This window comes from Gymnoscopelus microlampas, assembly GCF_963454915.1.
Source record: "Gymnoscopelus microlampas genome assembly, chromosome: 22".
Classification (NCBI taxonomy): Eukaryota; Metazoa; Chordata; class Actinopteri; order Myctophiformes; family Myctophidae; genus Gymnoscopelus; species Gymnoscopelus microlampas.
Window position 1 is genome coordinate 27,987,161 of NC_139959.1, and position 144,179 is coordinate 28,131,339.

The 144,179-nt window shown below is 41.5% G+C and overlaps 5 protein-coding genes across 6 annotated transcripts; all 5 read left to right on the top strand.

Annotated features, from left to right (window-relative positions):
• Positions 1-89: 89 nt before the first annotated feature.
• LOC311038990 (V-set domain-containing T-cell activation inhibitor 1-like) lies at positions 90-5,601 on the top strand. Its single transcript, XM_084048622.1, has 6 exons — positions 90-327; positions 1,864-2,190; positions 2,513-2,782; positions 3,135-3,464; positions 3,989-4,087; positions 4,377-5,601. The coding sequence occupies exons 1-6, from the start codon at positions 216-218 to the stop codon at positions 4,463-4,465; spliced, it is 1,227 nt and encodes a 408-aa protein (XP_083904748.1). The 5' UTR covers positions 90-215; the 3' UTR covers positions 4,466-5,601.
• Positions 5,602-26,690: 21,089 nt separating this feature from the next.
• Positions 26,691-34,852, top strand: LOC311039434 (cAMP-responsive element modulator-like). Its single transcript, XM_084049316.1, has 3 exons — positions 26,691-26,819; positions 30,818-30,950; positions 33,699-34,852. The coding sequence occupies exons 1-3, from the start codon at positions 26,720-26,722 to the stop codon at positions 33,841-33,843; spliced, it is 378 nt and encodes a 125-aa protein (XP_083905442.1). The 5' UTR covers positions 26,691-26,719; the 3' UTR covers positions 33,844-34,852.
• A 6,272-nt stretch (positions 34,853-41,124) lies between these two features.
• On the top strand, positions 41,125-117,519 carry ccny (cyclin Y). Its single transcript, XM_084048973.1, has 11 exons — positions 41,125-41,754; positions 87,113-87,187; positions 90,847-90,881; positions 91,831-91,854; positions 94,100-94,200; positions 94,345-94,380; positions 96,197-96,254; positions 99,664-99,783; positions 105,944-106,110; positions 110,861-111,023; positions 111,812-117,519. The coding sequence occupies exons 1-11, from the start codon at positions 41,601-41,603 to the stop codon at positions 111,926-111,928; spliced, it is 1,050 nt and encodes a 349-aa protein (XP_083905099.1). The 5' UTR covers positions 41,125-41,600; the 3' UTR covers positions 111,929-117,519.
• Positions 117,520-119,639: 2,120 nt separating this feature from the next.
• On the top strand, positions 119,640-123,902 carry gjd4 (gap junction protein delta 4; the record flags this gene model as incomplete). The annotated part of the gene is made up of 4 exons (XM_084048146.1): positions 119,640-119,703; positions 121,726-122,021; positions 122,515-122,928; positions 123,429-123,902. 4 exons carry the CDS (start codon positions 119,640-119,642, stop codon positions 123,900-123,902), a joined length of 1,248 nt encoding a protein of 415 aa, XP_083904272.1.
• A 7,695-nt stretch (positions 123,903-131,597) lies between these two features.
• eif1axb (eukaryotic translation initiation factor 1A X-linked b) lies at positions 131,598-137,987 on the top strand. 2 transcript variants are annotated; one of them, XM_084048635.1, is made up of 8 exons: positions 131,598-131,762; positions 133,542-133,625; positions 134,576-134,679; positions 134,949-134,999; positions 135,781-135,862; positions 136,176-136,267; positions 137,245-137,273; positions 137,738-137,987. In XM_084048635.1, exons 1-7 carry the CDS (start codon positions 131,747-131,749, stop codon positions 137,248-137,250), a joined length of 435 nt encoding a protein of 144 aa, XP_083904761.1. In that variant the 5' UTR covers positions 131,598-131,746; the 3' UTR covers positions 137,251-137,273; positions 137,738-137,987. The 2 variants fall into 2 exon arrangements, with proteins under 2 accessions (XP_083904761.1, XP_083904760.1); XM_084048634.1 differs by having other exon boundaries at positions 131,599-131,762; positions 137,245-137,987.
• The last annotated feature ends 6,192 nt before the right edge of the window (positions 137,988-144,179 follow it).

Consider the following 144,179-nt stretch of genomic DNA (forward strand, 5'->3'; position numbering starts at 1 on the left):
TACACCACCGCATTGTGCTACCTGGAGCGACAGCTGCATAGCCTAGAGGCGCTGCATGCACCTGCTTAGCATAGAGGAGGAAGTGTGAATGGTACTTCTCAGGTTACTTCCCATAAATAAATGCTATTGGTTACCACATCATTTACCTGTGAGCAACCAACAAAGACGGTAGCACATGATTTACCGTACTCATAAGCCTCTAAATTGAACAAACCATGCTGTCCCACAGCAGAATAGCAGTGGATTTGCCCATTTCCATCATGGCATCAGCAGGCAGCATTACGGTCTGGACTCTCCTGTCGGTTCTCGTTCTCACAGAAGGGAAAGGTGAGTGGTTGGATATCATGAGCCTATAAGTCAGAAGCCACACACTAACACTACATACTACACAGTATGCTATTTTCAGCCTACTATTTAGTATCTACTACTAAGCAGTAGGGTTTCACTTGGGACATACAAAAAAGTAATTTGGCATACCGGTACATGTTTCATAAAATGAATGAAAAGGTACTTATCAAGGAAATTTGATAAATACCCCACCAGTTGTATGAGAAGATCTTTGTGATTAATGACATCGTCAATATCTTTTAGTAACTTGACATAATCTATTTGCCTGAGGAAGACAATGTTGGGTAGAAATGCCACAAATAGGGAGCTTTCATTCCAGTATGTATTCCTGTAATTCCCCACTTATTTGCACTTTTCCAAACCTAGGGCATTAAGTGGCTACTTTCTTGAAAAGAATGTTGTTCCTACTGCTGTCTTACGGTAAGCAGCGCCTCACTAGTTTTACAGGTTTATAGGGTGATGCCAGGGCATGCAGTTCTCAGCTACAATGGAAACAGCTAAACAGATTGTGGAAAAGTGTGCAGATCTTCACCTGGTTGCCTGACATCCCTGTCACACAGTGCTGTGAGAGGGGCCTGATGTGACATGCCTGTGACAGAGCTGTGACAGGCCCTGTCACAACATAATTGGCATGATCACGTCAGTATCATAGTCAGTATCTGGTCAGCATCATGGATTTTTATGTTGTGGTATTATTTTTCTTGTCAAGAATGCCCAAATTGACATGTATTTGGCCATGGAAATGATGAAAACCCATCTGAAAAGATTTTGTGCCATAGACCACTAGAAGAGAAGATTATTCCAAAACATGTTCAAATATTTTCAAGATTTTTCAGAATGTTTAAAAAATAGTTGATCTACAGCATGTTGCAATGCGGCAAGCTTGTAGATCTGCTATTTTTGAACTGCCAAATATTAAAATAGGTTTAAAGTGGTTAAACTGACTGTGACGCTATATTAACACATTTTGCTGGGGACCCCCTGGAATCCCGTCAAGGACCCCCTGGGATCCTCGGACCCCACTTTGAGAACCACTGTAGGTAGATTTTTGTCAAGTTTTGATGTGTGGGCATACAGTAATAGTACCCACTACCCAGTACCCACAACATGGGTACAACTGCTGCTCAGTACAACTGTTAACCAAATGTAAAGTATGCCAAATTGCCAATAAAACCTGATTTATACTTGGTTGTGCATCCTGTCTTGCACCAAAAATAGCAGATGTACATGTTCACAATGCATTGCACTGACAGTTTCCTTGAGATAAAATGCAAGTTATTAGGAGGATACATTCACAACTACTTTTAATGATCTGTTGTTGACCTTTATTCATTACAATTCATACAGTAGGCTACATGTGTGTTGGAGAGTCTCGACCCACATTTAGAGCAATAGCAACCAATAGGAACAGTATTTTACAGTGTGTGTGTGTGTGTGTGTGTGTGTGTGTGTGTGTGTGTGTGTGTGTGTGTGTGTGTGTGTGTGCGTGCGTGCGTGCGTGTGTGTGTTTCTCAGAATTCATTGTAACATGTACACGGTCAGAAGAGTGTGTACTGCCATGCCAATTCCAGTCTGACGGCAAAGGAGCGAGAATTATGTGGTACAAGAAGAAAACAGTGGTGAGCTGCACCCGCTATGGCGACACACAGTTTGTCAATGGACACAACTCTCCATCGAATCTGTTCAAAGGCAGAACTGACCTGTACGCCGACCAGGTCTTGCAGGGCAACGCAACACTGCTGCTGAGGAACGTCACTCCGCACGACCAGGGAAAGTACTTCTGCATCACCATGACCGCCCCTCGCACCGACGAATCTGGAATAATCTCTCTCATAATAAAAAGTGCGGCTTCTTGTTTTATTTTTTCAACGCTACAGGTTTAGAAACTGACTCATGTCATGTCTTTTCATCCCCTTAATCTTCTGTCTTTCATTTTCTCTCTCTCTTTCCCGCTCCCTCTCTGCTCTCTCTCTACTTTCAGATTTAAATCATTATCTTGCATCAGAACATGCACTGGAAACAAGTGAAATAATCTCATCTATCTAATAGGCAGTTTTCCCCACTTGTTTTAAGTATATATGTAATTTTAAGATATATTCCTAGATTGAATGACATATATTTTCTTTATAATGATTGAGACTACTGTATTGTTCTTGCTTGGCAGGTCCAGTTCAGAACATTGATATACAGTTGACAGGTGACACAATCTCCTGTGGTTCCAGGAGCATATACCCAGCTCCTAAGCTCATGTGGTCAAACATTCCTCCCTCTGATATCCAAGTTCTCCAGAACTCTACAAAAACCTTTAAAACCCAAGAAGGATTCTATGACATCACCGGTTCTCAGAGGATTGTGGCAAGCAATACAAATGTTACGTACATTTGTACGATTACAAGTGACACAAGCACGAGAACAGCCATTTTGAAATACCAAGGTAAATAATACAGAGATAAATATTCATTTCATATGTGTTGTAACACATGATATAACTTTTATAATCGATATTGATGACTGGGAATATAAAAATAGTTTCTTAACTTAGAATTTAAGGAGCTATTGGTGTCAGAGGAGTCAACAACAGAAGACTTCTTTTTACTTGTGATAATGTGGTGTCATGTAAAAAAAAAAAGGCCTTTTTTCAGTAGTGTAAAGTTACTAAGTACTTGAGTACATGTAGCTACTTAGTAACTTTACACTACTGAAAAAAGGGCACTATTGAGTAGGCTACATCATACAGTATTTCTACAATGTGATATTGATACTTCCATCACTGCCTTTTCTTCCAGGTTCCATTCAGACGTACCCAGATGCCAGTGTGATGATCCCCTGCAGCATTCCCGACTCTGCCCTCCACAACTTCAACCTCACCTGGAGGTTCAAGAAGACCACCGTGAACCTCGATGATGAGCCCATCCTGACGGTGAACGTGTCCGGACAGACTCTGTCACCGGTGAGCGTCCAGGAGAGGTGGAAGGATTACGTTTCTCTGAGCTTTCTGACGTTTGGCCACCTACAGCTGCACGGCTCAGCGCCAGAACGCCATGGCATATACAGATGTGAGATCAGCACTACCCAAGAGACATATGTGACCCTGACCAACGTCACTGCCGACGGAGGTAATCAGGGAATGATGGAAAAAAAAAATAGGCGGTGTGGGGGGGAGTCTTAACCATTTAAGCCTTCCTATGAGAAATAGCTTAATGTAGCCGAAAATAGCAATTTTTGAGGGTTAATGTGGTTAACATACTTTTTTAAATGTATTAGTTAAATTGTGATATTATTAAACATATCAGACAGTCTACATTTCACAAAAGGAAATGCATGTATTTAATTCAGTTTTGACCAGAAACAGGGATAAAACATCCCCATCAGTGATTTAAAAAAAAACATGTAATGCCTTAAGCGTTCCTCAAAATGTAATCAAACTTTGATTTGAGGCTAATCCTTAGTCAGTTTTTATTCTGTGCTAGCACAGAAGAAAGCAGAATGTGGCACATTATTAAAAGAATAGCTGTTTTATTTTGGAATGACACTCTCATTGTCACTTTCAAAGCTTCAATAGCAGATGGACATAAATGTGTGTGCCACTTGTCATTTTTGAAATAAAAGATCTAACTGTAACTGGTCTTGCTTTTTCCAGATGGCCGAGATGATACATTTAAATACATCTTAATTGTTGCTGTGATGGCTCACTTCCTACTGCTCGCCTATGCCACTCTTGTAGTCCTGGGCATTAAATGTAAGTAGGCTACTACTATGTAGCCAAACCTGTCTGCAACAAACAAAATATTCAATAATGAAAGTGTCTATTCTTACCCCTGAGTACTATTTAACTCAGGAAACAATGCATTAAGAATCTTCTGAATATATGGTTGTGAGAGATTTGGATGTAATACCATTTAGTATGGGTAGAATTCTTGTTGATGGAACATGTAAACATAAGTCATGCCTCTTGAAACAGTAAACTGTTTCTATAAACTATTTTCCTTTCTTTCTTTTAAAAAAAATCTGTGATGGCCTCCCAACAGTAAGGAGCGAGAGAAAGAGATCAAGCACTCCCAAAGAAACTGTAAGTCTGAGCGAAGCAGCTGTTGCAGGAGTGGACATCCAGCAATGATGGACATTAACATTCTTAACAACATTTCTTTGAACTTTTTTGTTCTCCCCTTTTTCTCAGTGTTATATACTGTTTATTTATTTTTACTTTATTTATCTTCACGTCAGGATTTTTATACTGTATATGCTTATATGCTTTTATATTACCACAAGATACAAAATGTGTTGTCTGCCCTGATTTATGTGATTGTTTATACAAATAAATTTCAATATAAGAGTTTAGGCAGTTATTGGAAATGGAGAGATTAAAGATGCTGCATTTTTGTCCATCAGAGGTAAATGCATTCCAGATGGCTACCTAAACAAAACAGGGTTGTTCAGGGCATAGGAGCTGAAGCAAGGTCTATACATTTAAATGAAATTGAATTAAATCTTTATTTCAGACCCAGGAAGATCCATAGCACAATTAAAAACTCAACACAATAAAATAACAGAAAGGAAAAGAAAAAGAAAATGCAAATAGCCCACATTGTTCAATTTATAACATACAAACATGTGTGGCAATGGTTCCACAGTCTAGAGGAGAACCTGACAGAACTATGTCAGCGATTATGTAATTTACTGACTCAGATGCCCTACACATGAACTATAAGGTTACATAGCACAGCAGAGCAGGTGGGTACCCTGACACTAACAAACATCTGGCTTGCACTGGAGCTTCTTGGAGCTCTCAGCAGCAGCCTCATGCAGTCATTATAAGCCACTGTGAGTCGTCTGATGCTGCCTCGTCTGAGCAACACCAAAGGTGGCCAGTACACAGTGGTGTACAAAAGGCTCTAAAGAGAAAGATGTTCACAGGAACTTAGCACATGCTAAATTTGCGACACAACATGTTCGCTTGAGCATATAGCTTCCGATGTTATCTATAGGTCATTGGAGATAATCCTAAATAAGTAATCTCACTGCACACACTAAGGGCAGTGCCAGCCAGATAGAAGTCAGAAAAGGAAAGGTTGATTGTCTGTCTTCCCTACTTATTGTTTTAGTACTTGTTTAGATTAGAGCTTCAAGCATGTCCTTTTTGTAACTGAAATTTGTATTAGGTAGATATTTGTATAGAAAGGTGTAACCAGGGACTGGGGTCGCAAATTAGACTCGGCTATAAACCCCATATACAATGCAACGCTTTCATGTTTTTATAACTTGATTAATTGTTTTTTGTATTGTCCCTGTCAAATAAACATACAAATAAAATGAAAAAAATACTTCGGACAATCCTGATCTTGCTCTTTGTACTACTGTATGGTGGGCAGCAGGGAACAGCAGAGTGGTTGGAGAAACACAGTACTTGTCACACCAAGTGACTGGTCCATCATCCTAAAGCCATGCAAGACATCAAACCCCTAACTGCTCACTCATTGACAGAAACCAAATTCCTAAAATGTGAAATGTGAATAAAAGTTGTGTGTATTTTTAAATGTAAATGACCCATTTGTTACAGTGAGTTCTGTAACAGAGGATGTTATTTCCTATAGTCCCAATTACAAGCAGCTGACACCTGATTTATACTTTGTCGTACAACAGTGCCGTGCTATCTTCGGCATGCAACACAGTCATACGAGCATAAATTAATCACATGAACCTTAGAGCGCCCCTATTCTGGGGTGAACATTTGGCTAAAATGTCCAGTCTACAAGCTACAACAACGGGTCGCAACGCAACATGTTGTGAGCTTATACTGTAGATAGGCTATTTTCGTTCCTATGAAGAGATATGGCATATAGACCCCTATAGGGACTCCAGGCAACAGATTATATAATGCTGAAGTAGTTAAAAGAATCCCTGGCTAATAAGCCAAATATGCCATGAAAATGATAATAACAACTTAATACTTCCTAAGGTTAATATGAGCATCAAATCAATATTTTAAATGTTTTTTTTGCACATGCATTCCATAAATTCCATAGGGCTAGACCACACATGGGCAAATGACATCAACTTGCGACGGGCATTGCCCCTATTGAGTGAAAGATGAACAGTTTCTAAAATAAATAAAATATTTACAGTGTTTTAAATTTTAAATTTTAGTTATAGAGGACAATTATAATGTATTAAGGCATATTTGGCTTATTAGCCAGGGATCCTTTTAAGCATTAGGCTTTAACTACATTTCTATATATACAATTTGAATCCTGCGCCATGTCGGTTGTCTGTATGTATGTATGTAGCCAGTGTGACGTAATCTGACATCACGCCAGTGTGACGTAATCTGACATCACGATGAGACGGTCGTCCCGAATATGGACACAACGCCAGTGTGACATAATCTCACGACAGCATGACATCACATCCTACCTATAGTGGGTAGGGGTTGGGTAGGGGTGGGTTTTGGTCATTGGAGAGGTGATGCACGTCACCTCTTTCTGAAGTGGGTACTTTCAAAGCCTGCCGTGGATTTAGGAGAGCACAAAACTCTCTCTCACACTGTGAGGTGCCTGTAAGGTGGCACTGCAAAGTGAACGACGCGTCACGCTAGACGTTCGGGCCGCGTAGCGGCCCGAACTACATTACTCATATGTCCTATTCATGACAGCAAAGGAACAAAGGCAGGGTAAATTCCCTAGACTTGTCAGACAACATATGCTGCCAAGGAGATGAATGCTCCACCCTGTAGCAACTCATAATGTAATAACGGCTCATTATGTAATAATTTAAATGTAATAAAAACTCATAATGTAATAATCAGCGCATAATGTAATAACAGATTTTTCTATGATGTAATAATGTGTTACATTATAAATCTCACGTGGCCGCTTATAATGTAATAAAAGTTTGTTTAATAATGTCTCATATTGTTGAGAAAAGTAAAGTGTTACATCATAATAATCAGTATCAGTATCATGGTCAGTATCAGTATCATGGTCAGTATCATGGTCAGTACCATGGTCAGTATCATGGTCAGTATCATGGTCAGTATCATGGTCAGTATCATTGTCAGTATCATGGTCAGTATCAGTATCATGGTCAGTACCATGGTCAGTATCATGGTCAGTATCAGTATCAGTATCATGGTCAGTATCATGGTCAGTACCATGGTCAGTATCATGGTCAGTATCAGTATCATGGTCTGTATCAGGGTCATTACCATGGTCAGTATCATGGTCAGTTTCATGGTCACTGTTCTGCCCCCTACATTGTAGTGGTCATGTTTAGTTTATAATTGTGTGAAACAGCACCACCCTGTGGCTTATGTGCAGGGTTTCTTATGTTGTTGATCTTCATGTGACTAATTAAGGCGCAATATAGGCCTACTACACCTGTGCTGCTCAATCAAGGTACAATACACTACACGCTTGCTGCCTGCAGTCAGTAGTCAATGTCTCCAGCTCCAGTGAACATGTTGTTTGTCTCCCCTCTTGCTAAAAGCAACGTCTGTGAGTAACTTGGATGTTTGATTATGTGATAGCAGGTTATTTATGTTGTGTTTTGTTTTGTATTTGCATTCATACAAATATATTTTACAGCAGCTAAAGTTATTTCTGTCTGTAGATTAGCTCTGTTTTGTCACATGCTTTCTGTATTGTAATAGTAATTTGAAAATCTCTGTATTGTTACAGTTTCACAAAAATGAACCAGTAAACTTCATAAAGACAACGCCTTCTCTGTGGAGGTTGTTGGGAAATGTTTAGCTGGTGGGCTAGCTGGCATCTGCAGCTAGTGAGGCCTACACAGTCACCATGATACTGACCATGATATTGATATGATACTGACCATAATTAACCATGATACTGGCCATGATACTGACCATGATACTGACCATGATACTGACATTAAACTGACCATGATACTGACATGATACTAACCATGATACTTATATGATACTGACATTATATTGACATGATACTGACATTAAACTGGCCATGATACTAACCATGATACTGACATTAAACTGACCATGATACTAACCATGATACTGACATTAAACTGACCATGATACTGACCATGATACGAAGGATGTGTAATAGAAAACAACCACCTTAAAGACTACAAATCATTGTGTGTATTAGTGATGTGCGGGTCAGGTTTTTTCATGACCCGCCCCGCCACGGAACCCAACCCGCCTCGCGAACCCATATATAAATCTATGGCTCAACCCGCCCTGCGACCTGCGGTGGGAATATATATATATATATATATATATATATATATATATATATATATATATATATATATATATAGCGCTCTTTTAAGTACCCAAAGTCGCTTTAAATGTCTACAGTAGCACAACATTGTCATGGGCCTCTGAAGAGGCTCAGGTGGTGCAGGAAACTCATTAAAGTGTTAAATGGTGCATTTTTATAGTGCCTTTCATCCAAACTGATTTAATACAATGTCCATTACATTCACCCATTCACACACTCACCAACGGCAGAGGAAACCATGCAAGGCACCAACCTGCTCATCAGGAGCAGTTTAGGGGTTCGGTGTCTTGCTCAAGGACACTTTGGCACTAACCCAGGGGGAGCCGGGGATCGAACCGAGAATTATCCGATTCCCAAGCAGGTATAAAATAGGTCTTAATTGGTTAATGGATGTTTTTTAATAATAATAATCAAAATCTGTAAAGTAACTTGTGACCAAATTTTTCAAATAAATACTTGCAGTGGAGAAAAAAGTACATCGAAAAATGGAAGTATTAGTAAAGTAAAAGTACCTATGTAAACATTGTACTTAAGTAAATGTACTTTCATCATTTCTCCCAGATTAGAAAAAGGCCTGATTAGTGATAAACAACAATGTGCTGAAACAGAAGCAGAACCACAGACAATATTCATTATAATGTTTTATTAATTGAGTGGAAACTATTCTAATATTGATTGATTTATTTGGTTGTCATCTTTATTGGCAAAAAAAAGCATAAGTCTGCATAAACACATGTCAAAAGGATCAAACACGACTAAGCCAGACAGTTGTTTCTGTTGTTCTTCCTTTGAGTGTGTTAATTATTACTGGCAAAATGTGTGATTAGTGGTGTGATGAGGGTTAGGGTTTTCCAAACAGTTCTTCCCCTTCTCACATACTTCTGCCCACGTCACAGACCTCGCCAGCAGGCCAACACTGAGGAACAAACAGAGACACAAATGTTGCTGTAATATATACTCATGATTACAATATTATGCAATATTGTGTGTGTGTGTGTGTGTGTGTGTGTGTGTGTGTGTGTGTGTGTGTGTGTGTGTGTGTGTGTGTGTGTGTGTGTGTGTGTGTGTGTGTGTGTGTGTGTGTGTGTGTGTGTGTGTGTGTGTGTGTGTGTGTGTCTACTTGTGAGGACCAAATGCCTTTTCCTGGTCCTCTCAAGAGAAATGTTGTTTTATGCTAAAATAACCACTTTTTATAATACTGCTTACCGTAGTCGTGCAGCGATACTACACCGAAAAACAGCTGATGATCAACAAGCGTTGTGAGCTTGTAGATCAGCTTGGGTTAATATATGGGTTTGGGCCTAACCCATAATTTACACCTAAGCCATATATTAACCCATATATGTAATATATGGCATCGGTGTATGTTTGCAGTTAATATGCAGATATTAACGGCATGTATGGCCTGTATGTATGTAAAAATGATTGCTTCTTTAAAATGACTTACTGTACATGGTCACTGGCAACGATTATCTGAATGACAGCTTTTCCCAGTAGGACATTTACAACCACCCCCTGCACAGGACTCGTTGTCTTTACACTGAGGAAGAAACAGAGACGCAAATGTTGCTATAATATATACTCATGATTACAATATTATGCTATACATATGTGCGTGCGTATATGTGTGAGCAGTGGTGGAAAAAGTTCTACATTTTGTGAAAGTATCAATACTGTATGTAGAAATACTGTGTTACAATTAAAAGTACGGAATTCAGAATTGACTTGGGTAAAAGTACAAAAGTATTGGTATCAAAATGTACTTAAAGTACCAAAAGTACTCATTATGCAGAATGTCCCATTTCACAAGTTTTCAAAATGTAAAACATATTTTGAAAATGGCAGATCTTCAAGCTCACAATGTGTCGCATCGCGGCGCATTGTGAGCTTGTAGATCGGCTATTTTCAAATGGCCAAAATGTACAGTATTTAGGGCTGAAGTGGGTAACATATGTTTTGTAATAATAGAAATCTGCAAAGTAACTAGTAACTAATTGTAGTGGAGTAAAAGTATAATATTTTCTTCTGAGATGTTGTGGAGTAGAAGTAAAAGTACTGAAAATTGGAAATAATTCAGTAAACTAAAAATACCGTAAAATTGTAAAGTACAGTACTTGAGTAAATTTACTTAGTTACTTAACACGACTGCTGGACTCCTGGTCCTCACAAGAGAAATAGTGGTTTTATACAAAAGAAAAGAAGGAAAAAAATGTTGTTAGGCTTCAGAGTGTGAAGCCTAACAACAGTGTTAGTGTTTGTTCAGTAACAGTGTTAAATGGGCGCGGCCCCCTCGCGTGTTGGGGGGGGGGGGGGGGGGGGGGGGTGAGTCAGCAGGGCCGGGGACGGGTGTTTTTGATGGATCTGGCATGGTTGGGATGGAGTTTGGGGTTGCAGCGGTTTTGTGGGGGGGGGGGGGGGGGGGAGTGTCTGATGGAATGGGGGTCGGGTATCTGGGTGCTGAGTCGAGCGGCTTGGGGACTGTCTGGGGGCTCGCAGGAGCTTGGGTGGATGGTGGAATCACCGGTTTTTTTTTCTGGAGGTGAAATATCCCTTTAAGTTTGAGTGTAATTCTTTTCATGTTACTCGTCTATTTTGTGTATATGTCTGTTGGTTTTTGTTTAAAAAAAAAAGAGGAAGCAATCCATATGTATGAACAGAAATGTATAATATTACCCTGTGCTTCACAATAAAAAAAGATTTGAAACAACAGTGTTAAATGGCTCTAAAATCATATAGTAATCATTGCTATAGAGTGTATGTTCAGTAACAGTGTTAAATTGCTCTATAATCATATAGTAATCATTGCTAAAGAGTGTTTGTTCAGTAACAGTGTTAAATGGCGCTATAATCATATAGTAATCATTGCTATAGACTAGTGTATGTTCAGTAACAGTGTTAAATGGCTCTATAATCATATAGTAATCAGTTTCAGTTTATTTTCAGTTTATTTTTTTTATAGTGCAACATCACCCCAAGGGGTCTCTGTGCACTTCACAACACAAAATACAAAACACAAAAATCGAAACACACCGTAAAATGCGCCTGCATGGTCAAACAAGTTACCATGCAGTGCACAGCAAAGAAAAGAAAGAAAAAGAAGGAGAATACATTTTGGAACAATATTTAAAACCATAGTTCAAGAACGTGGCAGTAAACCATGCAATAAGTTCAATAAAACTAGGGGGAACCATAATGCAGGGAAAAAAATATACTTTTTTAGCCCAGATTGAAAAATGAGTCGGCATCTCTAACAACTTGAGGGAGAGAATTCCAGAGATAGGGGGCACGATGTGTGAATGCTCTGCCCCCAACTGTTACTTTATTATATGTTGTGACTGTGAGGAGACCAGCATCCTGGGAGCGTAGTGGACGTCCAGGGATGTACGGTTCTATTAAACTGGACATGTAGGATGGGGCAAGTTCGTTTAGGGCTTTATAGGTCAGGAGTAGTACTTTGAAATCGGCTCTGGCCTGTATCGGCAGCCAGTGTAGTGCTATGAGTGTTGGTGTGATGTGATCATATTTCCTTTTCCTGGTTAGTAGTCTAGCTGCTGCATTTTGAACTAATCTGAGGCCATGTGTTGCTGTTGATGGTAAACCGGAGAAGAGGGCATTACAGTAGTCTATTCTTGAAGTGATGAAAGCATGAACCAGGGTTTCGGCATCGGGAAGTGAGAGTATTGGTGAATTTTGGCTATGTTGCGCAGATGGAAGAAGGCACATTTTGTGGTGCTTTTTATATGGTGTGTGAAAGACAGTGATGGGTCAAAAACTACTCCTAAACTTCTGACTGTTGGTTTGTGGGTTATTGAGCAGCCATCATTGCTATAGAGTGATTGTTCAGTAACAGTGTTAAATATCTCATATAGTAATCATTGCTATAGTGGGTTTATTCAGTAACGGGTCTCCTCGTCTCTCCAGCTCTTTAGCAAAAATAAAATACATTTTCAGTGGGCATATCAAGTTCATCCAATCAAGAGAAAGAACTCATACATACAGGATACAGCCTAAACAAGAAAGAAACTGGAATTGATTGAATAAAAAAATTGGAACTGGAACACTAGATTAAACGAGTAAATTATCTATGGGGTTCTCTCCCCTGATTGGAAGAAATTGATGTCCCACCTGAAACTATATTTTAGGTTTAGTAAAGAGCTGGAGAGACCCCTGTTACTGAACATCATTGATTGATTGAATATTTTATTAGGCAAAAACATGTAAAACAGTACAATTACATTTAAAAACTTTGTCTAACAGGTCCGTTCATGAAAGTCCTTGCGGTCTTGTTTCCAATGAGGGCCTCGGTATTCAATTCATAGACATATATAGTGGCACCACAGTTCAAATATCAATACAAATAATACAGAAAAAGATACACTATGTACAACAAAAAATAAAAACATTTAAAAAAAGGGGTAAAAAAATATATATGTACAAGAACAGGGGTGGGGGGGGGGGGGTCGGCTGTCTAACGGGAAAATGGTACTACCTCCTCTTTTGGCCTCCTGAAAGGTGAGTTTTAAAAGAGCCCAGTGAACTGCATTTTTTGAGGGATGGGGTTAGACTATTCCAATCCTGGGTGGCTGTGCTGTAGAAGGAGAATTTGCCCATGTTAGTTTTATGGGTGGGTGGTACCAAATTGTTGTTAACATTCCCTCTAGTATTGTGACTGTGGGTACGCTAACTTTTTGGAGGTATTTACTCAGATATGAGGGAATAGGGGGCATATTGGGCAAATTTGCATTTACAATTTTGAAGACCAGTCCCATTTTTTGTTGTTTAACCCTGTCTTCCACCCTGAGCCAGCCTAGGCTGGCAAAATGGGTGGGAGAAAGGTGGGTCATGGGCCCCAGTCCGAGGAGTAGCCGAATCAGTTTGTTTTGGGAGGTTTGAAGCTTAGTCTTCAGTGACACTGAGGTGTTGGAGTACCAAGAGGTGCAAGCATAGTCAAAAAGTGGCGGAATCAGGGCCCCTGAGAGGGTCCTGAGGGTTGACAAAAGACCTCTTTTGAAACTCTGCCCATAAATTTGGTTCTCTGGTTTACTCTTTTGACCACCTTTGTCGCCATGCTTTCACCTGTCAGGTATTTGTCAAGAATACAACCCAAATAGGTAATCTCTTCTTTGCTAGAGATAATTGTGTCATCGACTTTGACCTTGAAATCGTTTACATCCATCTGTCTGAGGGAATGTTTGGTCCCAAAGAGAATGGATTCAGTTTTCCCAAGGTGTAGTGACAGTTTGTTATCGGTAAGCCAAGTACGGATTTTGGTGAGTTCGGAGCTGAGCGCTTCCTCAACTTGCAACTTGTCTTCTCCCAAGATCAGGAGTGCCGAGTCATCAGCGAACAGGAACAATTTGCAGTTACAGGCAGCGTTCATGTCGTTAATGTATAGAAGGAACAGTAACGGCCCTAGAATGCTGCCCTGAGGAACCCCACAGCTCACCGGGAGGGATGAGGACATGGTTCCGTTGATGTCAACCACTTGTTCTCTGCCCTCCAGGTAAGATCTCATCCAGTTTAGTGATGTGCTATCAAAACCAATCGCCCTCAGCTTATCAAGTAAAATTGAATGGTTTACAGTGTCGAACGCTTTTTAGAGGTCCAACATGATAATTTGCCCGTGTCTACCTCACGTTTGATGTAGTCGGTCAAATACAGTAGGCATGTGTCAGTGGAATGGGAGGTTCTGAAGCCCGATTGGAATTCAAACAACAGTTTATGCTCGCTGAGGTAGCTGTTGATTTGTTCTTGAATTAATCGCTCTACAACCTTTGAGATGGAACAAAGGATGGAAACAGGCCTATAGTTGCCAGGTTCTAATTTGCTTCCTTTTTTATGGAGAGGGATTACTCTTGCCAACTTGAAATCTTGTGGGACGTGACACTGGCTGATGGATAGGTTTGTGATTTGGGCTACTATGGGGGCAATAGCAGTAGCTGCGTCTCTGAGGAATCTGGTGGGGATATTGTCAAGGCCGGTGGCCTTGTTTGCCTGGAGGGCGAATCGTTTTTTCAGCACATCATCAACATTTACTGGTTTGAATGAGAAGGAGTCTTTTTAAGCCCCTAGTTTGTCATAGTGAGCATGGATGTGGTCAGAGCTGTACAGACCTGAATGCTGAGGAAGTTTGCTTACCAACTGGGTTGCAATGGTGGTAAAAAAGCTGTTAAAACAGTTCGCTATTGCTTGCTTGTCGGTAATGAGCGCGCCACTTGAAATAATGCAGATGTTTGTAGTTTTGGTTTGAATTTTGTTGTTGCAGCCTAATTTCTGTAGTGCTTCCCACAGCTTTTGTGGGTGGCTTTTGTTTGCCTCAATGTTTTCATTTAAGAAATTCTTTTTGGCAGTTTTGACCATTTTGTTTACTACATTTCGTTGTTTCCTGCATTTTTCAAGTAGTTGCACATTTTTGCATTTCCTGAACTCAGAGTACATTTTGTTTCTGAGTTTGATGGCATTTAGGATGTCTCCATTCATCCAGGGTTGTGTACGGGCTCTGACTCTCACCACCTTCTTGGGTGCTATGCTATCAATAACAGACAAAAAAGCAGTTTTGAAACCAGTTCATGACTCCTCAGCCGAGGAGCCATTGAGTACATTTGACCAATCTATTTTCTCAAGAACTGTTGTTGCTTCTGATGAGTAATTTTTCATAGCTCTGCAGTTGACCGTGCTATGACAGTCAACTACAGATCTATGAATCTTACACGTGCAGAAAATGATGTTATGGTCGCTTAGGCTGCACTCAATGACCCCACTTAAAATCCTCGACTGGTCTGATGTCAAAATGAGGTCAATGATGGTCTGAGAAGTGGGGCCTACCCTCACTTCAACCTTATCATTTGGGTGAGGCTATGCATGTCACAGAATTTACTGAAAGATTGAAATATGGCGGCGTCTTTCCGAAGTATATCGGTATTGTAGTCGCCAATCAAAATGATCAGAATATGGAGCTTTAACTTTTTAGTTTAAACCATAAAATATCACATTCAGCACCTTTAAATTATTTCTAGTTCTGTTCTGTTCTTTTGTATTTGACACAAAAAAACCTTAATATGACTTGACTTGAGCAGCAACAGTCTTGTACATTAAACTGGTATCAAACAGCAGATATTTCTTATCAGTTCAGTCAAACAGGGACAGTGTGGGACAGAGAGTGATAGTTGGCCATCATTTACATGTCAAATGAAGTCCAGAAGTGTCACAATGAAGCTACAGATCATTACAGCGCTATCTAATAGATATCATATTACTGTATATGACCAGTCCAGCAGCACACTGTTTGATGAGACATCACACACAGCCTCTGTATTCTACACACACCATGACCTATTTTTTTAAAATGCATAATTTCAACACTCAGACCTTCTGAAGTGAACTGAAGTCCACTTGAAGAGGACTCGGTTCGTTTTGTTTAAAAGGGTCTCATGTGAAAAGGCGATCTGAGTTTGGTTGGTTTAAAAAGGACTCTATTGTGAAAATCTGTTAAGCATGGCTTCTGTTGAGAAGAGAAGCTTCCAGCTTCCAGACATAAGTCCTTTGAAATTAGCAGGAAACCGTTTCAAGAACACTTTGGCACTATCCCAAAGGGGGAGCCGGGTGTCCAACCGGCAACCGAGAACCGTCCGATTCAAGGGCACAGTTGGGACCGAACCGAGTCTTCTTCAAGAGGACCAAGAGATGGACCAGGATACATACAGTACATTGTCACACAATTATCAAAAGGATAAAACCACAACGGCTTATTTATTTCCATCGCACTCCTTTCTCATGTATGTGTAAATGATGTGGAGCTCTTCGTACATTCAGTTGACGGTGCCCAGGAGTCCAACCCATGAGCTTGCCATCCTAAGGCGGGAGCTCTACTGACTGAGCTACCTAAATGGTGCATTTATGTGGCGTCTTTCATCCAAACTGCTTTAATACAATATGCATTACATTCACCCATTCACACACACCAACTGCAGAGGAAACCATGCAAGGCACCAACCTGCTCATCAGGAGCAGTTTAGGAGTTAGGTGTCTTGCTCAAGGACACTTCGGCGCTAACACAGGGGGAGCCGGGGATCGAACCGAGAACCGACGGTGGACGTCACAAACGTCCAGACTTGCGAGGCACACCGTTGCTGCGGTCCACACCAAATGCGTTACCAACACTGTCCAGGGGCCTGGCCTTATAGTAGTCACGTGACCACAGGCACACTGTTGTTCCAATCTGCACCAAGCTTGGCACAAACACTGTTAAGGGGTCTGTAATGACAATAGTAACACACAAGAAATTAAATTGCCCATATCGTCGCTGTTGGGTGGAAACCTCCTATATCTCCATATTTTAACTTTTTGTGTTTTTTCGTAAACTAATGCCCTTACTTGATCAAACAGTGTCACACAAAAGCACCAAAAGTAGCCGATCCACAAGCTCAAAACGCGGTGCGAAGCTTGTAGATCTGCGTCTTTTGAATTTGAATCCTGAAAAGTAACAGTTTTGGACATAATGAGGTTTCCACCGGACAAAGACGCTACAGCAGTGTTACAGCAGTGTTTAACACTTCCAATGGACATAACCTGTCTGTGACCATTGCTCTGAACCACTCAATATAGGACTAGATTCATCTGGTAGAATAAATAAGTATTTCTGTTCTGTTCTTTTGTATTTGACACAAAAAAAAACTTAATGTGACTTGACTTGAGCAGCAATAGTCTTGTACATTAAACTGGTATCAAACAGCAGTTGTTTCTTATCAGTTCAGTCAAACAGGGACAGTGTGGGACAGAGAGTGATAGTTGGCCATCATTTACATGTCAAATGAAGTCCAGAAGTGTCACAATGAAGCTACAGATCATTACAGCTCTATCTAGTAGATATCATATTATATGACCAGTCCAGCAGCACACTGTTCGATGAGACATCACACACAGCCTCTGTATTCTACACACACCATGACCTACTTTTGCCAGACCCAGAGGGTCGCCCTACATGAGGCTTTGTCCCTATTTCGTCCATACATGGGCATAAATGTCGGTCCATCTTTTGTCCCCCTTTCGTCCATACATGGGCATAGAAGGGACCTTGCATGACGTGACTTCGCATGACACGTCATTGAAGTCTGGCCATTCAGATTTCAACCACTAGGGGTCTGGCAGTACCAGGTCTCCTGGTTCCCTTGTTTAAAAATGCATCATTTCAACACTCAGACCTTCTGAAGTGAACTGAAGTCCACTTGAAGAGGACTCGGTTCGGTTTGTTTAAAAGGGTCTCATGTGAAAAGGCGCTCTGAGTTTGGTTGGTTTAAAAAGGACTCTATTGTGAAAATCTGTTAAGCATGGCTTTCTGTTGAGAAGAGAGCTTCCAGCTTCCAGACATAAGTCCTTTCAAATTAGCAGGACACAGTTTCAAGACCACTTTGGCACTATCCCAATGGGGGAGCCGGGTGTCCAACCGGCAACCGAGAACCGTCCGATTCAAGGGCACAGTTGGGACAGTTGAGACATATAAAGGTAGACGCCTCCTCCGGCTCTGAGGCGTCTGTATCTCGTGCGCCATATTGGAGGGGGCAAGCTTCCGCGTACGTCCTGGAAGTCCTGCGCTGTGATTAGCCAGTAGTCACTTTGAGTGGCAGCGTGCCCCCTCTAATATGATGGCCGCAATACAGGTCGCTCCAATGAACTGCAGCGGCCAATGAGGTATCTAGGTTTCTATATCTATGGCAGTGACAACACACAAATGTGTGTGGGGAGGAATTCATTGGCATAACGACTAAATTGGGGAGAAAAGGGGTACATAATAACTGGCTACTAAATAAAATAAAATACGCGTCAGGTGTGTGTTCAGATAATAGCCTATACGTGCTAACCTGACTCTGCCAGATGGGGGCAGTATTGAGTAACTACGTTCCTCAAGCTGTGAAACAAATGTGTGAAGCAGCTTTTCGGATCTGGCTGTGTCAGGTTATATAGACGGATTTCCGCGCGACGTCATCACAGAGCAGAATGCGCAATCTGCGCATGCCTGGGGGAAACGAATTGTTGCGCCGTTCACTCTGTTGTTATATTCGGGAGTTAGCTAGCCATAATTCTGCTATTATAGGCATAATAGGCATAATGCTGCTATTATATACAAACAGATCCAACTTCCAACAAATCATTTTTATTGAGTAAACAAGGTATTACAAACTGCATAATTTAATCTACTTTCATTAAACCCGGTGAAGATCATTTCTTTTATGAATGGACATTTGACCAGAGCTGCTGCGGGTAATGGCGCCCTCTATAGGCTTAGTTGGCTTACCCCCTCCTCTGCGCGGTCATATCCTCTCAATGTTTACAAACATGAAACCCGTCTATACGTGCGTGTTCAGATAGTACTTGCATGTGCAACACCCAACTGATTGCTATACCTATGCAGCGCAGTGCTTCTTTTAACCAGTGACTGCGCTGTTCCTGCGTCTGTCCATAGTTTCATAAAGCATCATTTATCTACTCCATCATCTTGGCATAAAAGAACATTAAGTAGTTCAGGATAGACGACTGATAGCCTCTATGCACAGCATCATGTGCTGTAGCCAGGGGTTTCATTTGGGTCATTAATTGCCACCCCCTTGTATAAACATTTAACCTTAAATTCAGTTATTTTATGCATATTGTCCCCAACTCTGAATTGTTTTAGCAGATTAATCTGATTTCATCGCAATCGATGCCCGTCCATCTACATGTGACACGTGTTCTAATTTAGATAAGCCTTTTATTGTATGAAACCATTCATTTATTAAACACTTTCATCGTGGCATCCCTGTTTTGGGAATGTCATTATAGGCGAACATTTTCAATTTGTTTTACTCATCTCACCCCCACACAAATAGTGAAAGTAGTTGATCTACAAGGGGCTATGGTAACTTGTTTTTTGCCACCCCCAGCCCCCTATTTATTTCTAAAATTACGCCTCTGGCTGAGTAGCTCCTTTCAGAACCCTGTAAACCTTTGTTGTATTCAGGATGACGTTCAGGCCTTTAACTTGTAACAGAGTATTTTTATATTGTGGTATTGCTACTTTTAGTGAAATATCTGAGTACTTCTTCCACCACTGCTAGCATGGCTACATAGCATCTCCACCTCAGTTCAACTAAAGGTTGGAAGGGATTATGAACAGCTGATTGTGTAGGTAGGCTAGTAACTCACCATGATACGCTTTGTTTTTGTTACTGTCATGTTAACTGTTTCATGATGACAACTTTCGTTCTTCATCACTTTAATAAACGTTCTCTCCTGTCATTGACAGACAGTGTCACTGTGCTTGTAGGCTACAGTATAGATATTATATCCATGTCATTGACAGTTTTCTGCCCTTATACCATATCAGTACAGTGCTAGACATGAGAAATCCACATCTCCAAAAAAGAGGACAAGGCGTAACTTTTCTTGTACTTTACTTGAAGAAAGTCAGATTTACATCTGTAAAAAGACAAAGGTTTCCAAGGCCCTACGTTTAACAGAAAATCACACCCAGTGTGAAGAGAGTGGTGCCTGTGATGAGTTAATTAGTATAACTGGTTGCATCTTTGTGTTGCAATCAGCTGCAGCTGTTGAGGCCGTGCTCAAACATACGGACGGACGGACGGACAGACAGACACACACACGGTCAAATGTAGGAGTGGTTGGCACCACTAAAACAGTGTGTAAGCAGGAGATGGCAAAACCATGTGGCTGAAGCAGTGTGACTCAATTCCTTATGGCAGTGGTGAGTATCACACCTGCTACTTACTACTGTGATTGCACTGTCACACAGGTCTGTTACTACTTGAATGATGATCATAGCATTGGACTGGGTTACAAATTTAACCAAATTACCAAAAACAGCCACAAGAGGGAGTTGTCCTTACAGACTCATTGTATTTCAAAACATAAGGATACAATAAATGTATGTAAAATAAATAACACAGATATGAAACAAATCTGAAGCCAGTGGCATCACAAACAGTGTCACTGTGCTTGTACATTATAGATACATTATATCCATGTCATTGACAGTGTCACTGTGCTTGTACTGTTTAGATACATTACATCCATGTCATTGACAGTATCACTAGTTTCATAAAAACTTTTTAATTTTTTAAATTATTGAACCCTAGAATCCCTATTCTGAGGACAACTTAAGCCAAAAATAGCAGATCTACAAGATCACAACGCCTCGCAGCAAGAGGTTTGGTGTAGAGCAGACCACGTACAGAGCCAAAGATCAAGTGTTGAGGGTTTATGGGATTAAATGTCTGAAAATACACATTAACATGAATCCAACATATACACTGATGACTAGTGCTGTCAAACAAGTCTATGAAGCTATTTATGAAATCTATGAAAAAAGTTTAATCTGCAACATTTTATACAATATGTGGTATAATAGTGGGGGTCCCTGACTCATCTCTCTCAGGATTATAGACCCATAGCTCTCACTTCAGTGATCATGAAATCACTGGAAAGAATACTGTTGCAACATCTTGTAAGTATAACTAAAGACAAATTTGACCCCTGTCAGTTTGCTTATAAGAAAGGTTGCGGTACAGAGGATGTCGCACTGACAAACCAGACCAATACATTCTAAAGTACTCTGATGATACAGTTTTGATTTCCCTTTTGGATAGTTCCAGTGATCCTGGACTGCACCAACACAGAGTAAACTAGAAAATGTGCTCCTCGGAGCACAGGTCTCCGCCAGTACTGTTCCTGATTAATCCTGTCTTACCTCACTTCAAAAGATATAAATGATCTTTTGAAGTGACACACCTATTTATAGGGCTCTATTTCATCATGCGTCTCGCTAGCCAATCAAAGCACACCCTTTCAACATATTGTCACGTGTCACGTGAAGCTTGACCAATGTTAGCTTGGTGGACACACGGAAGAACGAGAACGAAAACATAGTCTCCTGGCGGAGACAATAATATAATGATAATAGCTGAATGCATCACCCCTAGTTCCTAGCTGTGCTAGGGATCCTGGAAGGATTGATTGATTGAATACTTTATAAGTCCAGCGGTCCTCCCAGTCATTACAGATGTCAATATCATTGTATAGAGGATTGTGTTGCTTTAGCCAGCATAGGGCGTCAAGCACCTTTTTTGGACGCACATACTCATGTATGTAGTGTCCTTTGTAGGCAAGTTTTAGTTTTAGTTTCAGGGGAACAACTTCAGCAGTCTCAGGAAGTCTTGGCAGTAATTTGATGATAGTGTGTACGTCAGATGGCACATTGACGGCATTACCGTGGATTGCCTTTTGTCTGCCTCTTGGCAAGCCAACGAGTTTCATGAAGGCAATACGTTGACTTACCAACCTTTCCTCTAACGGGTGCAAATCCTGCAGTTCTCGGGGTATGGCATCCACTAATAAGTTGTTAGCCCAAACCTGTGCAGGGAGTTTCCCCATTTTAATGGAGCGGTGACATGTGTGACAGATCCAAGTGTTGTTTTGCTTGATTGCATTTGGGTCTTTGTCCAGGAGACTTACAGTATCTATTGTTGCTGTGTACTTTGCAGGTTTTAACTTTACCACTGCTTCTCTGTAGAGCATTCGTTCACAGGAGAAACAGACATAATTGGGTCCACTTTCTGACATCTTCTTTAAGAATGCGGCACCAGCTTCATCAACTTGAACGTCTTCTACTTCTTTAAGTGATCTGTAGCATCTCTTCTTACTGGTGTAATCTGCTCGTTGATGTTGTCTTTCATATATTGAATACTGTGAGCAGTGCCTTCTTTTCCTTTCTACTGTATGTTCTTTACAGACTCTTGTACTCTTTCTTCCAGAGAATGTAGCAATCTTTGCTGTGTCATGTTGTCAGCATTTGTGGCTCGTCTTTGTTTTTTGTCATTTGGGGATTCAAGTGGTCTTTGTCTCTGTTTCTTAGCTTTGGCCTTCTGCTGTCGACATTGCGCCTTTGCTTCTTACGATAATTTCCTGCTTCTTCAGGTAGTCCAAGATTGGAACTTTTTCTGCTAATATCTCCTGACTAAATGGGTAACCGCCTTCCATTCCGACATCTCGCCACTCTGACTAGTCGCTTCCGTGTGCGGTTAGGGTTAGGGTTAGGGTTAGGTATAGGGTTCGTTAACGTCAGAAAGGCGACATGTCGGAAAGGCGACATGTAACCACTAAATGTTAGCTTGGCCGATTGACACTGATGTCACTTCGGAACGCGCACTGCAGCGCATCGAAGTGATTCACCTATTTATAGGTATGTATTTCGTCATGCGTCTTGCTAGCCAATCAAAGCACATCTTTTCAACATATTGTCACGTGAAGCTTGACCAATGTTAGCTTGGCTAGGGGGGGGACACGTCGAAAATCCAACGAAAACATACTCTCCGCCATGCCTTCGGCCCGGCGGAGACAATAAGGTGGTGGAGTGGAGCGATAACAACGCTCTTATCATTAACACAAAAAAGACAGAGGAGATTGTTTTTGGTGCCCCACTAGAGATACACAGATCCCCCATTACTATTCATAGTGAACAGATCAACCAGGTATGTTCGTATACATACCTAGGAATAGTAATTGACCACCTTCTGTCATGGAAAGACCAGATTGAATCAGTGGGTAAGAATACAAAGCAAAGAGTCTATTTCCTTCGCCGTCTGAGATCTTTTGGTGCTAGTAGACTGATTCTTCTTTTGTTTGTCACTTCTGTTATAATGAGTGTTCTTCAGTACTGTAGTACCACCTGGTATGGATGTCTGTCTGTAGCCTTAAAGTCACAACTGCTGCAGCAACTGAACATTTGTTCAAAGATTGTTGGACAGCCACCTCAGAGGCTCTATACAACTATGTATAATGACAGTATGATAAGGTTGGCAAGGAATATCACTTCAAACACTAGCCATGCTTTGTATGGAGAATATAGGTTGCTGCCTTCAGGAAGGAGATACAGTGTTCCTACATACAATAAGGTCAAACTGAAGAGGTCCTTTGTCCATCAAACGACACTGAGGCTTAATCAGGAGTTAAAGGCCAGGGGTAGGCTGAAAGGTGGACATTGCTCTTGTCTTTGTATGTCTTTATGTATGTATTTTGTTTTGTTTTTCTTGTGTCATGTCAAATGTGTGTACTGTTTATTGTTGCATGGCTGCTGGGTCGCAAGACAAATTTCAGTGTGAACTGACAATAAAGTATTATCGTATCATATCGTATCGTATCTCTCTCAGCTAAGGGGTCCTTGGCCCTTAAAAACGTTGAAGACCCCTTCTCTAATGGAATCACTTAGAGACAGCAGGGGTTGTCAAGCTTGACCCCTCTGAACTTTTTTCACTGAATTAACATGGAACAGTATAATAGCTGCAATTAGTCAACAAACGGGGGTTAATAAAAAAGTTAAAGCTCAATTGTGATAGTTCAGTGACAGAGGTCTCCCTTTCTCTCCAGCTCTTTAATACATAGAAAAAATATTTTCATGCGGGTTGCTAATTTCTAATAGAGAACCCATTTATCAGCTTCAATTTGACAGTGTTCCAATTCCAATTGTCCGCTCATTTCTTAGCTTAGAGAGCAAGAAAATGTTCACCCAATCAGGTTAGAGAACTCCTATAACCTGATTGGGTAAAAATGTTCTTGCTGAAGAGCTGAATGATGTGACGTTATTTCCTGTAGGCCTGCAATGCTCTGTAGTCTCCTTTACTGCCAGAAGAGGGAGCCAGCTCTATTCATATTGTTTGAGGAATAACTTTCGAGAATGCAGCTGTCAGTTTCACTTCTGGATTTCCACATTTATTCACCATATGAGACACGTATGTGACTGACAAGTCTGCATGTTTTTAAGCCATTGTTGTGTTCATGTGCATACAACTGCTGTAATGGTAGCCTACACGTATTTGAAGGCATTTTCAACCTTCAAATCTTCATATAATTGGTGCTCCCTCATGTTCATTAAAAGATGGCACCATTTCGCTCCGTGTCTCAGAGGTGGGCTGTGGACAGTTCAGAAACCTGCCCACCCATGACAGGTTTGATCATTTCAAACAAGATTTCAAACTTTTAAATTTTTCATTAATGCAAGAACAATGGCTTCTATTTCAGAATGCTATCTTTTCAGGAAGAGAAAAGCTGTGGTTTCTATTGGCTTGGAATCCCCCTCAAAGATGTCATTGGTAGGCAGGTCCACAACTCACCAATGAGAGTGAGTAGACAGAAATTGTGCCATCTTATAATGACCATTAGTAAGTCATTATATGAAGACTAGAGGTTTGGGCCGCTACGGGGCCCTATGTCGCACCGCTGATCCCCTGGGGCCCCTTCTGTTGTGTCTGACATCCGCGCTTGTTTAACATCTCCATGGTCTCTGTTGTGTCTGGCATCAGTTCATGTTGAATGGTTTCTGTTGTGTCTGTCATCAGCACTTGTTTAAAATCTCCATGGTTTCTGTCTCTATGGTTTCTGTTCATTTGGTGTCGGTTGTGTCTGACATCAGTGCATGTTAATATTCATATATGTGCATTTGACTCCAAATATGTGCATTTGATGGGGCCCCCAGGGCCGCGGTGGGCCACACTAACCGCATGACCCACCTATTAGGCAATTTTGATATACTAGATTTTAGTAGTTTCAAGAGGCAATCCGACAAACCGGAAGTAGGAAGAATGTATGTGGACCTCCCACCAAGTTTGGAGCCTGTAGCATGCTGGGAATTGGAGTTATGGCTGTTTCAACCCCAGCCAATAGGAAAGCAGATGAGGCGGGGCTTCAGCAACTACTGCCTTGCTGGGAATTGGAGTTATGGCTGTTTCAACCCCAGCTAATAGGACTACTGCCTGTCCCTTTTGGCCGTCTAAGAGCACCCACTAAGTTTGGGGCCTTTAGCATGCTGGGAACTGGAGTTATGGCTGTTTAAAGCCCAGCCAATAGGAACACAGAGGGGGGGGAGTAATGGCGAGCCTGTGGCACTATTCTGATGGCAGACCCCTGACCAGTGTTGGTGCCAAGTTTGGTGCGGATCGGAGCAACGGTGCGCCTCACAGGTCCGCATGTTATACGTTTGTGACGTCCGTCCACCCACCGCCCACTCACCGTCGGTTGACCCTGTAGGCAATTTTAATATAGGGGTTGAAAGTGGGTGAGGTGCTCCTTTAACCCCTCAGTATTTTACAGTAGACACAAACCAGCAACATTTCTTCCAAGGTTACATCAGGCTGAAGTTTCTGATAACAAAACACAAATGTACTTGCTGTCTGGCCAAGCATTGTGTTGCCAGCCACTTGTTAAATTGACTGTCCATCTTTAACAATCCCCCAAGGCTTCAGCAGCCTTCTGTTCCACAGCAGCTGAACACAATTCCTTCCAAGCCACAAGACAAACAACGCATGCAGCCCTGTGTCTCAGGAGGGGAGAGGAGTGGTGGAAGAACTAGGATACTTTACTTAAGTAAAAGTAGCAATACCACTACATGTTATTGCTAGTAAAAAGGCCTGTATTCAAAATTTTACTTGAGTAAAAGTACAACAATATTGGCTTCAATATGCATACAAAACCAAATTCAAAGTGCTAAAATCTTTCAAAATGTGTGCTTGTAGATCCATGGTTAAATCACAGCCCTTTTCTGAGCCTAATTATTCAGAAAACCCCAGACCACAGAAAATCCACTGAATGTTTTTTTGGGGTGTAATTGAGGTCAGAAAACCCCCCCCCCCAAAAAACTGAAAAAGAAAACGAAAATACAATTTCATGTCATGAAACCTTTAAGTTAAAATATAGGGAATGTGGTTAATGTATATGTTTGTATTTATAATCTAAATCTGAAACATTTGCAATGTGGTAGAAGTATAAAGTATCCCAGAAATGGGATGTAAGAATGTACTTTCCCCACCACTGGCCCAAAAGACAAACAGCGCAGACCTGTGTGGCGGGAAGGGAAGAGAGAGGAGGGGAGGGGAAGGGAAGAGAGAGGAGAGGAAGGATAGAGAGGGTAGGGGAGGGGAGGGGAAGGGAAGGGAAGGGAAGCGAGGGGGCGGGGGCTCCGCTAAGCAAAGCGCGCTAGCTGTTGACATCAGGAGGGCCATTGATGTCAGAGTGATGTCAATGCCTGTAATTGTACATGACACACTCACAGGGACTGGCTGGCTGCTGAGGCAATGTTTCAGTCAGACAGAAGAAGCCTTGGAGAGGAGGACAGCTTCTCTGACAGCAGCACACAGAGCAGAATGGCTGTGACCGGGGACGAGACAGAGTCAGGTAAGGTTTGTCATATTTCTAGCCTATACTGTTAACTTTCTATGTTCATACGTCATCGTTGATGTTTGTTTTTGGTTTGCCTTGCTCAAATGGTAACGTCTCTTGAAGACACTGTTTCTCAATGTCCTGTCCGGGCCCCACAAGGGGTCCACATTGACCTTTTACAGGTCTTTCACTCGAGAGTGTACAAATGGAACCATACGGATGGAACCATACCCACCGTTGTGAACCATGATATACATTTTAACCAACCAGCGGTCTGAGTACACTGATCATTTGAAGGGGAATGCATTTTGTGAAAAAGTATAGAATACTTTATTATCATATCACGCGTTGTAGCTGAAATAACAAGGCAACCTGTTGAGCCAAAGCCTCTGGACTTTCAGTCATGAAGTTGGTGTTGTTTTTGTCCACACCATATTAGTGTAGCTAAATCTAAGGCAATAGGCTTGTTACACAACAAAGTAACTGTAAAGCCAGATAATCATTTCACTGATATTAAATATCAGTGAAATGATTATCTGGCTTCATTCATGGCGCAAACTATAAACAAGTGTTGAGTCTCCTCAAAATCCCATTCTCTCTCGGCTCTCCCTCCACACAACCTTTCTCTCTCTCTCTTTCTCAGTCTTGTCTTCTCTGTCTCCCTCCACTCTCTCTCGCTCTCTCTGTCTCTTATCTCTCTCTCCCTCCCCCCACACACAACACACACCCCCTCTTTCTCTCTCTCACACACACGCACGCACGCACGCACGCACACATGCACAGTCTCATCTTCTCTGTTCTCTCTCTCCCTCCACTCTTTCTGTCTTCTGTCTTCTGTATTTTCTCTCCCCCTTCACACAAGCTCTGTGTCTCTGTCTCTGTCTCTGTCTCTGTCTCTGTTTCTCTCTCTCTCTCTGTGTGTGAAATGCTTCAGCGCTCTTTGCTCTGCCCACTCAGGGCACATAGCAGCAGTGGCTGACGTCACTGCTTTTCCTGGAACTTGCCCCCAGCAGTGCAATGTAAATGTTTGACGTCAGTGTGTGCGATTACAGGCAGTTCCTCTTACGCAGGGCAGACGCATCACAGTATTAATCATCTTATTACAGGATACAACACAGGCGGCGAGTTCCCCCCTAGCAGAGCAAACACACACACAACAGAAGGAGAAGGAGATAAAGAACGGCACCCCTTTCTCTCTCTCTCTCTCTTTGCTTCATGTTTCTCTCTTAATTTCGGTGTCACCAAAGTGTGTCTATCGCTGGTGGCAAGAGTGTTTGTTTGCCCCTTTGGGCAAGACTGACGTCATCACTATGACATCATCAGTAGTGTAAAGTCACTAAAGGCTACACTTATAGTGCAGACATGCAGTACTTAAATTAACTTTCAAGTCTTATATTTGACTTTATACTCCTACGCCACTACATCTCAGAGGCAGATGTTATACTTATGACAGCTTTAGTTACTATTACTTTTACATAAGCATGTAGATAAACTATTTTTGAATAGCCTATGTAAATTATAGGGCTATTATAATTCTAGTCTAATAACATGATACTGTAGAAAGTATTCTGAAATGGGCATTATCAATACTTGTAGTGGTAGTACTGTAGTAGTAGTTCAGTCAGATAACTCACGAATAGATTGAACCAATATTATAGAACGAATAGATTGAACCAATATCATAGAATGAGAATACAAGTGCGGATGTAATATTTTATCTTGGCGCTCAGGCTCTGCTACATTTTCTCCATGCTCAGCACAATTAGACAACCATCATTAACCATGAAGAGCAGGGAGATAGATATACGATAACAACCCCCCATGGGGAACAGAACCAATTGCAGAGCCCACTGGGGGTGCTGGGGTGGCAGTGGGAGCAAACAACCGCATAACAACAAACCAGAACACACAAAGCGGAAGGAACGCAGATTTAGGTGAGCTTAAACCCGCCCAATTGGTCAGCTGATTGCCACGTCAGTGTATGACGTATGGGCCTTGCATGCATACAGCCACATAGTAATGACCATGCATGTAACCTCTCGAGTGTATACTGCCTGAACTAACCTTGCAGGCTACGTATCATTAGTAGTAGTAGCCTAGTAGTATTTAGTACTACTTTAGTACTACTATTTATGCTAATACCCTTATACTTTGTTAATTTTGAATGCAGGACTTTTACTTGTATTAGAGTATTTCTTACACTGTGGTATTTCTACTTTTACTTACCACTTAAACCCCCTGCATCCGTATTGTGGGGAAAGCTGTGGCAGAAAATAGCCGATCTACAAGCTCACAATGTGTCACACGCATTGTGAGCTTGTAGAACGGCTATTTCGCTGCGAAGATATTTAATGTAGAGCGAAAACATGAAAAGTATGGAGTATGGAGCAGTGGTTCTCAACCCATGGGTCGGGACCCCCAGGGGTTTTGGGGGGTCCCCAGATGGACTTAATAGGCTACCTCAAAAAAAGAAAGAAAGAAAAGAAAAAGACCATTACTGCATCAAAAGTAATCAACAAACTATACTAAAAACTGGTCAAACATTGGCCAAATTGTCCAATAATATAAGAAAGAGGCAAAAATTGGGAAAATAGCCAAGCTTGTAATCGGCTATTTTCACAATATTTATCTGTGGAACCGAGTCAACTGAATTAAATGCCTACATTCCAAGTGCTTGTCAAGGTGAGGCGTTCCCAGTTCAAATATGATTATTTTCAGGGGTCACGGCCTGAAAAGGTTGAGAACCACTGGTACAGCAGCATAGAGCCCTGAGGGACTCCGGTTTAACCAAGTATAGAGTTAAAGTGGTTACATCCAAAATGGGAGCATACTTCTTTCCACCACTGGACATCATCAACATGACGTCAGACAGACATCCGCAGGCTCTCTGGGGTGTTTGTTTGTCTAAGAATGGTTAATGTTCATTTACACACGTATTGTCAAAACAAATGCTTGCAAGAGTGCATGGGTAATGTTTTATTTGGTAAACATTTACTTTGACAGTAAGGATGAAGACAACCGTGTGCTTTCTGTTACAGCTGTATCCATCGCTACAGTGTTGTGCCCGAAGCTCTCGGGCAGAAACCTTGTATCTCCCACATTTTAACTTTTTATGTTTTTTCGTAAATTATTATTTGCCCTACTACTTCATCATACTACAGTGTCACACAAAAGTAGGGAAAATAGCAGATCTACAAGCTCAAAATGTGTCGTGATGTGACATGTTTTGAGGTTGTTGATCGGCTATTTCCCCTTTTTTTTAATAGTTTTAAGATAATAATAAAAAAGGAATGGTTTTGGACATACGGTACAAGGTTTCCACCCAACAGCGCCGATATTATGGTGACAGATGAAACTAGTCTATAATGTAGGGCAGGCTGTAGTTTTGAAGAATAAAAGGATATTTGTTTTGGTTGAAAATGCTTAAATAGTCAAATGATTGAAACGGTTATAAGAATGATCATACTATGAGAGACAATGAATGCCACAAATACAGTATATTTTACAAAGACCATTCAAAAGACTTCCCTATAGGAGTGTCTAACATTAAAACAAATGATGAACTACTTTATACTTTATCACACAATGGTGTCATACAAAAATAGTGAAAATAGCAGATCTACAAGCTCAAAACGTGCCTATAATGAGTGATGACATGACCAAAATAGGGATAGATTATTCATCGCTAACGCTTTTTTTTAAAACCCTTTAAGACCTGGAACGCATCTGTGTCAGTTTATATTTCTTTGGCTATTCAAAAATAGCAGATATACAAGCTCATAGCGTCACACCGAGTGCCGCGCTATGAGCTTGTAGATCTGCTATTTTTGAAAAATATTGAAAAAAAAATGTATCTATTTTTTTCAAAAAACTGTTAGGATTTAGAAAACATTTTAAAGAATCGGCTTAGGCCTTAATGGGTTAAATAATCGATTAAATCGATTGGTTCGATTAACTGTTGCACCCCTTAACTGAAACACAAAACGTATGTTGTTGTTTTTCCCGCCATGCAGCTGCCACAGGAGACATGTCCTCCTATGAAGTGCATAAACCCTGCAGCTCCAGCCTGGCTCAGGGGAAGATGATGAGCAGCAGCACGGGGCACGACTCCTCGGGCAAGAGGGAGCTTCGTCTGCTGAAGAACAGGTACTGTATGGCAGTGGTTGGAAAAAGCACTACATTTTTGGGGCGGTGTAACCGCCCCCTATAAGTGAGGTTTGGACACTGACCAATCCTGCACCGTGATTGGCCAATAGTCTACAACGCAGTCTACAACGCTAACCCTTCCACAGTCAATGCAAATCTATACTAGTATAGTGGTGATGACACTAGCTGTAATGTGACTGGCTGACTTTGCAAATTCAGGACTGTGATTGGCTAGCGAAACACATGACACATGTGAAGCCCTATGAATAGCAGTATGGACTTAAAAAAAAAAAACGTTATGTTTTTTTTTAAGTGAATCACTTCCATCACTGATGACCACACACCGCCCACTTCACACTGGGTGTGATTTTTTTACTCAAAGGAGTAGTTCACCCCAAAAAAAACAATTACACACCCCATGAATTCATGGATTGGTTTTGTTTTTTGTCGCATTCCTTAGAAGAAAAATAAATAATTATCCCACGATTTAAGCATCTCTAGGCTATAGCTTGCTGCTTGGCAGAAATGAAAATGAAAATATAAATTTTAAAGATACTTTAAATACATATTTTCGTGAACGGAAATGACGAACAGATGACAGCTTCCTTTCTCTGCTTTCGGGAAGTGTACTGTAGTTCCAGACTCTTTACAGCGTTCGTAGATTGTGGAATAGTTGTCTGGGTACGCAAGACTACAGTTGACGTGTCCCGATTTCTAATCACTTTCCAAACTGGCATCCCCAGGATTTATTTTTTATTTTATATCTTTTCAAAAATGGCACATAATCTCACAACACGTCGTAACGCTATGCATTGTGAGTTTGTAGATGATTTGGGATAATTCATAGATTTAGATTTCAAAGTTTCAGTTTTTTAAGATTTATTTTTGGGCTTTTTATGCCTTTATTATAGATAGGACAGTAGGCTGACAGTAAATGGGGAGAGAGAGATGGGGAGTGACACGCAGTAAAGGCCGTCGCTATACTGTCAGGCTACACAGTAGTCCAGGTGCCTGGACCGCTACGCCAGCCGTCCAGGACGTTTTTCAAAGTTTTCAAATTGATTGGAATTGAATTTCCATGCATTTATTTGATCATTCATGCATTCATTTACAAAATATCAGTCAAAACATCTGTAATCGGTCGGCTATGAGGACTCGGGACCTGCATCAGACAAAACTCTGGCATCAGTCTGGCTCTATTCTACATTGTCTGGCCGAGCCATGCTCTGCTAGTTCTGCCTGGCCCCCCCTCACTATATACTGCAACCAACACCTTATTACACGTTCCATATACTGTCATTCTGTGGCACAAGGCTGCGTAACAGGCTAAGAACATGCTAGCTATTCCAAGCCAGGTCATTGCTGACAGTTGCATGCGCTGAAGTCCCACAGGCCTGTACCTAATCATCATGGTTAGATGTCTAGCTGCTAATTCGTGACTGCCGTCTGCTCTCTTACCCATGATTGTACTTCAGAGGGAATTAGCTGACGCGCTTTCATGCAAACCTTTGCTTAGTTTTGTGCTCTTGTGGTTTGTGTGTGTGTGTGTGTGTGTGTGTGTGTGTGTGTGTGTGTGTGTGTGTGTGTGTGTGTGTGTGTGTGTGTGTGTGTGTGTGTGTGTGTGTGTGTGTGTGTGTGTGTGGTTAGTTCGGCAGTTTGCATGCTGGGTAAGCCCCGCCTGGTGTGAACAACCACTTCCATCAGCACCAGTGACATATGTTGCAGTCATTTCCCTCATTTTGCCAGCATCGATTCATCCACGCATTTCATTTGCCTGCTAACCTGATCTTCCTGCATGATGATTTTGCTGACACCAGTCTTTGTTAGCCGGATTCATTTTTTTGTCCACAGCGCATGAAAACTTGTTCCTTTGGTTGTGTCACTTAAGATTAAAGGGATAGTTCACCCCCAAAATGACTTTTTCTCTATCGATTACTCACCCCATGGAGACTTGAATTCATGGAGTTTTTTTTTGTTTTTGTCGCATTCCTAAGCCAATAATTTGATGACCGGTGGCAGCTCCGGTAGGAGACTCAAAAGTGTCAACTTTTAGTCTCCTACCGGAGACATTAACATTTTTCTGTCATCAAATTATCCGCTTAGGAATGCGACAAAAACTAAAAAAGCTCTATGAATTCAAGGCTTCATTGGGTGTTTTTGGGTGAACTATTTCTTTAAATAAAATAGAAGAATCCGCACACCGTCTTCACTTGCTCAATAGAGAGAACTGTTATTATCCATCTGCTGACAGGTGGTAGCACCACAAATACAGTATATACAAAAACAGGGGTCTACTCTACAGCAACCAATCCCACTCACTCCTCGTTGGTGGCGATCCGATTTGAATAAATTATCTAATTTCAATCAATTTGTACAATCCATGAATACACATCAAATTATCGTAACAATACAATACAAAACGACAGTGGATAGCCACAATTTAAACAAAATCATCAACTCTATAATAAAATGAATAAAATAAAGTCAGAGAATTCCTTATGACAAACGTCAACTTGTACACCTCAGTCCAGGCAGAGGATTGTGTGTAGTGCATGGGAGTGGAGAAGCTATTCGAAAATATATGAAAATAGATGGATCTATACAAGATCAATACATCACAAATGCCACGCGTTGTGAGCTTTGTTATTTTCCAAGAAACGTTTAGGAAGGTGAAAGTGGGTAAGGGTCTGTGAGGAGTCTGTGTATTAAGTTGAGTTTTTCATGGTGACTGTCTATTGTTTCTTCCAGAGAGGCTGCTCGGGAGTGCCGGCGAAAGAAGAAAGAATATGTGAAATGCCTAGAGAATCGCGTGGCCGTGCTCGAACACCAAAACAAGACTCTGATCGAGGAGCTTAGAGCCTTGAAAGACATCTATTGCCATAAAGCCGAGTGATCGGCAGGCATGACGACACAACAGGGACTGAGAGAGTGTACGATTACAGGCCGCCTTTTTCCTATGGTCTATCAGGGAATCCGGGTTTTCTGACACAAACGCAGATAAACACACACACACACACACACACACACATACACAAGCACACATGCACGCACACACAAAACATTCCTTGTCCGTTTTGTCACTCGTGTTTACACAATGAAGTGGATGTTTGTGGCTCTGAGAGTCTGTGCCTCTCCACCATCACTACCACCACCACCAGCACCAACAGCAAAACAAACTGTGTTTACAGGTCAAGGTTCAGGCCAGTGTCTATCACAAGGCATTTATCACAGCAGGAAGGAGGCTGCCAAGATGTCCCGGCAGAAATTTGAAAAGGGATTATGTGAAAAGGCTCGAGAATCGTGAGGAGGTCAAGAAGCAGCAGCTGACTGACTGGTTGCTGTTCTTGGAGTACGATAAATGCAGGGCTTAACAGAAATGATGTTCACTCGCATTAACTACTAATACTGCACTGTATTTGATATTTTATCTGTAATGGCTTTATAGATTGGGTATGCTCAGAGACCTATCTATCTATGGTTTGATTGTATTGTTTGCATGTTATGTTTGCAGGTTATTTTCCCCGTCCAATAAATTGCCACATGCTGTTGTACAGTAATTGCATTTTAGAAGAAAGTGTTCAAAGGGAATTCACAGCCTCAAGGTCTCAATGTGTATTTTTCAATCCATTCCTCTTTCAAGAGAGGTGGCCAATAGTCTGAGCGCTTGAATACTGTATATTTGTTATTATCTCTTTCTGCACTAGTTGTTTGATCTGCATCTTCATTTCAGTTTTTTTTTGTTTTGTGCATCTCTGAGAAAAGTGACCTTTTTAACCTGTGGTATTTATTTGATAGAAAAGTCTGGTACACACTGTATTTTTGTGCATTTTGAATTTCCTGTTGATATATCTTTGAGAAAACTGTCCTTAATATGAATGAATGTAATAATAAATACTAATAAACTATTTATATAGAATATTTCAAAAGAAAGAAAAGGGGTTTAGGAAGTGCTTTACAAAATACAATACATTATGCATTAAGATATAATAAAACAGACAGTAAATTACAATAAAAAGTAACACAGTAGTAGTAGCTAACATGTCACTAACCGGATCTCCTAATGAAAAGGCTTGATCGCATTTGTTTCTTATAACCACACGAACCCCACCCTCCCTATTATTCTTGTGTGAACATAGCTTACAACACGTAGCAACATGACACGTTGTGAGCTTGTAGATCTGCTATTTTAAGCCAAGGCCATCCAAGCTTTAAAGGTGTAGTAAGTGTTTTTTGTTTTGTTTTTTGTTAAAATAAGTGTTAGTCTATATTCCAATAGTAATCATTGCTATAGAGAGAACACTTTCCAAGTAAATGCATTTTCAGTTCAGGGTACAAATGTTATCCAATCAGGAGGGAGAACTCATACAGAATAAAAAAGTGAAATTGGAAGTGGTGACACGAAGAAATGAACAGATAAAATTGGAACTGCAGCACTATAAAACTGAAGCTGATGAATGGGTACTCTCTTCTGATTGGCTGAAATTGGCATCCCACCTGAACAAATATTTTCTGTTTATCAAAGAACTGGAGAGACTCATTTTACTGAACAAACACTCTAGTCAATAGCAATGATTACTATCAGATTTATGTTTTACACTACCGTTAAAAAGTAATCAGTAAGAGCGTAAATGATCAGGTAGCCTACAGTAGCAAGCAGATAAAAATACAAATATGCTCTTGTTGTGTAATGCCAGGAGGTGCATTGTAATTAAGTTGTAGACATTTTACTAATGACAGAAATGAGAAAAGCATGAGGCAGATTAACCGTTTGATGCTGGGTTTTCAGTCATAGACCTTGTTCAGAGCTACTACACAGTGGGATAATAATGGCCAATTTCTGTACACTCTTTTGAAAAGAATCTTCCTCCTAGTATAACCATAATACCTGATGATTATGTTTTAAGGGGGGAAAAATCACTGAAAATCCCTGCACCCCATCTTTAAGTATCTTCTATTTTATTTTTTCAATTCTAATTTTAGTTGTTAGTTTGAGTGATAACCTTGGCTTGAACATGGCAGAGGAGGAACTATCATTAACTAGTCTGCAGTCCTATAACTCCTAGTCTATGTGAGATGTGAATCCTGTTCCAGCTTTAAAAGTACACGTCTTTCCCATTTCTGAAAGAATCACACAATAAAATCAGAATTTGTGGCAGAGCAGAGAACCCACAGAAATTGAAAACATAACTGAAACCCAGAGCCTTTTTCTCTGAACTGGTTCGGAGCATCGACACACCATTCTGGAGTTGGATTGATTATCTGTGCCTGATGTAATACTATTAGTGCTGTAGCACCAAACATGTTGTTACGTTCAGCTGAATGTCATGATGCCCTAAAAACGGATTGATCAAAACATCAATTCATAAGAGCCTGCGCCTGTATCAGCCAGGTACATACAAAAAAGAAGGGAAAAAAAACTTTCATTCATACAGACATGGAAACACTTTCACCATACCAGCCCACCCCCACTAGACTTCTCAAGAAGGCACTTTGTTGCCAGGGACCCACGTACAGAACACACTGGAATACCTACTCCCTATTTTCTTCATGTCAAAACAAAAACCAGTGCACTATAATAAAGTACTGGCATAATAATGCAGTATGAAACCGGAAACCGGAAATGCTTGTGTATTCATTTTGTGCAGGCCGAGGACATAGTTCATTAAGCAGTGAAAAAGAGCATTTCATCTCGAGGTGCACTCAAGGTGCACTTCACAACAGAAGCTCTTTCGTTGGTTCTAGGTCTCTTCTTAAATGGAAACAACAACATTTTATCTGGAGGCAGACAGTCCTAAGAGAAAAAAAATCATCCAAAAATTCTAACTTTGACTGTAAAAAAGAAAAAACAGAGCATTCGAAAAAGAATGAGCGGTTTATTCCAGTGCTTCTCAAAGTGGAGTCCAGCCAGACCCTCAGGGTTCCTTGAGGAAGGTCCAAATGGACCCTTTTACAGGTCTATAGAGCGTAACTCTCTGAGTTATGGGGGTCCTTTCATCAATGCAAAGCTGTTGTGAGTGACTCATTGGTCGATTGATGTACTTTATTTAGTAAGACATGAGAACAACAGTACATGAACAACAGTACATGGAAGTACAAATTCACAATACAAGGTCTACAAAAACTGGAAGGCTCATACAGCACTAAGCTTGTTTAAAATGAGATCCCCACGCACACAAATCATGATTTCCAGTGTTCACATCTGACCTGTTGATTCTGTGAGGGGTTAAGCGCAACACTGCCCCCCACTGTCTGATTTATCATTATCTGTGACTGTCTTTCACTCTCAACATCGGGTGGAGATAGTGAGATTCTCTATTTATTTGGACATAATAGCCTATGTGGGACTATAGCCCCATTCATATTTTGTCGTAGTACAGAGTGGTGCGCCGAAATAGCAGATCTACAAGGTCACAAGATAAGCTTTTTTTGGGGCAGGTGACACTGTCTTAAGACAAAGTACAAATCAGGCAATTAAGCTTAATGTATAGTCTGGTGAGGCCAAGTGAGTGCCAAGTTATTGTTTGATAGTAATGTTTATTTATTCATTCATATTAAAATGTGTCTGGAAATGAATACTGCAATAATTCAGGCCAGTTGGTGTCAGTGTAACTTTATGCCCATCATTATGATAATGTAAAAAAAAAAAAAAAAAAAAACAGCATCCATATTGTGGGTAAAGCTTTTGCAGATCGACAAGCTCACAATGCCTCACGCTGAAGTTTTTTGGCTGAAGTATGAAATTACAGTTATATTGTTTGTTTTTTTATTGGCCAAAAATATTGTCTATATACATAAACCACCTGCTGACCAGATGTCAGCATTGAGCATTTCTTTGATAAGGGGGGTATAGTCCAGGCAAACTAGCTCATTTTGGACCTCACATGTAACAGAATTTGTTTCTTCATAGACCATTTCTATGAAGTCACCAGAGCAACATACTAAAAATCATAAGAAATCGTAGTTGCGGAAATATGTTTAATTGGCATCAATCACAAAATGGCCACCACGTTATTGTCAAAAAGCCATAAAATGATAGTGAGTCGACTTTTCATTTGTCTGAGATTTCAATTGACTTCCAAATACATTTTGAGGTAAGGAATTCAGATCAAATATATAAAAAAATGTTATCAATACAACAGAACTACAGTATGTTATTACCAGATAGTCTAGCAAGCAAGCTAGCATTTCACATCGTGACTACTCGGGCGGCCGAGCTTCTAGTCAAAGTAATTGTAACCGATTTTTTTTTCAACCATACATCATTTCTATGAGATGTCCAGAACAACATACTAAAAGTCCTAAGAAATCCTAGTTGCTGAAATATGTCCACCAATTATTGTCAAAAAGACATATAAATGTATGTTCTACTATCAAGGCAAACTAGACTCCCTTGCACTTCAGTCAGGGTATCTTATCTTAATTCCTCACCTCAAAATGTATTTGGAAGTCAATTGAAATCTCATGAATGAAAATCACTCACCATACATTTATATGGCTTTTAAGTTAAGGTAAAAAGGTTATCGAGAATCACAATTACATTTGTCACAGTAGTGGTTTTGCAGAGACAGATTGACAATTGCAATAGCAACAATCCACCGCAATTGAACTCTGACCTGCAGCTGGGTCCATTGTGAAGCTGTCTTCCCAGTTCCCAACACAATGTATCACAAAACAAAACAAAACACAACTTCCACCCTGTTGGAGGGAGGCTACACTGTGGAATGCACTCACTAAGGAAGGGGAAATAGGCTGCGACTAAAACAGTGTGTTGTAGGCCTGGGTGTGATCATTTGGCATTCAAAATACTGTGTTTAGAAAATTACACCCCCAATTCAAAACATGCCCCCCCACCCACCCTTATATGTTGCCTTCACTTGTACATGTTTATGTTTAATAACTCCATGTTTTTGTTTATTATGTTATTTCAATTCATGGCCAACACCAAAGGACCCCTGGGTAGGCAAAAGGTTTGAAATGGATGAGAAAGGCGGCCAACGCACAAGGGATGATAGGCCTTTATATGACAGACACTACCGTAGAAGAGTTGTTGTTTCTTTCTTCTTCTTTTTTTTACACCATTAAACTGACTACTTTTCTGTGAAGTCAGTTTTATTGACAAAATGAAGCAGCAGTGATAAATTGGGTGTTTACATTTTGATCCACCTACTGTGCCTGCCAAACTGCAATGTGTGTTCATGACCAGCAGGCTGCACTGCAGCATCACATCTGGCCATGGTGTGGGCTCAAAATGCGAATTGTCTTGATTGATTGATTGATTGAATACTTTATTTAGAAGTTTGCAGAAAAAAAGCACATGAAATTACAGTTCAAATACAAGGTCAACTGGATTAAAAAGCCCAAGAAAGCCATTGGCTTGTTTAAATTGGGGTCCTTTTGTACTCGATTCATAGTGAAGTCTCAAGTGTTGTAGCAAGTATTATTAGTAGCCTATTAGCCTTTTCACAAGGCAAGTCCATTCATAAATTTGATATATTTTGTCACCTATCATGAACTCTTAAAGTCTAGACAATGGATTAGTGACTTTGTGATTCTATTCAATAGCAATTCAAAGCAGCATAATTAATATCCGAGGATAGCCGGAAGAGTGGGCACCTGTCAACCTGAGAACTCTGGCCAATGGGCACCATTTGTATTCAATATATTTTTTTTGATTTACATCTATTTTATACATGGGGGGTCTATATAGCCTATAATATATAACCACTTTTAATTAGCCTACATTTAAGGCCTAATATTTAAACAATTGCTAAAAAAAAAACATGTGGATATACTAGTCGTTTTGGGCATAAGGTTGAAGGGTAAACGTACTAATGATAAGATACCGTCGATGGTCAAATCATGTAGCCCACTTAACATGATTTTTCGAATATTTTCCAATTAAAGCTGTTAGGAGCCACAATACATTTTTGCCTGTGTTTTTATTTTTATGTTTTCCCACGCTTTGTTTTGATTGTCGTAATTGATTGATTCTCTCCTGTTAGCCAATGTATATAGCCAATTTACGAGGTGCCCAGTTAGTTGACCTCGTTTTGTTTACATTAACCAGGTCTAATCCACCCCATCTCCTTGATGGAGCCTTTACTACATGTGATGATAAGCAAAGCAACCAGTGGTGTAAAGTAACTAAGTACATTAACTCAAGTACTGTACTGTAAAGTAAAGTACAATTTTGAGTTTTTTTTAATTAACTCTTATGGCCCCCCAGACCCACGCTTGGGGAAAAACACAGACAGATAGACTACACACAATAGGCGAATGACTGTGGTCAAAAATGACTTTTCCACAATAACACTCACTGTTCAGCACTGGTTCTTAAAGTGGGGTCCGGGGCGGGGACCCCCCGGGGGTCCTGGCTGGGGAGGGTTCCAGGTATAGTCCTCCAGCCAAAACAATGTAAGCACTTTATATATATATATATTTATGTATTTCCCCCCCAAAGAATGTTGACTATATCTTCTCTCATGGGGGTCCCTGGCACAAAACCTTCTCAATGGGGGTCCGTGGCCAAATACATAGTTGGGGACCCTTAATGACATGTTTGAAAATAGCAAGGTCATTTTTGTAGTGATCGATTATTCTATCGGTTACTTTTTTTTTATTGATTAATCACAGCATCGAATATTGAAAATAGCCGATCTACAAGCTCACATTCACCAGGTTGTGAGCTTGTAGATCGACAATTTTCGCTGTATTTTCTTTTTACATTTGTAAAAACGTTTGCATATTGATCGATTATTTTATCAAATTATAAAAAATGGTGTACCTGATCAAATCGTTCAGTTCAATTAAACTCAACCCCTATATTTGAGAAAGTTGCCCCTGTCTAACAGTTTATCAACAGTGTGTGTGCTTTGATTACATGTTTGCAGTGGTGTTGTGTAAAGTAACTAAGTACATGTACTCAAGTACTGTACTTACAATTTTGAGGTATTTGTACTTTACTTGAGTATGTCCTATTTCCAATACTTTTGTACTTTTATTCAAGTACCGGACTTTTACTTGTAACAGAGTATTTCGACATGGTGGTAATAGTATCGATACTTTTACTCAAGTAAAACATGTGAGTACTTCTTCCATCACTGCATGTTTGTTACCACCCACTTGAACCGGAACCTTTCTCAACATCACACACAGCGCTATCGGCCGTGCCGTCTAGTCTGATTCTGCAACAATGTAGCGATTTGCACGAAAAGTAACTGTCGCGTTCAAAGTGAGAAGAATCCGAATGAGACGTTTTGCTGGAGACAGTCAGTGAGTGAGAGTAGTTTAATTATAAGGGACGCTCTATCTGCGTCCGCCAGTACAACTGTCACAGGGGCGGAGGAGGTAGTAGTGGAGTAGTAGTGGGCTGCTCTAACAGATCTACCAGCCCTACCTACAGCGTAGATAGTCTACTATTTTAATGGCTCAGCGGTTTGTTCCGGAGGAGACGGGCGTGTAATCAATGTAGAGAGAACGGACACCCGGGGCTGATATTTGAGGTCCGACCCTCCTCGCTTTGCCTATCCGCGTTACCGCCCCTGTTTTTCAGCTTGTGGACGGTCGTAGCTCAGCCAGACAGACAGACAGACAGACAGACAGGGTTACTACTACAGTAGACTACTATAATAAACCACTGAACAGTGAACCATGGGGAACACGACCTCCTGCTGTGTGTCGTCCAGTCCCAAACACCGGAGGAACAACCACTCCAGGCTGGAGCCCTACCGGCCAGAGGTGGACCTCGGCAGGGAGGACACCGGCTGCAACCTCCAGCACATCAGCGACAGAGAGAACATAGACGGTAGGAGGAAACGGCGAACACACCGGGCGTACAGTATAGTAGCCTACTGGGGTGGTTCTCTCATTTTAATGTAAGGACCCCCCTCTGTTCCATTTAGTGTAGCACAGTGGTTTCCACGACCCCCATAACTCTGAGAGTGTACAAATGGAACCAAATATGGACCCTTACGGGTCCATTTGGTTCCATTTGTACACTCAGAGTTACACACCCGTAAGGGGCCATTTGGAAGCCCATGAGGCGGGTCCCTGGACCCCAACTTTAGACCCACTGGTGTAGCAGAGTGTTTCCAGTGAGCCATCATGCACAACATCAGCACCCTGACTCTGTTTGACCAGAATGGAACGGAGCCTTCATTAGTATCATTGGTAACACCTGTGTATTTCTTCATAATATGGCTGCTGTGAATAGAGCCTATTGATATGCATTTGGACCCCCCCCGCCCCCATCTGAAGATGTTTTGTGAGATTTGTGTTATCAAGTTCAAAATGATACAAAATCTTTCAAACATCTTTTCAAACATCAAACATTTTTCAACCCCCAAAAAATATAGCAGATATATGTATAAGCTTGCAGCGCGGCACGAAGTAATGCGCTGCGAGCTTGTAGTAGCTCTGCTAATTTTGAATAGCCAACGTATAAAATATGGATAAAGGGGTTCAAATAATTGTGATGCTGTAGTAACACATTTTGTTGGGGACCCCCTGGAACCCCCCCCCAAGGACCCGGCCTGCCCCCCCCCCACCCCCACCCCAACAAGATTTGTGTCATTAAAATGTTTCCAAAATATTGATATAGTTTTTTCAATATATTTTAGAAAATAGCAGATTTATAAGATCACAATGCATGCTACATTCATATCACTTCTGATCCTAACTCATTTAACTGGGGACCCGACTGGAAGCACCTCAAGGACCCCTGGGGGGTGGGGGGTCCCTGGCTGGACCCCTCTTTTGAGAACCACTGTTGGTGTGTGGTGTGTGGAACACCCTCTCTCTCTTCCTTCTCTTGGGTTGTGTTTCTTGCATGACTGTCTGCTGCACAGCAATGATGACGACTGACTGACAAGTGTTGATATTGCAGACTTTGATTTGTTCCTTGTAAACGGTCTATAGCCTACGTTGCAGCAGCCCCAGGCTATGATAGTAAACATTAAAAGGTGTTGGAGTAGGAGTCAGTCACCCTTTCAGAGGGTAATTTTCTCAAAGGATCTATTCCATTGTCAACCTAATCTTCATATTGTTACTGTCAGGCAGAAACCACTTCTCTCCATATTTTATTGTTTATTTTGTAAATGAATGCCTTACTTGATCATACTACATACACAAAAGCATAAAAAGTAGCAGATATGCAAGCTCAAAACGTGGCACGATGCGACGTGTTTTGAGCTTGTAGATCTGCTCATTTTGAAACAGTTTTGGGCACATGAGGTTTCCACCTCGATATCAAGCTGCTCACTAATGCTCATTATAATTATGCCAACATTTCTGTCTTCTCGAAACTGTGTCTCATTGGTGGGCTGTAGACGGTTTAGAAACCTGCCTTACCAATGACATCATTGATGGGGATTCCGAGCTAATAGAAAGTCGAGCTAATAGAAAGTAGGCTACAACCTTTCTCGTCCTGGAAGTTTAGCATGTTGAAATATGGAAGCTAATGTTGTTCTTCGACTTCCATAATAAAAAATACAATAATTTAAAAAAAGTTAGAAATCTAGTCTGAAATGACCAAACCTGCCTACCGATGATGTCACTCGGTAGGCAGGTTTCTGAATTGTCCACAGCCCTGCTCTGACACACAGACCGAATAGACAAAATGGTACTACTGTATATTATAATGAGCATTAGATCATTATATATTTTATCTCACATTTTCTGGTGAGCTGGTGTTGAAGTCATTGTGCTTGAACGTGTGTGTGTGTGTGCGCTCGTGCGCGGGTGTGTGTGTGTGTGCGTGCGTTGTGTACATAGCTGTTTCCATTCCCCTGCCAAGTCCAGAAGGCTTTCTCAATGAGTCTGCTGAGGAAGGCATGACAAGATGCAGGATTCTGAGCTGTCGTCATCATGCCTGTGTGTGTGTGTGGGTGGCTGCGTGCGCGCGTGTGTGTGTGTGTGTGTGTGTGTGTGTGTGTGTGTGTGTGTGTGTGTGTGTGTGTTAAAGTTCCCTCCTTGGATCAACAAAGGTCTGTGTGTGTGTGTGTGTGTGTTAGAGTAGGAATGTGATGGATGTCGCTGGGTGGTGGGGTGTCCATTCCTCAACAGTCCCCCGGGGCCTGAATAGGAAATGACCAACAGCATGACTCAATGTGACTCAACACTTATGATTAACATCCTCAGGGTGGCCCTGTAAATGCTACAGTCTAAAGCAGTGATTCTCAAACGTTTCATTGATTTCATTTGATATGCTCTCTGAGTTACAGACCTGTAGGGGTCCATTTGGAACCCCCCCAAGGTCTAGCCTGGAACCAGACGAATCTGCCAGTGCAAAAAAAAAATTTGGGCTCTGGCACCGCTCCGTTGTGAATCCATTTCCTGCACCCGAAGTCTGGGGTGACCAATCAGGACCCAGTATTCAAATATAGGAGAGACCGTAATTGGTAGTTGGCTAAAAACACCTTAAAGTGTGTCGGTCACTGAATGTGAACTGTTGCTGCAGCATGCATAGCAACATACTGTTAGGATTTAGAAAACATTTTAGATATGGCTGTGGACCCCATCTCAAAATGTTTTGTTCCAGGGACCCCCCCCCCCCCCCCACCCCCATCTAAAAACGACACAGATGTTTTCCCGGTCTTAATGGGTTAAATAAAATATGTCACACATTTTCAACCATATCATATGATTGGTCTTCATGTTCATTATTAGATGGCACAATATCTATGTGCTCACTCTGGGTCGGCTGTCTGGACAGTTTAGAAACCTGCCTACCAATGACATCATCAATGGAGATTCCAAGCTAATGGAGAAACTACATCCTTTCTCTCCCTGGAAAGTTGGCATGCTGAAATAGAAGCCATTGTTCTTGCATTAATAAGAAGAAGTTTGAAACCTTGCCTACCGATGATGTCACTAGTAGGCAGGTTTCTGAACTGTCCACAGCCCTCCTCTGAGACACAGGGTGACTAGACATAAATGGTACTATATTAAAATGAGCATTGAGGACCAATTATATGAAGATAGGTTGAAAATGGGTGAAGTGGAATCCTTTATACTTCGTTGCACATCAAATGGCTGATCTACAAGCTTGTGATGCATCGTGAGCTAGTGATTTTTGCTGAGAATGTTTACAGAAAGTTCACATATTAATGGCATGCCCAGAATAGGGATGCCACGGTTCATGTGGCTAACAACTGGAATAGCTCCAAGGAGTGGAGGCCTTCCCGGCCTCCTCCCATCCAGGGAGAGTAGACTTCCCTGGGTGTGAGCAGTTAGGACAGCTCCTGGCTCTCTGGAGTGTGGTGTCCGTCCACCAGGCCTTCAACAACATCAGCATCAACTCAATTATTGATGGAACAGTCAGACGACTGTTTCAGTAGGGCTGTCACAATTATTACATACTCGCCTAATCGCAATTATTTGAGTTAATCGCAATATTTTTTTGCATAATCGTTTACATGTTGAAAGCTGTTTATATATTTTCAAAATTTTCAAAAATAGAGGAAATGGCAGATCTACAAGCTCAAAACGCGCCACGATGCGACACGTTTTGAGCTTGTAGATAGTCTATTTCCACCATTTTTTTTAAATGAAATTATGTATGTTGTCATATCTGCCCTGTACAACTTTTGTTTTACAAAGCCTAAAAGGTTTTCTTTGCATTGTAAAGCAGCTACATAAATGCACAATTTAGGAAGAGGTTGGGCATGTTGGAGTCACACACAGCAGCTGGTTTGCCTTTGTGCCGTTCAGTCTGGCTACATCCTCCGTCCACATGGTTGGGCAATTATTGTATCTAAACAGCTCTTCCCTTTTGCATTGTGTTAAAGTAGGTCTGAGTTCTTTGAATGCGTAATCATCATCACCCCATGACATGAGTGCGTGAGTCTGTTTCTAAAAGAACAGTGAATAGGCTAGTCCATTATTTTCTTCATGAGGACAGACCGAGCAATCATCGAGAAAATGTGTTCTTTGCCAGTGGTGGACAAAGTATTTACTCAAGTATTCAAAATACTTGATTATGATCAATGCATTGCTGTATTGAAATTTTGACCATTCCCCAAAAGTGAAAAAATAAATAAATCAGAAATGAGCACTTTTTTTTGTTTTTGTGAACAATGACAATAACATGATTGAAAGAAAGAAAATAGCAGATCTACAAGCTCACAATGCGTCCCACCGCAACGCGTTGTGAGCTTTTAGATCGGCTAATTTCACTATATTTGAAATGGGGCACAAGTGGTTAGTTCATAATGTATTTTTGTAAGTTTGAGTCCCTTCCTAGAAAAGTACAATATTTCTATTTGAAATGTAGCGGAGTGGAAGTCATGTGGTGGTGTTTACCTGCAAGAACACACTGCCCTCTCTCACTGTATTTTGGTGTTTTCTTTTTTTTTAATAATCATTTATTTTTGCAATTTTCGGGTTTACATTTAGACAGCAGACTACAATAACAACAAGACTGCAACAACAGACCACAACAGACTCAGACAGACCTACATACAAAACAGTGAGCGTACAGAAAATCATAAGTGTAAGACAGGGAACAAGAACAATAAAACAAAAGGTAAAAAATAAAAAGTATCAAGTGGTAAAGCTTCAGAAGTAAGGGGTATGTGTGTGCGCAAAAGAGGGTGGGGTGTCTGTTATTCTTTCATCAAAGCAACCTAAATAAATATCTTGGACCGGTCTGAATCACTGACTCTCTTCCATGAAGTCCAGAAAGGGAGACCATACCTCCAGAAACCCCTCTGTCTTATCTTGTATTTCATATTTAAGCCTCTCCAGTGGTAACAGCGACATTATTTGGGTCATCCACATATGTTCATTTGGGATATTATCGGTCTTCCATAAAATTAGAATACATTTTTTTGCCAGAAATCTAAATACATCAAACAATTTCCTATGTGGAGAGCTCATGATTACATTTAGGTCAACTCCTAAAAGATACAAAAGAGGAGATTTCCTCAGTTTACATTTAAAAATGATTTCGATTAAGGCGTGGATTGTTTCCCAAAATGGTTTGATTTTGGAACAGAACCAGAACATATGTGAATATGTACCCAGAGTTAATTTACATCTGTTGCATAAGGGTGAATACTCCTGGGACATCTTGTTTAAACAAACTGGGGTTAGAAATGTTTTGAAAATGAACTTATAATTATGCTCCAACACTCTAGGAGAGAGTGAAGGTAGATTTACCTTTGCACATACCATTGTCCATGCTTCTTGATCTATAGTTATGTTTAAATCTTTTTCCCATATCCTTCTCAGAGGTAAGAAGGATGAGGTCACTCTACTATTGAGAACTTTATAGATCTTTGAAGTGAGTTTTAGCATAGATTCATTACTAAAAAATAGTTCTATCTCGTCTATTTGAAACCTAAAAATATTTCTCTGAATCTGTGATTGTAAAAAATGTCTCAATGTCTCAATTGTAAATACTGAAAGAAGCTTGTAGTGGACAAACCATATTCCTCCTTAATCTCTGAAAAGGATTTCAAGTCTGTGTTTCTGAATAGACAACCCAGATTGTTAACGCCCTTATTAGTCCACCTCTGTAAACCGATCTCACTTAGACCTGCCGGTAGGTCCGGGTTATGAGAAACGGGTGAGAGAACAGATATATTCTTGGGAAGTTTACAATACTTCTTGCAGCTAGGCCAAACGGATAAAACACCGTCAATAATAAAGGATTTGTTAAGCCCTGCCAAATTCTTATTTATGAATGGAAGAGATTTCAGCGGAATTGGATTACTAAAGTGGGACTCTATTGGTTTCCAAAGAGAATCTTCCGAATCCAGAAACCATTCAGCCATTCGTTTAATTTGAGCAGACCAATAATATAATTCAAAATTTGGCAGGGCTAGACCCCCTTCCCTATACGGTTTGCATAAAGTGGTCAAAGAGACACGTACTTTTTTGTGGTTCCAAAGAAACTTTGAAATTTCTGCGTTTAAATTCTTAAAGAAAATTAATGGGATAGGACAGGGTAGCGACTGAAATAAGTAATTTAGTCTTGGTAATAAGTTCATTTTGACCACATTAATTCGACCTACAAGTGTGAGGGGTAAGTTAGTCCATAAATCCATATCCTCTTTAAGTTTTTGTGCAAGAGGTGTATAGTTACATTTAAATAAATTGTCCAGTACAGGGGAAATAAAGACACCAAGATAAGTAAAGCCTTCTTTTGTATGTTTAAAAGGGGATAAGCTATTAAGTCTTTCATCATCAATGAGGGTAAGTGGACAGAGAGTAGATTTTGATGCATTTATTTTATAGCCAGAAATCGAGCCGTATAAGTTAATTACTGATAGTAAGTTAGGAATTGACTGGTCTAATAAAGTGTCATCAGCATATAACGAAATCTTATGTTCTAAATTTCCAGCTAATATGCCTTTAGTATTAGAATTTAATCGGACTGTTTGGGCAAAAGATTCAGCCACGAGAGCGTACAAAGATCCAGATAGTGGACAGCCTTGCCTAGTCCCTCTTGCTAGCTTAATCTTTTTTGAAAGATAGCCGTTTGTAAAAACTTGTGCGGTTGGTGAAGTGTATAATGTTTTTATACAATTTATAAACCTAGAGCCAAGATTGAGATGCGCCAGGGTGGAGAGGAGAAAGCTCCAATCCACCCGATCAAAGGCTTTTTCTCCATCGAGCGATATTATTGCGGACTCGCCACCATATTTGCCAACATGATCAATTATATTAACCAAGCGGCGTATGTTATCTGCACCATGACGGCCTTTAACAAAGCCTGTCTGGTCGTTTTTTATCAATGATGGGAGAACATAATCTAATCGTTTGGCTAAAAGCTTAGCGAGGATTTTGTAGTCAGCGTTCAGAAGTGAAACTGTAACATTCGTGCATGTCTTTATCCTTTTTTTTAATAAGTGTAATACCAGCCTCTTTCATGGAGCCTGGCATAATATTACAGTCAACAAATTCCTTTACCATGGGCATAAAAAGTGGTTGTAATTCAGACCAGAAATGTATGTAGAATTCTACTGGGAATCCATCAAGGCCAGGACATTTCCCAACGGCCATAGATTTAATGATGTCATAAACTTCTTCAGATGAGAAAGAATCATTTAAAAGGACACGGTCATCAGCAGAGACTTTAGGTAGCTTAGCAGATTGTAAAAAGGAATCGATACTTTCACTAGCTGGGGGAGTGTGCGCTTGATAAAGATTATTAAAAAAAGTAAAAAACGTGTCGTTGATCTCAACTGGGTCATACGAGATTACATGATTATGTGTCCTAATTGCTTTAATCTGACGTTCTGTGTGTTCTTTTTTAAGTTGATATGACAGCAATTTTCCTATTCTATTATTAAATTCATAATGTTTTTGTCTAGAAAACAACAATAACTTTTTGGTGTCATTGACATAATCTAGTTCCAGCTTAGTTTTGGCTGCTGAAAAAGCCTTCCAATTTACATCTGAAGGGTTATATTTATGAATTGCTTCTAAATGTTTTACTTGGTTCTCTAATTGCGTCCTGGCCTTTTGAGACTCCTTTTTTTTAAATGAAGCAAATGAAATTATGTAGCCTCGAAAAGTGGCTTTGGCTGCATCCCATAAAATGGCTGCAGTCACCTCTGAGTGCTTGTTATCATTATAGAAATCCTTAACTATTTTTTTAAAATATGAGTCAAACTCAATGTCGGTTAGTAGAGATGTATTAAACTTCCAGCTTTTAGTTTGGGGCTTGGGATGTGTCAGCTTAATGTCAAGAAAAATGGGAGCATGATCTGAGATAATAATCTGTCCTATGTCACATTTTGATACCAAGTGGACAATGCTGCTTGGAATCAAAAAATAATCTAATCTCGAAAAAGATTTGTGTGGATTCGAAAAGAAGGTGTAATTCCTAGAGTTGGGATTAATCTCTCTCCATACATCGATGAGACCGACCTCCTCACACAGACCATTAAGGGCTGTGGAGGATCTTGATCTCAGCGGTGCAGGAGGTGCCTTGTCAGCAGAGGGATCCATAATCAGATTAAGATCTCCAGCTATTAAACCCACACCTTTACAGTGATAAGTAAACAGTGTAATCATCTCAGCCATAAACTCAGGACAGTCCTCATTAGGTGCGTATACATTTAACAATGTCATATGTTGGCCAAACAGTGAACCAGTGATTAAAATGTATCTGCCCTCTGAGTCGAGTATTTGGTTTTCAAATATGAAGGGAATTTGTTTATCAATAAGAATAGCGACTCCTCTACTGTTAGATGTAAATGAGGAGGAGAAAACTTGCCCAACCCAGCCCTGTTTGAGTTTTAAATGCTCTATTGAAGTCAAATGAGTTTCCTGTAATAAAGCTATAGAGGCTTTATTTTTTTTAAGATGTGTTAGAACTGTTCTGCGCTTGATGGACTGGCCCAAGCCTCTAACATTCCAGGATATTATGTTTAAGTTAGCCATAAGCTTGGAGTAAAGTTTAATTTTGCAGCTACATAGTAAGAATAAAATTGGTCATTATTGATGCCCACCTGAAGCACACACATGTAATATTTACTTCTATATTCATAGCGATACCACTTGAAAAAACATAAGTACAAGACGAGTTTGGGGTAGTGAGTAATAGCAAACAAAACACTAAACAAAAACACTAAACCTACACAACATAAACACGCAGACATACAATAATTTATGGTGTCAAAAGGCACCATGAAAACACAAATCGCTCAAAGGGGCTTTGTCTCAGTACCCGGGAAGGGGAGAAGGAAACCCTGTTTTAATCTCTGAAGCACATCGATGTGTGCTTAATAGTAGTAGTATTTTGGTGTTTTCACTGTTTGTTTTTGTAGACTGGGATGTTTTGGTGAAAGCAAAACAATCGGTGACAAAAACACCAAAATACAGTGAGAGAGCAAGGTGTTTCTGCAGGTATGCACCACCGCACTACTCCAGTGGCTAATAACTGCTGGTATAGTGGGAAATGATGGGAAAAAATGTAAATCATTGATCTGTTATGTAAACACAGGGCAAAGTTACATACACCATTATGCCGTTAAGTACAGTACTCAAGTAAATGTACTTAACCCATTCAATGCGGGAATGCATCTGTGTCATTTTAGATTTGAGCTATAACCATTATTTTGTAAAATCTACAAGCTCATAGCGCGGCACCAAGTGCAGCGCTACGAGCTTGTAGATCTGCCATTTTTTGAAAAATCTTGGAACATTTTGTGCAAATCTTTGAATGCATATATTGTATTTTTTAACTCAAATCTCAAATCTTTGCTTGGGGGGGGTCCCTGGAAGAACATATTTTGACGGGGTCGGTGGCCAAATACTTATAATTGTGGGGGTCCTTGACATGAAAAAGTTTTAGAACCACTGATATTCTAGCAACATAAAGTTTTTCTGAAAACTGTAGGATTTAGAAGACATTTTGTAAATATTTGCACACATTTTCACAATCTACAAGCTCGTAGCTTGAAATAGATATTTTTTAATAGCCAAAGAACATCTAAAATGACACAGATGTTTTCTCGGATTGAATGGGTTAATTATTGTCCACCACCACCACCACTGACTGATCATTGGTCAGTAGGTTCTTCTAAAGCCCAGGTGACTCCAGGTACTCCACCACTCCATCCAATGCTATATAAGAAGGGCCCCATTAGCTTTAGACACATGTGCCAAGCTGGTGAAGAGAGAGATTTGTACTACTTTGAGTGTTTGCATTTAGGTTATTTACTCAAGTGATTAGGGGCGACCCTTTAACCCCTTCATTGGGCTTCTCTAATTGGCATTCCAGTGTCAAGAGACCTGGGCACCTTGCCTGGACCCTGTGAAGGAAACAGACAGATTGATGTGAAAATCTCTCATAGGTCATTGTTCTCAGACTAGCTTTAAGACAGACGATTCTCAACCTGTGGGCCGGGGCCCAATAGTGGGACGTGAGGATATTGCAAGTGGGCCCCCCAAATGATTTGCGAAACACTAAGATTTTAATCATAATATAACATTAATAAAAAAAGAAAAGAAAGCTTCATGGTATGTTGTCTTTAATTAAATCCTTGAAACATCAGTTTTTATTGTAATAAATAGGAACTTAAAGACAAGTATATTGGTCCAATCTGGAACACAATCGATTGATTGATCATTAAAACAACATGCCTGAAAATGCATGAAATCTGACCACTTAACATCTGATCCAGAGAAGGTTGGGAACTGCTTTAAGAAATAATTGTGTTATCTGGAGGACTCTAAGTGAACAACAGTACACTTTAAGGAGGGAGAACCATGTGATGCCAAAATATTGGATAGGCCTATCTCTCTTAGGAACACAGTGTACATGCAGGAGAAAGTGATTAAGAAAATCTTGTTTGTTCTCTTAGAGTCGGATAGTTTGTTGATAATCTGGATATTGTACTTGGGTTGATTTGATCGGTTCATGCTGAATTTAAGGGAATGATCTGACTGTGTGTTTGTTTATGACTGCTTGCATTGTGACCATATTGTGAATGTGTGACCCTTTTTGCTCTGAGCTTGTGACTACAAACAAATCAGCCATGAGAACTGCTGACGGTGATGACATGCACGCAGACACACACGCACAGAGCTCTGCAACCTCCCTTTGCATGTATGAACCGGTATTCGAAGCTGCAAATCACAGCCTCTGGAGTCGAGGTCCGTTTCCACATATTTCCCTGCACAATCTTACCTCAATATCCTGCGTTTATACCAGTTAAGCCAGAGATACGGAGTAGGTTGGAGATCCATGTGCTAACCTCACAGCCTGTATTTATCTAAACTTAATGGTTTATGTTCAGTCTATCATGGTGCATAATATAGGCTTTGTCGCGATGCGACCCGTTTTGAGCTTGTAGATAGGCTATTTTCGCTGCCTTTGCGTGACCCTCTTGTTGTACGACGAAGTAGGGCATTGATTTACAAAACAAACGAAAAAAGAAAGATGAAATATGGAGATAAGGTTTCAGCCCGACAGCGACGAAATGCACTGTCAATACAAATACCTGCCTCCCAGAAAACCGTGATAGAGATGCCTCTGACCCATGAAATCCAATGCAACGGTTGGAATCTACACGACTAGACTAACACTGGGCCATAACCCAGCCTATTGTCTTTAACACAGATAAAAGAGCTGCAGCCTGCCAGGGACGCAGAGCTTTACACAGTCGTTTTTAGGTTTTACTGTCGCTATCAGCACAAAGGTTAGATAAATCAATTCCCAAGGGAAGGAGAAATCACTGGTGTGAGAAATACAAACAGCCGTTGCTTGCATAGCTGCAGCCGTGGAAAACCTTGCAGCTGCAATTCAGACAATTTTCCGTTGGTTTTTCTCTTTCATTTGAATGGCTTTAATATGGATACAGGTTTATTAGTCATGTACATGCACCAGGAACTAGCAGTTTGGTTCACATGTAAGCACAGGCACAGGCAGCAAAGACAATATATGTACCCTATAACGAAAGCACTGCATTTACGTGTTGCATCATTTCATAAATTAAAAACGGTGTGCTCTTACGGTGCCGGTTTCCTGGAACGACGATGCCTGTGTAACTATAAACCTGTCCTGTTGTTTAATTACTAAAACATAATAGCCTGTGCAGAATTGTAACATAAACAGGGTTTCTAAATATAATAAGACCTTATAAATGTTTTAATTCATGCTTCAACTTCTTAAAAATAAGATTTAGTAAATTTCTCATGTTGTATTTGTGCTTTTTTTGTCATTTATAATTTCATCTTAACCACTTAAACCTTATATACTTAGTTAAAATCCATGAACACCAGCTATGCTATTTTTGTGAATCCATAATTTCACACTAAATCTCGTTGTGAGCTTATAGATCAGCTATTTTCGGCAAATGTCCCCCTCCAGAATAGGGATGCTAAGATTCAAGTGGTTACATTTTTATTCTGAGCGGCATTAAAATCTTAAAGTCTTAGATCTAACCTGCCTAAACCAGCAGACACCCTGATAAGGCCAACTGAGCCACGCATTCAGTGCAAGTTGTAGGAATACAGTGCAAGCCAAACGCAGCAGACAATTAGACTGTGTGAAGTCGATCCACACCAGTTTTGGAGAAGCGGGTGATACCAAGATGGCAGTGGCTGTGATGTTGGTGTAATTAGGGGAAAGAGGTGGCTGGGTGGGGCGGGAGGAGGAGGATGAGGGAAGGGAGAAAGGAAGGGCGTAGATTAGAGTGTCATCCAAATTGGCAAAAAGCTTATAGATTGCCTTCATCTCTCATCAGGATCCGAATCAGCTTTATTCTCACATCACAGGTTTACAGGTGTAAAGAAGTGGGTGAAATTATGTTATTCACACTCACTCCATCATTTTGTAGTTTCAGTGAGAAGAGAGGATAGCGGCAGAGTTAGAGCAGGAGAGATTATGATTAAAAAAAGAACACAGGTTGAGGATAGAAAGTAGAAACGGATTAAAACATCAATATTGTACATACAGTATACAGATGTATATAGTAGCGGGTGTGTACATGCTGTTTAGAACATGAGCATCATATGCAGGTGTGTACATGTTATTTTAGAAACATTAGCATCATATGCAGGGGTGTGCACGTTCTTTTAGAAACATTACCGTCATATGCGGTTGTGTACATGTTATTTTAGAAACATTGGCATCATAATCATGTGCAGGTGTGCACATAACATGCAGTGGCATGTTATGAATAACATGCATTGCTGACTCATCTCTGAATAAGTAACTAAGCTTTGACGAGCCATGTGGCAGGAGCCTATCTCCTGTCTCTGTAGCATATGATTGCTTGATGTACAAGTACACCCCTGGACATGATGGTAGTATGATGCAGGGACTCACCCCCAACTCAACCCTTGATGATGCCGAGTTCCATGAGTTCCAGGGAGGCATTGGGTCCCATTTCTATAGCCTTTGGTATGACCCGGCCGGGGAATCGAACCCACGACCACCCAAACTCAGGGCGGACACTCTAACCACATGGCCACTGAGCTGGTATCTCAGAATAAGAGATGAATACAATGTGTGGGGGTGGAGAGGGGAGAGGTGGGAGGGGTTCTCAATTTCTCTCCAATCCTCAGATCCTTGAAAATCAAAGGCATATTTTCACCGAATCGACCTCATCTATCCAGGCTATTTATAACCAGCGTTAGATGATGCGGTAGCATTTTGTCTTTGTATTGTTCTGCAGCAGCAGCACCCCCGTAAGGCCACGGCCATGGTTGATGTGAAGGGTTTGAGCACGAGCTGAAAGGCAATGGGAGGAGACATGAGATGGCTTGATCCCTCAGGCAGCGTGGCGTCTATTTAACACATACATCTGTAAATGAACAAGCTCTGCCATCAGGCTCATGAATGCGCAAGACATGCACGCACGCACGCACGTTAGCACACACGTGTGCATGCGCACACACACACACACACACACACACACACTACTGTGATACTTACAGTATATACAGGCCAAGAAAAATGCATACACACAATTGCGAATGTTATCACGTGTGTGCGTGGTCACAGGCTGATGTGTGGATGCATGGCCGCATGAAAACATGGGTACACACACATACACACACACATGAATGAGCCAACATGCACAAAAAATATAGGCTACAATATGCGTATGTATGCACATTGCACGCTCATGCACACGCACTGATGGGTGGAGCTGGATTAAGTGCTGAACAAAGCACGCCTACAAGCTCACAATGCATCGTTTGTACAGTAGGTCTGCTATGTTCATGGCTCGATGCCGTCGTGCAACAGAGCATACACATTGGTAGGATTTCTGGATGGTTGATGAGACCGACTGCATGATCTTATCTGCAATGATGTGATTAGGTTTGGTTTGCTGCGGAGGCGATAAAGCCTCTTGATTGTGTCTCCTGAGCCCTGATCAAGGAGCAACGTCTCATGCATACCTGCATATATGCATCATATTGATATGACAGACAAGTTGTTCCCAACCTGTGGGCCACAGGTGTCCGCGAGGTTATTGCATCAAGTGGGCCTCCTAATAATTGACGAACCATTAAGATGCTTATGATAAATATAAAGCAATATACATCTTGCAAAAAAATTACATCGCATTTTTTCTTTAAAACCTTAAATTTTGTTTTCATTGGGATACCGAAACACAATCGATTGATTGATCATTCAAATAAACATGCTCTGAATATGTACACAGTCTGCAAGAAGGCCCTGATCCCGAAAAGGTTGGGAACCGCTGTAATAGTACGTATTGCAATATTATTATTATATCTTTTTTTAAATACAATATCTGCAATTTTATGGCCTACCATACATACTGACAAATCTGTCTGCAATGTACATGGAGGAAGAAGCGAGAGGAGAGTGGAGAGGGCATGCTGGTGAGAGTGAAACTAAAGCTTACTAGCCCCTGCCACTCTTAAAGCCCATATTTGGAAAATGTATTGGCTTTAACTTGTGCCACTTTAGTCATGTGCACTACACATCGTATTGGTAAACATTGTGACCAGCTGGGAGACTTCGCCTCAGAGCCTGGACAGCAGGGGCGTGGCCACTGCGCTCTGATTCAAATCAACAGCCAACGAAGAAAAGGGGGCGGGATCCACATGCAGTGGGTGTTGCATGTAAATAGGAGCGATGGGAAGCAATTTCTCCTTGAGCCATGTACTGCCATTGTTGTGTAGGCTACTGCTGTTTGCCTCTCGTCGGACTGTTTAGATGAGTTGCACAGCTCTCAGACCGATAAGAGGCGTGTCCGCTCAGATTCTGAGCGTAAGTTAAATCCCGTCCACAAATACCAGGGCTCTGGCCCAGAAGTTTCCTCGCCCCTCCCGTTTGTATGTGAGAGCTGGCGAAAACTTCTGGGAACTCAGATTATCTCTTAGCTGCCAACTCACCTACCCAACCCAAGACACGCATACACAACCACGCACACACGCATGCATATCCCGCAACATCCCTGCTGACTGCTTCATGCGGCATGCGTGGTCATGTTGGACAACTGGGCTTTACTTCATTTTGTCTCTCACTCATCTTTCTATTTTATGTCCTCCAACCCGGACATGAGCTTCACCTCTCTGTCCTGCAGACCACTTAATAGTTTTTTGTTTTTTTTAACAGGCCTGTAACATGCATTGTGGGTAGTAAACAAACAGTGGTTTTTCAGGGTAGGGTCCTGGGAAACTCAGGGTTCCATGAGGTGGTTCCAAATGGACTCTTACATGTCTAACTCTGAGAGTTATGGGGAATTACAAAAAAAGTTTGAGAACCACTAAGACGGAACATATGGCAGGGTCTGACCCTACATAGCTGCATCTTGTTCTACACCTACAGACAATTACATTTGGGTTTCATCTCTTATTCCCTGGTGCGATGCCTTCCTCTGCATACTAATACGTTCACTGACTGCAATTATCCTGTAATTAGGCTCTGTTTTGTTAATGTGTTTGCATATGGGTGGGTCTGTCTGTCTGTCTGTCCTTGCCATCTGTGTGTCAGTGCTGCTATTGACGGCTATAACACAGAAAGTAAGTCTGCTTGGATGCAGCGCAATGTTTGTCCTTTTAGAGGTTACAGTATTTTTTATTAAAACATTTTGCCATGTTTTTATAATGATGCGTTATGTCAATGGAACCAATTGCTACAATACACATGTATCAGAATCTTTATTGTCACATCACTGGTTTACTAGTGTAAAGAAGGGGATCTTTGGATGACATTATTTTTTTCCATAAGCTCCAACATTTCTGTTACGGAAACTGAGGGAGAAGAAGAAAAAGGAGGGGAGGGAGAGCAGGGAGAACAAATCAAACATTAAAGAAGCATGCCAAAGAGAACATGGCAGCTGTATCCTTTAAAATGGTCAATTTGGAAACAAATTGACCATCAACAATGCTATTGATTCTGGCGGTCAGGATGGAGGAATTGATTTTGGCATCTGCCAGCTGCCAAAATCAGACACGGTTTCAACCACAATAACCTGCAGTGGAGCGTGAAGAGCGGTGTGCCATTGGCTGCCCACATGTTAAGCACTTGAGCAGGGCAGGGGTTTGACAGATACAGTACAAGTGGTTATGAATCGCAAACGTCATCGTGGCAAATCGCATTTCATCCACCCAGCAGACAATTTTATTTTTTTGCTATTAACCCCCCCCCCCCCCCCCCCCCCGCCCTCACAGATGTCCCTCAAAGGAATAACAAATCATTTCAGAGGCAATTGGCTATGACAGCCTCATAGCGGCCTCTCATTTGGCTTGACTGGGACTCATGCGTGGGTGATTAGGACTCGAGCATGCAAAGTACACATCTACCACCCACAACTCTGTCTGTCTCTCTCTCTCACTCACTCACTCACTCACTTAGAACTGCCATCACACAATCTATTATTGGTTCTCAATTTGGGTCCAGTACTTGAAAAGGTTTTGAGAACCACTGCTCTAGATCAGTGATTCTCACTGCGTGACTGTATAGTTATTGTTGCCACATACTTATGGCCAATGTTAACTAAAACTATGAATAAATATACTGACAATTTCGGCAACAAATATAAACTAGATTAAAATGTTAGGGAGGAACTAGTGGATAAAAGATCCAGTAGAACTAAGACAAGTCGTTTTATGCTCTGTTACTCTCGGTGTCGCACTCTGAAAATAGATGATTTACAAGCTCACAACGTGTTGCAGCGAAATGCGTTGTAAGCTTGTAGATCAGCTATTTTCGGCATGCAGCTAAGTGGTAATCAGCCATCATGACGCCGTCACAACCCGCCAAAATACATTTAGTTTACTAAATCAACTGTAGATAGTTGACTAAAATAGTCAACTAAAACTCAATCTGGGAACCCATCTTCAAAGATAAGGGAAAAACAGCGCCCTCTGCAGTTTTTTACCTTTGTATTTGACTCTGGGGGTAGCGCATAAATAGAACGTGGCCACAGGAAACAGTCCCGCTTGGTCTGCCCTCAGCCCTCCTCCTCCGGTGGTGCGCCAGAGGAGAATATTTTCATTCCCACTAACAATATTTCTCCACGGAAAACTAACACCATTTCTCCCACGGAACATGGATCGTTTTGGTTATAAGCCCACTTGTTTCTATGATGGAAGAACAAGTTAAAATGTTGCTAACTTTCCGTGGTTTTGTCGGCTCCGAGGATGCTATTGTTAAATGAGTTTGGGTTTGTTTCCAGTGGGATGCGAACGCACAGGTGTAAATCCCGCCCACTACTTTTGATTGGGTAAAGCGCGGCCTGCTTCCTGATCTGAAGGCACGCCCACTTGTAGGCCAATGTTCACACGTTCTGAACGGCCCTCCCCACAGATGCAGTAGCGCAGCTCTGCATCTATCTTGAGAGATTAACTAAAACTAGACTAAAACAAAAAAAATCAGATGACTAGAATATGACTAAACTTAAGCTAAATGGAATTTTATTCCAAAGGCTATGACTAAAACTAAATAAAAATTTGACACATGACACAAACACCAGTTCGAATAATAGCACAAAATGAACGCCCCCGTTGTGTAAGGACCAAGATCTCTGTGCGGTCAGGGGGACCTAGCTGCCCACCGGGTTTTGAGTCGTGACTCACCACATCCAGGCGTGAAGTGCCTCCTCCTTCTCTGTGAGGCCGTGGTAAAGATTCATTATTGCATTCGCAAGATGCCATTGTATTAAAAACATTGGTTGCATCTGTTTTACGCAGTCCTTAATATTGTTATTTTATTATACTGTATGCAGGATGTGTTGGCGGTGGCCTTTTCAAAATCCATTATACTGTGCAAACGGAAGGGGGATGCTTAAATTCACAGTCTGCTGATTTTGAGACGAAATCTCATGAGGTCGATCATTTATATGGCGTGGGCTTACCTCTGCAAGTTGCTGAAATGTCGATCGTGCGGACATTTTCGCACATGCACGGCTTGCTTACTTGCATGCACACGCAAATGAAAGTTTGGCCACAACTTGTTTTGTAGGTCTGAGAATTCCTCACTGCTCCACCATACTTTAGCCGTTCAGAAGACATTTTCCCTTAAAATAACAGCTGCCCTTTACCATGTCCTTAGCTGTCACCCCATCAGACATTTGTACATACACAAGCAGCTTACAGGTGAAAAGTTAAATCTCATTGTTGTGTGCACACAGTATTATGGGATGCCGATTTCCTTCTTCTATTACTTTGTGAATAACTCAGCTGGCCACACAATGGCCTACATACTGTACAGTATCATATCAGGAGCTTGTGTGCTTCTTGGGCACATTTTGTTTTTGAAGTAATCATTATTCATGCCTCATAGCTGGCACGTTGAGTGGGCAGTCTCACTATGCATGTACAGTCGGTGCTTGGGTTATAGCTGTGTGCTCAGCAGTAGGCTTGGGCAGGCGGTATCTATTTTTTCATACTTCATACCATCCTGACATCTCACCAAGGTATATGGTATAATCAGCTTACCCACAGGTTGAACTTAACTCATTGAGTGCCAGAATTAATTAAGTCAGCAGTGCCAGCGTTTGAGCATTTTTACTAACCTTTCAAGAGCCACAGAATATTTCCCTCCAGGACGATCGGCACACAGAGTGTTGCAAAAGACGGAGGAGTGTCTCTGCTTCCATCTGAGAAAAAAAGAACCCTCCGTTCTTTAGTTATTGACTGTTGAATATAGCTTGAAAATACTTTTCTGAATCCTTTAACGTTATATTGGACGGGGCTGGGTTTGTTGTGATCACAGAGGTCATTGGATCACATAGGTTGGTGAACAGTACCATCTCGTGTAAACACTGAAAACACAGTTTGGCACTCTGGGCTTGGGAAAAATGGAGGTGTTACACATCAATAGCACTGAATGAGTTAATATAATGAGTTACATACAGCAATGAACAGATAGGAAACTAGAAAAAGTGCTCCTCCGAGCACAGGTCTTCCTCGCCAGGTCACGTAGGTTATTGTGGGCCAGCGATGTTCGGAATTCGCCTATCAGGATGGAATATAAAAAATTGGACCGATCCGTCTTGATCACATAATGTGCACCAATTTGCGTAATGTTTTGACAAAATCTGAAGGAGTAATATAAAAATAATTGTTTTGCAAAATCGGCCTCCGGGTGGCGCTATACCAGGCCCATGTGAAACATTTGGGTCAGAGGTTCTGCTCTGGCATCCAGGAAGTGTGTGTGTGTGTGCACAGTTTCACGTCGATTGGGCCAACGGTGCCGGAGATTGGCTGTCCACAGACGAACACGCGGACAGACGGCCGGAAGGACAGGGTGCAAAACATAGTCTTGCCACGCCATCAGCCTGGCGGAGACAATAAGTTCCCTTCTGAGGAGCTAATGCCACTTGTTTCCACAGTAGATTCTGGTACATGGATAGGAGATGATGTGCGGGTGGTGTTCAATAAAATCATGTGGCTAATAAACTGTTTTTGTAGGTGGAAGATGTCATCACAAGAAGTTTTTTGGCAATATTTTCTTTTTTTTTTTGACTCCATATCTAGTCATATCTAATTTATTATTGGAGACATACAGTAATAGAGCAGAAATTACCAGCCATTAAGTGATATTCTAACTCCAAATAATTCTTCTGGCTATTTGCTATAGTTCCCTGTTCTTATTTTCATGAATTCATACTGTATGTAGTCATATTTAATTGATTAACTTGGAGACCTAATAGAGCAAAAAAAAAATTTGCAGTGCATATTGACGATAAGATGATGAAAAATAAGAATTGTAGTAAACAAAGAAATAAAAAGGTTATTTACTCGTGACCCATAAAAAGTGTTCCACGGCCCAAAAATGGGTTCCGACCCACTGTTTGGGAACCACTGGCCTAGACTGATTTAGAAGTGGACTGGAGGAATCCCTGAACTTGGAAGTGAAACAACTTTTCTTCCTCCTCCTCCTCCTCTCCATGTGTTGCATGCAGCGCACATGGCTGGCTTCCAGCCATGTGACTGTTATCTGTGAATGGCGGCTATTCTTGTGAAGTTATAGGTTAGATAAAGACATCTCTAATCACTCCAGTGAATGGTCACTGTGTGGAGTGAAGGTCGGGGAATACCCTGCAACTGCCCCTAAGAGGTAAATGAGGAAATGAGTGCTGCATATTTTATATAATAAATAAATTAAATCAATAAAGCACAACATGTGCCTTATACCAGTGGTTCTCAAAATGGGGTCCTTGAGGGGCTTTCCAGCAAAAGTAGTTAATATAGCATCCAAAATCAGTTTAACCACTTTAACCCTATATACATTAGCTATTTGAAAATAAAAAGTGAGCTTGTAAATCTGCAGAATTTTGGAAAAAAGTGAAGCATTTAGACAGCACAAATGTGGTATGGGGGTCCCTGGTACAAAATTTGTTCAGAAGGGGGTCCGCAGCCAAATACAATTTAATTTGGGGGTCCTTGACATAAAAACGTTCAAGAACCACTGCCTTGTACAACATTGAAAAGAATATAACAGAATTGAATAGACCAGTAGCACAGGGAGAGTAGCATTGTTGTGGCGTTTTGTAGTAAAAGCTGCGGCTAATCTCAACAGTTAATTGAGCATGCATGCATGCGCCAATCAGATGGGACCAGCAGAGCTGCCTGCCAGTGTTCGTTAGCAGGTGTGGAGCTAATTATGTGCTGCTGATTGGCCTCAGGGCTGCAGTCTGGGGCATCTGTGGTGAAACCATCCTTGAAAGGCAATAAAACGGGCAGGACATTGGGCAGATGATGTGATGTAGGGCTGGGAGAGAGGGCTTAGAAATTACGTCTTGTATCTGGATAGTACATGCAACACACACTAGATACCCATTAGATTTGGAGTAGGGCTGGGAAATTAACCGACATTTGGAACCAATACCTGACATAATCTTGCTCATGTAGGTCAATCGAATAATAATCAAGAAGCATCGCATTCTACTTCCACTGAAGCCCTGTATTATACTTCATGGTGGTGTGCAAAAATAGCTGATCTAATTTAACAATGTGACAATTTTTCTTTTATTAATAATGTCTTAATATTTAATAATGGGCTACCATGATTTTACAACGGCTAAGAGGGTAGGCACTTTTTTGTGTGCAACACCGGTGCACCTTTAGGTAGCAGGTGTGGACTGTAGAGCTAATTATCTGCTGCAGCATGGCCTCAGGGCTGCGCTGGGGATGGCATGACATCAATTTCCAAATATCGTCGTCTTCATTCTCCTCACATTCACATCATCTTTATCTTTTGCTTCTGTGCGAGAGAAACCTTCTGTGTAGAGAGAAACCAGACTATTACGTATGAGGACTCGATTATTGTATATTGGCAGAGTCCTTTACGTTTATGTGCTGAGTGCTTATTTCTTACACCCGTTTCACCACACATTGACGGTGAACGGAGTCGATACCTCCCTCTTCATTGATCACAGAGCGATAGATAAAGATGATCGATAATATTTTGACTTACATCGCACCCAGGTAGCTACCGTATATAACCCAAGGTTCTACCAAAACTCAACGTGGCTTTAAGGTCAGGGGTGAGGATCTGGGAAACTCCCAAATTCGAAGCTTGTAAATTGGTTACCAGCAGCAGTAGTTCAGGAGCCACAAGCTTAAAATATATTTATGAGGAGTGTGCTGCTGTTAGTGTTCTGTCATTAGTGTGTGTGTGTGTGTGTGTGTGTGTGTGTGTGTGTGAGTGTGTCACATCCACCAGCATGGCCTGACTTGGACAGGGAGGTTGTCTACCTCCTGCAGTTTAGATTTGGATGACAGCCCTGACACATTATTTCATTAGCTTGTTCATTCTCCGCTCTGCAGGGTCTTTCCCAGGTCACTGGCTGTATGGTGACAGGCAGGTGTGTGAATCAATGTCAATGTGTGCTTACGTGTGTGTGTGTGCCATGTGTGTGTGTGGGCCTGTCACAATTATTACATAATCGCCTAATCGATATTATTTGAGATAGACGTAATTATTTTGCTTTATCGTCATAATTGTTTCCATGTTGAAAAATGTTTTACATTTTCAAACGATTGTGACGCGTCATTTCTTTGTATATTTATTATTTGCCCTGTGCAATTTTTTTGTTTATTTATATGTTCCAATGTTAAATGCCAAAGACAATTATATCGTAATTATGACAAGTAATCGTCAAGTGAAATGTCATGATCGTGACAGGCCTGTGTGTGTGCCTGTGTGTAAATGTCAACAAAGGCATGAGTGTGACGGAGCTTGGCACACAGATGGTTGTCCTGCCGTCCTCGGATCCTAACACAGCTTGACACAGGAACACAACGCACCAGACAGAGACAGAGGGAGAGGCAGACAGACAGGAAGAGAGAGAGAGACTTTGAGACAGGAAGAGAGACAACAGAAACATGAGCAAACGAGGGCATCATGTAAAAAAGATGAATGTAGGGGAGAGAGAAAAACGGGTGAAAAGAGAGGGAGTCATTGCATAACAGTGGATTGGAAGGAACTAGGGAGAGAGTGGTGGAACATCTTTCACTGGACATCCAAGCCTCAAAATTCCTTCAGTGTTTGCTTGACTGGTAGGAAAGTCTCTTCTTGTTCCACTGACTCTAATGTAAGTCCATTCAGAACGTCACATCTCAAATCAATTATTAGAAGCCAAGCCAACATAGCTTAAAGAAACTTAACACATTCAATCCGGGAACGCATCTGTGTCATTTTAGATTTTAGCTATGACCTTTATACATTATTTTATACTTTTTTCTATAAAATAGCAGATATACACGCTCATTGCGCGGCACAGAGTGCCGCTATGAGCTTGTAGATCTGCTATTTATTTTTTTTAATCTTGAAAATGTGTGCAAATCTTTGAATCTTTTAAGTGAACATTTGTAACTCAAATCTTTGCTTCCGGGGGGTCCCTGGAACTAAATATTTTGACATGGGGGGTCCGCGGCCAAATACATATAATTTAGGGGTGTCCTTGACATGGAAAGTTTGAGCACCACTGATATTATAGCAACATACGATTTTCAGCAAACTGTTAGGATTTAGGTTAAAGTAGAGATGCCCAAATCCACTAGACTAGTAGAATAGGTTCTGGGCGTCCAAAAACTGGCATACTCGTTTCCTGCTCTGGTACATTTTCCCATAGCTTCTTTTGATTGGCACAGCCTCTGCAGCAGTTTTGAACCAGAAATGAAGATCTTCTCAAACAAAGCTATGGCAAAATGAACTTGAAACATGCCAGCTTGCACAGAACCTACTGACCGATCTAACAAGGCCCAGATGAACTTCACCTCTGAAGTGGTCATTTCGCTAAATGGTCAATTTATATATCCAAAGCGCTGTACAATGTGCATTACATTCACGCATACGTACATTTATACACAGACAACAGAGGAAACCATGCAAGGCAACGACCTGCTCATCTGGAGCAGTTGGGGGTTGAGTGTCTTGCTCAAGGACAATTCGACACTAACCCAGGGGGAGCCGCGGATCAAACCGTAGGAACCTTCGTTTCCCAAGTGGTCGATCTACCTCCTGAGCCACTGCCGCCCACTACTGCTAATGATTAATTAAGTCATCAGAACAAGCATTAGAAACACATTAATGGATATCGTTGCTGTCGGGCAGAAACCTGGCCACAACGTTTGTAGATCGACTATTTTCACTATTTTATATTACTTTTGAAAAGGTAATTAAAAAAAAGGAACGGTTTTGGAAATGTTTTTTTCCACCGTACAGCGATGATATTTAAAGACGCACTGAAGTGACATTTTCGGTCATTTTATTTTGAAGGTTCAGCCCGAAACGTTGGCTCAACGACTCTAAACCAATCAGAAGGTCCCATCCCTTCAGGCTATGGGACGTTCGATCTCAATCACTTCAGCCGTGCTGGCACACGGCTAGTGTTTGTTTACAAGTGAGAGAGACGGCCAGTGAAGCACGTTTGCTACTACCTGGCTTATTTCGAACCTATAATGTTTTCAGATACATATTTTAGTGTGCAGATGAAGTTTAAAATGAGTAATACACTCATCTTCAATGAGATTCAAAACGGAGTATCTCTGTAATTAAAATCAGCTGTGTTTGAAGAACGTGCAGCTATGGGAATCAAACAGGTGCATGTAATCAAGATTCATTTATATTCGTGAAGGCTGTATTATGTCATCACGCAGCTCGTTTTCGTTTACAGGAAGTAATTAAGATTGGCTTTTTAGGGACTTTAGATGTAAAAATTCACAAAAATCATTTTTTCCCCATTTTTTTGGCATCTATTGTTAGGTATGCCCATATGATGACCACGGATATGCTCTAAAAGTGTGAAAAACATATTTTTCATTTCACTACACCTTTAAGTACAGTACAGACAAGGAACTGTATGCCAGGTTACTTAAAAATAAGACAACATGACGAAATGGAAGAAACGTGTTGAATAAAATAAAATATGTTTGGCGGCATTGAGGTAGAAGTTACAGAAAATTAAATATGTACAGAACCTGAGCAAGTTAGTGTAATTAAACTAATTTTGTCAGTGAAAAAGGAGAGTATGGCATTCAGGTCTGGAGTATGAACGAGTCTCAACATCAGCTTCTGTGGAGCTTGATGCTACAGCAATATGGCTCCCAACCTTTTCTGGGCTCACTTGAAATCTCGAAAACGTTCACAGCCGGGCCCACTAAGTGGTGAGATGGGTGGGCCGCGTGCATTTTTAGAGCATGTTTATTTTAATGTTCAATCAATCGATTTGTGTTCGGGCTTGGATCAGTGGAATTAACGTAGTATACTTTTAGTTCCTAGTTTAAAGGCATATCGTCGGTGTCCAGCCAGGACCAGATAACTCCATTTTCAGTTTTTTTTTTTTTTCATAAATCAAGGCTATTGAACACCCTTTAGGTCTGTGTAAAATATCAAAACATTTGAACCAATGAAAAGTATTAAAAAGCGCCTCTGACGAAAACGCCCAACTCCATTGGATCCTCAAACTGTCCGTCAAAAACAAACAACTCCCCCCTCTCCTCTACAGCGCTGCTTTTCAACAGCATGAGTAGAGCGCGGTGCGCAGTGAACGAGGAGGAGGACCACGTAAACAAGCTCCCCGTAGTCTGTTAAAACTATGCAGTGTACCTGTTTATCAAACTTAGCACTGACGCTAATGTTATGAAAACAAGTAATTCTATTTCTAAAATCTATTAAGTGTTTAATGAGGAGAGCAATGTGACAAGAAGAAAGGCGTTCATAGCATTTCTGTCGCGCTATTCTACTACCTCTTTGCAGAAGTTATTGTAATATTTAAAGTCCTGTTTATTATTGTAGGCCTATATAATAAGTGGCATGAAGCATCAGGGCATTAATTCACACGTTGTTGTGATGCATTGTGAGCTTGGAGATCCATTGTTAGCTTTTGAGAATTTGTACCCTTCAGAAACCTCTCCCTCAGCTGCGAGTGGAGCTATTGTTGTTTGGACACCTAACTCCACTTCAGCTTGATTTCTGCTCGTCTGAAACTGCTAACTCCACTTGCGCTGGGTAAAGTGTTGATTTACCCGCGATTTGGTTAAAGTGTTGATAATATAATGACACATGCAAGTATCTGACAATATATAAAGTCACTATACCAACTTTGATGAGGTAGTATTGCTTTGTTATTTATAGTAGTATTGCTTTGTTAAAATATAAGGTTTTCTTCATTTCCTGAAAAACGTATATTTTGTTTTTGCGTTTCCTGAACAATGAGCGTTTTGGAGTTAGCAGTTTCTGGCTGGACAGCAGAGATATGTAACTTTGCCCTGTGTTTACATAAAACTATATATATATATATATATATATATATATATATATATATATATATATATATATATATATATATATATATATATATATATATTACGCCTTTAAGCTTTGGTATCACAATGAAAACAACATTTTCAAGGTTTTAAAGAAATTATGTTTTTTTAATTAATGTTATATTATCATTAAAATCTTAGTGTTTTCCAATTATTTGGGGGCCCACTTGCAATATCCTCACGGTCCACAGGTTGGGAATGGCCGTGCTACAGTAAGATGTTGGCGTTGGAGACTTGCTGCGGAGGCCCAGTAACACTGTATGGATCATGTTCTGTCTGCACAGATGGCCAGTGACAGGAGGATTGTACTGATCGTATTGCTTCAGTACAGCACACACAAACACACACACACCAGCATTCTAATACGGCCCCTACACACTAATCTCGCTGAAAACTCTCCTTCAACCATTTTGCGTAGGGTACTCATATGCGTCATCATTGCTCTGCCAGGAAATTAAATACAAATAATGTGATTATATAAATTCACTGAGAAGGTGTCACAGACTGTGTGTGTGTGTGTGTGTGTGTGTGTGTGTGTGTGTGTGTGTGTGTGTGTGTGTGTGTGTGTGTGTGTGTGTGTGTGTGTGTGTGTGTGTGTGTGTGTGTGTGTGTGTGTGTGTGTGTGTGTGTGTGTGTGTGTGTGTGAGAGAGAGCGCAATTGAGCGTTTATGTGTGCCTGGTGAAGTAAAAGTAAGTAAGGGTGTGGAAGTTGGGTCATAGTTGAAAATCTACTATGCATGTATGGTAAATACTTTTTCTCAGTGAGTCTCTTACTTAAACATTGTTCTTGTGAAGCTCTCTTGTTTTTGGTGAAAAAAATGGTGCTTGGAGAAATTATCGTGTGGGCCTCTTTTCCTGGCTCCTTCCGTTGTTAGCTAATGTTAACCTACACTAAACTAGTTGATGACTGCTAACATAGCCTATGCTAACTAAAAGTGTGTGTGTGTGTGTGTGTGTGTGTGTGTGTGTGTGTGTGTGTGTGTGTGTGTGTGTGTGTGTGTGTGTGTGTGTGTGTGTGTGTGTGTGTGTGTGTGTGTGTGTGTGTGTGTGTGTGTGTGTGTGTGTGTGTGTGTGTGTGTGTGTGTGTGTGTGTGGAGGAGAGGGGAGAAAAAATGTTTTCTCATGCCAATAAAGCCCCTGAGAGAGAGATTCTGATAGTACTCCATGTCCATAGACTAGAGTCTCCATGTCTCTCCAACTCTCTATTAAACAGAAAATGCAGATTAAATAAGTGAAATTGGAAGTGATGACACAAAGAATGAGCAGACAAAATTGGAAATAAAATGTTGTCACCTATACCTTCTGTTTATCAAAGAGCTGGAGAGACCGGGAGACTCAAAGAAACACTGTATAGCAATGATTACTAGCAGAATATAGTGCTTTAACCTTTTAACAAAACCCTTTTTGTTTTAACCAAAAAAAAATCACTTACCCTACCTTTTTAAATAACCACTTAAGCAACTGTCCAACATGTAATGTCAGTGTTTAGTTAAAGTAAGCTAATTACGAAATTCTACAGCCACACACACATTTCACACTGTTGTTCCCTCCCTGTATTCCTTTTTACCTCCTTTCTATCTCTCCCAGTACAGATATACTAGCTGCCTTGTCCCTCCTGTCTGTCCCCCCGGTAGCCTGCCATTGCTGCCTGGCCTCGCAAATCCCTCTGCAGTTGCTAAGGAGCGCTAGTGGGCTGCTACAGTACTTGGCGAGAGTTAGACCTCGCTGACTCCGCTGTTCTGTTGTGTTCTGTTCCAACCTCACCTAATTACAGTCATTGGTCAGCTCTGAAAGTAATCACCCCCCTATGCTTCAAGACAGGCTGCTACGCACACTGTAAGACATCAGTATACATGACTAGGTGTGCTGCCAAGGCAATGACACTATAGCGCCTTTAACCAAAGTGCTACACAGTGTCAGATGCATTCATCACCCATTCACAATCCCATAGACATGCCGATGGCGGAGGAAACCATGCAAGGCCCCAACCATGCTTATTGGGAGGGGCCCGATAAAGCAGTTAGGGTTTTAGTGTCTTGCTCAGTGACACCAGGAGGAGCTGGGGATTGAACGGGTAACCCTCAAGGTCCCAGACGGCCACTCTATGTGGACCCTGAGCCAATATCGACCTATAGTGTACACAAGACGTTTTCAAAGTGGGGGCTGCCAGGGGCCGTGAGGGGGGCCAAGAAAGCAGAAAAAATAAATACATAAATAAATAAATATACGGTGACTTGCTGGTGGACAGTTATAAAGTAGGTTAACTTGTAAACAGGTTTGGCGACAGCACTCATGTGCATTGCATCTCATATTATGTCAACGAATAGACATGAAAAACATTCTAATAGATTTTATTATAATCGACTAAGTTGATTAGTCTAACCACTCACTGCATTATACTTGTACACTGGTACTGTACTGGTACAATGGTGCCGTGCAAAATTGGTTATCTACAAGCACACAATGCGGCGCATTGCGACACGTTGGGAACTTGTAGATCTGCTATTTTCACTATATGTTTTTTTTAATAATCGTTCATTAATCTTTATCGAGGCAAAAGTTTGAAATAATCGTGGTATTGATTTCAAGTCATGTCGCTCAGCCCTAGAATGTTGGTGGTATCTTATCAGTGGACTCTGTTTCCAGTGTGAGTTAAGGATGTGACCTTCCTGTCAGAACAGGAAGTGGTTGTCCATCTGTCCAGGCAGACAGGAAGTGCAATGCGAGGTGTATGTGAATAGAAGACCTCCCACATGGACAGCTCAATGTCTGAATGAGTGAGGAACTGCAGCTCTTTAGCAGGTTGCCACGTTAAAATAGTTACACAAAAACATCAATTCCACTTTGTGTCCGCCAGGCCAAAGGCGTGGCAGAGATTATGTTTTGTACCCTGTCTGTCCGTCCGTCCGTCCGTCCGTGAGTGTGTCCGTCTGTGTGTCTGTCTGTGACCAGCTAATCTCCGGCACCGTTGGGCTGATGGCAGCGAAACTGTACACGCACACTCCCTGGATGCCAGAGCAGGACCTATGCCACACATTTTTCAGATCGGCCTGTTATAGCGCCAGAAGGAGGTTTATTTTTGCAAAACACATGTTTACATATTACTCCTCCATGCAAATCGGTACACAGCATCTCTATAAACAAAACGTGTCATTCAGATTTTTCGTATTCCATCCTGATTGGCTAAGATTGGCTTCCAAAGTTTTCAGGAGTGCTCCGTTTTGAACAAAATGCCTCAAATAATGAACCCAGCGTGCAATTTCCGCATGCACATTCCCACTAGGCAGACAAAGAAATGCCACTTAAATTTTTTCAAATCAGCCTAATATTTCCAGAAAATTGGTAGACATGATCTCTATAGTCATGTGATCAAGACGAATCTGTTTTTTCATATTCCATCCTGATTGTCTATGATTGACGTCTAAAGTTTGCAGAAGTGGCCTGTTTTGAACAAAATGCCTCAAATCATGAACGCAGTGTCGGATTGCGGTGAAACTTTGCATGCACATTCGCAGATTTCGCACTACATTGAGGAACAAATGCCACCCGTTTGACATTGCCCTATTATAGTGCCACCAGGAGGCCGCTTTTTGCAAAACACACTTTTTGATATTACTCCTACAGATTTTTTCCAAACATCACGCAAATTGATGCACATCATCTCTATAGTCATGTGATCAAGACGGATCTGTCCCATTCATATTCCATCAACATTACTGGCCCACAATAACCTACCTGCCCTGGTGGAGACCTGTGCTCTAAGGAGCACATGTTTACAGAATAAACTTTTTGTGTTTACCATAATGACTTTGGTAAGAATGATGTATTCAAAATCTATGCTTTAAATGAATCGTAATTACATGCTAGAAGAATCATCGTGGATGTAGCTGGATTTATGGTTCTTCTCCTTTAACAGAATCACACCACCTTAGAGAAACGGTAATGCTAATGTAATCACAGTGAAGACAACATACTGTAGACTATGTGTGTTTATATACGGGGACAGTTCACAAACTTAATTCCACAACACACAAAAGAGTCAACAACTTGTGTAGAAGAATCCATTTGTGTGGAACACAAAGAAAACAAGAAACACTGTTTCCTGCTACAGTATGACGCCAGCCTCTGGAAGGCAGGTGTGTTGACCAGGATATAATTACCCAGAAAGCTCTGTAAACACAGTCCACAGGACTCATTTAACAGTTAGTTGATGGGGGTAACCGACTGGCCAACTTCTTGGTTCCTGCACTGATTAAAGTGATTGCTATAGATTGTACAGGCTTTGTTGGCTCCAGTTTTCTAAGCTTGAGGCTGACCTTCACAGTTGTGCTGTGTGTACATGTGTCTTTATCTGGTTCTGTGACTGGCTGTGTGAGTGTGTCTCTAATCTTGTGTTTGTACAAAAGCTAAGCTCAATGGTGTATGTGCTACAGTACACTTTGTAGTCCTGAAATTCAGAAATGAGTTAGCAATGGGTTCCCTTGACTAGAGCCTGACTGATGCCAGATTTTGGGCATCACTAAGTATAACTCGGGCTTTAGGGTTTTTGTTACAAAGGGCAAAAAAAGGTAAACATTTCATTTATAAAATTGGCATCATAAAATGTTGATGTATGTATGTATTCTCATAAGTGTGTGTGTGTGTGTGTGTGTGTGTGTGTGTGTGTGTGTGTGTGTGTGTGTGTGTGTGCATGCACGTGTGTCCGCGCGTGTGTCCGTGCATGCGCGTGTGTGACTGCTACATTCCATTACTCAGGCTATTACTCTGGCTAAACACTCATGTCCCTCAATAATAAAGACAGAATGCTGCAGTGATACAGCCTGATAGGAGGTCAGGACATCTTTAGAAGACATCAGACTGGGGGAGGGTGGGATAGGGGAATGTGGTATAGTATATATACATTTTGTCTCTGTCCTTTTTGTGATACCATATATGAAGAAGATGCTATGTACAGTATACTCGCCCGTGGGCTTTGTCTAAAAAAAACGAATAAAAATATTTTGAAAAGAAAAGAAGATTGACTAATATATCGGCCATTATTTTACTTTTCTTTTACGACATCAGTATCACTAATTCGATTTTAAACTATTTTTAACCCTATATGGTATGACCGTAGTCCCTCAGGGCTTTTCTGTTACTATGGGGAAACCTTCGCTAAAAATATTTTCAGCGAACGCTTTCCCCACAATTCCGACGCCGGGGTTTAAGTGGTTAACCCCTTTCAACCTGGTGTCCCTATTTTAAGCGTGTCATTATAGGCACCATTTTTCAAATATTTCCAAAACTATGCAGTGGGATAATTTGACAAGAACATTGGGAAAGAACACTGAAAACCCTTGTTAAGCTTGTCACTTTTTGCAGAAAAACTGTTGTTACCACTATGTGCAATCTCACTCGTGTGTGTGTTGGGTAGTTCATGATCAATTCGTTCCAAAGAACTAGTTCATTGCAGTGTGAACAGGAACAAAATTGTTCACTTCCTGAAACTGTTGGGTTCACGCTTTTGTTCATGCCTCCCCCCACCTCCCCCCGTACACAGGACGGGAGAGCGGGCTGTATGCGCAACGTAATAATAACGCTCCCGCCCGCGATAGTGTTTTTCACAAGACTATAGCGCTACTGAACTGTGAACGTGAACGAATCATTTAAAGGAGACATCCGGTCATTTTAAGTGTTATGTTTGATGTGTGTCAAATCACTTACCAACGTAGGAATGAAAATCGCGTGACTCCACAGATCCCCCTATCGACCCCCACCGTTGTCATGATAGTAGGATGCTGGATAGCCCAAATTCGCCTATTTTAACAAATGCAAAGTCTGTTTTTTTGCTTCTAGTACTCATTGTTGAGTCCCATGATAATGTAACAGGCGCTAAAACTCCGAGAAGCTAACGGCTAATAACAGAACGAGCTAATGCTGGGGCTGCTTATCTCTCTGCATGGCAGCCCCAGGTTGCCAGGTCGGGAGAGAAACCAGCAACCAGCATTAGCTCGTTCTGTTATTAGCCGTTAGCTTGTCGGGAGTTTTAGCGCCTGTTACGTTATCATGGGACTCCACAATGAGTACTAGGAGAAAAAAACAGACTTTACATTTGTTAAAATAGGCAAATTTGGGCTATCCAGCATCCTACTATCATGACAACGGTGGGGGTCGATAGGGGGATCTGTGGAGTCACGCGATTTTCATTCCTACGTTGGTAAGTGATTTGACACACATCAAACATAACACTTAAAATGACCGGATGTCTCCTTTAACGGATCATTGCCGTGAACATGAACAAAATCGTTCGTTCACTGAAATGAATGTTTTTTTCCCACCACGTGTGTGTGTGTGTTTTGTGTGTGTGTGTGTGTGTGTGTGTGTGTGTGTGTGTGTGTGGGAGGCTAGAAGAGGGTCTGAGAGCTATAATGAGGTAGGACAGAGGGCTTAACAGAGGAGTGAAGCCCCCTCTGTATGTTTGTTTATTTGTTTGTTTTCTCTCTCTCTCTGTGGCAGGAGGCAGGGGTCTGCCCCCTGTGGTATTTCCCAGCCTGTTAAGGGCCTCTACACACTGCCAGATATTTAAAGTGGTCGGGGAGTCATCAGATCGTTAAGCACTTAACACTACACAAGTCTTTTTCTTGAAATCGGCTTGTCATATATCGTTGTGGTTTTCACACTATACGATAGATCTCCGACAAGGGATCACACATTGAAAGATGTTTCACCACGATGTGATCCACCCGACCCAATACATACATTTGTTTTTATTCCAAACATCTCACACAAATGTGCAAGGCTCCCGTGATATATGCGCGAGACCGAGACAGGACGCTATGATTAACATTAAATAATTCTCTATTTCTCTGTATGTCTCTCTCTCTCTCTCTCTCTGAAACAAACGTTTCAAAAAGTCAACCACGACGCATTTAAGATCAGAAGCAGTGTTGCCGTGTCCGCTTATTGTAAGCGAGTTGCTTGTAAAAAATATTGGTGGTTGCGTTTTTTTTAGCTTATTTCTAAAGTGTTAAGGTCCTTACATACCGGCGAATATGGCGAATATACGCAAAATTCGGACTCGTTCCGAATAATTAAAAGACGCTTTTTCGCTTCGCTTTTTCGCTTTTTTGCTCCGTGTACGGAGCCATTGACTTTATAAGGTTTTCTAAAAAAACGCATTATTCGCACGAAAAAATCGCCCCGGTGTGTAACAACCTTTAGTTGCTTATTCGACCTTGAACAGATGCGTTCCCGGTCTTAATTAGTTAATACCCAGGGGGCAAACCCCCCCTTTTTTTGGAAACCTGCATTTGCCCTGCCATCAAAGGTTGGCCACCAGAAATAATATCTATGACCCAGTAGGATCACAACCTATATGGACAACCCGGTCAATTTTTTGCTGGAAATCCAATATGGCCGCCTCAATATTAGCCCCTATCAGAAAATAGCTTTGGCGATAACTTTTGAACCAGATGGGCTAGAAATGCAAACTTGGTGTCTATTTCATGGTTTCAGAGCATGAGAAACTCAATGGAATACTTATTTTTATGATTAGGTGTGTCTGGACCTTTACTTTGCATATTTCCAAGATGGACGCCACCCGAAAATGAGTTTTACTATGACTTTTACAGTGACAGCTAACTGTTATGGCAAAAAGTCTGCTTTTTAAGCAATATGAACACATTTGGTCAGTTTGAGCTTTCATTTCTATGTTGTCAATATGGCTGCAGTTATAAATAATGTATGGTATTACATTTTTGCTCAGATTCTATCTATAGTTGTGGGGATGATTGCAGTGAAAAATCTGAGAAAAAGCCCACAATGTATCTTATGTATCATTTTAATAAACTAACTACAATATAAACAGACACATGCACACTACAAGACTTGCCAAAAACTTCAACTTTAGGGCTACACAAATTAACATAGTGGTATGCATTCAAGTAACATAACAAAATATAGACTACTTAGTGACAAACAGAGTAAAAGCGGATTTGAGGTTGCCTACAAAAGGTTCATTTTGACCTCTATGGTGCTGTCTTGCCTGCTTCTAAAGCCAATGATACTATGGTACAATGCTATTCACTGTCACTGTTGTCACGTGTTGCACTGATCCTGCTGCATCGTGTCTCCAGTCCCTAGCAACGGCATCCTAAGTAGCATGGAATTTCCTTCTTTGCACAGGAACAGTTTTTCTGGCAGCCTTTGATACAGCTGCATGATATTGCCTTGTTCATTGACACAGGCCAGGCTGGCTCGGTAGATGCAAGGCGGACTGCATTGCTAGCACTGAGAGACCATCCATACTCTGCGAAAGAGGGAATATCCGGCTTGGCGATGTGTGCACATTTATCTATTATGGTTGCTAGAGCAGCTCTTCTCAGGTGCAGGTCAAAGGCATTCTCTGTCGGGGGCAGCAGCTTTAAGAGGGTTGATCTATTATTGAGGAACTTGTACACTCTAAGCTTACTCAGGTCAAAATCCTCCGGGTGGTCTGCTTTGGATGTATATACAGCAATTGTGAGGTCTTGTGCCTGATTGATGACGTCATCTGAGAGGGAATCAGAAGAGTTTTCACCAAACTCCTCAAGTGCAGGTAGATCCAGACACATGCTGGCCTTGAACCATGCCTTCTTCCCAGTGAAGAAGGGATAGCTGGTGGTATCTCTGCCACTTAAACTATGGATAAAGGGCAGGGCACGACACCGTGCGAGCCCCAGTGCTGATACCATTTGATGGATAGGAAGGTATGAATTTTGCTCTGTTCTCACCCACAGCTCTGGAAGGCATCTGAGATGGGTTGCTTTATAGTAAAGGCACATGATGATGATGTCTGTGTCATTGGCATGGATGACAACTCTGTCAACTTTGTCATTCTGGACACTGTACAGGGTGTGGAGTATTATTCTTGTATCAGCCTCCTGTTGTGTGGATTCTAGTGCAGGGACATCTTCAATAGACCCCTCCTTGATCACCACACTCATTGTCTCTTCTTTAAACCCCCCACCCAGGTAAAGATGTGTTGTAACAAGGGCCGACTTAAGTTTCTCATTTTCACACCATTCGTCACAGAGGAAACTCAATAGGTTTGCCTTGTTAGCTGACACAGCAAAAAACTCCCGAGGATCTGGAGCTGTGTAATGCATACTGACTTCATATTCTTTGGAAGGTTTTGGTCGAGCATATCTGTGTTCTTGCTCAGCTGTCTTAAGACTAGGTCCACTGTACCGGTCACAACAGAAGTGAAGGATCTCTGTGCCAGCAGGCACATCATTCAACAGCAGACGTTGGTATCGTTCAGCGATTGTTCCAAATGCTTCACCTTTCAGGAACGACCAATGGTGTATGGCATACATGGCATCAATAACTACTGCTGTTTTTCTGTCTTCTGTAGGCAGGTCAGGGATGCATGCAACTTTGGTCTCCTCTTTCAGGACCTTCACAAGGCTTGCCTTGGTACCTGTTCTCATCCTGCCATCTTCCTGGAAGAGGGAAGGGGGGGAAGTCACTGCACTCGTGGTTGCCTATAAAGTCAACAAGGTTGAGTTCTCCACCACTGGCTATGATTTGGGTCATGCGCAGGAGGGCAGTAATTTCATTGCTCTTGCCAGGTGCTGAGGTTTACCCCTTCGATTTTTTGGATTTTGTGTTTTGAGGGGGTTAGTCTCCACTGCTGCCATGACCTTGACTACCATCTCTGCATCCCGGTTACACGACTCTGACCAGACTCATGGTGTGGGTTGGAGGTGGTGCATAGACTTGAGCTCTGCAGAGACAGCTGCAGTGAGTGGTTTTGTGTAGACCCATTTTGTCCGGGCAGCAGGGCTGAGTGTAATGCCATCCAGACCGCTTGCTTCCTTGGCATCAGCATTATAGGTCTGCTCCAGTAGCATGTCAAGAGCAACACTGTGGCTGCCATCTGCTCGTCTGCCAACAAATCACCTGCCATCAGTGCTTCATGTACCTCTGAAGCTGTTTCTGGTAGTTTCTTCATCTCAGCCAAATACAGAGGTAAAGATTGCAGCCCGTACTTGTAGTGGCCTGCTGCAGTGAGGTAGGGTAGCATTCTTGCTGATTTACAGAGATGTCCTGTCCAGTCACCTTCCCGATCGTAGTAGATAAACCTTTGGAGAATATCTGACATCTCCAGGAAGGTTGCCCAGAGGACTGCAGTTGGTTGCCCATTCAATGATTCCTGAAAAAGCAGCAGCTGCTCTCCTAGGACTGCCATCTCTGGACGCCTCGCCTGGATAGCAATGCAGTCCCCCTTGCATCTACCGAGCCAGCCTGGCCTGTGTCAATGAACAAGGCAATATCATGCAGCTGTATCAAAGGCTGCCAGAAAAACTGTTCCTGTGCAAAGAAGGAAATTCCATGCTACTTAGGATGCCGTTGCCAGGGACTGGAGACACGATGCAGCAGGATCAGTGCAACACGTGACAACAGTGACAGTGAATAGCATTGTACCATAGTATCATTGGCTTTAGAAGCAGGCAAGACAGCACCATAGAGGTCAAAATGAACCTTTTGTAGGCAACCTCAAATCCGCTTTTACTCTGTCACTAAGTAGTCTATATTTTGTTATGTTACTTGAATGCATACCACTATGTTAATTTGTATAGCCCTAAAGTTGAAGTTGTTGGCAAGTCTTGGAGTGTGCATGTGACGTGTGTGTCTGTTTATATTGTAGTTAGTTTATTAAAATGATACATAAGATACATTGTTGGCTTTTTCTAAGATTTTTCACTGCAATCATCCCCACAACTATAGATAGAATCTGAGCAAAAATGTAATGCCATACATTATTTATAACTGCAGCCATATTGACAACATAGAAATGAAAGCTCAAACTGACCAAAAGACTTTTTGCCATAACAGTTAGCTGTCACTGTAAAAGTCATAGTAAAACTCATTTTCGGGTGGCGTCCATCTTGGAAATATGCAAAGTAAAGGTCCAGACACACCTAATCATAAAAATAAGTATTCCATTGAGTTTCTCATGCTCTGAAACCATGAAATAGACACCAAGTTTGCATTTCTAGCCCATCTGGTTCAAAAGTTATCGCCAAAGCTATTTTCTGATAGGGGCTAATATTGAGGCGGCCATATTGGATTTCCAGCAAAAAATTGACCGGGTTGTCCATATAGGTTGTGATCCTACTGGGTCATAGATATTATTTCTGGTGGCCAACCTTTGATGGCAGGGCAAATGCAGCACACCCCCCTTTGCCCCCTGGGTATAAGGTTTCATTGTTAGCAGCAGCTCAGTACTTACAGTGTTGAGCCTTTTTGGAATGAATGATCTGGCCACGTCTTTTGTAAAAAACTACACATTGACGAAGGGCCCACTCCATTTCCAGAACCGCTCAGACCAGCTGTCACCTATTTAGGTACACACTTCAATGAGGAACCTCCCAGGCGTATACAGTACACACAGTCATTCACATATGTAGTACTAGGATGTCCTACATAATTAATTCCTTAATCCAGGGGTCTTCAACGTTTTCAGGCCAAGGACCCCCTAGCTGAGAGAGAGATGAAGCAGGGACCCCCTCTATATTGTATAAAATTGTGTTTCAGATTTAACTTTTTTTGTTTACTTGGTCTGCTCTTTTTTCCCTCTACACCAATAGCCCCTTTGCCAAGAAATAGCCGATCTACAAGCTCACACTTGTAGATCTGCTATTTCTTGGTAAAGTTCTCCTTAAAAGGGATGCTAGGGTTCAAGTGGTTAAGGTAAAAAAAATATCATATCACACAAAGATTTGCCGGCCCCCCTGTAGTAACTCTGAGGACCCCCTAGGGGTCCCGGACCCCCTGTTGAAGACCCCTGCCTTAATCTATAACTACTCTCACCTTAGCACTCTATCCATCATTTTATCTAACTCTAAACCCACAACCCTAAATTTCTGAGGACATCGGATCCCCACGAAGGTAGAAAAACAAGGGAACACTCATTCTGCCTAATGTTTAATTTATAGTCCGAACATGGCCGATCTACAAGCTCTCGCAACACGTTGTGTGATTGTAGATCGGCTATTTTTAGCACGGGATTAAGTGTATATCAGGCTCCAGTCACAGGAAAGGGATTAGGTTTTCGCGCACGCACACACGCGCACCTCCCAGGCAGATAAAGGTCGATCTTCCCTGCTTTGATGAGAGAGGATGCGTGGTGATGCTGTGTGCATGTCAGCTGCCAGCCGTCCATCGATGGGAGCTCAGAGGGACTTTAAACTCTTAAGAACAGAAAGGAGGAAGGAAGCTTTGATCCCTGCAGCTGTGTGTATTGTAAAATGTGCTGCATTTCTATAGTGCCTTTATCCCAAGGCGCTTTATAATTTGCGTTACATTCAACCATTCACACACAGATGGCAGAGGAAACCATGCAAGGCAGCAACCTGCTGATCAGCATGCAGCAAAGATGTAGATAGAGGAAACTCCGGACGATCGATTGATAAGGCTTTGATCAGATGTTAACAATGTCTATTCCTCAAATTCTATTACACCTGTGAGGACATTTGGCCCTCACACGCAGTGGTGTAAAGTAACTAAGTACATTTACTCAATTTTGAGGTATTTTTACTTTACTGGAGTATTTTCAGTACTTTTACTTCTACTCCACTACATCTCGGCAGCGGCAGTGGCTCAAGGGTAGAGTGGCCAGATGGCAACCGTGAGGTTCCCAGTTCGATCCCGGGCTCCCCCAGAGTTAGTGTCGAAGTGTCCTTGAGCAAGCCGCTGAACCCCTAATGCATCGGCTATTTTCAAAAGATTTGTATACATTTGAAAACTTGTGAAATGGGACATTCTGCACAATGACTACTTTCTACATTTTGATACCAATACCTTTACTCAAGTAAATTTTGAATTCGGGACTTGTAACAGTATTTTTACATTGCAGTATTGATACTTTTACTTAAGTTAAAAATGTGAGTACTTTTTCCACCACTGCTCACAAGTATAGTGATACAAGTACACACGCACCCACTCATGCCAGCTCACTCAACGTCAGTCACGGAGTATGGAGTGAATGGTGCAGGGAGGGAGTAGCTGCCATGAACATTTGTCAGACAACAATAGGCTGAGTTCAGTGAAGTGATCAAGGATTTAAGAGTGCTAAGAACAGGTTATGCCGAAAAGAGAACTGGGATAGTAGGAATAGGAAGTAAGGATTGGCAAAAGAATCGCTCATGCATGCTTCATTCCTTAATCTCCAACTCACACCTTCAACCCCTAAAACTAAGCCCTAAACCCACAACCCTACATTTGTGAGGACATTTGGATCAAAAACAAAGGGAACTCACATGCAATGCATTCTGCCTAATGTTTAATTTATAGTCCTAAATTAGATGATCTTCAATATTTTGACAGGCCTAATTACAAGAAGCACCTCCTGTCTTTATCGACTGGGTGCGGTATCACTTACACCAGCACCCGGGCTGGCAGCCACAGGACATGGAGTGGGGTGATTGCCACTCTCTGCCATCTGCCCCCCCCCCCCCCCCCCCCCTCAGGGTACGTCACAGCGGGACAGCAGAGAAATGAGGCCTCTCTGTCACTGGGCTGGTGTTTGGAGCCAGTGCCACCAGGCCCTGTGCCAAGGTTACCATGGCTGGATCCTCCTGCCAGGCACAGCATCCAACCCAGCACCAAACACAGTGGGGGGAGGAGGTGTGTGTGTGTGTGTGTGTGTGTGTGTGTGTGTGTGTGTGTGTGTGTGTGTGTGTGTGTGTGTGTGTGTGTGTGTGTGTGTGTGTGTGTGTGTGTGTGTGTGTGTGTGTGTGTGTGTGTGTGTGTGTGTGTGTGTTGGGGGAGAGAGAGAGTCGATTCTCAGTACATAGAACTACTAAACATACAAACAGATCAACTACCCTTAAACACATTTGAAACACTTACGTGTTTATTGTGTACAATTCTAAATGGATTTGAAAGATTTCTGCCATTTGTTCCAAAGGTTTTATACCAAGTGACGGCAAAATATTGAAATATTGCTGCTATTTGTTTCAATAGTTTTATCCCAAGCTAATCTTTATTACTATTTCTGACAGCAAATGCACAATTATTTTGTAAGGTACTTTATTACCTTTTAATTGTACAGACATTATTTTGTTCTGATTGTTTTGAGAGAGAGGGAATCTTATATAAAGTTACATGGATTACCAGTGAACAATATTATGATGCTGATGCTCACTGTTGCACACACACACACACACACACACACACACACACACACACACACACACACACACACACACACACACACACACACACACACACACACACACACACACACACACACACACACACACACACTCTGCATGTCATGTCATGTCGACTACAGTGTGGCAGCTACAGATTCTCTGTAGTTTGTCTTTTGCACTGCAGGCTAGCAGGCTGCTAGACTGCATACAGTAGAAGGATGCATAATGAATCATGTTTTTTCTAAGAAACACACAGACACACACAGTCACACACACACACACACACACACACACACACACACACACACACACACACACACACACACACACACACACACACACACACACACACTGTAAGCATTCCCCCCCCTTTCCTTTTGTCCAAACTGCCTCTCTAACAATGGCGTGTGCTCCGTTTTTTTTCCTTCATGTCACCAGCCCACGATGCCTAATTTCCTTTCCACTTCCTGAAAGGCAGGAAGTGGTGCGCCTTCGTGCATCTTCCTCAGGTCAGAGAGAGGGATGGAGAGAGAGAGAGAGATATGAGATTGGAGCCAGGGCAAAGTGGGATCAGGTTCAGTCAGTGCAAGGAAACCAAACTTAATTGGTGGAGCGCGGAGGGACACAAAATATATGTGGATGTATGTGTGCGCAGGAACGCATGTGCGTGCGTTTGTGTGTGTACAATAATAGCACCTTCTTACCAATCTGGGAACTTCGGTAAAGTTTCTTTACCTTTTGTTTTTGCCTCTGGGGGCACCATCTCCTTTTTTGTGTAGAAACAGGAACTCTGTTTGGCTCCACCCCTTTCTTAGTCCACTTCCTCCCGGGTGCTTCCGTGTTTATTCCTACTAACAACAACACTACATGGTTAGGGCAGTGGTGCTGACAGATTCTGCTGTTAGCAGAATCTTACTGTCTCTCACCTCCTTTCATTTTATTTAGCAGTATATCTCCAACTGCGTGTGTGTGTGTGTGTGTGTGTGTGTGTGTGTGTGTGTGTGTGTGTGTGTGTGTGTGTGTGTGTGTGTGTGTGTGTGTGTGTGTGTGTGTGTGTGTGTGTGTGTGTGTGTGTGTGTGTGTGTGTGTGTGTTTGCGCCTGACTGTATGCATGCGTGGGATGTGTTTCCTTTGAGGTTCCTCAAGTGCATGTTCTCAGACAAAATCAAAGCAGTTCAAAGATGTGCTGCACAATAGCAGCAGCTTGCACTGCTGCCCTCAATGCTGAGCGTGAGCATCCAGCCTGCCCATATAACACACATACACTCACAAGTGGAAAGCAACTGGGTACATTTACTCAAGTACTGTACTTGGGTACAAGTTTGAGGTTTAGTCATTTAAGTTACTAGTTATTTTATAGATTTAGATAAAACAAATAAAAGAATACAAAACATACCACATTAACCACTTAAAGACACACTGAAGTGACATTTTCGGTCATTTTATTTTGAAGGTTCAGCCCGAAACGTCGGCTCAACGACTCTAAACCAATCAGAAGGTCCCATCCCTTCAGGCTATGGGACGTTGGATTTCAATCACTTCAGCCGTGCTGGCACACGGCTAGTGTTTGTTTACAAGAGAGAGAGACGGCCAGTGAAGCACGTTTGCTACTACCTGGCTTATTTCTAACCTATAATGTTTTCAGATACATATTTTAGTGTGCAGATGAAGTTTAAAATGAGTAATACACTCATCTTCAATGAGATTCAAAACGGAGTATCTCTGTAATTAAAATCAGCTGTGTTTGAAGAACGTGCAGCTATGGGAATCAAACAGGTGCATGTAATCAAGATTCATTTATATTCGTGAAGGCTGTATTATGTCATCACGCAGCACGTTTTCGTTTACAGGAAGTAATTAAGATTGGCTTTTTAGGGACTTTAGATGTAAAAATACACAAAAATGGGTTTTTTTCATTTTTTTTGGCATCTATTGTATGGTATGCCCATATGATGACCACGGATATGCTCTAAAAGTGTGAAAAACATATTTTTCATTTCACTACACCTTTAAGCTCTATTTTATACTTATGTTATTCAAAAATAACCAATATACAAGCTTACAATGTGTTGCATCACAAGATGGTAGATCGGCTGTTTAAAAACAAAAATTATACATATTTTTGAAATTGTGTCAACTCGTTTATACAACAGTCTTGCTTCTTGCTTATCGATTAATCTTTATTAATTTACCTACATGCAAGATTGGTTCTAAATGTCGGTTTCGATATATTTTCGTTAATTGGCCATCCCAATAGTCTCAAGTGCTGCTGGCAACATATTCTCTCTCTCTGCTCTCCAACTGTAGCTCCCTTCCTAAACCCCACCCATCCCACCCCACCCTCTCTCTTCCTACTGCCTTTTCCTTCCTCTCTCTCCTCCTTCTTCCTTTCTTTCTCTCTCTGTCTCTCTCTCGCCCTCTCTCTCTCCCTCTCTATTTGTCCATCATTCCTCCACTGTATGGTGGGTGTTGGTCCTTCCTGCTGTTTCCTGTTGTAATGACATCATCATCACCCTACCGTGTGTGTGTGTGTGTGTGTGTGTTACACTATGTGTGTGTTTGTACGCTTCTATGTGATGAGAGTAGGGCTGCAGCTATCCATTATCATCTTAGTGATTTGTATTCATTTGTATTTATCAACAACTTGGTTAACGGCTTAAGCATTATACTTCTACAAAGAAAAAATGGGAAAATAGGCAATATACAAGCTCACAAGCAAAAATAGCTGATTTACAAGCTCACAGCGCGTCGCAATGCGGATCATTGTGAGCTTGTAAATCACCTATTTTCACTATTTTGAAAAGAAACAATTACATTTCTTTTTGACCTTTCGCCTATAACAATATGCCCAAAATAGGGATTGATTGTTGATTATTTTATAAAATATTCAATATTTTAGTTTTCCCTAAAAGCTCACAATGTGACACATTTACAACGCATCGTGAGCTTGTAGATCGGCTATTTTCGGCCAAGAGATTTGGTGTAGAAACTAAGTGTAAGTGGTTAAATAAACATGGACCTGACTTGACTCTACCTCAGTGGTTCCCAACCTTTTCTGGATCAGTGCCCACTTGGAAAACTCGAAAGCGGTCGTGGCCCACTCATCTGCTCATCTGCTCATCAGCTCATAGCGCGGCACCGCGTGCCGCGCTACGAGCTTGTAGATCTGCTATTTTTTTTAAATCATGAAAATGTGTTCAAATCTTTGAATATATATATTTTTAAAGCGAACATTTTTAACTCAAATCTTTGCTTCTGGGGGTCCCTGGAACAACATATTTTGAGATGGGGGTCCACGGCCAAGTACATATCATTTTGGGGGTCCTTGACATGAAAAAGATTGAGCACCACTGATATAGAAACATACGTTTTTAAGAAAAGTGTTGAGATTTAGGAGACATGTACAATCGGCTTCAGGTCTTAACTTGTTAAGATGGGTTGGACGCATGCATTTTCAGAGCAGGTTTATTTTAATAATCAATCAACCGATTGTGTTCTGGCTTGGATCAATGGAACTACAGTTTTGCTGTATACTTAAGTTCCTGTGAAAACAATTTTTTTCAAGGTTTTAACCCATTCAATCCAGGAACGCATCTACAAATGTCTTACAATGTCTCCTAACTGTTTTCTGAAAAACGTACGTTGCTATAATAATATCAGTGGTTCTCTGACTTTTTCATGTCTAGGACCCCCAAAATTATATGTATTTGGTCCCGGACCGCAACCTCAAAATATTTTGTTCCAGGGACCCCCAGAATCAAAGATTTGAGTTAGAAATGTTTGCTTTAAAATATATATATATTCAAAGATTAGCACTAATCTTTTTTTTCTAATCTATTTTTAAAACAATGGCAGATCTACAAAATAGCAATCTAAAATGACACAGATGCGTTCCTGGTCTTAATGGGTTAAAGACAATAAATACCTTGAAATAGTTCTTTTTTTATAATTTCTAAACATTAATATTATATGATATTATCAATTAAATTGTAGTGTTTTGCCAATTATCTGGGAGCCCACTTTCAATATCCACATGTCCTACCTGTGGGGAATGGCTGCTCTACCTAATGACACTCCAGTGCTCCCTGAAGGGAGGCTCTGTAATTGTGCTTCTAATCTCACCAGTGTTTGAGGTAGAGTAGAAAACAATGATGGCCCCCTATCTCCTCCGCTCGTCTTCTGTTTATAGTTTATAGTGCTGGATATTAAACTCTCAGCCAACACCCATAAAGCCTGGCGCCTGTGCCAGCCTAATAACATCTAACGGCTACCATAAAACTTGGCTTCTATCTCTGCAACACCAGCCAAGTGTTTTCCTCTGACAGGTGGCATTGCGATGGCAGACTGCTGTAGCCGTGGCATGTCAAATCCACAGCACCACATACTGTAGAAAATGGCATTAATGCATTCATTAATGTAATGATTTTAATTTATTTATTATAAAAGCATGTTCAATTATTCACATCGCATGACAGTGGTTCTCAAAGTGGGCTCTGGGGACCCCCCGGGGGGTCCTTGGAGGGGTCACAGGGGGGTCCCTAGCTAAATTAGTTAAAATGGCATCGCAATCATTGTAACTACTTAACCATATTTTATACTGTTGTGAGCTTACACAGTAGATCTGCTATTTTCTTTTTAAGTTAAATATTAAAGGACGACTTCACCACTTTTCAACCTATCTTCATATAATAGGTCCTCACTAATGCTCATGATAAAATGATACCATTTTTTTCTACTTGGTCTGTGTCTCATAGGAGGGCTGTGGACAGTCCAGAAACCTGTCTACCAGTGACATCATCGTTAGGCAGGATTTTTCCCCCAAAAAAGATTACAATTTTTTTATTCAGATTTGTATTAAGTCGAGAACAATGGGATCTATTATTGCATTGCAACTTTCCAGGAATACAAAGCCTGCAGTTTCTATTAGCTTGGATTCCCCATCGATGATGTCACTGGTAGACAGGTTTCTGAACTGTCCACAGCCCTCCTCTGAGACACAGACTGATTAGAAAAAAATTGTACCATTTTATCATGAGCATTAGTGAGGACCTATTATTTGAAGATATGTTGAAAAGTGGTGAAGTCGTCCTTTAAATATTTTCGTTTGTTTCAGATTTTCTTTTTAAACACAAATTAACTTTTGGAGGCCCTTGACATGAAAAAGTCTGAGAACCACTGCTGTATGATACAGTAACTTGAAATAAGAGCCAACACGTGGATGTTTCTGCTGTAAGTAATGCTGTCCTCTTGTCTTCTCCTCTGCAGACCTGCCCATGGAGTACAACCCCTCTGACCACCCCAGAGCCAGCACCATCTTCCTCAGCAAGTCACAGACTGACGGTGAGCACCCGCCAATCAACCACCCACACACTCAACCTCATCACATCCCCACACACACACACACACACACACACACACACACACACACACACACACACACACACACACACACACACACACACCCACTGGTCTGGAGAACCACTGGTCTAAGCCATGTAGAAAGACATTATCATTGGTGATAGAATGCATGCAGACAGCATTCCACCTGCTGCAATAAGGGATGGGTCCTACATTTAAACCTTAAACACAGGCCCCCCCAGAGCTGCACTCACAATGAGTTTGACCTCATGGCCCCTGGGTGGGATATGTTGTGTGGTGGAAGCGAATGAGAAACCATGTCCTCTCCCTCAGTGTATTACTGTCCACACACCCTTGAGTCATCCATTAGGGTTAGGGTTGGGGTGCCCAATGGAGCTGCTCGACTGAAAGCTGTGGCTTTACTGGGCAACTGGTCATTGTGTCTCTCTCCATATCTCAGTATCATGGTCAGTTTCATGGTCAATATGTCAGTATCATGGTCAATATCATGTCAGTATCATGGCCAGTATCATGGTCAGTATCATGGTCAATATGTCAGTATCATGGTCAATATCATGTCAGTATCATGGTCAATATCATGTCAGTATCATGTCAGTATCGGAGGTCGGGATTCAATACACCGCCCGGGTTCAATACACTGTATGGGTCATGAAGACCATACCAATGGCACTCAATGCGTCCCTGCTTGGCATTCGGCATCAAAGGTTGGATTGGGAGCAACTCCCTACGACATACTAGCGTCATGTCCAGCGGGTATTCTTGTACATCATGTGACATACTAGTGTCATGTCCAGATGGTGTACTTGTGCATCATGTGACATACAGTACTGTACTAGTGTCACGTCCAGGGGGTGCACTTGTACATCAAGCCGCCTCACGCTACAAATAGGAGATATATGCTCCTGCCCTATGGGCCACATGGCTCGGGGAGGCTACGTACTACTTATCTATATACACTAAGCCCCAACTGACACTATATTTACTAAGTATCAACGTCAATAACAGGGAAGGAACATGATCACCTGATTGTGGTATATTGAGCTGATGAAGACTTGGATGGAGAGAATTTGTGAGAGCAGAAGGTTGCGTGTCCAAGACTGGTCAAATCTTCGCAAAGTCCTGTATCTGTAGTAGTCAAAGATATGATATAGTAGGAGCCTCCAGTTGGTACAGTCCTTTTGCTATGAAAAATGGCTTTGTTCCAAATTCATTGGTGTGTTATCAGTGAAACACAGTATGCCATAAACAAATAGACAAACTGGCCTTTGTGTTTTTCAGTTGCTGTGCCCAATAAGAGAGGTAAGTATGGGTTTGTAGTGGGTTGGCAGGCTGGTAGACTTACTTGCTTACTCTGTGTGTGTGTGTGTGTGTGTGTGTGTGTGTGTGTGTGTGTGTGTGTGTGTGTGTGTGTGTGTGTGTGTGTGTGTGTGTGTGTGTGTGTGTGTGTGTGTGTGTGTGTGTGTGTGTGTGTGTGTGTGTGTGTGTGTGTGTGTGTGTGTGTGTGTGTGTGTGTGTGCGCGCGCGTGCGTGCATGAGCGTGCAGGCTTATCTCTGTTTAGAGCCTGGTCTCCTGGTTTAGTCTAGCTTCTGTGTGTCATTTGTCATCAAGGCCGTGTGCCTAGCCTGTAGTTGAATTTCTGACATCACTCTGTGTGTGTGTGTGGGGGGGGTTAAGGTAAAAGTTAGGGCTGGGCAATTGAAAATAACCGATAATTAGAACCAATAACTAACTTATAACCGAATAATCGAGAAGCAAGGTTTTTATTGATAGATTGTGATTTCTTATATATCAACGAATCGACACAAATACATTTGAATATTTTTTTATAATAGACTAAATCGATTATTCTGATTAACCACTTAACCCTGTATTATACTTTCTTGTACGATGGTGGTTTTCAAAAATAGCTAAAATAGCTCATCTACAAGCTCACAACGTGACGCATTGTGAGCTTTTAGATCCGCTAGTTTCTCACATTTTCCTTAATAATTCTTTCTTTAATTTTCTTTAATCATAATCGAGGCAAAAGTTTATTGTGATAATGATTTGAAGTCATATCGCCCCGGCCATAGTAAAAGTGTTCTCCAATTGTAACTTAACAGTTGATGTCCTACAACTTCTATAGTAAGTCACACATTATGAAATACATAGACTGGAAATCCAACGTGTCAATCTGTGTGTGATTCACTGTACAATGATGTTTATGATGATAAAAAAAACATACTCTAGGTCTGACTCTGATTGCACTGGATAAAATATTTGGTGTGTGTGTGTGTGTGTGTGTGTGTGTGTGTGTGTGTGTGTGTTCACTCATTGCTTTGCCAGCCAATGTCCATTTGTGTTCTCTCTGTTAAACATGCACGCACACAATTTCTCATACAAATATATGCTGGCACACATATCTATAACCACATTCTGGTTGTATCCTAGTTTCTTTGAAGCATTTTTGGTCTCTATTTACAGTATGTGATGTGACCATTTACCCTGCTGTTTGTTGATGAGGGATACCATTAACCCTGCTCTAGCACTTGTATGTCACTCTGGATAATATTGTCTGATAAATTACTAAATTATATTTGTCATTATAAATTGTACACACACTGCACATGCAACCATGCATAATTAATGAAATGAGTCTGTCACACAATACAAAAGCAACAAATCACAGCAATTACAGCAATTTATTCATTCATTCATGGGGGTCATTTGGCATCATTTGAATGCAATGTGTGTGCTATCTCATATATAATAGTAATAATAATTAAACCATTTACACTTCTAAAGGACAACATGTAATATAATTAACACATGATTAGCCATGTCAACTGATGTTGCCAGTGTAACATTTGGAGATCGATAAAAAACTGAAGGTCTACCACCATTTGACTTGGGACAGGTTAACGACTAGAACTCCAACATCCCTATTCTGGGGGGGAACAGTCGGCAAAAATAACCGATCTACAAGCTCACAATGTTTCACGTTGCGACGTGTTGTGAGTTTGTAGATCAGCTATTTTTGGTGAAGAGATTTGGTGTATATCGAAAAAGAACGCACCAAGTACAGTGTAACTCAGGTCCGTTTTACTAAGTGTAAAGGGTTAAAGTAGTTAACTAGAAGACCTGAGAGACATTATAACTAATCGGATGTAAAATAAAACTACAGCTCCACACAATACAATCTCACATTTTAATACACTCCAAATGATGTGGGTAGGGCTGAAACTTTAGATTATTTTCTCAGCGATTATTCTATTGATTACTTTTTCAATAATCCAATAATGGAAAATAGCTAATTCACAATTTGTAGCTAAATATAGTGAGCTTGTAGCTGTTTTCACTATATTTTTTTCTTTTTAATTTTTTTCCAAAACATTTCGTCTATGACATGTCCAAAATATTGATCGGTTATTAATCTATTGTTTTATTAAAGTATCTATTTGTTTAAATAATCGATTGGTTCAATGAACTGTTTCACCCTATAAATGTGAGCTTTTTGGACATCGCTTCTTTGACTGCAGGTTACCCTGGGTAAACACTGCCCCCTGTCTGTGTGGGTTGAGCATTGCATTGTGTAGTACAGCACTGACTCCCATCTCTCTCCTCTCTTTTTCGTTTTCAGTTCGAGAAAAACGGAAGAGCTTATACATCAACCATGTGAGTATGACCAGCACTTTTACTCAAGTGTTTTCGGTTGTCTGTTGATTATTTCCTGGAGGTGGGCCTTACAGGTAGCCTGGTATTGGCCAGACTGATAACGTGGATTCACTCTCACGTTCCTCGGAGGAGGAACTTGTGAGTGAATCCACTTTATCAGTCTGGCCAACGCCAGGCTACCTTACAGGGGCTGTTAAGAGAATGTCACTAGCACAGTGGTTCTGAAATATTTTCATGTGAAGGTCACCAAATTAATATGTATTTGGCCACAGAACACCATCTGAAAATATTTTGTGCCAAGGACCCCCATGCAAGATTTTTTAAATAATGAAACCTTTTTTTTTTTTTTTAAGATTTTGAGCTTATAGATGTATATAGGGTTAAAGTGGTTAAACAGATTATGATGCTGTATTAACTCATTTTACCGGGGAACCCCCTCAAGGACCCCTGGAGGTCCCCGGACCCCACTTTGAGAACCACTTTACTAGAAGGCATTGTTGTCATTTCACCGTTTGGGCTATTTGACTTATTGAGTTTGATTGGGTTTGACGTTTTATATTATTATTATTGTTATTATATTTCAATTGCTTGTAGGCTAAACAAAACATTTTTGTCAGTTCTGTTATGGAAATGGAGATATTAATCCCTGAAACTATTTCAGCATTTTGACTTGACTGTATATTATGTTTAGCTACATTAGCTGTTCTCAACACACACGCACATGAAAAGCACCTAAAGTGCTTTTTCTTCATCATTCAGTATTTTCTGTGCACCATTTCCAAAGATCTATTTTGCATTTATTAGACTTTTATTGACTTAAGATGTAGACTTATGTTATAAAGTAGTTAATATTAGATCACCGAAATACACTTTGTCTACTGTACAGATTATTACTGTTGTTGATTTTGGCAAAGTTGGTAATTGAAGTCTCTTGTATTGTTTTTGCAAGTTCACGCACATATCGGAGAACAAGGTAATTGATCACCCTGTCTGTCCTTGAATGTTGTCCTTCTGTTCACACTGTCTGACTACAGGGGTCATCAACGTGTCCGTGGCACATTTTTGATTTAGAAAAAAAATATATATATATTATTATTCTTGTATGGTTCATGTAATGTGCAACGACCCCATTATGGAAATGCAAATCTCCAGGTTTTCTTCAGAATAGCGGATTTCATTCATGCAGAAATACCACTTGAACAACCCCAGCATCCCAATAGGCTCTATGCACAGCAGCCATATTATCACTTCCTTCACAGGTGTTACCAATGATACTAATGAAGGCTCTGTTGCATTTAGTGTAGCACAGTGGTTTCCACGACCCCCATAACTCTGAGAGTGTACAAATGGAACCAAATGGACCTGTACACCTGTAAGGGGCCATTTGGAAGCCCATGAGGGTCCCTGGACCCCAACTGTAGACCCACTGGTGTAACAGAGTGTTTCCAGTGTGCCAACATGCACAATATCAGCACCCTGACTCTGTTTGACCAGAATGGAACAGAGCCTTCATTAGTATCATTGGTAACACCTGTGAATGTCTTCATAATATGGCTGCTGTGAATAGAGCCATTGTAGATTGGCTATTTTTGTGAAGGAGATTTGGTGTAGACGGAAATAAAACAGATTTTTTTTTTTTTTTTTTTTATCGGTCAAAGTCCAGTTCTCTACGACTAGAGGGTTTAAGTGGTTAAAATGTGTAGCACATTGGCATAGACACTACGGGACATTAGGAGTCCATTAGTATACATTTAGGGCTATATGTCTGTGATTATTTGGTAATATTATTGACCACTTGTTTTGTACGTACTTGACAAAAATGTCCATCACAAGCCATGACCCCTGACATGGTGATGACCCCTGCTGATCAGTGCACAATGGGTTTAATTAGATTCATGACAGAACTTTCAATGAAAACAAAGAATGAGTTTATTATACATCACATTTAGGGCTGCAACTATTGATTACTTTCTTATCTTATTACAAAATAATGACATGCTGTGACAACATGCTCTCTGCTAGGACAGAATACTGGTCTCTGAGGACCGCAGCTGAACCTCTGGAACAGGGGTGGGCAAGTTGGCAACCACCCCTCAGACCAGACACCCGTAAACAAACGGGTATCTCCGGGTGGAATGTCTATGAATATCTCTACACACTATTAAATAAAGTGTCCAGAACATTAGCTGTCTAGTTTGTCAACCTGTGGCTATTTAGAACGAAATAATATATTTCTGATGGTCAATAACAATATCATAAGTGTCCTGTTCTTCCGGATATAAGGTTAATGAATAATACTGCACAAATGCGAGTTATGCAACGCTGCTGGCATTATCTACCCGGAAATAAAGTTTTGGTTGTGGTGATGTCATGAGGATTCTGTCTATTGAGATGATCAAAAACGACCATTATTAACCATTATTGGTTGATGTACATAAAACATTTATTCCCTTATTTAGTTTATTCCCTTACATGTGATTTATTCCCTTACATTATTCTAATTACCAGCCTTACCAGTCTGGCCCTGGGTGATCACGCCAAGTTTTCTTTTGCCTGAAAATTCTGCCCACCCCTGGACTAGAGCAACAGAGCCATCACCTCTCACAGTGGCTCATCATCTGCACGTCAGGCATCACTATAGTGCCTCCACACATTTCTCACAGAATGGGTGAAACAGTCACAACATGAAGCTTTTTGTTTTATGGTGAAAATTTGCAAGTGATTTTGAACAGTTTATGGACTCTTGTGCACACGTGAAAATACATAAAAAAATGCTTTGATCTGCCCTTTGTCAATGTTTTGCATAGGTTGCCCGTTCTTTTACAACCGCCTGTAATTATTTATAGGTTTTTGTGCAGATTAAGTGGGGATATATAAAATGTAAACATTAATGTAAGCTTGTGGCTTAACCAGTTCCTGGAGGGAGTGATTAGGGATGGAGTGTGTGTATTCTCTGTAATCATCATTTAGAAACATGTGATCAACACATTATGCAGAGGTTGACAGGGAAGAGTATTTATCAAGATAATACAATGGGAAGTCGGGAAGTTCTTACATTTTCTATGACATTTTTCTGAGGACCTGGACAGATGTGTAATTACAGAATGGAAGGCAGTGCAGATCTATAGTCAATTTGAACAAGATGAGGCTGTTGCACATTAACTGCAGGCATCACTGTATGACAGAAAGAGAGGATGACATAACTGTTTGTTTTCTAGCACCATCCCGGCCCAGTGAGGAGGAAATACAGCTCGTGTTCGACCATCTTCCTGGATGAGAGCACCGTCAGTCAGCCCAACCTCAAGTACACCATCAAATGGTAAATCATAAGCACAGTTGTTTTCCAGTGTGCCACTGCTTATAAATATTATATCATCGCTGTCGGGCAGAAACCTAGTCTCCACAACTTTAAATGTTTTTTTTTTACCGCATGCATTTTTACGCCTTCTGTTTGCCTTCACAGCGTATCTCTGGCTATATACTACCACATAAAGAACAGGTGAGAATGGTGTTTTTTCTCATACAGTAACCTTCCGTCAGTCTGCTAACTTAGTAGTTCTCAATCTTTTAGGTTAGTATAGTTTAACAAAAACATGTCAGATCACAATTAATAAAACATTTTAAACATGAAACAAACTTGACATTTTTTTTTATTAAATTTTTTCATGTCAAGTACGCCCAAATGAATGTATTTGGCCCCATCTGAAAATAGTGTTTGCCTTGTGTGCCAGGTACCCCCATACAAGATTTGTGTGGTTAAAATGTTACAAGATTTCTTTGAAAATAGCCGATCTACAGGCTCACAACACGTGAGCGTGTTGTGAGCTTGTAGCTTATTTTCAAATAACCGAGTATAAAATTGGTTTAAAGTGGTAAAACTGAACCGCTGTGCAAACTCAAAGAACATTATCACGTTCCATTCAGAGGTCTCGCCTCGCACGAGCACCTACATCGTGCCAGTCCGTTTCGCATTAAAGAACAACCTTTTGAAGACAAAAGTGACGGCCAAGCTGGCTGAAAATGGCAGCCGGTTGCCCCGTCCACCCCCGCTCCGTTCAAATGCCACGCTCTTTAGATACTGTGAGATTCTGACCCGTGACATCTCGAACTAAAGAGTTATTTTTTCCAGGCTGCTGTGGACTGTTGACAATGTGAGAGATTAGAGCCTGGACTGATGCACAATGTTTTAGTAAGTTTGATAAGGACATTGGATCAGCAAAAAATAGACAAATTAGCCTTTCCACTGGAAAGAATAAAACTCCCTGTTCTACAAAGATTGCGTCAAAACATATGCAGATAGTTTTGGAAGCATAATGGGTCACTGACTGTATTCGGAACAGATAAATTGTACGGAGCAGACACCGCAAAGGAAGATGCACTCTGCAAAACAAAGATACTAATTTGTGGTGTCAGTTTGGCAAAAGAAAAAGATCCATCTTCAAGATATCGACAGAACAAAAGCTGACACAAGTACTGTACTTTATTTAAAGCTTTATAGCTGTGTGTCTCTATCCACTGGTTCCCAAAATGGGGTCCGGGGACCCCTAAGGGTACCTGAGGGGTTCCAGGGTGGTGGTCCCCCAGAAAAATGAGTGACAGTTAAAACAGGGCGTTCAATTGGTGCAGGGGTGAAGTTCCTGACCGCGTCTGAGGGCAGCCAGCTTGTCGAGTGTGTCTACATAGCAACACAATTGGCCCATGTTCGGGGGAGGCAATAGCCAGGCGGGGAGGGTGATATTTGTCACTGCATGTACTGTCAGGGTGGTGTCTGTCAGCGGGGAGTAGGGTGGAGGCACTACGTCCTCTCGGGCTCCTCACTGGCAGGTGAGCCAGTAGGGTACAACAGCTGTGGCATAAAGTGGGACGAATTCATTGGCATAACGACTAAATTGGGAGAAAAGGGGGTAAACAGAATTGGCTAAAATTCTTCACAAATCTTCTCTTATCGGGATCCCTAGCACAACATATTTTCAGTTGGAGATCCGCAGCCAAATACTGTACATTTTTCAATTTGGGGGTCCTTGACATAAAAACGTTTGAGAACCACTGCTGTAATCTATATAGATTCTGTGCTTGGCAGCTGGTTGACACACAGAGAAATGCCACTAAATTGCTTATTGAGCGGTCAGTGCCTCTGAGACTTCTGTTTTACAGAGCGATTGACATCACTGCCGTTTGTTTTCAATAGAGTCCACCCATGACACATTTTTGCGTCCGATGCCGATCCCATATTACACCTGCTGCCCCCCCAGGACCCCTGGGACCCCACTTTGAGAACCAATGATCTATAATGTTTATGTTTTCTCTCCTTCCAGAGAAGTGGAGAGCAGAATGGTATTAGACATATTTGACGAGAAACTCCACCCGCTCACGGTAAGTACAGTCTGTGTGAAGATAATTTACCCTGAAACCCTGTACATTCTACCCCCATACTGCAAAAACATCATTCATGTATACAAAAAAATATTGTTGCTGTCCGGCAAACACCTCGTATCGCCATATTTCAATGTTTTATGTTTTTTATTCATACTACACTAGTCTCACACAAAAGTCTCAGAAATGGCTGATCTATAAGCTCAGAACGCGACGTGTTCTGATATGAGCTTAGACAGTAGACAGAGGTTACCGCTTTGTTACCGCATATTCTAACTTTTTGCGTTTTTTCGTAAATTAACGCACTACTTGACCATACTATAGCGTCACACAAGCATTAAAAGAAGTAGCAGATCCACAAGCTCGAAACGCGTGTCGAAATGCGTCTCGAAACGACGCGTTTTGACCTTGTAGATCTGCTACTTTTGACAGACTGATTAGGCTAGGTGATAGGGACTGGGACTGAGCTTGACTCTGTGGTGTCAATGGCAGAGAAGAGGACTTTGGCTAAGGCATTATCCATTCTGGATGATGTCAGCCACCCACAGCACACAGCACTTTACACACAGAAGAGCACATTCAGTGATAGGCTTCTATCACTGAACTGTTACGGACAGATTTGGGAACTCCTTCACCCCAAGGGTGGCTGTACAATGAAGCACTGGGGGGGTTTGGCCAACTAAAATTATTATTTTTATTATTAGTGTTTTTCTATAACTGTGTTTTTTTTTTTACCTAGGATTTTTAACTTCTTATAACTTATAGTTTTTTACTGCATTCTATTCCCATTGATGTAACTAGAAGTTCGGGCCGCTGCGCGGCCCTCACATCTAGCGTCCGCGCGACGTCGCACTGTGTAGGTGTGTACATGTAGTGTGCAAGGAAGTAGTAGTGTTGAGTAATGTGATTGAGGCAAGAGAAGTATTGGGTATGAATGTAGGCGGGTTGTTGTTGATTGAAATGAGATTGCATTGTTTGTTAGATAGCATGGTTTATTGGCATGGTGTGATGTCGGACAGTGTTGGTGGCAACATGTAAATGTGAGAAAGGCAAAATAGCAGTGAAATGAAATGACATCCAGAATAACATTAACAGTGAAGCATTAATCAGGAGCAGGTGTACAGTATGTTGCATTGGGGGGAGAATACAAACAAAGGCAATGGCAATTATGTTGAAGAATGAAGGTCATTTGTCACTATGCAATCAGGGAGTAGCAGCACATGCAAAGTGTTTGAATGAGCATGTTTGGATTAATAAAAGAGTTCGGGATAAACAACGTTGTCAGTAATTCCCTCATCATTGTTCACAATGAAAACTTTGACGGCGCTGGCTCTCTTTCCCCTGGAGAAGGCTGTGTAGAGTTGGCCATGAGCGAACACAGGTTGAGGCAAGTAGATGCCAACTCGTTCGTTCTCTTGCCCCTGCCCCTTATTGATGGTAACAGAGAAAGCTAAGCGGATAGGGAACTGTCGTCTGATGAAGGTGAAGGGAAGCTCCTCATCTCTGTCATAGTGAGGTATCCTTGGGAGGAAGATTTTTTCACCCCTGTTTGTGCCAGCTGCAATCTCACACTCAATGATTTTGTCCATCATCTGCAGTACCACCATTCCTTTGAATGCAATGATTTTACCGGTGACATTCTTAGAAGCCATAGACACTAAGCCATTGTACTGTCGGATGTTGGCCATGAATTGTTGGGATTCTGGAGAGGTCCTGTCAAACAGAGCTTGAAGTGCAGGAGGGGGGTCCTTGAATGGCTGTAGTTGGATTGTTCCGTAATGGCAACAGGCACTGAAGGTTTTGAGTGGGACAGGATCTTTTGAAAGTTTTGATGTTTCCCAGGGGAACATGACGGCCTTGCATGAAGTGCAGATACAATCCATTGCAGGTGTGGGAAAGGCAACTATTTCTGTGAGTTGTTGTGGCTGTGTCCACGCTCTTCTGAAGTGTTTATCCTTTGGTTTTGTCCTTTGTGATGGATGAGAGTGTGTTGTGTATTGATGGTCCTCATAGCGGCGTTCTGCGAAGAGAGAGATGGACAGCATGCATGATTAGGCAGTTGTGAAATGTGTGCGTAACATAGTAATTGTAATATTCTGTGTAGATGTAAGGAAAAGGAATGTGAGAGATTGGGTGATAGAATGCATTGGAGGGATTATGGGGTAAATCAAAGCACTTACTTTTGGCGGGGGGCGTCTGTAAGGAGCGAGTTGTCCTTCTGCTGGCGCGGTTGCTGTCACTGCGGTTAGCTGAGAAGTGGAGACAGTTGTGTGTGGGCAAAAAGGAATTAGCCGGGATGTTGTGGTATGCAGTTTGTGGTTGAGAGTATTTGTGACATTGAAGAGCGTTTGCGGCTGCATTTGCGCGAGCCACACGCTGGCGAGTGGCATTGCGTGTGCGTTTGCCCAGCATAGCTTTTTTGCGTGGTCCCATGGCTGCGTGCGAAGTTGTGGGTACTGTGTAGTAAAGTTTCCTGTTGTCTCTGTGTCGTTCTGTGTACTGCGTAGTAAAGTTTCCTGTTGTCTCTGTGTCGTTCTGTGTGCTCTGCGGGGGTAGGGGCTACGTGCAGTAGAGGGGGTAGGGGCTACGTGCAGTAGAGTTGCAAGGCAACAACACGTGGACGTGTGTGGCATTGGTAGCGTCGCTGAGGACACTGGCATTGGCCAGGGCATCCAGGTCCTTTATAGTGATGGCTGTGCCCCTGTCATTATGGTGATGTCAGATAGTGTCAGACATCTCCATATATGGAGCTGCCTATATCAGTTATGCCCAAATATGGGACCGTGATGGCTGTGCCCCTGTCATTATGGTGATGTCAGATAGTGTCAGACATCTCCATATATGGAGCTGCCTATATCAGTTATCAGTTATGTCAGACCAAAATAAGCACCCGGAAGTGAATTTCGCGCTGGGGAAGAGATTTGCATAGTATTGGGGCATAATGCGTTTCATATTTATTGTACATCATGGAAGTAGAGTAACGGTATGGGAAGCAGCCGGTTCAGAGGCAGAATATTGAGGAATTTTGGGGTAAAATGTGGAGTTAGTTGGGCCATGTGTGTGCGTGGAGACCGCGCACACACACATGTGTAGCCCCATGAGTTTGGCCGTCAATTATAGGTGCAAGATGTATTTTATATGTTCATCATGCTTCTTTTTATTGACAATCTGTATGAATGTATTGCAACTGGAGCTGTTGAACAAAACACATTTCCTTGGGGATTAATAAAGTATGTATCTATCTATTTTTGAATTTGAATCCTGAAAACAATTGGACATATGAAGTTTCCACCCAACAGCGACGATATGTTCCTCTGCCTACACCCGTTGGTGATATTGGATTCAATATCAACGCGTTTTCACTTTGTGTTTTTTTTACCTGCATTTTTCTCTATTTTTTAAATCTCAGAAGTCGGAGATTCCTCCGGATTACGAAAAACACGATCCGGAGCAGAAGCAGATCTATCGCTTCGTCAGAACGCTGTTCAGCGCCGCGCAGCTCACCGCCGAATGTGCCATCGTCACGCTGGTGAGTGGACGCGCAAACACGCATAGTGTGGACAAGTGTGTGTGTGTGTGTGTGTGCGTGTACAGTACTTGAGTAAATGTACCTTAGTTAGTTACTTTTCCACCACTGGGAGGGAGTGTTGTTTCCTGATTGTCTGCTCTCCTTTCCTCCCTCGTCAAGCTTTCCATTCTCAGGAAATATGAATAAATAAATAATAATGAATACATGATGTGGTGCTACAGCTTCATCTCCAAAATGCCTTCATGTTCCAAAGTCAGTCAAAACAGTCAATATCTCTGCTGCTCTCTCTCTCTCGCTCATTCACTGCAACACTTCTTGGAACATTAATAGCTCTAGGATATTTTGTGTGAGTAAGGATGCGGGAGAGTGACCAAGACGGAGAGAGAGAGAGAGAGATACATATTAACCCATTCACACTGGGAACGCATCTGTGTAACCACGTTGTCCATATTTTATACTTTGGCTAACAATGGCTATTCAAAAATAGCAGATTTACAAGCTCATAGTGCGGCACCGAGTGCCGTGCTATGAACTTGTAGATCTGCTATTTTCTTTTAAATCTTGAACATTTGTGCAAATCTTTGAATATATATATTTTTAAAGCTAACATTTGTAACTAAAATCTTTGCTTCTGGGGGTCCGCTGCCAAATATCTAAAAATGTTTTCTAAATATGTTGCTATATCAGTGGCGCTCCAACCTTTCCATGTCAAGGACCCCCAAAATTATATGTATTTGGCCACGGACCCCCATCTCAAAATATGTTGTTCGAGGTACCCCCCAGAAGCACAGATCGGAGTTAAAAGTGTTCGCTTTAAAACATATATATATATATATATATATATATATATATATATATATATATATATATATATATATATATATATATTCAAAGATTTGCACAAATTTCCAAGATAAAAAAAAAAAATGCCAAAGAAATCTTAAAATGACACAGATGTGTTCCCGGTCTTAATGGATGAAGTCAATGAGTCATCCTCGCATGCTCTCACTGTATATTGTCTCCTCACTCATCTACAGAGATCATATATCCCTCATGTCTGCCCTCATGTGCCCAGTAGCGTGGGTGCAGTTCCACCGTGTGTCCAGCAGGCTGACACCTCTGTCTGTGTGTGTGTGTGTGTGTGTGTGGGGCGCGAGTGCCTCAGCAGAGCAGTGCTGAAAGCAGGGGGCTAATGGACTCTGGAGTGGATGACCTGCTGAACCAGTATTGAGTTACTCTGGGTTTCTGACAGATGCACAAGTGCAAGCATGCTGGCACGTGTACACTGTACATTATGGGTGACAATATGTCAGGCTTCACACACACACACACACACACACACACACACACACACACACATTTGTATTACTATACTTGTGAGGACATCAACATTTGACTGTAATCGCTGCCTCACAGTGCATAGCACTGCGGGTTGTAGATCTGAAATTGTCTGTGCAGAACATTGGCACGCAACTAAGTTTAAATCACGCACAACTCCAACCACAACCCCTAAACTTAACCACCCTGCCCCCTACCTGGATCTTTTCCTAATAAAAAGCCAAATTCTAATCATTTTTCTTCTGAGGACCAGGATAATGTTCCTTTTATAATGTCTATTTCACAAATTTGATTATACCATCGGCAACATTTGGCCCTCACAAGTAAAGTAATACAAGTATATACACACACACACACACACACACACACACACACACACACACACACACATACGCAGAGCACACGTCCGGCACATGTCCAGGCTCTCCTCCTGAGACAGGGTTGACATACCGTGGGTAATTGAATAGTGGTGCGGTCGGTTGGTGGTTATGGGCTAACTTTAGACAGGACAATATAAAGAGGAGAACTGCTCCTCTACCGCCTGCATGCCCAGATACTGGGGAAGGGAATTTTTACACTGGGAATGAATGAATCACTCAGGCTAGACTTAGTCAAATGGAAATTACCCCCCCCCCCCCCCCCCCCAAACCGCCCGCCCTATCTGTATTTACTGAAAGGGGCTGTGGCCACATCCAGTTGTTGAGTTTGCCCTGTGGGATACATAAAGTGACCGTCTACCATAGTATCATGACAGTATCATGGTCAGTATCATTGTCTCCGCCAGGCCGAAAGGCATGGCGAGAGAGTATGTTTTGCTCCCTGTCTGTGTGTCCGTCCGTCTGTGAACAGCTGGTCTCCCGCACCGTTGGCATGATCGCAGCGAAACTGTGCACACACACTCCCTGAATGCCAATTCAGAACCTCTGCCCCACATTTTTAACAAAATGACGCAAATCATGAACGCAGCGTCCGATTGCGATGTAACTTTGCACTACGTTGAGGAAGAAATGCCACCCTTTCCACTTTGGCCTTTTATAGTGCCACAAGCAGGTCTAATTTAGCAAAACATTTTTTTGGAACAAAATGCCTCAAATCATGAATGCAGCGTCCGATTGCCATCAGAGGCCGAAGATGAAATGGCATCCTTTTCACAATGGCTTATTAGAGCGCCACCAGGAGGCCACAATAACCTACCTGACCTGGCGGAGACCTGTGCTCCGAGGAGCACTTTTTCTATTTGTCAGTATCATGGTCAGTATCATGTCGGTATCATTGTCAGTATCATGGTCAGTATCATGTCGGTATCATGGTCAGTATCATTGTCAGTATCATGGTCAGTATCATGGTCAGTATCATGGTCAGTATCATTGTCAGTATCATGGTCAGTATCATGGTCAGTATCATGGTCAGTATCATGGTCAGTATCATGGTCAGTATCATGGTCAGTATCATGTCAGTATCATGGTCAGTATCATGGTCAGTATCATTGTCAGTATCATGGTCAGTATCATGGTCAGTATCATTGTCAGTATCATGGTCAGTATCATGTCATTATAGTGGTCAGTATTATGACATTATCGATACAGTGAGTGGACTATAATATAAAGTAGATCATTATCCCATCATTCACAGCACATCACAGGGTCTGTCTCTGGTGTGTTCTGTCGTACTACAGTAGCTTGTACAGTTTTTTGTATTCCCATCCAGCCCAGCGTGTACTCTGTCTATTCTTGATCTGCCATTCGTAGCATTGTTATGTGGTGTGTGTGTGGGGGGGTGGGGAGGGGTGGGGGTTGGCAAGCAGAACAGAGCGAGGCTGGCAGGCAACACCCCGCTGGCACACAGCCCGTCCAGGCATGACTTTGCCCAATTAGCCAACTCAGCGCTGCACGAGTGGAGCCAGTGCTCAAAAGAGCACGGATGACTGTTCTCACCTTTGTGTCACTCCAGTTTTTACACATTACGCCCCCCTCCTCTGTCTTTTCTCTCCCTCTCAATCTTTCATCGGTCTCCCCCTTCTCTGTTTATCCATATCACGTGCTGTTTTTTTGTCTTTATTGTCACATCACAGGTTTACAGGTGTAAAGAAGTGGGTGACGCTAGTTTTTGTGCAAGCTCCATCGTCTTTGTTGTTTTCATGAAGAGAAAAGAAAGGGGAGAAATAAATCAAACGGCAAAGAGAAACATGTCGAGGATAGGCAAAAATCTAAGATCTACATTATAAAGTCCATGTCCAGCCTGTTGACACGCTCACATAGAGCAGTGACTTCCAGTCGTTAGCCTGCATGCTTTCCTGCTTTGATATTATAAAGAAAATTAACTTCGTAATGTGTACTTTTGAATACTTGAGTATATACTTTGTCCGTCACTGCTGCTGCCTGCTGGTATAGGTAGTACAGTGAGTCTTACTGTGAGACCTAACACTACGTATCGTTGTTTTCTGGATTCATGGCCTCGGGCACCAATACATCAGCAGAATCAGCCTACATTACGTATGATGCATGTGCGTTTACTCCATAGAGAAGCTACTCTGCATTCCGTTGCCGACGGTGAGGTGTGCTGAGAACATCCAGGCAGAGAGAAGCATTTTTTTAAGTCCTGAGAGAAATATGAGGGGGTTTTGTTTTGTGTGTGTAAAGTGTAAAGCATGGGTCTTCAACAGGGGTTAGACCAAGACATTTACCAGTGGTTAAATGTCTGAATATACTCATTAACATTAATATATTAATAGAGAAGATGTGTAAACAAATAGTAATTTGATTCTGATTAATTTACACAACACTGATGATAGTGTTGCCAAACAAGTATATGAAGCCGCCTATGAAATCTATGAAAAAAAATAGATAAATCAGAGAGAGAGAGAGAGAGAGTGTTACTTTTTGTGTCTGTTATGCAATCAAACAGAATGTGTATGGGAGATAGAAAACGTTCCACTCTGCTCTAACAAAATAGATTGGGAGCAAACTGTTGAAACTGGCTGGCTAATGGCCACATGTCTTTACTGTTTAATCACATTATTTTACTTACAATTAAAAAAATAACACTGTAATAATTGCAGTGTTGATCATTTGGCTCTCAGAACTGCACTTAAGTCTATTTTTTTTAAATACTAGACTAAATCAATTAGTCTGGTTAACCACTGTATTTTACTTCATTGTACAATGGTGGTGAACAAAAATTGTTAAAGTACCCGATCTGAGCTTGTAGATCTGTACTGTTCATTAATCATAATCGAGGCTGAAATAATCACAATATTGATCTGAAGTCTTATCACCCAGCCCTACTCCAGAATGAAGTTATGCTGTTATTACCTTGTGAAATGCAAATACCTACAGTAAGTCTTGTAGAGTTGCTGTCTGGCAGAAACCAATATATTAACTAATACAACTCACTGATTCGTACTGTCTGTAAGCCACAAATCTCTTCTCTGAAGTATGTATTATTAATAAGAATTTCATCAACTGAACATTACTTTTATATGGAAATGTATTAAACATGTTAAGGTCTGCACAGCCAAGGTTGAAGTAAAAGTCATGCATGGCATTTTAGTGAAGTGAGATGGGTGTGTTCATACTGTACATTCATCACACTAATACAGTTGACATTTATTTGACCTTTTGCATACAATACAGTATTGTATTAATCATAGTCACAGGCTACTTTCTCACAGCCTCTTATATGTCTTTGTTCCTAATTTAGTCCATTGTAAAGCAGGGTCTTGTTATGGTTGTACTATAGTCAGTCAGAGAATCAAATCCAAATTTTCTCCCTCAATTGGTTGAGCAATTGATCTGAACTTGCACACGGCCATTGACCATTAGCACATGAAGACATTGAGGAAGCCCCTTGTTTTTACTTTTCCCCAAATGTAAGCTCTTTATTAGTGTGTGTTTGTAACTACGCAGTGGATTTTCAGGGTTCTTGCGACAGGCTATGGACTGTGTCGTCATGGTTACGGTTACGGGAAGGTTATGGGATCAGTAGCCGCTGATTCCTGTGAAGACTTATCTTCACACACATACAGAGAACGACAGCGCAGGCAGACCTAGGGCACAGCCACAAAGTTAGGAGCCGTGTCTACACAGACTGTGTTTTATTGCACAGAGCAGCGCTTTGAAAATCATCTCCACAGCACTCGCGCACAGATTGACACGTCCAATGTTCGAATGAACTTTGTGTTATTAGCACAAAATAGCTCAGCTGAAAAACATAAACATGTATTTATCATGTTTTTTGTCGTAAATGCACCACACCAAACGCCATAGAATGAAATCAGCAGTGCTATTTTCCAAAACTTCAACTATGCATACCGAGCGCATAAATAAAAAACATCACGTGGATGCACCTGGGACGTATCATCAGTGTTGTAGCCTGGGGTCGACGGGTGTTTCGGGTCTCAACATGCACCCTCGCCCACGTGACCCAGACGCGGTTGATCAAGCCCTGACTTACGTCCCAGTAGCTACCCACGGTCAGTCCTCTTAGGCAAAGACAGGGCCCCTCAGTCCGCTTCTCCGGAACTAACTGCCGGGACCGGGGCAGTCTCTGGCACGTGGAGGGACAAGGCTCTGTGAATGGCCTCCTGTCCGGGCCCTTCCTTCGTCTCACCAGGTCCAGGACCTGAGCGTTGCACCAGACTCCCCCGCCCCCCTGCTACCTTTACACAGTGACTGCTTGTTTAAAACAAATCTAATTAATTAACTTGACTAAGAGGGAGGGAGGGATGGAGGAAGAGAGAGTAAGCCCCCTGGTCTGGAAAAGGTTGAGAACCGCTGATTTAAACCAGATCGATCTGTCTGTCTGTCTGTCTGTCTTGCCCCAGGTGTACCTGGAGAGGTTGCTGACGTATGCAGAGATAGATATCTGTCCTGCCAACTGGAAGCGTATCGTCCTGGGTGCAATCCTTCTGGCCTCCAAGGTCTGGGATGACCAGGCTGTGTGGAACGTGGACTACTGTCAAATCCTCAAAGACATCACTGTGGAGGACATGTAAGACACAGACACACACACACACACACACACACACACACACACACACTCACACTCACACTCACACTCACACACACACACACGCCTTACATAATACTAGAGATGACTGTGCCTTACATTCACCAGAAACCTCTCTTCTAGACTCAGAGAATCTCCCCATGTGTTCTGGCATGATATTCATGACATACTGTCTGGCAGAATTTCCATGTTTCAATTTGTAATTTAGCAAATGAATGCTCTACTTCGTAGTACTAGAGTGTCACGAAAAAGTAGCGAAAACAGCCAATCTAGAAGATCAGACGTATATCAGCCAAACCGATATATCTGCCGGGCTTTATTCTTGAATCTCAGGCGCCACTGCTAGTTACACTCACCCGGAGTTCATGGGAATCAGGGTCATTGCATGCTGAGGACAGCTGGGGGCCAGCCCTTTTTGAAGAGGTGTTGAGACAGGGCAAGTTGAGAGGAGTCAGTGTATGCACTCATGACAGCTTGGGCTTATGACCTGGTTTGGGGACATATGCCACAGTCTGTACGACCTTATTGCAGTTCCATAGAACCTTAGAACCAGACGTATGATGCTTAAAGACATGTGAGGCCTTGTTAATGAAAACAATCTAAAAACGGTAACCGCCTTCCATTCCGACATCTCGCCACTCCGACTAGTGGCTTCCGCGTGCGGTTAAGGTTAGGGTTAGGGTTAGGTATAGGGTTCGTTAACGTCGGAAAGGCGACATGTCGGAAAGGCGACATGTAACCCTAAAAACACTTCTCATGGTGCATTGGTCAGCCATGTAATTTGCTGTTTTGGCTATTGTCGTAGAATTGTGCTTTTCTGGCCAAACGGCCAGCGGGCAAAAAAATCCATTTAGTGCACAATGTGTTAAACATTTGGTTGCAGAGTAAAGCAACCATGTGCTAAAGGTGTAATCACAGAGCCGTCTGATTGTTGTATTATAATTCAAACTGCATTCAGATAACATAATGCAACAAATAAATAGTATATTCAGCATCCCCATATTCAAATTGTAAATAGTTGTGTCAATGAGGTTGCATTACAGTATAATACAACAAATATATAGTACCATCAGCTTGTCCAGTGAAGTTGTAGTACAGTTGTAAACGTGTGTACAAAAAAATATAAGAAGTGGGTTTCAGGTGAGGTGATCTGAACACAGGTGCCATCAGCCTCTTTACACAGATGTTGTCAACAGTTGTTTTAGTGAATAAAGAAGGCGCTGGAGCAACTCGGATGATTGGAGCTTTTTATTTCAATAGTAGGGTGCAAAGCACAGAAAAAAAAGAAAAGAAAAAAAAACGACAGCGTTTCGATGTCGGATTACATCTTCGTCAGTTCAAGATAATCAAGTAATCTGACATTGAAACTTTTTTTTTCCTGCTCCCTGCTACAAAAATAAAAAGGCTCTAATCATCCGAGTTGTTCCAGCGCCTTATTTATGTACTGTATGTATTTACATGTGTCCACTCCTGAAAGACTTGCCTAGCAACATCGATTCCAACCAATGGCAATTTGCGTATTATAATGGACACTTTAGTCACTTCCGTCACGCAGAATTCACTAGCGTGAATGAAGGGCACGCAATGCAAAAAGATGAAATGAACAACATGTGCACTTGAATATATTAAACTGCCCCCCCCCCCCCCCCTTCCCAAGTGCACCTCAGTGCCCCCCTTTAAAAAAATACCCCCTCCCCCCACCACATCCGTCCTAACACCACAGGAAATGGAGCCGTGGTATTCTGAGACTCAATGTGACACCTCAGATGTGTCGCCACGGCGGTGACCTCTGACCCCTGCACACGGCACATAGTGTGCAGGCCTGTCTGTCTGTCCCCCTTCCCCAGTGGTTAAAGAAATACTCTTTCTTTACTTTAAGTAAAAGTAGCAATACCACAATATAAAAAATAGTGTGTTATGAGTAATTTTACTGTGGTACTTACTGTACCACTGTAAAACTACTCAAATGTTTCAAAACTTGTCAAATGTTTTTGAAAATAGCTGATCTACAAGCTTGTAGGTCTGCTATTTTCAGATAGCCAAAGTATCAAATGGAGCATAAGTACAATGCATGTTTTGTAATAATACATGCAAATATGCAAATTAATCAGTAACTAAAGCTGTCTGTCAAATGATTGTAGTGGTGTAAAAAAAAAAAGTACACTATTTGCATCTGAGATGTAGCGGAGTAGAAGTACAAGGTGGACATACACTGATACACAAGTAATTGTACTTTGAGTACAGTACATGAATTCATGTACAGTTACTTTCCACCACTGGCCCTGCGCCAAGTCTCGCTCACATCGTCATGACAGTCAAACGCGTGGCTGAGATTCTCTCCGATGACAGTGTCACTGCAGGCCGTTAATCTTTGCTCCCGCATGGATGCTTGACAGCACAGAGGCTCATTATATGAGCAGGGATTTACCTCGCAAGAGAACATCATCAGTCTTCTTAATCCATTCAAACCGGGAGCGCATCTGTGTAACCACTTAAAACATTATTTTATGCTTCGGCTATTCAAAAATCAGATATACAAGCTCATAGCACGGCAGATCTGCATTTTTTTTTTTATCGTGAAAATGTGTGAAAATCTTTGAATATATATTAAAAGCGAATATGTTTTACTCAAATCTTGCCTCTGGGGATTCTACAAGTGTCTTCTAAATCCCCCCCCCCCCCAAAAAAAAAAACGTATGTTGCTATATCAGTGGTTCTCTAACTGTTTCATGTCAACCCCCCCAAAATGATATGTATTTGTCCGCGGACCCCCCCATCTCAACCTATTTTGTTCCAGGGACCCCCAGAAGCAAAGATTTGAGTACAAATGTATATCTCTGCTGTCCGCCAGAAACACAATGAGGTTATATATCTTCAAAGATTTGCACAAATTTGCAAGATTTTATTTCAGGAAAAATAGCAGATATCTACAAGCTCGGTGCCGTGCCATGAACTTGTATATCTACTATTTTTGAATAGCCAAAGAAATCTAAAAATGACACAAATGTGTACCCGGTCTTAATGGGTTAATCCCTGCTACAAAATGCTACCGCGCTAACTGCCGTCTGACGTACGAACTGGAACGCAATATAATGACATCTCTAAATGGGGTCGCAAAACACACCAAAACCTTTTCATGTAAGACAAATGGCAGATAATGCAATGAAACGTTGAGACTGATATTGTAATAATATTCCTGATTGTGTTAGATATTAGTAGGAGGGGAGGGGAGGGACGGAGGTGACGGGAAGGAACCAGTCGTCTGTTGCTGTGTTGTCAAGAGTATGGTGTGTGTGTGTGTGTGTGTGGGGGGGGGGGGGGGGGGGGGCTTCAGAGGACAGGAAAGCATGCATCACGGAGATCACATACAATCCAGACTTCTGTCCAAATGACTAAAGGTGATACAATTTGCAGTTATATCTATATATCAGAGATTACAGGGATATTTAATCAGCCATGCATCAGCCAATACAAATATCAAAACAAGACTAAAGGTCAATTTAATGTTTTGCACGACCAAAGTGACATCAACATGTCAAAAATGTGTTGCGGGCAATCTACTGCCGCAGACAGTATGAATGCTCACAACTCAAAACATCACGAGTTACAGTATAGTGCAACGTGTCATTCAGCACTAGTCACACAGCGCATACATCAAACTTTTTTCCCTTTAAACCGAATAAACTTGATGCGCTGAGCTTGTAGATCGGCTATTTTCACCGAATGTTCACCTATTATGACATGCCCAGAATAGGGATGCTAGGGTGCATCAGAAAATGGCTAAATAAAGGAATACCAGTCATTTCGCCCGGCCGGACGTTCGCCCAAAAAGTTGGATATTTCGCCCAGACATTTCGCCCAAAAAGTCGGAGATTTCGCCCGCTACAGTTAATAATAGATAGTGAAGCTAGCTGGCCGTTTGTGTGAGAGAATGAGAGAGGGTTAGATAAAAGCTCTCTCTGTGTGTGTGTGTGTGTGTGTGTGTGTGTGTGTGTGTGTGTGTGTGTGTGTGTGTGTGCGTGTGTGTGTGTGAGACGCAGTCAGTGGGGCAAACGCAGTCCGCACCAAAAATATTTACGATTCTGTCCCTATCGGTACATAACTCGGACGGCGCTGATTTGACTAGCAGACCATCGGCTGGTCGTCGCGGGCACTCGCGCCTGGAGGCGCTCGGGCGCATCTCCTCAGCCTCAAGGTCTGCTGAGTCGGCGCGCCTCCGTTATGGTCCAAAACTATACTTTATCGGCGAAAAAAAGTAGTCCGCGGATGACTGAAAATTCCCCTCTTAAATAAAGCCATTTATAATGAATCTCGCACAACTGATTGATTATATAATTGCAGTGCAGTGGTAACACAAACGGTGGGTGAAAGCTCTGGGCGAAAAGTCTGGTGGTGGGCGAAATATCTGGGCGAAAAGTATGGGGGTGGGCGAAATGTCTGGGCGAAACGTCTGGGGGTGGGCGAAAGTTCCGCTCAAAAACACGGGCGAAAGGGATTTGGGGCGAAACGTCTGGTTACCAAATAAAGTGGTTAATAGGTTGTAAAGTACTTTGTGATTTACCAAGATTTTACCTGATATCTCATCTTGTAACTCTGTTTTTCTGTAACCCTCCTCCCTTCCAAACATTTTCCCCTGGCCCCCTGCCTGCCATCCCTGGGTGTGTTCTGTTTCTTTCTCTCTCTCTCTCGCTCTCTCTCTCTCTCTCTCTCTCTCTCTCTGCTGCTGCTGAAGGAACGAGTTGGAGCGTCAGTTCCTGGAGCTGCTGCAGTTCAACATCAACGTTCCCTCCAGCGTCTACGCCAAGTACTACTTTGACCTGCGCTCCCTGGCCGAGGCCAACAACCTCAGCTTCCCTCTGGAGCCGCTCAGCAAAGACAAGGCCTACAAACTAGAGGTGAAATAATTATTACTGCATAATCCATAAATAGCATCCTGGTGTCAGTATCCTGGTGTTACTATCCCGGTGTCAGTATCATGGTCAGTATCATGGTCAGTATCCTGGTGTCAGTAGCATGGTCAGTATCCTGGTGTCAGAATCATGGTCAGTATCCTGGTGTCAGTAGCATGGTCAGTATCCTGGTGTCAGTATCATGGTCAGTATCATGGTCAGTATCCTGGTGTCAGTATCATGGTCAGTATCCTGGTGTCAGTATCATGGTCAGTATCCTGGTGTCAGTATCATGGTCAGTATCCTGGTGTCAGTAGCATGGTCAGTATCCTGGTGTCAGTATCCTGGTGTCAGTAGCATGGTCAGTATCCTGGTGTCAGTATCATGGTCAGTATCCTGGTGTCTGTGAAGTGCAGGCATAGAGGCGGCTCTGTGTAGGATTGTGCATTCAGTCTCATGCCGTAGTTCTTGTCTAGTTTAACAAGGTCACTCGGCCTGCGCTCTCACACACAGTTAAACATTGTGTTTTCCAAACACCATGAAAAACGTATTCTTATTCTTAGAAATTCTGACAAACAATCTATGAATTACATTTTTATCAAATGTATTTTCATGTACAGTATTTACAAAATATGTATTTGTATCTCAAATACATTTCTAAGACCTGTATTTTGTATTTGTATTGTGATTAAAACAAAAATGCCAGTATTTGTAATTTGTATCAAAATACTTTTGGATGTATTTTTGCCCATCTCGGATAATAACCTGGGTTCTTTCCATTTCTTGTTTATCAGGCCATCTCCAGGCTGTGTGATGACCAATACAAGGACTTGAAGAAATCGATGAAGAAGCGGTGTGTGAGTGCAGACAACCTGACCGTGGTCCGCTGGTCTCCCGCCATCATTTCCTAACACGCTGTGTCTCAACGTCTGGCCCGGGGCCCACCAGGGGGTCCAGGTGGACACTTACAGCTCTGTAACTCTGAGAGTGTACAGATAGAACCTTTTTTTATATTTATATTTGGGACCACAATCTACACTGTCAAATCCTCTGTGTTAATTTAACTATGATTTAACTATGGACCCTTACGGGTCCATTTGGTTCCATTTGTACGCTCTCAGAGTCACAGACCGTCAGGGTCCATTTGGACCCCCACTGGTGTTCCCCAGACCCGACGTTGAGAACCAGTGTCCTAACACACATTTGACCCACCACAGACTGAGGGGTGCGGCCGTGGTGGCTGCACAGTCCTGTGGATTGGTGCTGTCGGCCTGGAAGGCACAGACATGTGCGCGCACAAACACATGCACACACACACATACAAACAAACACACAGAAATGCACACAGACACACGACTCTTGCCACAATAGGTGGAACTTCGCTACAGAGCGCTGTGGCGGAGCCCAACTGAGTGTGCCGGCCCGGGATTCGAACCCTGGTCTCCCGTGCAGGGAGGGACACAAGGGAATTCCCCCTTGACAGGGGGAGCCAAACTTCTTAATGCCCCTTGGCAGGGGGAGATATTAGGGTTTTGGTCGTCAGGCAAAGGCCACTCTGCTGCACTCTGCTGACACCTGGGATTCGAACCCGGGGACACTACAGCCAAACATCTTATCCACTAGCCTAAAGGGGAAAACCCCCCTTGGCTGGGGGAGATATTAGGCTTTCTGGTGTTCAGACAGTGGCTCTGAAACTCTGCTAACGTGGGAACGTCTACGGATGGTAAAAAAACAAACTAAAAAACAAGACCTTGATTACAGGAGGACCAAACGAGAGAAGACGCCATTGTGTAAAGTTGTACTGGGCGAAGAAGAGACCGTTTTTAACTAAATGTGACCTTGATACCAATATCTGCACTAGAAAAGGGCCTGTGAGGTTTGAGCATCTTGTGTGGTTTGACTCAGCGATGTCCCTCTTATCTAAGGGCTGGCTTGGTCAGTGGTTCTCATAGTGGGATCCGGGGACCCCCAGGGATCCTTAAGGGGGTTTCTAGGGGGTCCATGGCAAAATGACTTAATATAGCGTCAAAATCAGTTTGACCACTTTAACCCTATCTACATCTGCTATTTTCAGATGGGGGGGTCCACAGCCAAATACATTTAATTTGTAAATTAATTACATATTCATTTACCTTGACATGATAAAGTTTGAGAACCACTGGACTAGGTTTCACACACATTCCTTAGTTTTTTATTATACAGTTACATTCCTCTGACGCAATCATTTCTGTCGCATGAGACACTCGCTTTTTGTTGTTATTGATTGAAGATTTTGCTGTTGTTTGAAGTTCAAGTCCTAAAATACCATTCAGCATTCCTCTCTACGTTGACATGTTTGCTTTTAGTCTTTAGTTGTTGTTGTGTCTACTAAATGCCCCCCACCCCCCAATCTTGTTATAGAGATGTTGTATGTAGGAGGCTATATGGTTCAGTGATGAGGTGTATGTAAGCAGACATGGGTCAGTGAATAGACCCCTTAACAGACGACGTCACACTGATAAGAACCAGTATGCGCGCGCAGGCCGGCACCAAATGAAACCCATTCTGTCAGGTCTCGCTAGGACGCGCCTCACTAGCCAACACACAAGAGGAGGTTGAATGTACTGAATCCAGCGCACACCGACACAATATGTTGGGAATTGATTGCATGAAACAATCACCTGTGCGTCCAGTCTCAATGTTGGTAAACAAATAATTGGTCTATAGAGGCTGCTACAGCAAGTGCATTCAGACATTAAGGGGCCGTGTCCAAAAAAAAAGTTGCGGCACTCCCAATGTAAACATATGCTGCGGCTCAGGAAAAAGAGAAAAAAAAACACCTTGGTGAACACGACCCCTAAGAACATTAAGATGTTGTACTATATCCACTGCCATTGCCCTGACCTGCGGTGCCTGTAATGATAAGCTAGCATTAACACCATTAACTTCTGTCCATTTTTAGCTTTTTACTAGAGGACAATAGAACAAAAAAAAATTATGACGTATTTTCTTTCCTCTCTTAGATATTTTTTTAATAATTCTTCCATCTCCCAGAAAAAAAACAGCACAAATAACATTTCAAAAACAAAGCCACTAAAGCATGATTCTATTTTTTTGTTTTTTCAGAGAAGACCTAAATGTTATGCGATCGTTTAAACCAGTGGTTCGCAACCTTTTCTGGATCAGGGACCCACTAGAAAATCTTGAAAGTGTTTGCGGCCCACCCATCTGATCACAAGTTAAATGGTGAGATGGGTGGGTGCATTTTAAGGGCATGTTTATTTTAATGGTCAATGGTGTTCCGGCTTGGATCAATGGGACTAACATAGTATAGGCCTACTTTAAGTTCCTATTTATTGGTATCACAAAGAAAACTTTTTTTTTTTCAAGGTTTTATAGTGGCGACATTTCTTTTACATTTTTCTTTTATATTACTGTTTCATTATCATTCAAATCTTTGTGTTTTGCCAATTATTTGGGAGCCTTGTTGCAATACCTTGGAGGCCCACCAGTTGTCCCCGGCCTACAGGTTGAGAATCACAGGTTTAAACGCTACGTACAAAAACAGATTGATTGCATCATAGATTTAGCGAATTGTCTCTTAATTTGTACAGTGTAAATATACCACCGGTGAATTCGCAGGTCGCACTGTAAAAAAGAAAAGAAAAGTTATCATAGAATATTTATAAAGAATCCGTATTTAGTGTACTTCCTGGAGATAGGTATGTTTAAATTTGTGTATTGATCTGGAGACTGGAGAAACCACTAAAAATACTATACTGTGCATTGGTTGGTTGTTGCAACGAGAAAATGCAATTGAAATTGTCGACTTTTGCAAGTGTGTTTATCAAGCAAGACGTTTTAAGAAAATGGTCCCTTTGTGAATGTTCCTCATTTCAAGTTATTTGCCTCGTTTTAAAATGACTACGTATTTGGTAACGAACGCTATGATTTTAAATAACTTGAACCAAGTTTTAAATATCTGAATACAACACAATACACTTGCCAAAATTGACACATTTTTTTGCCATGTACATTTTTGTATAATACAGCGAAAGGTGCAAAAAAAAAGTGCTAAAAACGTGCTCAAATAGGACCTTAGTGTATTTTCCATTACCACAATGTATTTTTTATTTTTTTTTACATTCAAACTACTTGTATTGTGCATTCAACCAATCACCAATGTTAAAAATGATTTATGTCACATGTTATATTTTTGGGTCAAGTTACAGTACAAGAGAATCTATGACAGTGGTTCTCAAAGTGGGGCCCAGGAACCCTTGAGGGGGTTCCAAATGGACCCTTACAGGTCTGTCCTAGGTAGACTATTGCGCCTTTCTTTGTCTTTATTATAAGGTTGGTTGCTGGTGCGGTGGTCTCAAAAGTTAAGAGGACCTAAAAGGGTGAAATACATGCGCGCGTGCACACACACACACAAAATAAATAAGGATGACTCCTTACAAAGACTTGAAAAAAATACTTTTCTCCTTTTACATACTCAACCACATGCTACAGTGCATGAGTGATGGGAAGACAAACATTTCAGTCTGTCATATCATATGTATTAATAAAGAAAAGTGTGTTTTTCTAGTCTCTGTTTAAGGATTAATCCTTATGTTTTGTTTTTATGTTGTGCGAGTCTTTCACAATTTTTAGGTCCTTGAAATTAAAAGGTTTGAGAACCACTGATCGATCTTGACAATATTTAAGATTTGCATACAATGTTGATGTATAAAAAAGGGACCGAACTGTACCAAAGTAATGAAGGACCATCCTGCTTTTATTTCACTGATGTCACAATGACCCCCCCCCCCCCCCCCATAAATATATACACACAGGCATTGAAGATGCTCTGTGAGGGAGATCGGTCATATTGTATGGTGCTTTGAGTAAGAAAGAAAACGGATGAAAAATGTGTCTTTAGAAAGATTGAGGAGATGTTGTGGTGAGTTCAGGCCATTAGACGTGTTCAAAGATTGTATTTCCTATATTTATTATGTGTGCGTGCATACAGTTAAGTCTGGGGTTCCTGAAAGCCACAGGTAAGCCTTCCTCTTCAACACTCCTACCAAAATGGGCTTCTGTACGGAGCTAGAACGGTTTCTGAACTGGAAAAGGTTTCTATGTTGGAACCTTTAGGTGAAAAGAAAGTGAAGTCAAAGTCGCTTAAGTCAAGTTTCGATTCTAAAACGGCTAGTCCCATTCCTTGATTCTGATTGGCTGGTTTCCGTTTAGTAGACGTGATAAAACGCAATATACTCCTTTGATCAGTTTATGTCAATCACATGTGTTTATACAGCGATCCAACATATCTGTAGCTGAACGATGAAGGGGAGCGCTTGTGTTCCTTACAAGCCCCGGCCTGAGGGGCTTCTATGCATCGCTCCTTCTGGCGACGCTTGTAAGGAAAACAAGCGCTCCCCATCCTTCGCAAACCATCTGTGCTGGGAGGCTAAGTGTCTAGACAAGCAGTTTACACTGGAAGTTCACAGACCTATAGCTAAATCTGTCTTTAAGAAATTATACATTTCTATCGAATATCTACCGATACAATGAGATTGAGCTAACAGTTAAGTTTTGTTCCTCTATGTGTTTGTTTGGGTAAAGTTGACGGATAACACACAGCCTGGCTGGACTGCGCATCGTGCCTCACTACGCCCCTCAGCCATGATAAAATCCTTGGTAAACTGCAAACAACCTCTAGTGCTCCTCCATCAGTACCTTAGCCGTACCTACACATGCTTTTTTAGCGCTTTTAAGTTCTTCTGGATGTTAGTCAAAAGTTCAAAACATGCTTAGTAAAGTAGGTGGGATTTGAACCCAGGTAAAAAAAAAAAACTTTGCCTATGACCTTTTCAGTTATTTAGTGACTTGATTATGTAAGAAATAGTCTTATGGGTTCTTAATTATAAATACAATGGTTCCATATAGAACTTTTCCAAGTTTCCATACACAAGGCAATGAGTGGAACCTTTTTTGGTGAGAATGTATGATAAGGTGAAGTAATAGACCTGTAATGGCAAAACGTGAGATGGAAAGTCAATGTTAATGCCCATTCCAGGTCAAACGTAGGGTGTGAAATATGGGCCCATGATAACTTGTTGGCGGGTGTGTTATAGCCTTCCTTGTGCACTGAGCTCTACCTCTGCATAGAGTTTTTACTTTTTTGCTTTTCTCTCAATTGCTCTTTTATTTGATGGCAGGTTTGCTTTGTTCTTGTTTTTTTTTTTATAAAAAAAACATTTAAAACTTCAGACAAACATTGAAATCTCAACACATAGCTTAACAAAATGCTTTGTTCTTGTTGAGTTTCCAATGCTAATGTCCCAACAACTGCTGTAACCTTGACCTCTGTTTGGTCATTTTGTTTTCTTTTCTGTCATTTGTAACTGTTGTCAGTTTGCCAAATTCAAATCTTTGTATTCTTCTGTCTGTTCTGTTTTTTTTTATACAGCTTCCAATTCTTCTGAAGCAATGTCTAGAGAAACCTGCACAAAATTAAACTTTTAAACCTTGCAATACAGCCAGAGTTTATCTTATGTGCACTCTTTATGAGAGAAGTTATGTATGTCTTCAATAGATACGTGTTTATTGTAGAACCCAGTGGTGGAAGAAGTACTCTGATTTTTCTTACTTAAAGGAGCACCAATTTTCAACCATATCTTCACATAATTTAGTGTTTCTCAACGGGATGGTATAGTTTTTGGGGCACTGAGTCGTCTGAGACTTTTTTGTCATTATCTCTGCAGTCAAATGAAGCGTGGTTTCTGAATTGCGTGTAGTTGAATGTTTTGTAATTGGGATGATGATGGAATATTGGCAAGATTTGTTTCCTCCTGTCCGGTAATACATCAATTACATAGAGAGTCCTAGAGTAATCTAGGATCAAATGTAAACCAAGAACCTATCATCAGACGAAAAAGGTTAAAGTCTCCTAAGTCTCTTAAATAGTGAAAATAGACTATCTACAATCTGATTCTGATCAGATTTAATACATTCACGCTTGAGCACAAACATGCTTACACACAAAATCTACAATAATTCTGTGCAATCAAAATGAGACATGTTGAACTGTTAACTGTGAGGCATGTGTCAGACTCAGTGGTTAAGCATAAGCACCAATGATCTGCTGTCATTAAGAGCCAGGCGCTCATGTCTGCTGTGTGTCCGTGAGACCGTGAACAGAGATGACCTTAGACTAAATGTCCTCTGTGGTGCATATGATACACAGCAGGAGGCTTGCTACATAATTAGATTAAATGTCAACAACATACAAATCGTTGCTGTCGGGTAGAAAACCTTGTATGTCCAAAGCCTTTACTTTTTAGGTAATGGAAAAAAAACATAACCTGTGTCCCAATGGAATGGGACACAGAATGCAGTTATTTAGTCACAAGCTGTTGTTAATACTTTTCATTGGTACAATATCTATAAAACCCACAGACAGACTTTTAACTTAAAAAAAAGAAAATACAGTATATAATAAAAGATAGATGATCTACAAGTACACAACACGTCACATTGCGTTCTGAACTTGTAGATCGGCTTTCTGCTACTTTTGTGTGACACTGTAGCATGACAAAGTAGGGCATTCATTAACGAAATGTTGGAATACGGAGATAAGAGGTTTCTTCCTGACAGCAACAATATTTTGTATTAGATGGTCGGTTTATGAGTAATTAAGAAACTGATCCTGGGTAATATTTTGTGTTTATCTTTTGTTTGACAAATAAATTAGACTATAGAGAAGACTAGCACAAGGCTGTTGTTTGAGGATATAATGTATTTACATTAGAACCAGTTTATTGTTCGATTTGTTATTACATTTTATTCTATATCCAACTGCCATTACTATAAGTCCCCATCAATGATCAATTTAGATAAGTCAGGGTGTATGATAGGAAAAGTGGCTATTCTTAAAAATCCACTGTACAAAATTTACATTCAGTCGTCACATAATAATTTATCATGAGAGAAGTCCACAGTGACCGCCACTGATTTCCAGGGCTTGGCTAGCTTATTTTTAGAGCATCCTTCAAGGGTTTGATGCAGATCAAAGCACTCCGCAATATTAAGAATATACATCAACGATATAGGGTACAGACAGGAGGTCGTATACATGCTTGCCATTGTGGTTGAGAACTTAATACGGGCAATTTGGACTGAGTAATCCAGGAGGCTTGTTCTTCTCCTGTAAGGACAACCAGGCAACCAAAATATCTCCGCAATGCCAGGATGCCGACGTGCTTTTGGAAGCGTGTTAAGAATAGAATAGCCTCTCACAATGGGCCTCAGTCCCATCTCCCATCTTCTGTTGTCTGAGTGCAGAACAGTTGTCGCCACGACGGAGGGCAGAGGCAGAGCTAAGACACAGGACTCACAAAGATTGACTTTGGACTTGTTTTTAAAACCCTGCAGCTCTGAAATGGAGCAGGATGGATTGAGTTGAATGGCCCCTGGCTGACAGCCCTCCTGGCAGCATACAGGAATTGTATCAGAAACGTATGGTGGTCAGTGTGTGGACAGAAACCGTTGTGTGTGTCTCCCCCCCACCCCAGCAAGAAGGGGAGAGGGCACTGCAGGTAGCCTACTGTCTGAAGGAGGTGGAGGACATCAGGGTTGAGAAGCCCCTCTACAGGAGACATGGGGGGGAGAAGCGCCTCTGAGATCATCTGCCTCTCCGTCAATCACAGCATCACTTTAGTGGGTGAGTTGACCTCTTGAGATGAAAACGGTGCCCAGATGAGAGTGATTGTAAGAACCGGAAATGAGAAAAGTAGTCCAGTAATGAGAATGTGAAATGAGAAAGTAACCTAGTCTACTTAAAATGTAATATTGTTTGGATTAAATAGGTTTCAGTGCAAAGTCATAAGAACAATGATGAAGTGGGTTTTATTACATTTAGACATTTGCTGTTGGGTGGAAACCTTGTATGTCCAAAACTGTTACTTTTCAGGAAATGGAAAAAAGAGCCTGTGTTCCAATGGATCCAATCTAGTTATAATTTAGTCACACGCTTGTGTTAATACTTTTCATTGTTTCAATATTTATAAAACCCACAGACCCACTTAACCACTTTAATTTTAGACACACACACACACACACACAAATCTAAAATAACAGATCTACAAGCTCACCATGCAACGCATTGTGAGCTTGTAGATCGGCTATTTTAGCTACTTTTGTGTGTCTCTGAATTCATTTACAAAATAACATACACATTTGTATTTATGGAGATAAAAGGTTTCTGGCCGACAGCCACAATTTACACCTGCCAGCAGTAAAATGGCTTTGTTGTCTGAGAGCGGATCATGACTAAATAACAAGATAATAACGACAGACAAGTGTTTCCTGATTGCTGTAGTCTCAAGCCCGTAGCACTTGACCTAGCCTTGACGACCATGCAGTCTCATGCAATGGTTTAAATGTTCATTTGTCGACCTGGAATCCTATAGTTTGTATATTTTCAATGTACAGAGTTTTTGGATATTATACTGTTTAGACTGATGCTAGGTTTTTGGTTTACCTTTGATCCTGAGGCACTATACTGTCTCTATGCATTTGATGTATTTACCTTGCTTTTTAACAAAGCATTTTTTTAAGCTACACTGGTTCTACCTCTAGGCTTTATGCCCTCATGTTTGAAATGTTTTGTTTCAGTTTCTTGTTTTTTAATGGTGTGATGATGAAATTGCTGATTGTATCACTGAGATTTTCACAAATGTAAAGTGCATTATAAATCAAATCCATTATTATTATTATTATTAGTAATAGTAGTAGTAGTAGTAGTAGCAGTAGCAGTAGCAGTAGTACTAATCGTTTCAATCATTCAGTAATTTTCCTGTCAGAAAGACTGCTAACATTGAATTGAGTGTGTGGCTCAAATGATTGAATGTCCCAAGTAATGAGGGACTTAACTAAACCATTGACGTTAGTGTATAATTATTATGTTTAAAGCTGTCTGCTTTATTATAGAGCACTGGAGAGATAAAAGAGTTAAGACCGTAGAGAAAATAGCAGATCTGCAAGCTCAATGCGTTGCATTGTGAGCTTGGTTCTTTTTTTTAGTATATTTCCGAGTGAAAGTGGCAAGGTAGGGTAAGTGATATTTTTTGGTTAAAAGGTTAAAGCACTATATTCTGATAGTAATCATTGCTATAGAGTGTTTGTTCAGTCACAGTCTTCCTGTCTCTCCGACACTTTAATAAACAGAAAATACATGTTCAGGTAGGTGACAAGATTCCAGCCAATCAGGAGAGAGTACCCATTTATCAGCTTCATTATTATAGTGTTCCAGTTCCAATTTTGTCTGTCATCACTTCCAATTTCACTTGTTTAATCAGTATCCTATGCGTTTCTCCTCTCTCCTGATTGGATCAAATTGCTATCCCGACCTGAACATGCATTTTCTGTTTAATAAAGAGCTAGAGGGACATGGAGGCTCCTGTTACTCCTGTTCTAATCAGAATATAGAGCTATTTAATACTTATTTTAACCAATGAAAATCCCGTACCCTACCTTTTAAGTGGGTTGTATACATTATTTAACCAATGAAAAGTATTAACAAGAGTTTGCGACTAAATAATAACTACATTGGATGCATTGGAAAGCAGGTTATTTATTGTTTTCACATATCCTGAAAAGTAACAGTTTTGGACATACAAGGTTTCCGTCCGACAGCGATGATATCCATCACCAAATGAACACTCCGTATTTGACTGTGTTTCAGGCAAAGTGTGGCTGATGGTGATGGTTCTCCTGCGCATCCTGGTGCTCCTGCTGGCCGGCTACCCTCTGTACCAGGACGAGCAGGAGCGCTTCGTCTGCAACACCATCCAGCCCGGCTGTGCCAACGTCTGCTACGATCTGTTCAGCCCCGTCTCCCTGTTCCGCTTCTGGCTGGTGCAGCTGCTGGTCCTATGTCTCCCTTACTTCGTCTTCATCATCTACGTGGTGCACAAGGTGTCGTCGGGCCTCAGCACCGAGCTGGACGCCGACCCAGAAATGAAGGACGTGTCTTTGAAGGTTATTATCGTTTAGCATTTTTCTTTTTTTTTTTTTTTTTTGGTCATATAAATGGGACCCAATGCCTCCCTGCTTGGCATTCAGCATCAAGGGTCGACACGACATACTAGCATTATGCCCAGGGGGTGTATTTGTACATCATGTGACATACTAGCAACATGTCCAGTGGGTGTACTTGAAACAACAATAAAATCTGCAAAATTGGTGAAGTTTCGAGCCTCCCAGCTCGAATCGTTACCAAACCAATAAAAATACCCACGAGGGGGGCAATATTTATGTTATAGTTTTGATCCAGCACCCAGCCTAACAGGACAGGATGTGCGTGCCCTTAGTCACTTGTGACACCTTTCTCAGGGGGTGTACTTGTACATCATGGCTGGAGGATGTTATGAACTTTTATGAAGACACAGATGCACTCATTTTCTTTATATTGGTAGCCACCCTGTATATGACAAGTAAATGTCAGTCTTGTTTTTTTGTTACTTAGTTTTAGTTGACTCTAACAACCCTGGTGTCTTTGCAGAAGCGGCGGTGGACGACGCAGCACTTCACAGGAGCGTACATCCTCCACCTCCTCCTCAGGATCCTGCTGGAGGCCGGCTTCGGTGCCGCCCACTACTACCTGTTTGGCTTCTACATCCCCACCAGGTTCCTGTGCCAGCAGCCGCCCTGCACCACCCAGGTGGACTGCTACATCTCCCGGCCCACCGAGAAGACGGTGATGCTCAACTTCATGCTGGGCGCCGGAGCGATGTGCCTCCTGCTCAACGCGCTGGACCTCATCTGTGCCATCAAGCGCTCCGTCCGGCAGAGGAGCAAGAGGAAGCTGCTGGTGCAGAAGGTGTTTGAGGAGGAGCGCTACTACACCAGCCAGAGGATAGATGCCAGCGCCCCGCTGGCCTCTCAGGTATAGGCTCCGTCACAATGATTACATCGTTGCTGTCGGGCAGAAACCACTGATCTCCATTTGTTTGCTTTTTGTGAAAAGTAACTGTTTTGGACATATGAGGTTTCCACCTGACATAATAATCGACTGATCGCAATTATTTGAGATTATCGCAATTATTTTGTCATTTGTCACCTGGCATAGTGGTTTCCATGTTGAAACATGTTAAAACATTTACAAAAATAGTGGAAATAGACAATAATACAATAACCATTTTTTTTTACGGATAAAATGATTAAATATGGCATATTTTGTCCATAGTATACTATTTGTTTTGATTATTAGTACTGGTCATTGTCAGTCATTTCTTTGTAAATGTAAGCTATTTTGTCGTATCTGCCCTGTGCAACTTTTGTTCACGAAGCCTGAAAGGCAAACAGTAATGTAAATTGTATTTATATGTTCCAATTATCAGTGCCAAAAACACAATTTAATTATTTGTGTGACAACACCACTCTCAGGAGCCGGAGGGGGAGGCGAGTCACGCGGGGAGCTTCAGGAGAAAGGGGGTCGGTAAGGAGTCAACAGGAGGCCTGGAGGAGCAGTCCTCTCTCCCTGGCACCCCGGGCTCTCCTCCGCCCGGAGCTCCGGGTTCTAACACCAACGGGAACAACGTCTACGCCGCCGCCCAGGAGGAGGCTCCGGACGCGCACCACGGCAGCGAGGTGGCTCTCTTTTCCCCGGACCCCCTGGGGACCCCCAGAGCCATCCGCGTCAGCAAGCGGGGTCGGCACAAGCCGCCGCCCCCTCCCAGACGGGGGGACATGGCGCCGTTGCCGCCCGCCGCCGCCTCGCTGGGGCGGGGCGTTGACGTCTCGATGGCCACGGCCGTGTGCACGAGGAAGGTGGGACAGTACACGCTGGTGGAGCTGACCAGCGGAGTAGAACTACAGGCCGGCGATGACGGACCGGACAAGAGGTCTGAGTGGGTTTGACTGAGAGGATGGATTTCACGGTGGATTTGGGGCTTATGAGAACGGAGGAGAGAGAAAGACACCCAGAGGCTCATATGGTGGAGAGTTGTGTTGCGTTGTCCAGCTCATTCCGCTATACGCACACAGCACTGTCAAGTAGAGCTGAAAACAGCAGTGGGATCACTATACTCATTGTCGTGGTCATGAGGCTTTGGGCATACTGTGATGTATAGCGTTGCATGTCAAGAGTGTCTGACAGGGCGGCACGCTATCATAATAACAGAAGCCAAACAAAACAAGTGCGGAATGGCAGGCAACACGAAACTTAACCAAACTGTCCTTGATGACCAAATCACCAACCTTGAGAAAGTCTAAAACAAAGCAGCCAGCACCTGTCTTACCCCACCACCAGCCCCCTTCCGTCTATAAACAAAGGCAGGCCATGACCTGTCCTACAAATATATGAGCCCTGCACGCACGCACGCACGCACAGGTGACCAATTCGGTCTAGGCACATCACTAAGACACTTTGGTGAATTGGTCGGCACTGAGACTAAACATCAGAAAAATATATCACTATGGCAGTGTAATATGCTGTTTTTTTTTTAAAGAATGTTTAGTTTTCAATGTTGCTACTCTTAAAATATAAACTATAAACCCATAGCCATTGAGATATTTCCAGTAGCACCTGGACTAAGTTCTTTCCTGCAGGAAACCCTGCACACACAAACAAAACAAGAACACACACTGTTCAGTCTACTCCTTTTTTTGTTGCTGGGGTCAAAGCAGACATGTGCAGTTGCTGGGCCCTTGGGGTTGGACCATTGGGAAGGAGAGATCATCAGGCCATGTTGAACGACCATGATCCAAGGTGAGCAAGGTGCTGCATGACTCTTCTAGCGGTTGAATGGAATTCTTCCCTCACACAAGTGAAGGACACTGCAATGGGTTCCCGAAAGCTCTCGTTGGCTCACAAAGCAATTACCGTCCCCTGCAGGGCTCAGTATTTATGGAGGTGGCTTGTCACTCTATTTCAGGGCCTCACAGAGCTTAGGGAGGAATACAGGCTTTACATGTACAGTGGCGCTCAAAATAGTTCTGTAACTTGACACCGCCATGTTCCATAAAGCACGTGGTTCACAAACTTTTTCACAATGCTCATAAAGCAGTGATCAAACAGATTTGGTTGCTATATTAACTAAGTTAGCAGGGGACCCCCTGGAACCCCATCAAGGACCCCAGGGGGCCCACGGACCCCACTTTGAGAACGTCTGCCATAAAGGAAAGAAGAAATATATTAGTTTTTTTGACTGGCCAACACATATATCCAATGTTCTTGAGCGGGCAACATATATCGAATGTATTTGTACAAATATTTTTCAAGGTTCAGAATATTTATTTTTAAATGTCCTTTTAGCCTTTTTCCTTTTTTACTTAATTGTGAAATATATTTGAATTTAATACAACATCCAGTATCTATGTGCTGCTATTGGCAACCATTTGCTTGTGCGATGAGTTGTGAATCTGCTATTTTTTGCCAGTGGAACCATCTTACGATGGAGTATACATCAGTCTTCAGTTTCAGCGGACACTCAGATGAATGTGTGGGGGTGGAGGGAACAGCGAGGCATTGCACACCGTCTTATCTGTCAACGCACCACTAACTGTACTGATTCATCAAGCTCCTCTTGTACTGAAACTGTTTCTATATATTGTGGCTGTCGGGCTGAAACCTTGTACACTATGTCCAAAATAACTTTTCAAGAAATGGTTCCAATGGTTCCAATGCAGTTATTTAGATCTTGTAGATCGGCTACTTTCTCTAGTTTTGCAGACACATCATTTAAAAATAAATATGGTTACATTACATTACATTACGTTACATATTCTGCTTCACAGGGACAATATATATCATGGTGATACATGGCTTATGTGAAATTGAATAGAAACTGCAGTGACACGTAAATTCATTTCTTTAGTGTTACGATTTTCATTGTCCATTTTGTTCTTATTGATCTATGAACTGTCTGTTTTATTCTTAAAGTCTATAAGTTGTCTAGGACAGTGGTTCTCAAACGTTTTCATGTCAAGGACCTCCAAATACATATCAATGTATTTGGCCATCTGAAAATATTTTGTGCCAGGGACCCTCATAAAAGATATGTCTTATAAGTGTTCAAAATGATCCAAAATGTCAAAAAAATATTCTAATATTTTTCAAATGATTTCGAAAATAGCCAATCTACAAGCTCACAATGCACCAAAGTATAAAAAATGGTTTAAAGTGGTTCAGCTGTTCCTCACTTGGGGACCCCCTGGAACCCCCCTCAAGGACCCCTGGGGAGTCCCCGGACCCCACTTTGAGAACCACCGGTCTAGGAGGTCGGTGTGTCACGCAGGCAGCTGTAAATCACTGTCACATCATTGGGTTGGTTAGTTTTGATCTAGCCAAGGGCCTGCAGTCTCTCTCTGTAAGACGATAGCTCTTAATCATCATTGTTCTTTGTCTGTGGCCTCTTGCGGTCTCTTTGAACATGACAACAAAGGCCCACCTCTCTATCTATAGAGTTGACATGCAGGGCTGGTTCACCCTGGACGGTCTCACTACGCCCCCCCCCCCCCCCCCCCCCCCCCCCAGCAAGGCCACTGCTGACATCTGATCTGCTTACCTGTTGGGAACTCATTTTAATCTGGTTCTCTGTAGCAGGAGTCAGGACACCATCTTGACCTTCTAACTCTGATATATATTTACGCGTAGTGACCCCGCAAAAGACCCAGCCGTAACTTGCTCCTCCAAGTGAGGTAGCTCTCTTGGCGTTGCTTGTTACCTGCCGGTCTGCCGAGCTGGAGACTGGGGTTCGATTTCCAGCTTGGTGCGTGCAAACGTTACATTGGTGTCAGAAGTGGAATGAGGACCGGTGGAGAGTGCCCTTGCGTGAGGGACGTTAGGGACTCGAGAGTGAAGCGTGAAGTGCGAGGGCGCGTTTCAGAAAGGGGAGGGTAGTGTAGTGACCCCGCAAAAGACTCGGCTGAAACTTGCTGCTCCAAGTGAGCTAGCTCTCTTGGAGTTACCTGCCGGTCTGCCGGCAAACGTTACAATATATATAGAGTTGCTGTCAAGTGGTGGAAACCTTGTAATTCCAAAACTGTTACTTTTCCAGGAAATGGAAAATAAAATAACTTGTGTTCCAATGTAGATTTTATTTAGTCACAAGCTCTTCTTAATACTTTTAATAATTTCATTGGTTCCATATTTTTGAAACCCACAGACACATTTAAGCGAGCTTTACTTTCGCTACTTTTGTGCGAAATTGTCGTACGAGGATCCAGGTTAGGACATTAATTTATGGGGGGAAAAAACATAATGGAAATATGGAGATACAGGGGTTGCACTGTATATTTCACAATTGTAGGATATTATGACATTCTCTGATTAATAATTATTTGGCTTTATAATTGAATAATTGCAGATATAATGATAATTGACATATAATAATGTTTGATGAAATAATTTTAAAGGATTATGGAATTGTGGTTATATTTTAGTTTTTTTGACAATCTAAACTATTTTGGATTAATAAGGCTGTTTATTTTTCATGGTTGTTTTACTGTTCTGGTCTTTATAGGTATTGACATGGTCTTGACTAGCCCCTTGACCTCAATAAAATACTGTTTGCCAGAAAACTAAGATCATTTTATAGAACACTCAATGCCATATGTTGATATGCAAAATCTTATCTTATTCTTAAAGTCTCTTCACCCTCCTTTACTGATGGAGCCAGGTATTGTAGTGCAATAAGACAATTAATTGTAAGTATGCTTTTACAATCTGTCTGCAATGTGTTGATGTGATTTTATAGCCTACAGCAGGGGTCTTTAACAGGAGGTCCTCAGAGTTACCTAGCATCCCTATTCTGGTGGAACGTTTGCCAAAAATAGCAGCTATAAGCTCACAATGCGTCGCATGGTGGCACGCTGTGATCTTGTAGCTCTGCCATGTTCGGCAAAGAGGTTTAGTGTAGAGGGAAAAAAGAGCAGCCCAAGGCTACAGAGCCAAAGGTGAAGTTGACCAAGTATTGAGGGTTTAAGTGGTTAAATATCTGAAAATACATGTTAACACAGATCCAACATACTAATAAAATACATGTGTAAACAAACAAAAAACATCAAGTCTATGGTGCCATCTATGAAATCTATTAAAAAAAAGTTGAATCTGCAACACACTTTTATACAATATGTAGTGGGGGTCCCAGCTCCATCTCTCTCTAAGGGGTCCTTGGCCTGATAAATGTTGAAGACCCCTGGCCTACAGAATCATTTCTTTATCTGAATGTTGGCCTCCATTTCCATTCATCAAGTAGGCCTAGGCCTACAAAATGTCAGTTTGTATGTTCAGAACTATTAGCTGCAGCTACAGTTACTTGATAAAGGACATGTTTTGTAATGAAAGCACTTTAAGGAGTTACTCCGTTGTTGACGTTTCATTGCTACTTTGGTTTGAAGTCACATGCTGCTCTCTAGTGGCACAAAATGTGAACTGTTTCCTATATGTGTCGACCTCAAATCAACACTTGAAGAACCATTAATTACTTTTCAGCTCTGTAACATCATTGTTTTTGTTTTGTCATGGTTTTTGAAATGTGCCTTTTGAATTTTTCAGATTTTTCTTTCCTGGCTATGATACTGTCTCTGATACTAAATAAATATGCAATGTGAGATTTGATAAAGAGTCATTATTATAAGTGTACTTCTCAGTGTACTTCTCTTTTTTGTTTGAATTTACTAGTTTAATCTGGAGATATCTCACTTCAAACACACCTATAATAACATATATATTACTCACAGACAATTATCTGAACTTTGAGCTCTGTCTCTCTGTTTCTGTCTCTTTACAGTACTATAATGTATGTTTAGTTTTTTAAGTGTCTCACAACTCCTTGTGAGTGGTCCACAACCTTTTTTCTGGTACGTGCTTTGTATTTTAATATGTGTGTTGCAGATATGTTTAATAGAGATATCTGTCTATCTACTTGATGACATTGGAGCTGCGCGTGTCTGTGCAGTCATGAGTGTACAGGGAGTAAAGGAGAGGGCCCAGCACACATCCCTGAGGGCCGTCTGTGCTGAGGGTCAGGGGGTCAGATGTGATGTTGCCCAGTCTCACCATCTGGCGGCTGTTCAGCAGTAAGTCTAGTATCCAGTGCCAGTGGCACATGCTTGGGTGCAGCCCGAGGTCTCTGATCTTTATGTCAAGCTTTGCGGGGACCCACTATGGCACTGTTTCCCAAACAATGGGGTGTCAGCCCCATCAAACCGATGAGTTTTATGGGTCACGACTCACGGGTAAATATTAGGTTTTTTTTGTTTGCTACATTTAAAAATATATATTATTTCAAAAGATTTTTTTTTTAATACACTTTTTATCCCGCGATTTTTGTAACCCATTTTTTTCACCCGGTGCCAATTTCCTAAGTGATCCTGGGCGCTACACTAGCCCTACACCAGTCCCCCACAGCCTGGGGAGGCCAGGGCCGAGCTCATGTTTCCTTCAGTGCATGAGAGCCAACTGACCTTCTTGTCACCTGACAGGGGGGAGTTTCCCTGGTAGGACGTAGCGCGTGGAAGGAACACGTTATTCCAAACAGTTCCCTTCCCCTCCATCAGGCGCCCCGGCTTTCATGGGGGAGGCAGTATAGTGACCAGGATTACTACATGTTTTTGTGAGGGTATTAACTACCCTGGGAGACACGGGGAGAACATGCAAACTCCACACAGAGTAGGCCCTATCGATTTCAAAAGATTTTCAAAAAGAAAAACAGAAATCAAAGAGAACTTAAGAAGTAGTGAAAATGGCAGATCTACAAGCTCACAACGTTGCGAACAATAGTTTGGGTGCCGGGGAGACATCAAATTTCTCTTTTGGGTCTCAAGCTGAAAGGTTTGGGAACCACTGCAATATGATGTTGAACACAGAGCTGTATTCTACTACTAGAATGTTGTAGTATAGCTTCAGTGTACAGTATACTACTGGGATGTACACTATGATGACACTTGCCTGTTGTTGATAACTGTTAACGTTTCATTGTTGATAGACTGATCACTGATACATTCTTATATATTCAATCTTTTGTATTTCCTTTGTATTTGTTGATGATATCTATCTATCTATCTATCTATCTATCTATCTATCTATCTATCTATCTATCTATCTATCTATCTATCTATCTGTGGTGTTAAGTAACTAAGTACATTTACTTAAGTGCAGTACAATTTTGAGGTATCTTTACTTAAAGGTAGGGTAAGTGATATTTTTTTGTATATAGTTTGTTTTTGTTAAAAAGGTTAAAGTACTATATTCTGGTAGTAATCATTGCTACATAGCGTTTGTTCGGTCACAGGGTCTCTCCAGCTCTTTAGTTAACAAAATATAGTACATTTTCAGGTAGTCGTAGGTGACAAATTTAAGCCAATAGGAGAGAGCACTGAAAATGCATTTTCTGTTTAATAAAGAGCTGGAGAGACATGGGAGACTCGTTTTACTGAACAAACACTGAGCAAGCAATGAGTACTAGCAGAATATAGAGCTATTCAACACTTATTTTAACCAAAGTAAATCACTTACCCTACCTTTAACTGGAGTATTTGCACATTTCAGTACATATATTTCTACTCCACTACATCTCAGAGGCAAATGTTATACTTAATACTCCCTCCACTACAATTATTTGAAAACTTTAGTTACTACTAGTTACTTTGTAGATTTTGATTATTATTACAAAACATACATAACCACTTCAGCCCATTATACATTTTGAAAATAACCGATCTACAAGCTCACAATGCGTCACGACTCGCGATGCAACACATTTATGAGCTTTCCTTGTAGATCTGCTATTTTCAAAACATTTGAAAACCTGTGAAATGGGACATTCTGCATACTTAGTACTTACTACTTGTTTTGGTAATTCAAGTACATTACTATACCAATACTTTTGTACGTTTACTCAATACTCAAGTACATGTTGAATTCCAGACTTTTACTTGTAACAGAGTATTTCTACATTACTGTACTTTTTCCACCACGGTCTGTAGTCTGTCTGTTCTGATCTGAAAGGTTTCAATAAAGCTACACCCTTTTGAAGCGATGTGCAGTGTTGCCATGTCCGCTTATTATAAGCGACTTTGGGCTTGTTTTTCTGTAAAGTTGCTTGTAAATATTGGTAGTTGCAGGTTGCGTTTTTATTGGGGCTTGTTTCTAAAGTGTAGTTGCTTATTTGCCAAATACTGGTTAAAACTGGTTAAAAAAATATATATTCCAAAATTACCTCTTTTTCCCCCCAAGATTATTTCTTCCTTTTTTCTTTTTTTTTTAATAGCAGACCTACAATTTGCTCCTACAATGGAACGCTCTCTCTTTGCAATAAAAAAAATGCTCAATCAGTTGACGGTTTTAAGAACTTGTTTAAAACACATTTTATTTGTTTCGTAGCCTAGGCATTTTGTCTAATTAAGTTTTTACCTGACCCACTTGTGCAGGTCAGTGTTTTGCTTTACTTCTTGTTGTGCTATTGCCCTTATGTGCCAGCACCTTGTAACATTGTTTCGAAAGGTGCTTTATAAATAAGATGTACTTCCTTACTTACGTATTTCTCTCGCAGAATCTGGCAACACTGGGTGCTTTGGCGGGCGCATGCGCACATACCAACACCGGCGGTCTATCGTATATCGGTCACTTCAACGTCGTCGTCACGCGTAACACCGTAATTTCCCTCCGTCTGTAGACCACTGTAAACACTTTACACTACATTTAGACAACACTCTCCTTCTAACACCACGGCAAACAGCCAGCTAGAGGCCTCAAGAATATGCCCAAGAATAAAGGTAAGATATTATAGGTCCCTATTCGCCATTTCGTTATGTTTCCGTTTGCGGAGTCTCTCTCTCTAGGTCTAGGTCTCTCTCGCTCTCTCACACACACGCATTGAAAACGTGACACAAACCTAGCTAACATGTTTAGCTCAACGTAAGGATGATAATGTTACTGTAATGTTACAGTAACAGCCCATAGCTGTCGTTTGACGACACTTGTTGTATTAAGACGTGTTTAAAATGACCGTTGGCGCAGTTTATTGTGTCATGGTTGAAGTCTTGAATATTGTTTAAATGGATGCTAACTGGACTAGCATTCAAGCCATTGTAATTCTGTTAGCTAGCAGCGTTGCCAGGTTCTGGGAGAGAAACAAGCAACCAGGTCTATGAAAACAAGCCCAAGAGAAACGACTAGTCTACGGCTATTTGAGAGATATATATATATATATATATATATATATATATATATATATATATATATATATATATATATATATATATATATATATATATATATATATATATATAAAAAAGAAAAGAAAATAATCTTGGAGGAAAAAAAAACAATAAGATTTGAACACCATTTTTAAACACTTTAACACACATCCCTGCCACAGAATATTTTCAGATGGGGTCTCGTCTGTCTGTGGATTAATACATATTTATAGGGGGGTTCTTGACATCAAGATGTTTGAGAACCACAGGTTTAAACAACTTTTTTTTAGGAAACAAGCCCTCATAAGCAACTACACGTTAGAAACGAGCCAACAAAAACGCAACCACCAATATTAACATGCAATTTTACAGAAAAAGAAGCCTTTTAATAAGCGGACATGGCAACACTGGTCGCTAGTTAGCCTGTTAGCTAACTCAACCAACCCCACCCAGGCCGGCCCGTGGCTGACTGTCATCCCTTTGTAACATCACTTACAACACGTTAATGTTAAATTAGCAACTAACTAGCTTCCAACTGGCCAGTCTACGATGACACCTCGTTTTAGTCCAGATAAGTTTATTTGGACAGGCCGTTGCCACCTGCTGGGTTAACTGCAGTGGTGGAAGAAGTAGCCTACTCAGATCATTTTCTTAAGTAAAAAGTAACAATACCACAATGTATAAATACTTTGTTACAAGTGAAAGGCCTGTGTTCAAAATGTTACTTGAGTTAAAGTACTGAAGTATTGGCATCAAAATGTACTTAAATGTTTGAAAATGGCAGATCTACAAGCTCACAACGAGCCTGTAGATCAGCTATTTTCAAATAGCCTATGTATCAAATAGGGCTAATGGATGTTTTATAATATAATCATTTATATCTGGAACTAGTAACTAAAGTTTACTAATATTTGTAGTGGACTAAAAAGTACGATATTTGACTCTGAGATGTAGTGGCGTAAAATTAAAATGAAAAGTACAGTACTTCAGTAAATGTACTTAGTTACTTTCCACCACTGGTTATCGTTGAAGTGAACCCAGTGGCGCTAGACTAACGTGACCTTGCCACTATGAAAGCAGCACAACTTTTAACTGATATATTAACGTTAATGGCGGTCTATTGTTTACACATTGACAGTGGTAACCACTCCAAAAGAGATGTAACCTTGTAGCAGTAGCCTTGGATCAAGACTAACATAGATGTATTTGATCGAGTCTGAAGTCAGACTCAGATCAAATACATCTATGATAGTCTTGATCCAAGGCTATTGTAGCAGCAGCTCTTAAAAGCTGTGTGTGTGTGTGTGTGTATATTTTACTCAAACCTCAGACCTTTCTTTATCTGTGTCCATATAGGAAAAGGAGGAAAGAATCGGCGACGTGGAAAGAACGAGAATGAATCTGAGAAGAGAGAGCTGGTGTTCAAAGAGGATGGACAGGGTACGTATTGGTTATCAGATGGGGTTTCTTTTTCAAAGCCCATGGATTGCTGGCATTTTGGCCTTGGTCAGAATGGTGCGCTAGTGGCTGGGAAGCTGGCCAAGCTGATTCCTGATTCAGGTCGGCCATAGGAAACTGAATGTGAGCGTCAATGTACATTTTGTGAGTGGTTAAATCTCCTGTAGTCCCCTGGCCTTTTATCCGAGACATCAGCCTGCCATGTTGTGCACAATTCACTAACGGAACAAGGTTTGTTGTGTTATTTGTCAACCATGACAAAGTGAAGAAATTCCCCACCACCAGTCATAAATGTTGGAAAAATGTCAAGACTTGTTACTTGTATACAAGTCTTGTATACGCTGTGAGTGGATTCCACACAATATGACGGTGATAGACACCTGGGTGAACGGGATGTGTTTAAATGCATATTAACCTGCTCTTTAGTCAAAAGAAAATCCATTTTAATTGGTCAGGATACCAATTGTATCCAATCAGGAGAGGGAACTCTTACAGGATACCAGGTAAATAAGTGAAATTAGAAGTGATGAAATAAAAACAAATTAGACAAAAATGCAGCAGACCTACATTTGGAATCCACACACTCTTAATTCCACTTATTGCATTGGCCAGCTTTGTATGTCTTGCTGAATAATAGACCGAAATAAGAGTTCCATAATTAATGTCATGCTCCCTGAATTGTTTTCTTCCCTAATCAAGTACGTTGCTCTCAATTGAGTATTCTAGGGAAATGGGAATATATTTGACACAAAGTGTCAGGGCACTTTGGCTCTGACCCTTGAACTCAAATACTATTAGTTATAATGTTGATTATTTAACCAATTCAGCTTTCGCTGCAGCCGTTGCGACTAAAAGTGTCGCATGAATGTGTAAATTATAAAAGTGTATATATATATTTATATGTGGTCTAATACATTTTTCCCGGCTCCCAGAATATGCTCAGGTGATCAAAATGTTGGGGAACGGGCGGCTGGAGGCCATGTGCTTTGACGGAGTCAAGAGGCTCTGTCACATCAGAGGAAAACTCCGGAAAAAGGTAGGAATTTCCCACAGCCCATCCTATCTTTCTCCACTAACGCACAGAGAAGCTCCCCCCAAACCCCCTGATATTGCTGACGTGCCGCTTTCTCAGCGGTCAGTCAGCAGCCATCACTGTGGCACCGTGGGCTCAATGGCTCTGTGAGAGAGGGGTCATAAAGTGCATTTTAGTGTCATTCTTTTTTTCAGCTTGAGGTACAGTATGACACACACAGGCTCTTTGTGATTTAACTGACTATACTGTTTGTTTTTGTTTGTTTCTCCTAGGTGTGGATTAACACGTCGGATATCATTCTGGTCGGGTTGAGAGATTACCAGGTGTGTTGGTCATTCACATAGATCACAGGGCTTATGTTTTCATACTGAAAATGTATGTAACAACTAACAAGCTTTAATTCCCTGTTCGCACGCATTGTGAGCCAGACAACATTTCTTGTTTCTCTGCACTGATGCTGCGTGTTCGTGCCAACACTGTTGAATCAGCGATTCTCAACCCTTTTTTCTGATTTCAAGAATCCCCAGTTTGATATGGATTAGACCAGTGATTCTCAAACTTTTTCGTGTCAAGGACCCCCAAATGTATGTGGACGCCCTGACGAGAAGATTTGTGTTAAAACAATTCAAAATTATTCAACATTTTCTTATGCTTTCAAGATTTATTTTTACATTTTCAAAAATAGCAGATGTACTAGCTCACATCTCGGCACAAAGTGACGCGCTGTGAGCTTGTACATCTGCTATTTTTTGAATGGCCAATGTATAAATGGATTGTAAGTGGTTAAAATTAGTGTGATGCTGTATTAACACATTTTGCTGGGGACCCTCTGGAACTCCCCCCACCTTGAGAACCACTGGATTAGGCCACAGATCCCCATTTGATACCATTTTTAAAAATGTATCTCTTGGACCCAAATTTACACAGTAAAATCCTCAGTGCTTATTTAACTGTGAGCATGTACAAATGGAACCAAATTGACCCATAAGTGTCAATTTGGTTACATTTGTACACTCTTTGAGTTACAGACTCATAAGGATCCTTTAACATTGTTTTAAGACGTGTTCTCCTTTCAACCCACTAACCGATTGGACTCTTCCACAGGACAACAAAGCTGACGTCATCCTGAAATACAATGCAGATGAGGCTCGCAGTTTGAAAGCTTACGGAGAGCTGCCAGAGCATGGTGAGTTACAGGGAACATATTCATTAGCGACAGTGCCACAGTTCAGGCAACAAACAGTACTGCAACAAAGCACTGCAGGATTTGTTGTCAGTTAATACAATTGTGTACCAAACAGTTCATAATTGTGGGTTGTAAGGATACGCGCTTTACTGTTTCATAGCAATAGCCAGGACCAATGACAATCACTGCTTCTTCAATTAACATCTTATTATTATTATTTAAGTATGTTCATGTGATAAAATGTGCCAGTTAATAATGGCTATGTTTGGTTTGCTTTTGCATAACTTTTTTCCACCACTCCTGCCCCACACAGCCAAAATCAACGAAACAGACACCTTCGGTCCTGGGGACGATGACGAGATCCAGTTTGATGACATTGGCGATGATGATGAGGACATTGATGACGTAAGTACTACCATTGACCTGTCATTGTTTCCGCAGTAAGTTTTGTGTCAACGGCCACCTAGTTTGTAGTTTTTCTTACATGTGCCCTGATTTAAATGGATTCGCACAGGTGCTGCAAATCCTTGAATACACTTAAGCTTTAATATTACTTTAAAGGGGAAAAATGCAATGATGGGGGGTTTAAATAAATGTAATTTGTATTGGGGAATTTGTGACCATTGACACCATTCAAATTGATTTGAATTTCGCACACACTTGTATTGTGCTCTACATTAGGTTATATTTGCCGAGTTGAATTCTCGAGGAGGGAGACATTACATTTGCTAAATAGAATGGCAAAAATTGGCCAATAAAAACAACTGACGATGGACTCATCAATCGCTGATCGCAATTTATTCATCCAATTGCCCAATTCTAATTGACACTGCTTTAACGAAACATAGCCTAATGCTTTATTAGTTAAGTAATGTGTGGAGATGCTGCTTTTGAACTAGTCTGCTACAAATGTCTATGCACCTTAATTATGCATGAATTTCATCTTTGAAATCCCCCAATACCTGTGAACAGAATCAGAATCAGGTTTATTGTCACATCACAGGTTTACAAGGTAAAAAAAGTGGGTGAAATTCGTTTTTGTACATCATTCCCAAACAAATGTCTTATTGCGTCCTGGATGTACACATGAAAGCACATTTCATATGCAGGTCTGAAAAGTGATTCTGACAAAAAAAAGAAACTATCGATAGAAAGAAATGTCATGACAGTATCTAAGTAGTGAAGAATTTAACTATTACATTGCCATTTTCTTGTCATCAAAAAGATCTGCAACCTTTTAAAAGTTGAAATGGAAAAATGTACTTGAAGGAACACTCTTAAATCACTGCATGTTATGGGAATAAAGTAATGTAAAACAAAAAACAAAACATTGCTATGTATTTATATATGAATCATTATATTGTGTTCTTGTCTTTTCCCAGATCTAAGGACCTGCTACAGGAGGGGAAAGGTGGGATTTTAATAGCGATGCTCCCATTTTGGATTTTTTGAGCCGATAATCCTATCATTATATTGTTTTTTATCAGCCTATGCCAGTCCAATATCAGTTTAAGATACAGTATGTTCCACCATTAGTTTGTTTACCCTCAATTATTATTTTTATGTGCAAACCTTTAAAGTGCAGTTCAGTAGAACAACATTGATACATACATTGAATTCACAGTTGTGAATGTTTAATTGAGCACTTGGAATGATGGTGGATAGAACGTCACATTTATTGCTTGCTGTCCAACGGAAGTTACAGTAGTTGAGAAAGCTGTATGGGCGACTGACAGATCATTGTGTGCACGTCGCCCATCACACAATTTGGATTGGAGACAAAGAAACAGGCTGATAATCGTTACCCTGTTGATGCTGTCGGGGGGGCTGCTCAATTGGAGCATCACTAGACTTTGACCCTTTATTTGTTTCTAGTGTCACCGGAATGAGAAATTACCGGCCCCATCTCCGGCATCTCTCTCTTGCTTGTCTGAAAAAAACACTCATTTCATCGAGGTTCGAGCCCTCCTCTTCTCCTTCCTCATACTGATACGACTGCAAGCAACTCATGAGAAACAGTACCTAATGTGTTATCTTTTTAAATGTATTTATATTGATTTCACACTGTGTGGAATTTAGTAACAAGTACAGAATCTCTGGATTCGCAAATAAAAAGATAAACCATTTTGTGTTTTTGTCTGGCAGTCTTTATCATTATAGCTAATAGTCTAACAATTTATATTCAGTAGTATAGATAGGTTAAAAGATGTTTATTGAAGATGAGGGAGAGGGGGGAGAAAATACATTTTGAAGATGCCTATGTATGTTTTGCATTTCTTGTTTCACTCAGATTGTATTGGATTGTCAACATCTGTTATTTGCTTGTTTGGTTTGAGTCATGGCCAAATGAAGACAACCCTTCCCTAAAACAGGGAAGACTAAATGTATTTTTTGTATTTCCCTAATTTGTGTGTTTGTCTGCTCTGCTTTGTTTCCTTGTTTTTTGTTTGTTTTTTGCTTCTTTTTTTTTAATGGCCTCTATTGTTTGAGACACATTACAGTGCCCTCGGATTGGCTGCTTCTGCTCTCTAGACCTCACAGAGAGCCTGTTGTGTTTATCAGAGCCAATGAAAAATATGTTCTATGATGTCTGAAGATTGAGTGTAGGGGGTGTTGAATAAAGATCTTAACTCCATCCATTTGGAATTATGTTCTTGAACATGCCATTTCATTGTGCTGGTATTTCAGATCAATAGCACCATCTTAGGATGGAGCTATTGATCTCCAATTCAGTCGGATGGTCACAGTCACAGACCATATATGCTGTACATTCTGAGACTACTGAAGTCTAAAGTCATCTGGTGTGTCAAACACTAGAATTCAGCAAATGACAAAGTCAGATATACATAAACAATACCATACTGACTATGGCAATCATGCTGCTGTAACGTCCATACATATAGTTAATTAATATTACCCCACTTAACTTGGCTAATGCACTGTATGATCCTGCTCATGTACTGTAGATGCTGTGGGGGCTGGGGAGTAAAGACACATTGTGGTCTAAGCGATTAAAAGTGACCTTTTTTGTGGACATAAGTGTTTGAGCAGTATGCAAATGAACCTAGAACCTAGGTGAATTCATTAAGACTGGCCTTTGATTCTTATACTTGACATGCATATTAAAATACTTTCTCAACATAACGGATTCCCACCGTATATTGCTTTTCTTTAGCATTTCAATGGAACGATTATTTTTAGAACCGCTATCAGGCTCTGCTATGAGTAATCCCGTCCCCGTGTAGTGGTGGGAGGGGGGATATATGCTAAACAATGACGTAATCGTGCCTCTAGCACGTGTGCTCTTCCATGACTATGCTTTCTCCAGGACACAGCACATGCAGGCAGTGAGGCAGATATAAATGAAACGAGGCTATTTCCATGTTCGTGTTATAGAGGTAGCCTGGTGATAGAAATATAGGCTACATTATAAGCCTAGGTAAAGGTAGCCTACGTATATATAAGCCTATAGTATAGAAGAGATAAGCCTATAGGTGATGCTGCTGTGCTGCTGGCTCCCTAATCCGATTTTAGGACACCTAAAAAGATTTTGTGGGGCGGGCGGGCACACACAAACACCTATAACTATACGTACGTAACCCCCCTCCCCCTCCCCCCCCTCTCTCTCTCTCTCTCTCTCTCTCTCTCTCTCTCTCTCTGTCTCTCTGTCTCTCTCCCTCCCTCTGCCTCTGTCTCTCTCTCCCACTCTCTCCCTCTCTCTCTCTCTCTCTCCCTCTCTGTCTCTCTCCCTCTGCTTCTCTCTCTCTCTCTCTCTCTCTCTCTCTCTCTCTCTTTCTCTCTCTCTCTCTCCCCCCCCCCTCTCTCTCTCTCTCTCTCTCTGTCTCTCTGTCTCTCTCCCTCCCTCTGCCTCTGTCTCTCTCTCCCAGTCTCTCCCTCTCTCTCTCTCTCTCTCTCTCTCTCTCCCTCTATGTCTCTCTCCCTCTGCTTCTCTCTCTCTCTCTCTCTCTCTCATCTCTCTCTCTCTCTCTCTCTCTCTCTCTCTCTCTCTCTCCCTCCCCCCCCCCTCTCTCTCTCTTCTCTGGCATAAGCTCTCTCTCCACACTTGGCATGTAGTGATCGCTCCTTGCCGCAGTGGTTGTATTGAACTGTCAGAGAGGGTCTGCAGTGTTTTAATCCTATCGTCAACACAGCAGGGCATTGGGGTCCAGCCTGAGACATATCGACAACCGAGATGACAGCAGGTGAGGTGCATCCATCTCTTGTATTTCCTGCAATATATGAAATAATAGGCAACATCAAGAGGATATCAGGCTATTACCTGTACACTCAAATCAGTCGAGTAGATTAATAATAGATGAATTGATTGTGCGCAAGCTACTGTTGCAAATCAGCTGTTTTCTTAAGCACCTAAACCCCATATGGGTGACTGTCACTGGAGTGGAATCCTTCAGAGCTCTATATTAGTGTATTTTCTGTTTTCTGTTATTGTGGCGAAAGCTTTGGCTGGAAATAGCAGACCGACAGGCTCACAATGCGACGCAACGCATCGCATTGAGGGTTTGTCGATCTGCTATTTTCAGCCAAAGCTTTCCCCACAAAAGCTTCTGTTATTGTGTTATTTATGTTATTGTGGGGCAAGCTGTCGTTGACAATAGCCAATCGACAAGCTGTCGCAATGCTTGTGGCGATCTGCTATTTTCAGCGAAAGCTTTCCCCACAATACCGATGCTGGGGTAGTGGGGTTTAAGTGGTTAACGTGTTTGTATGCAGACTTAAGTGATGAAGGAGAAAATACATTGCTGTGTGAAATCATAGTATGTGTCTGACATAACTTGGAGTTGCATATTGTCACAGGCTACACAAAGAACATTCAACTGTAGTTGTCTCAGATATGCATCAAATGTTTAGAGATGACCAAAGAACAAGACTACAGAATAGGCTGCTATACACACCCTGTGGTCATCATCATCATCCACCACCCAGAACATTGACTTTTGACCCCAGCAGTTGACTGACAGAACGTTCAACCACTTAAAACCCATATGGGAGTCCCTCAGGGCTCAGTACTAGTGTATTTTCTGTTTTCTGTTATTGTGGGGAAAGCTTTCGCTGAAAATAGCTGATCGACAAGCTCAGCGTGGCAGTGCCGTTGTGAGCTTGTCTATCTGTTATTTTCTGTGAAAGCTTTCCCCACAGTCAGGATGCTGGAAAACCAGACTTTGGGGTGGGGGTTGGGTGGGATGAGTGCGTGCGTGCTTACTTGCTTATGGCTGTGTTTGCATTTCTAGCTAATGTTAACATGAATAATTTGTGCATGTCCTGTCCAGCCCCTGACCACTTCCGCCAGTAAGGGCTCTGACCAGTGGGCACAGGTCGCCTTCTGGACACAGGTCTCCTTCTCGTTCACCGACCACTCACAAGTCCTGCAGGTAAACCCATTGCAGCATACCAGAGTATGACAAGATAGCAGACACAGTCTAATAATAGAACCCTGCATTGGCAAATTGACTTTGTGACTGTGTGTGTATGATGTGTGACTGAATGTTTGTTGTGTGCGCATTGTGTATATTTCAGTACAGAGCTATAAATACATGATATGCTACGTTCAGCAATGCAGACGGCACGTAATGCTGCTTTCAAAATGTTTTTCTACTGGTAACATTTCATACATCAAGAAATGTAGATGTTCTGTGTGTGTGTGTGTGTGTGTGTGTGCGTGCGTGCGTGTGTGTGTGTGCGTGTGTGTGTGTGTGTGTGTGTGCATGTGTGCGTGTGTGTGTGCGTGCTCGCGTGTGCGCACATGTTTCATCTCTGTGATAACCCAGACATTTTTACATCTTTGACAGCTAATCCACCAGATGTTGTTGTGGTTGATGAAGAGTCCAGAGAAGTGTCTGTATTAGAGATAGAGAGCCTGCACTTTTGACCCTAGCCCTATGCCCTAGCCTAGAGGAAGCCTTTATGACCAAGGTCATTAAATACCAACCACTCCTACATACCGTCTCAGAGCTGGGCTATACTGTAGGTGCAGAGACTGCAGACTATTTGTTTTTATATTTGGCAGCCTAAGACATATCCACAGACTGGTTGTTAGAGGGTTTCAACAACTGTGGATGCCCAAAAAGGAGGCAAAAAGGCTGACAAAGTACTGTGTTGTCGCCGCCACATATGGTGGAGATGCTGTTACTTATACCCATAGAGTACTGAGTGACATGCTTATTGTATCATGAAGACATAGGCCATGATTTTGTGAATGTAACCTTAACTGTACCTTTAATATTTGTGTCCTTGTATGCTCTCCTTTATGTGGACATGAATACATTGATAAAATGTGTGTTTAATAGCAGTGAGGTGTAATGGAGGCACATGGAGTCACACCTGCTTATAGTCAGAGAGTGAGGTGAAGCCAGTTTAACGGTGAGAGTGGTGCTGAAGGGACAGCTCCAGTGTTTCCCAGCCAGTTCCTAGCATGGCCTCTTATCAGCTGCCTTGTAGGTTTTCCTTGGCCGTCATAGACTGACACCGCTTTCCTTTCACTGAAAACATTGTATTTAGTTCATGGGGTCTTCAAGGGGTCCGGGACCCCTCGGGGGTCATCAGAGTTACTACAGAGAGGGGCCGCCAAATATTTTTTTGTGATAGAAACTTATTTGTTTACATTAACCACTTGAACCCTAGCATCACTAATCATCCCTATTCGCTGAAAATATCAGATCTACAAGCTCACAATGCGTCACGCTGCGACACATGAGCTTGTAGATCGGCTATTTTCAGCAAAGGGATTTGGTGTAGAGGGGAAAAAGAGCACACCAAGTACAGAGCCAAAGGTCAAGTATACTAACTAGCACGGGAAGGTTTAAGACTTAAACTACTTAAACTTTAAGTGGTTAAATGTCTGAAAATACACATTAACATGAATCCAACATTTACACAACACTGTCAGACAAGTCTGAATTAATCTATGAAAAAGTTTAAGCTGCAACACAGTTTTATACAATATGTAGTGGGGGTCCCTGCTTCATCTCTCTCTCTAAGAGAGAGGTGAAGAGAGAGGTCCTTGGCCTGAAAACAAAATTACGTTTAAAACAAGCTCCGCCAGTTAGTAATGCACAGATACTTCTTGTGAGCGCGAGGACTCGGGTTTGAATCTGACCCCTGTCTTACCTTGCTCTTCTCTTCTCCCTCTCTCTCTGCCCTTGGTTTCCTGACTCTCTATCTACTACGCTAATCTATTGGAATAACGCATACAAATTACAACAAAACAAGAGAGAGGTGGTCCCATTCTAGTGAAGCAGGGCTAATGTCTGTATCACTATTAGTTTATTTCAAGTGGTTCTAAAAGTAGGGTCCAGGGACCTTCAGGGTTCCTTGAGGGGGTTCCAAATGGACCCTTACAGGTCTGTAACTCTGAGAGTGTACAAATGGAACCAAATGGACTCTTATCGGTCCATTCAGTTCCATTTATACAAGAGTTGTGGTGGTCCTTGAAATTAAAAGGTTTGAGAATCTCTGGTTTAATGGTAGGGTAAGTTATATTTTTTGTGAAAACAAAAAGTTATTTGTTAAAAGGTTAAAGCACTAGTAATCATTGCTCTATAGTGTTTATTCAACTCTTTAATAAACAGAAAATCCATTTTCAAGTGGGTTGCCAATTTCAGCCAATCAGGAGAAAGTACCCATTTATCAGCTTCAATTGTTCAATGGTTCCAATTTGGTCTGCTCATTTCTTTGTGTCACCACTTCCAAATTCACTGTTTTTCCTGCAATTTCTATGAGTTAATTTGCCTGATTGGATAAAATTGGTATTCCAAACTGAAAATGCATTTTATGTTTACTAAATAGATGGAGAAACAGGGAGACTCCTTTGACTGAACAAACTATAGCAATATAGCAATGAGTACTATCATAACAAATATCACTTATCCTACCTTTAGTTGACCTCCCTGTTCAGTCGGTTAGTGATTCTTACATAATATGTACTTTTCTTTTCCCTACTATGGAGGTTCACCACACATGGACAGACTCCAGCTAGCCAGAGAGAAGACACAGGGGCATGACTAACTGACCAGCTGGAGGCGCTGCGTGCTGTCCGTCTCTCAGCTGTTTAGTTACTCACACACACACACACATACACACACACACACACACACACACACACACACACACGCGTAATCCGCGTATGTGTGGAAGGAAGAACATGCATGCATCTTGTGTGTAATATTTCTTTTTTATTGTACAAGACAGAGGGAGATCTGTCAAATATAGGGAAGAGAGATCTATACAGTGGAAGAAAGTGTATGCTGTCTATGTTTTATGATGTTTTGAGTGTGTGTGTGTGTGTGTGTGTGTGTGTGTG

Coding starts and splice junctions, on each gene's coding strand:
- ccny (XM_084048973.1), top strand. CDS start 41,601: ATGGGGAACACGACCTCCTGCTGTGTGTCGTCCAGTCCCAAACACCGG. Junction 99,784..105,943: donor AATGTGCCATCGTCACGCTG/GTGAGTGGACGC, acceptor GTCTTGCCCCAG/GTGTACCTGGAGAGGTTGCT. Junction 111,024..111,811: donor ACAAGGCCTACAAACTAGAG/GTGAAATAATTA, acceptor CTTGTTTATCAG/GCCATCTCCAGGCTGTGTGA.
- LOC311039434 (XM_084049316.1), top strand. CDS start 26,720: ATGTTTCAGTCAGACAGAAGAAGCCTTGGAGAGGAGGACAGCTTCTCT. Junction 26,820..30,817: donor CGGGGACGAGACAGAGTCAG/GTAAGGTTTGTC, acceptor CCCGCCATGCAG/CTGCCACAGGAGACATGTCC. Junction 30,951..33,698: donor CTTCGTCTGCTGAAGAACAG/GTACTGTATGGC, acceptor TGTTTCTTCCAG/AGAGGCTGCTCGGGAGTGCC.
- LOC311038990 (XM_084048622.1), top strand. CDS start 216: ATGCTGTCCCACAGCAGAATAGCAGTGGATTTGCCCATTTCCATCATG. Junction 2,191..2,512: donor AATCTCTCTCATAATAAAAA/GTGCGGCTTCTT, acceptor CTTGCTTGGCAG/GTCCAGTTCAGAACATTGAT. Junction 2,783..3,134: donor AGCCATTTTGAAATACCAAG/GTAAATAATACA, acceptor CTTTTCTTCCAG/GTTCCATTCAGACGTACCCA.
- eif1axb (XM_084048635.1), top strand. Junction 133,626..134,575: donor GTTCAAAGAGGATGGACAGG/GTACGTATTGGT, acceptor CCCGGCTCCCAG/AATATGCTCAGGTGATCAAA. Junction 135,000..135,780: donor TCGGGTTGAGAGATTACCAG/GTGTGTTGGTCA, acceptor ACTCTTCCACAG/GACAACAAAGCTGACGTCAT.